General features: G+C 36.8%; 2 protein-coding genes across 5 annotated transcripts; both read right to left on the bottom strand.

The window, feature by feature from the left end:
* Nucleotides 1-393: 393 nt before the first annotated feature.
* On the bottom strand, nt 394-119243 carry LOC131427173 (TNF receptor-associated factor 4). Of its 4 annotated transcripts, none has more exons than XM_058590140.1 (4): nt 118866-119243; nt 112892-112955; nt 6343-6447; nt 394-2366 (listed from the first exon to the last, which is right to left on the bottom strand). In XM_058590140.1, the coding sequence occupies exons 1-4, from the start codon at nt 118931-118933 to the stop codon at nt 1275-1277; spliced, it is 1329 nt and encodes a 442-aa protein (XP_058446123.1). In that variant the 5' UTR covers nt 118934-119243; the 3' UTR covers nt 394-1274. The 4 variants fall into 4 exon arrangements, with proteins under 4 accessions (XP_058446123.1, XP_058446122.1, XP_058446124.1 ...); XM_058590139.1 differs by having other exon boundaries at nt 112892-112958; XM_058590141.1 differs by lacking the exons at nt 112892-112955; nt 118866-119243 and adding an exon at nt 24891-25068.
* Nucleotides 119244-132464: 13221 nt separating this feature from the next.
* On the bottom strand, nt 132465-133480 carry LOC131432774 (cytochrome b5 domain-containing protein 1). The gene is made up of 3 exons (XM_058599278.1): nt 133328-133480; nt 132896-133240; nt 132465-132802 (listed from the first exon to the last, which is right to left on the bottom strand). Exons 1-3 carry the CDS (start codon nt 133472-133474, stop codon nt 132617-132619), a joined length of 678 nt encoding a protein of 225 aa, XP_058455261.1. The 5' UTR covers nt 133475-133480; the 3' UTR covers nt 132465-132616.
* Nucleotides 133481-144179: the final 10699 nt, after the last annotated feature.

Raw genomic sequence — 144179 nt, forward strand, 5'->3', positions numbered from 1 at the left:
AAAACGATAAAGCCATTTTCACTTAAAAATGTTTATTCATATTCGGTATTCCCGAAATATAAATAGAGGCCCTCGTACAGCGCTGATAGATAAACTCTTTGTTGCTGTGCAATTCTTTCTATAGTACGTTTTAAAATTTTCCTTTATGTTTCGTTTCCAACTCGTCAGACAATTTATGTTCAATTGTTATGCCCATTAAGAAGCATTGAATTAGGGAATAAATCTCTAGCGATTTTCAATTGATGGCTAAACCAGTAGATAAAAAAGCTTGAAACTGTGAAACAGTAAATAAAGACGTGGAAAACTTCTTCCTAGGCCCAATGCTATCGAAATCTTAACTAGTTGTCATCGCGAACGAGTCCAAATAAAACAATATTCAAATTTATCATTGTATTGATTTATATTTGTGCTGATCATTCGACATTATCAATATGTTATATGTACCATTGGTTAAATACACACTTAATATTATGTTTTGAAATAAATCCCTATTGTCTCCAGTGCAATTGCTCCTTACTCTTAGGGCACTGAGGACCCCTGAATTACCCTAATGACTCGAAACGTTCACTTATAACCTACAGTTCTTCCTCTGACCTATGTGTTAAATAGTTTAGAGTGAATAAGGGAAAACTAGAACAAATTTTTAATAGAACTAAAAATTTTGACAGCATAGTTTCCACTGATGAAAACTAACAGAAGAAATAACAAAGAGGGGTATCTTTTTTTGATTATGATGTGAGCTTTGCATGACTTATAGTGGTCTCTGTCCAAAAGGGTTGGCTTAGACTTAAGTCAGCTTTGCGCAAAGCCATCCAAACAAAACTTTGGCATAATTCCAGCGGTAGTTTCCGTGTTCGGTTTCGATCCTCGTTTTGTTCAAGGAGGTAAAGAAAACTACGAGAACAAATAATAATGTTGAGCATGTATACACAGACCTTAAAAACAAGAACGAAAAAATTAAATTGAGTTAACAAATGCGTAAATTAAAACTGAGATTTTCAAGCTGATTCGTATGATTTCGTGATCGAACTCTCGGATGTGTACAGATTTGGTACTAGCCGCTAAGTTTATGAGCGTCACGTGTCTCTGATTCTGTGGCTGGTATTTACAGGGTCTGTTCGCCTACGGTTAGGTTCGCTTGCTATATTTACATTTAGCGAAAAGTAAGGTAAATGCAGTTCCTTGTTCTCTCGTTATTGTTGTATTACGCTTACAAACTAGGAGTCTTTTTGATCGTTATTCGCAGTCGTTGAAGGCTAAATTTAAGTCTGCAATTACACGGCAACGATTTTGCTCGGGTCCACTTTGACACGCAGAAACACGGTGTCATCACGGACGAATGGCCTACGGTTGAGCAGTTCGTGGGACACAAACCGCGGAAAACCAAATCCTAAGGCATCGGGTTCAGTGGAAGGGCGCTGGAAATTTTCCCACGATGGATCCGGAACGAACGACTCGGCCACACCTCCTTGACCACCCATGGTTCCTTGTTCGAAGAGTGTGAATGTGACTGAATGGGAGAAAGGCCACTTGAGAAGAGCATCGTACTCTCCCGGCAAAACTTTGATGTATACCGATACGTGACTCCCTTCACCGGGTCCGTTGCCGTTGAGAAACATTGATGCTTGAAGTTTGTACCCATACTGGCTGGTGTAAAATGGCGGTGAGACTAGTTCCAGACCATCCTTGCTTTTGGCTTCAATCATTTTCGCCGACCAGTCTGTGATTTTCCAGAGAAGAGTGCCTGTGTAGTTGGTGCTCAATTTGGCCATAGCGTTTTTCAACATTGTGATCTGCTGACCCTGGCGACCAGATAGTGCTACCATCAATGATAGATGAGCCGAGGTGTTAGACTCTAGATGAGCCTCTAGCAGATGGCGTGCTCCTTTGAAACGGCAACCGGCTTCCTTGAAAGTACACGGCACCGACAATGCTTTGCATTCGTCACGTAGATGGGAATCCAGATCGGCTCTTGCGAATGGACCCGCTTCGCAACGTTGCGGGCATGGCACAGGACTACGTGGACACGTTGCACCATGAGCGGATAAAGTATCAGCACTAAACTCTCTGGTACAGTGAGGACAACGCCGCAGCCGCTTGCCACAATCCTTGGCACGATGAATAGTCATGCGACCTCGAACGACCCGGGCACCGCATTTCGACTCGCAGTAAATCGGTTCCGAACTACACGTGCCAGCGTGCTCCTCCAGTCCGATACCGGTGAACTCAACGTTGCAAAACTCGCAGATGGCACGACGCAAAATGCAGGTGAAGGCCAGATGATCGGTCATCATGACCCGCGGGATTTGTGAACCGCACTTGTTGGGACATGGAATCGCATCATGCTTGCAGGTGTTTAAGTGAGCCTGGTGGAACAGAGAAAAGGAGAAAAAAAAATTATTAGCGGTTTGCGTATTTATGGGTTCGAAATGGCAACTGCTCCCAATGAAAGGGTGGAAAAGAAAGCAGTGGTAACGCATAAAAAAAAAACTGCGGACTAACTGTGCTACCTCTCGCTGGTTGGTTGTACAAGAGTCATAACGGTTCGCCTGTTTTGTTTCAATGCATTAGTCGGAAAGATTTATGATTCCGAATTAGGCTTGAGGCTCACTCAATGGTTAAATTCTGATTAAATAGAATTAACGCGATAGTGTTACGGCTCAAGAAGTTCTAGTTGAATCGAGAATAATTATTTCAAAGCATGCAAAAAAAACATAATTTGGCAACATTCGTTTGAAATCTGGTACAGGTTGTGTAGGCTCTCTATCCCCAACGGGCAATGTGCGGGTAAATCTGCTGTTGGCCATTTATTGAAACAGAATGGAAAACAGGCCAGGAATCTTAGAAGAAAAGTTAGTTCGTAAATATCGATTTTTAGTTTGAATTCTTAAAATATTCTTAGTTCTCATTTCCGGAATAAATTTTAACTAACCCTAAAGTTCAAAGGTTTACGTACGTAAAAGTATCAACAAAACCTGATCATCAGAAGATGAAAATAGTTAATACTTGTTACCAATTGCACTATGGCTTCATGATGAAGTTTGTTTTACCCTAAGACCGGACTAGACAACTTTGTATCCGCATTTAGAGCCAGTTTTGATTCAGAGCCAGCTCGTGATTGGTTGAAATTGGCATAAACAAACATTGTCGCAAAACTGAAATGTAGAGGCGCTGCTTGTTTAGAGATGATACTTTCAGCAAGAGCTGTCAAATCGGTAGGAAGATTTTTAATTACTCCACCTTTTCAACGATTTCTTCTAAAAACGGGTAAATTCATTTGAAAAATTATAGTAACATAGAAGTTGAAGAAAAAGTTTTTACTCTAAAGTGGTAATGTTCATAATCATAGTTCATTGTGCGAAATCTACCGTTTATTCAGAATGGAGCATTAAATTTGGTTTGATACCATATTCCAAATGCCTGGAAATAACAAAAAAAAAGTATCCAAAATAAATAGTACTCGATCGCTATACGTTCTAGTACTCGAGAAATCAACATTACACTGGTTTCTGTTCAAAAAACTGTTGATCCGAAAAAACCTAACCTTACCTAATTTCACACATTTCTGAAGATTTTCCACGTTTAATCGTAGTTTACACTGAAAAAAGTAGTAGTTATCGCTTTGAAACCGATTTTCTTCTACTCCCAGTGTACTTTTATTGCTGATATCTATTTGTACTAATGAATAAACGATAAAATTGTTGCAAATCACTACTGCCGATATAAAAATTTTCGAAAGAATCCTCCTTTTCTTGGTTCTATTTTTCATTGGCAGATGTCGCTACCAGTAATTCAGCTTTGCGACAATGTGCCAATCGACTTTGAATTAATAACACTGCAAGGTGAAATAGAAGTGTTGTTAGGATCACCGGTATTGGATAATTTAATTTTCAATTTGAGGAAGGAATTTTCAATGTGGAGAAGCTGAGGGTATTTAGTTGAGCCATTGGCACGAAGACCGTTTCAGAGACGGTAAGGAGAGTCAAAATGACATTTCGTATTCGCCTATGGTTTAGTTAGTCGCGCGATTCCACTAAGAATCTTCGATGAACTCACCATGCAATTTGTTAGAAATAAAACAGTTATCATGAAATACTCATGTTAAAACATTTGGCAACCGGCAATTATTTAATTGAAAATAAATTCTAAATTCACACACAACCGTATCTTAAAATTGAAATTGATTGGAAAATCATTCACCTTTTTTTCAATTCTCGGTTGATTTTTCAAAAAGCCGTACGAGCAGAGCGAGCTGACAGTTTCTCTTTGTTCGCTTTCTCTTCTATTAATTACCAAGCGGTTGACACGTTCATCACTTAACTTTCTGCGTAGAATGATGCCCGAAACTTTCGACTTTCAAACAGAACTGTGAAATCCAAGAAAATCTTTTTAATCACATCACAATAACCGAAAGAGAGAGTGAACAAAGAGAAACTGTCATTTGCTCTTACGGCCTTCTGAAAAATGAACCGAGAATTGAAAAAAAGGTGAATTATTTTCCAATCAATTTGAGTTTTAAGATACGGTTGTGATCACTTTTGCTGCCAGCAGTATTGCAGTCGGCTGTCAGCCATGTCATACTCAGAACCGCTCCGAAATCGAAAGACGAAATCCTGGTGGATATGGTTAACTAATTTGAAGTGCAGAATTTGGTTTACAATAAAGCTCGTTCAAAAATTTGTCCTTCAAACTAATTCGCTATTGAAATCTAATTTGTGGAATTAAAAAATCGTATTCAGAGATATTATTTAGAACATATGATAAAACTGATGAATAATCGTCCAATTTGACTACTTATTTTTTATTGCATCCTGCTAATCGACGTTTCGAAAGTTTACTCCGTCATTTTGAGGACAACTATAAATTTAAATGGATTGGACATAACTTGTAGAATTTAGTTGAATTTTTGGTCAAAGTCCATAGGTAAATTTTTGTTATCTTTCGTTCGAACTTTGCCTGTTATAAAAATGTGCAGTCTGCGATTTTGTTGCTGTTCTAGTTAAATACCAAGGCGTTTCGATTTAAGTTGATGATTAGGTGCTAATTAGTAGAGCTAATAAAAGTCATTTGCATTGACTCAAAACAGACGAAAATGACTTTTGCCTGTTGGTGCTCGAATTAGTAGTAGTTTTGGTTTCCAAAGAGGTTCTGGGATGTAATTACTTCGATTTGTCATATTTTACTCCCTTTTTATAGCCAAGCGTCACAGATTTTCAATACATCGATGAAAGAATTGAGAATTGAAATTCTGCTAATGCTCCCTGCAGATGTTAGTTTGGTTTCGTCTTTTCATAGAGGAAAGAGTGACGTTGGCAATTACACTCTCTCATTTTTTCGATGAGAAACGAAAATGCTTCGTCTCTCTCCGTTTGTTCTGGTGTCGATCATTTACAAATGAGACAGTTAAGTACTGAAAATGAGGCTGTTGGAATGTTTTTTTTTTCAATGAGAATGCGTGACAATTTTGAGCTCTGCTTATTAGTAAGCCTACTAACCGAGTATCATGGGTAAGACGATTGTCAATATTTCGGTGTTGAGCATTACGGTGTAAAAGTATTCCTTCCAACATCATAACAACCTCAAAGGAATTGTTAGATTGATATTTAATGAGACGGTAGAATGCAGTAGTAAATGGCAACATGATGGAAATCGAAATCTGCATTTTACTACATTGCCTTTAAAAGGAGACGGCAGAAATGGTAAAGAACAGAATCAACCCAATTAGACAAAACAATGCGGATCTCCAGCGCATCGTTGACATTTCGGTAATTAGATACCACACTGCCAATTAAGAGCGGATAATATGGTATAATCAATATTCAAGTACGTCTCCAGTTACAGGTATTCCATCACACGTATTGTATTTAATAGTTCGTAAGGTTATAAAAGCAAATGTCCCAAGGGGCAACTTACAATCTATATAAAAATAGTCATTGTTGCAATACACAAAATGAAGCTTCCTCCGCTATATTTGAGCACAAATTTTAAAAAAAGAAATATCAACTCATTTAGCTCATTTGGATAAATGGACCGATTTTTTTACGAAGAACATGTTCGAACTTGCCTTGTCAACACTTATACCGGTTTTCTCAATTCAACTAGAGATTGGGAAAAATATTCTTTGCAATATACAACCGTAACTTTTGACGTAATTTTAACAAATAATCAATGCACTGACCATTTTGTATTTTGTATTTAAACCCAGGAACACTCAACAACCCACCACTATTAAGGAAATGAACAACAGTCGCAGGCAAGAAAAAAACAGCATAAGAAAATGTAGCGTGACTCTCCAAGAAATGTTAGCTCAATAATAGATCTGTTGGATGAAAGAGTAATCACCTTCAGTTTGCGCAGCTCGTCTGACCATTTGCAGCCTTGCTTGTGATGAATACAGAACACCAGCGATCCCATGATGGCCTTCTCCGATTCCGGGTCCGGATAAATCTGTAACAAAAAAGAGACACGACGTTAGCGATTGGCGAGTATTTTCCGTGTAGCTATCAATGAAAAAAAAAAACAAATCAATCCGCATCATCCTCGAGTTCGTTGGATTGATTTACATTCTTAGTTGAATGATCCTTTCTCAACCACGGGAAATGATTTCAAGATCAATTTGTGCCGTACACCTCCTCACCTTTCTTCGGGACACAAAAGTTTCGGGATGATTATGAAAAAAAAACGGAAATCAAAACAGAATATTGAACAACCGATAGAGTAGTCATGTAAACACCGGACGCTCCGTTTTATCCCTCACATGTTCGGGTGCGGTGAAGAAGTGCTTTTATCGTTAAATGTTTGATCAAGGAGAAAGAAATCAATTCGTTTCAGCCAGATACGCAACTAGTATGATGTTTACTCGAACCATCGGGTCCAATAAAACTTTAGTTTTTTTCCACGTGTGTACCTTCCTACGCGCGAAGGTGGTTCAAACAGCCTATTCATGACATCAATCACCGTCAGGGCCTACATAACTATCTACAGCCTGCAGTACGCTTCGCATTGAATGAATAATGTGTGGGAAAACGGCCAGTTAAGTGGCTCGTCAATCTCAACCGCTTGGACAAGTTGACCTTGTTACACTTAGGAGACCACGCGAGCAGTAGAAATTGTGTTTGTACTTTTTTTTCCAATTCGGCTCTTATCGCCTCGTAAACACAGTTGTAGTTCAACGATCCATTAGCGTTCACTGAATCAAAGACGCGCCAATCAGTGCGATTAAAATGCAGCATAATCAGTATTTCATTCCTTCCGCTTGGCCCCAACTGAACCACGGGCCACTTTGAGGAGCCACGCGTAATCGTAGAAAGCAACGCAACCCCACATACTTCATCCCGCCGAAGACTGCTGCACGAAAGGGTCACCGGAAATGGAGCCCGGCCCAAGAAGACGAAGTAGAAGAAACTTGTTTTTTTATTTTCCTTTTGGTCTGGGGTTTGAAATTCTACTCTGTTTGGTCCGAACCTCAGCATGATTGAAGTTTCTCTCTGATCGATCTACCATTAGTGCCGAAGTCGCCTGTCGAGCTTAATCGGCAATTAATTGTACGCCTTCTGCGATCCGCTTGACATCCCAAGAACAAATTCGAATCGGTGATCAGAGGTGTCATTGACAGTTTGGTAGAAGCCCGGGTTCTAATTTAGACCAAGCTTCACGACTTCTTCGGTAGTTTGAGCAGAGAAGGCAGCATTGCTCTTTCCGGAATGGTAAACCATATAAAACGAAAACAAAAAGAACAACAATGAAGGGATGAGAAAATCAACAAGAAGCATAGCAATTTATTGAAAACGGATGCATTCATAAAAATTTATACTTTTCGAGTGTTTTCCTATTCTATGTTTCTTTTCATGTAATCATAATATTTACATAAGCAGAACACATTCTCATCCCTACCAGTTATTATGTTTGCTCTTCGCGAGATTGCTTTCCCGCACTTATCACGTTGTTAGCTATGAAGAAATCTTCCTTAAGAAAGGTTATTGTGAACCGTAGGAAGCTAATAAATCAATAACTTTTACAACGTAGCCTATCGGTTGTAGTTTGTCAGTCCCATCGGATGTCTTTTCAACCGCGGTGTCAAGTTATTTACAGCCCAGAATTCCTGGTGTTTTCTCAGAATAAAGCAATCGTTTGTCCTCTTTTTTCTGAACCCTCGATTTTTTTAAACTGATAAAGTTAGTCTGATTTTCGCAAAGAGTAAGATAAGCACTAGGTTATGTTTGCACTCTGATATTGTTTATTTGCAGGGAATCTTTTGCGTAGCTTGATTTTGGATATTTACAGAGTAGCATTGGTAGCCTAGACCCGTTGAAATAGGTAGTATGTATAGTTATAAATATGTGCTCACTTATCTGCGACTGAGACAGCTGCCTTCTGAATGGTAAACATAAACCTTACCATTTAGTTAAGAAATGTTGAAAGCCGAATGGGTAAACATTTTTCAGTCGGGATTCCATAAGGAATTCTGTATGAATACCGAATCAATGCAAGCTCAAGAAGAGATTGGGTTGAAACTCACTGAGAACGAGCGGACTGAATAACGTAAAAATTCCATAAGGCCATATAAGCAAATAAGAGTCTAACTCATCAGTTTTCTCATTTGCAACTGCCTCCCGTATTAGCAGCTAAACGAGAGTTCACGAGAAAGGGGACGAGAATTAAATACCTGTTGCAAGTAGGTTTTTTAGCGTGACGTCAGAAATGAACAAGCGTTTGTTCTTGACAGTTCAGCAATACGGCCTCCGTGGATTTTGCCATATCTCGGTTAATTTTTCAAAAGGGCGTATAAGCAAGTGACAGTTTCTCTTTGTTTACTTTCTCTTCTATTAATTACCAAGCGGTTTCCACGTTTATCACTCAACTCTTTGCATGAAATGATACCCGAAACTTTCGACTTTCAAACAGAATAGTGATATCAAAGAAAATCTTTTTAATCACATCACAATAATCGAAAGAGAGAGTGAAGAGAAACTGTAACTTGCTTATACGCCCTTTTGAAAAATAACCCAGATATGAAGACGAACACGAGAAAAGGTCCTAAGTGCAAATGAGAGTTCCTCTTTGTTTACTTTCTCTTTCGATTATTACGGTCCGATGGGCCATCCCTCTCTCTAACTCTCAATATAGAATAACGACTGAACTCATCGACTTTCGATCTGTAGTTAAAAAATGTTAGATAAAACAGGAATATGTCTTAATAATTAAAAGAGTAAGTAAACAAAAAGAAACTGTTACTGGCCCTTTAGTCGTGGGACGGTCGAATTATCAGTAGTGTGCAGGGATGTCAGTTTTCACAGCTTCTGAAATTGATCACAGATTTTATACAGATTTTTGAAATCGATCGAAGTACATAGCGATTGGAAATAACAAGACCTGTTTTTTTGCTCACCAAAACGATCACGATCAGCTATTATGGTACGGGAAACGTGGACAGATTTTGCACAGACAGGTTTTTGACTGGATCACAGATTTTTGAAAAAATGACCTTGTAGTGTGGGGTAGCAGAAACAAGCCCCACGATGACTATCCGGCGAGACAGAATAATCTAGCAAGCTAGCAAGGAATACGAATCGGACGACATTAGCCATTTTGCAAACAAAAGGCGCCTGACTTATACATTAAAACATGCATAATTAGAGCGAAAATTCAATGACACCTGAAACGTCAATATCAATCGGGTTGACGGAACACTAAAAAAACAAATAGCTGAGTAAAAATACATTATTCAGTTCGCTTAGGAGACAACAAGGGTGCCTACCCTGCCGTATTCTGTGTGCCTTCAACTCCACCGATCAATTTTCACGATCAACTACTCAGTCAATACACATAGAATATTATGTACTCCACAAACTATTTATTTCTATATCCAACTTTTAAATAGAACGGAGTGAAGAGCTAAAAACTATCAATTTTCATATTTTGAATGCCGAGATTAGAAAATTATTTGATATTCAGAAGTAATAATAGAAACATGTAATCCAAATTCGTATCAAATCGTTGGTTAACAGATTCAAAATTCAACCGATCGTAGTACGATGATACTGTATTGATATTGGTATTGTTCAATCCACACGTGAATGTGATGGTGTTGCTATTCTCAGTGGTTAATGCTAGTGTGAGTATGTCGCCAATACACACTGAATTTTGTCGAGCAGCAACGTGCCAATGCCAAGAGAACAGCTGAGAGAATCATAAAACTATTTATGAAAATCTATTACACTTAATGGGACTGATTTTCACTCAGTTTATAAGTTTATAGTTTGCGAAACTCTAAGAGCTTTTTCCGCAGTGTATGATTATGGAATTCTTGTTTTTTCCTCGGTGTAAGATCCGTACACACTGCAACGATGTGTGTAACAAAACCATCAAATTTTTCAATTGAATGATCACAGAACATTGAGTTATAACCTATTGAATTAGTAACACACCTCGGTTAAAAACCTAACGGTTAAAACCTAGTATAAATCTATATTCATCTTCCATTAGTAGGTTTGCAGAACCAGAAGTAAAACAATAAATGATATTGACAAGAGTTGAATAAAGAATGAGAGCAATAGGACTCTCTTTTATAGCTGGAGTGGATCAACCGTGAGCGGAAATGAAAATCCAATAGAATTCCATTTGCGGATAATTTCATGATTTGATCTATTGTGTTTGAACTATCGAATCCTTTTATCAACAGTGAAATCAATAACCTTTAGTCGACATTAACCTACATATATGAGTAAAAAAATGTTCTGTCATTAATTTCACAACTGATTAAGTTAAAATCGAATAGTTCATTAATGTATAAAATATCCTAGCAGGACATAAGAAAATACTACATGCTCTTACATTTATCATGTGCAATTTTATGTGCCTCTATCAAGACGGAAACTTACATAATTTTTTCGTACTTCGTAGAAACTAAACTCGACTAAATTTGTATAGACCGGTATTGACTCGAACCGTTATATGAATGCAAAGGATAACCATTATTTCTCAATTATATTTCTTTGTGTTAGTTCCTGCCATTAGCGCCACTTACACTTGGACCATATTTTTATACACATTTTTAGGAATAATATTACAACCAAGAAAGCAGTATTGTTACATTTCATTTCAGTACCTCGCACCAAAAGGCACTTTGCAGTGTTAATTGCTTTCCTCTGACTGACACAGTCGGAAAAATTTAGCTCATAACAATAGTGCGGAACCGGCGAGGAAACCGGTTTTCGGTGCACATGACTACCGCCGCTCGCGGGACACCTAAGACCCGGCCTACTATGACTGCTTTGGGTACTATATGATCCGTAGGAGACACATGAATCATTCACGGGTGACTTACCGTGTATAATTTTTATTTTTTTCGTTTTGCTGGTGTTCACCAAGTAAAACCCCAAGAAGGCACAACCGGAGAAAACACAGAAGGTAATTAAAAATGTAAACTTTTACGGTTAAAGCAAAAAAGAATCATTCGACGATGACTTCCAAAATCACATCGCAGAAATATCATGGCCGTAGTTTTCTCTTGCGAGAAACCTTGAAAACAAAATCGTTATAACCATTCGCAATCAGAAAAAGGTGTTCATTCACTTCACGAGCTACCGAGAAGGTTTCGATGAATCTAATATTCCACTATTCATCATGATCAAGAAATAACAACGAACTGGTCTAGTGGTAAATTGGACCAATCGAAGTCGAGGTGTGAAAATTTACTCCGAGGCAAACAAATTTTACTGCATCCAACGCCTACTCTGCAAAAATGTAACCACAAGCCAGTGGATGACGCTCCGTTCTTTGTTACCAACCGAACTGCAGATGGTCGTTACCATCTGTTCTACCACCATGACCGCTACCTTATTGCTGAAATATGCAAAATGGTATGAACGACTGAAACTGCTGAAGTTTCTCTTCCATGGTCGGTGTTCAAACAACTTGTTCGAAAACAACAAAAAAAAAACAAAATATGTCACCGAAACGAGAAGTGCAGGTAGAATTTGCGACAGGTGGAAAGCTGTGTTCAGCAGATTCTACTGCTCATTGAAATTAACACTCTTGGTAAGCTAGAAAAAAAAGTGTAATAAAATACAAACAAAGCAGAGCGTTGGCCAATTCGTGAACTCCGACGATTCGTCTACAGGCAAGTTCTGGAAATACTTTTTATTGAATAACACCTTGGAATGTTTATGTGAAACTTTATGTGGATACCCGTCACCAGGAAGTTGTCCATCAGACTCCTACAGACGACACGGGAATTCGCAGTATGATGGATGCCTCATGATGAAGAAACCACAACTTCAAATAGGTATGCAGTCTGTGGGAAAGTCAAAACATATTTACATTCTTGCCACTGCCTTCTGCTGAGCAGCCTTGGGACACGTCTTGGGTTGTCAAGGAGCTTCCAATGTTTTTACTTGTTCGGTCGGTGGTTATTATATTTTTATTTTTTTAATAGATAGCATGTTCAAAAAAACTTCCTAAAACAGGTAAATATTTTTGTGTCTTAAAATTAAGCCATAAATCAACGCCATTAAAAATGACCATCCCCATGCACTCGTGACCGGCGTTGGCGGTCATCGTCCGAGCCTTCAGCATACACTCGAAACCAAAAAGGAAGACTGGATCGGATAGACAACAGTCCAGTGCGGTTTGGAGACTTCATTAGAACAAATGTGAATGGAATTTAAAATTATTGTGCATACCTTTCCCGGCTCGCCACAGATCATCGGACGTACGTAGTATTCGCTGTGTGCTGGATGAGGTACAGCGTATGGTTATTAGATACCAGCAGGCCAAGCAATTCGCAAATGGACTCGATCGATCCGCTTGTCACTGATCGAGTTGGAGCGACCGATCGATGATGCAAGAGAAGCGAAAAAAGGGAAATAATGATGAAATATTTATTACTGACTCCGAGACCAGGCTAATATGAAACGGAAATTGAATCGTGGACTGCAAAAACTGCTTCGTCAGCTCCAAGTCTCAATCGGAAATGACGTTTGAAAGTATCAAGTTTTTGTCCGACTTTGTTTTAAACGGAGATTTTTAATATATACTAGGTCCAATTATTGTATATGCACGGCTCATTTCCGTTAGTTTGTTATATATGCTATTATTCCGCGATGACAAACAACAGTCACCCTAAATTTCTTTCTCGTGAGTTGTTAAAACTTTACGGACCGTTTCCCATGGATCCAATAAAATGAAGATCGCGATCTGCCACGGCTCCGTCCGAAGTAATAAGCGCTGCTTAGTACGCATCGGGGGGAAATATCGCTGTGAACATGACTGTCGAGAAGGTAACTGGAATAGTGGCAACGTTTTCTACTTTTTCGAACGTGTCTCAACAGGTCCCCAGCATGTTTGCTCAAGTCTGTATACGTGTGCCCGTTTTACGTTCTCTCTGAGTAACGAGACGGGCTTCATAGAAACTTCTTTTCCATTGTGGTTTACCGGAGTTCCGTTTTCCATTGCAGCATCGAATTGCGCAAATCTGTTCAATCAATGTCAAAATACAAAATTGACCTAATTTGACATTACGAACGTATTTATTTACTTTCCCGAATCTGAGATGCGTTGCGTTGCTGCGCGCACAATTGCTTTGTCGAATTGGAATCCCATTAGCCCGAAGGTTTCTGGTTACGGTGTGGCCGACTATTACGAGCGGGATTAAAACACAACCGACCGGAACGATCAAATTTAAGAGGTACCCATCAATGAATCTTGACTTCATTCCCAGCGGAGGCCTTATCGAGTGCCCGAGAAGATGGAATCACTAAAAATAAAACATCTCATTTCTATCCATCACGCTTTGCCTTGCGTTGATCGTTTCCTCTTTAGGTTTTATTATTATTTTCACAACATTCTCAGCCATAACCGCATTGTCTTGAACTGGCCGCCACTGCCGGTTCAGCGATGGAATGGGATGAGGAAACCAAGAAACGGTACTACAGAAAAGCAGATCCGAGCCCGAACACTCCCGGAATCGTCGGACTGAAGTGCTCTCCGTCTCCCCATGGCTGTTGCCGGGCCATGCAAAGCGTAAGGAAAGTCGAGAAATTACTCCAGGAATGTGGAAAATAAACAACAGCCCCACACTGTAGGGGGAAAACGTATATAAAAATCAATAAATATAGAACTCAGTAAACATTTACGCTTAGCTCAAATGAAAATCTCGCCAGTGGTGATCCCCAACCAAGATGCAGATGCTGAGGTAAAAGCCGCCCGTTACCTCAGCATCTACATCCCCTTTGCTGGTTCGGTTCCTATCAATGACCGATCGTGAGAAAGCCCCCAAGGAATGTGAACCAAAAAACGTTTGATAATTGATTATCAACTTTGCTTCATTTTACGATAACATTGGGACTTCTGATCATGAGAAATTGCAATATTGTTTATATTTGTTCACAAACAAACAATTTCATTACAACAGATTTCATGCGTGGTTTATTTGTTTTAGGGGAGCCAGTTCCTTATTCGTTTGGCCACGATTGTGGCAATTCGAAATTAGAACAGACTTCCGACTGTCGATACGGTTTCAATGTTGGTTTAAAAGAGACATGTCATTAGATGTCACTTGATAATTTCGCATCACAAATTTTTCCAAGGAAAAGGACGATAGTAAAAAAGACGGGGAGGAATCAATGATCTACTCGATAAGTGAAACAAAAACTAATTCATTACTCTCCGTATTTACTTATTGAACCATGATTGTTTCCAAGTAGAAGCGTGGAGGACAATGTGACAGCGTCAAGTAGTTTTTTTTCTGATCTTCACGGAAAAATGTTCATCCTTGCATTCGTGCTCACTTTTTCATACAATACCAAAACAAACTCCTCTTATTGATCAATTACTGATGACTCAGAAATACATGTTTCATAGTTGCCTTCGCAGAGCAAACAGTAAAAGTTTAACTGGCAATCTCGACAATAGTTAACTTTTGTCGAATTTGTGATTTTGCCGAACCGTTATAAATTTCGGCATTTTTTTCTTTCCCTATGCTATGCACCATTACAATTTATTGGATGTAGATGGCTTACAAGAAGTATCCAAAAAAATCAGTTTTCCTCAGAATCAGAAGAAGCAAAAACAGTTACAATGACAAATTTGTTCTCCTAAACTCAATTAAATTTATATCCCAGAGAATTAACGACCGAACGCATCAAAAACCAACTCATCTGCGTAAATGTTAGTTCATTAGTTTAGTTTCTTTGAAGCACAGCTGGAGCGCATTGACTGCTGAAAGGAAGCTCAATTTGTGGTATCGAAATTCCACCGCTCGTTATCGGCTCTACCGAACCATTCAAGCTTCCAGGTAAATCAACAACAGCATTGTTTTGACGGAAATTGGAAATCCCCAAGTTGATAACGATTTACGCACATTTCAGCATTTGACACAGTGGGATTTGGTCAATGTGAAACCTTGCACCTAATTTTCACAAGTTAATTTCTAATTTTAGATCCTACCAAATAACTTACAATTTGACTGATTTCCGTTATCGGAACATTCGGCGGTGGTGAAGGCGACGAGATGGTAGATGAAGACGAAGAAGTTGTCGAAGTGGTCGCCGATTTGTTCCGTGGAGGTGCCGGAGGCGGTGTTATTGGCAACACGTTAACGTTGCACTCCTTCGAGTTCCGGTTTGGCGATATGCGTGCTGGGAAGCTGAGGGTCTTGGTCCACTGCGATAAACTGCGTACCATGATGACGATCGATGAAAATTTTCGCTTTACTTTCCAACAAAAAAAATCTACACACTCGCTAACATCAGTTCTGTTTGTTCTGGTTAACACTGGGCACTTCCTTTCGCTACAAGATCTTCACCGGAAGTGTATCTTACTTCTCTCAACAGAAAAAAATGCACACTCTTAGGTATGAATACCACAAAAACTGATATAGTGCTTCTTCTTCAGCTCATTAAATCGTAAATACTCGACATTTGATATCCGTTTTCCGACCGTCACGAAAACTGATCTCCTAAATCTTCCGAGATCACACAAGATGCCACAAAACAAATAGAACTCGCAACGATCACATTACACAATATGCTTCGCTTTCATAAGAAGAACACTTGATGAATTTTGAAACTCTTAACTCTTAAAGTTTCACCCAAATCTGTTTTTCAAATTTTCCTTAAATTCAACAAACGTCCGTACAGACAAACGAGTTGAGAACAACTGATCCGTTTTGCGGATCGCATGGAAGTGACAAGGTGGACCAGCTAGCATAAAGCTGCACCCCATTAAAAGGGGCTGTACAAACACAACCATAGACTGCGAAGTTGAAAGCCCCGAATAGCGTGCTCTCTCGCTTGCGCCAATGGTATCAGGATATGAATGTTTACGCTCGCTCTCTGTTCCGTCGTCTCTTCGTGGTCCGTTCGGCTACCAAACCGGCACTCGGGAAATGAATCAAACGATAAATGCCGACTTCAACCAACATATGGTTCCATCAGAATGAATACGGTAGCATAAAAGTGTTGTGGCCCGAGTGGAGTAGTGTACTATAATATGTAACAGTTGTACCTTCATTATTCCACACTTTAACTATTTACTATTAAATGAACAACAAATATGTACATAAAAATAATTGTTTGGGATTTAAATCGTTGGAGTGTAATTATATTGTTTGTCCTAGATCTACTTCAACTGTTAGATATTTTCCAAACTTCTCTTGAAGGGAATTACAATTAATTTTCTTAATGCGTTTACCGCAAATAGGAATGAAAAACTAGCTTAGTTTACAATCAACTAAGTGCCCTGTGAAATGTAAATTTGTTTGGTAGGCTGATTCGAAATATTATGTATTTCAAAATGGTGAGTTTCATTGAGGTAATTTATGTTGGCACTTTACTTTTGATAAATATATTTGATTTAACACATGGATCAATAAGTCCCGAGACTAACAATGGAAACAACATTTTTTTTGCAAATTTTTTTTTTTATTCATCAACATAATCACCTTTTAGGGTGATACAATGGTTCCAACGTTTTTCCAATTTTTCAATACCATGCTTATAAAGAAATTTATCTTTCGCTTCAAAATAAGCTTCAGTTTCAGCGATGACCTCCTCATTTGAGCCAAATCTTTTTCCCTGGATCATTTTTTTAAGATCAGCAAAGAGCCAGTAGTCACTGGGGGCTAAATCTGGCGAGTATAGGGGGTGGGGAAGCAGATCAAAGCCCAATTCGTTCAATTTAAACTGCTTTCTGTATCATCGACTCGTTGCTGTTTTTGTTCCATCGAAAGCAATCGCGGCACCCACTTGTAAAAAACCTTTTCCATGCTCAATTTTTCATGAAGGATAGTAAATACACTTCCATATGATATCTGTGTCATCTCAGCAATCTCACGGAGCTTCACTTTACGATCTTTCATTATAATTTTTGTCACTTCACTCACATTTTCCGGTGTAACGGCTTCCACAGGTCTATCCGAGCGTTCCGCGTCATTTGTGTTGGTGCGACCACGTTCAAACTCGGCGAACCACCGACAAATCGTTGCTTTTGATGGACAAGAGTCCGGATAACATTTTTCAATCCATTGTTTCGCTTGCACGGTGTTTTTACCCATTGAAAAACAATGTTTTATCAAAACACGAAACTCGGTTTTTTCCATTTTTTAAACAAACTAAAAAACGACTTTACTCCAACCTCGATAACTCAGTTGTTTCTGGTCGGATCGGCTTAAAATTTTGACCCGTTTCAAGCAAAGGTGAGTACTCTAGAAAGACGTGGTTACTGGTTTACTATGAGCGCCATCTCTGCTTTAGTCTCGGGACTTATTGATCCATGTGTTAAATAATAATAAATTTTACATTATAAAAATTTAAGTTGGGTTTTCAGTCAGAAATGTAAACTTCAGTCCTTAACATGATCTAGTTATTACCATAAAGGTATCATTTGCTTCCACAATTTGTGATTTTTGCTGTGAAGAAAATTGTAAACTCACATATCATGTCGAATATATAGGAAAAACGTTTAAAATAGTTTGCTAACTAATACAAACAGCGCTTTGGTTCAAATGATGATCGCATTTTTTGTTCCATATAATGACACTAATTTGATTGAATATTATTTAACCGTAGAACACTCTCGTGACTTTTTTGTACGTAACGTAACTCTTTAATTAAGTACTTTTGTATCCTATAATTGGGATCTCTATGAAATTACTAAATTTCAATGAATTTATAAATAAACTGTACAGTTTCATTCCAAAACCTTTTGCAAAAAAAAAAGCTAAGATAATATATGAGATTGGTTAAAACAAGAATTACGTCGAAATTCCCTTTACCTTCATTTTGCCGGAGTACAAATGTACCCCGAAAATCATTTTGCCGGAGTACAAATAACCCCGGTTCATTTGATCCATAATCTTATGTGTGTAATGATACAACTAAGTTTGTTGTTTGAATGAACTGTATCTGTGGATAATCAAAAAAGTTTGCACGTGATTTGAAATGAAAATTTATGTGTTTGTTTCGTTTCTTTTGAGCTTTTCAACAATTCAAGTGTGTGCATGGATAATTCAAATTATTACTGAACCAGTATAACATTACATAACACGTTTTTGCCATTCTCATATAGAAAGGTTATGCAATTACTGTGAAAACCGACTTTTGAACCGAGGTCGACTGTCAAATACCATTCGATTCAGTTCGTCGAGTACGCAAAATGTCTGTATGTGTGTATGTGTGTGTATGTATGTATGTAACATGTTTACACACTCACTTTTCTCGGAGATGTTTGAACAGATTTTTATGAACTTGAAATCAAATGAAAGATCTTGTAACCAAACACAAAGTTCCTAAATTTTATTCGAATCGGACTACCGGTTCCCGAATTACAGGTTGATATGTGAATAAAATGAAAATAAGAGCACTTACTTTTCTCAGAGACATCTGAACCGATTTTAACCAACTTAGATTCAAATGAAAGGTAAAATTATCCTATACAAAGTCCCTGAATTTTATTTTGATCCGACTTCCGGTTCCGAAGTTACAGTGTGATTAGTGAAAAAATTCTAATTTCACGTTACTTTCTCACTTTTCTCAGAGATGACGTGACCGATTTCAACAAACTTAGATTCAAATGAAAGGTCTCATGGTCTCATACAAAACTTTCGAATTTCATTCGGATCCGACTTCCGGTTCCGGAAATATAGGGTAAAGTGTGTTAATTTTTATTTATTTATTTATAATTATGGAATTCATCTGACAATAAAATGGTCTTAATGAATATGTATCAGTCAAGTCATAAAATTGTAGAACGTAGTATTTTCTGCGAAAATTTGTGAGTTGGTTCACCAAAATCGAAAAGATGTTCAACAGTGCCAAACGTCCTCAAACAAGATGTTATCGGTTCGTAATACCCGAACGTCGTTCGATGAGATCTCGGCTGCAGTAAACTGGTTAAGCGCAGCGATCGTTGTGAAGCACGGAAATCAAGTAGAGACAGAATATTCGAAGAGTCGATATCACCGTTAATCAGTTTTGCCACGAAAACAGCTTGCTGAATTTTTCTGCGTTTTTCTAATGAGTCGAGTCCGATCAGTCGACAGTGATCGGGATACGGTGGGAGCCCAAGCGGATTTCTCCAAGGAGGGTTTCTTAGAGCAAGACGAACAAATCTTTTCTGTACGCGTTCAATCCGTAAGTTCCAAACCAGCTGATACGGATTCCATATTAGGCTAGCATTTTCCAGTATAGGACGAACCAAGGAGCAATATAACGCTTTCAAGCAATGCGGATCTTTGAAGTCCCGCCCGATCTTCGCAATGAAACCTAATTGCCGTGTTGCCTTTGAAATTATAGATGAACGATGTAGATTGAAGGTAAGCTTAGCATCTAACAAAACGCCAAGATCATAGGTGATACTATGACGGGCGATCGATATAGAATTGATGCGTATGAGTTGTGCATTACGAGAAAAACGGCCTCTTGCATGACAACGCTCAGCCTCATGTCGCAAAAATCTTTAAAAAAATTTTTGGAAATGCTTAAGTGGGACATTTTGCCGCACCCGCCGTATTATCCTGACATTGTTCCTTTTGATTACTGGTTGTTCCGACGGATGCAGCACGGCTTGGCAGATTAACGGTTTACTTCTTTCGCAGAAATCGAAAATTGGCTTCAAACTTGGATCACCTCAAAAGACGATACATTTTTCTGAGATGGAATTCGAAAATTTCCTGCACGGAACCACCCGCGATCCCATTTCAACCAAAATATTAGTTGATTTTCTGAATTCGATTGGTTAAAATTTGGTACAACTAATCGATTGTTGCTTTAACTAAACTGTCATTTTTGTTTTTCGATTGGCAGAAACGAGGGTTGAAAAAAAAAATGCTGTCAATTAGTGAGGACACATACCTTTCAATTTCAACAAATATTTTAGTTGAAATAACTGGTGTTGTTATTTAAACAAAATTGTGTTAGTTGAAAAATAAATCGGTTTTATTTGTTTTAGACATTGCGAATAGTTGAATCAACCCTAACAATGTTATTGATTTGCGAAAATAATCAAAATATACTTACTGATACACGTTATTTTCTATTTGAAATAAATTCGGAATGTTGAGATTCATGAAATAAATATCGTTGTTAAAATATAAACAGTATTTTATATTGACATGTAATTTCATTAGGGATGGTAGAACCACCGATCACTGCTGATTTCAAGTGATCTTAACCAAGGAATAAATTATCATTACGAAATCAGAACTGATCTGATCTCTAAGTCATTTTGTTTTTTGTATGATCATGATCATGTCAAGTCGAGATCAGTAAAGATCTAAATTCTAAAAATATACTTCTGATTCGATCGGAAATGATTGATGTAGCAAAACGTTTTTAATCAGCAAAAGTGCCCGGAGGGGCGAGTAAATTAGCGAAATTATTAAATTTACCTAAAATGAGTATTGAAAGATGATGCCTTCAAACGGTTGAACTAAAGTTATGCACTGATAATTTTAGTCAATTTATATGAACTTGGGTGCATCAACTGCTGGGAATCGGAACTTTGCGACGGCAATTCAAACGCGCCATTCAATCGCAGCGCGTTCTGTGTGTTTGAAACCCTTCGCTCCTGTTACTTTTATAAATTAAATTCATGTCAAAAAGCGTTTTATTGCTAATGCATGAACATCATCATCGGTATCAAATAGCTGGAAGTAAAACAGCCTGCTGGAAATAAATCAATGATCGAATTTGAAGCATAAAATTTTTGCGCATACCTGAAAGATTACGAGATGATCATTCATTAACATTTTCTAATTTGTCACCAAATCTTTTTCATCTTAAACAAGGTTAACTTTATCACAACACCGCTGTTAGATAAACACTTGTTATCATAAATTTCTCAAATTAAATGAACACAATTTCACCAAACGCTTTAACCATCGATGTTGTTTTCATTGACATTTTGAAGCGACGCGAAAAAATTTCAACTAAAAAAGTTGTTGATTTTGCATTGCGATTATTGTTTTGCTTTCAACTGTCTCCGGCATTTGACAGCATTCAAAACAACATATTTTTCAACTACTTGAATATATGCAAATCAAAAACCATATTGGTTGAATCAAAAAGAAATTAGTTAAATCAACTATCGCAAAAATCAAAAACTGCGATATCGCAATTTTATGATCGAAGGGTTCTCCGTGTGAGAGGAAGAAAAAAGTAGTAACTAGCGATGGACGATACTTTGATTAAATTTCAACTTTTTTTATTTTGAAATAAATGCATTTTTGATCCCATAAAAACGGAACGAAATAAATGTATACTCCCAACAGTTTACTACTAACTGTAATTTTTAAATTTGCGTGAAATTTTAAGTAATATAATCAGAGTCTCAAATATTAACTCAGTCACTTATTGTCTAAAATAGATGTATTTTTATAAATTGAACGCTTTGAACTCAATCAACTCGAAATTAAAGGCACAAATCTAGGGGACCGTTCCACATGAACCAATTAACTCTGATTCCTGAATTCGAAATTATTCGTTTCCAGTACTGAACACGAATTCTTGTTCCGTAGTATTGCAATATCATTCGAATAGAAAAATAAGTTTGTGATTACTTGAACACTGCGCAAAAGCATGATAATTTAACAATCGTGGTTTAAGTGGATGATAAAAAGTTGATTAAAAAATTTATGCACTGGAGAGTATTCATTTGTATTCAAACAAATTTTTGGATTTCTTATCACAATCATTGATTCCTCAAGAACACATCAATTCAAATACTACTTTCGTTGCAATGCGATCATACAGGGTCCGGCACTCGAAGTGTAACCAATTAAAAAGGCCATAAATTCAGTTTGGAAAATTACTTTTACTTAATTCAAAGTACAAAATGTGTAAAAATAATACAAAATTCAGAATCAATTCACTTTTGCTCGATATGACCACCTTTTGCCTTGACTTGATGACTTGAGAGAGCGAAGGAGTTGCTTCGTTTGGCCGAATGAGACTTGCAGGTATTTTGGCCCACTCGCGGACAATAACTTTTTTCAGCGCCTCGAGACTGGTGTATCTTTTAGTTCGGACTTTGCTCTCCAAAATGGCCCAAAGAGAATAATCCATTGGATTCGCATCTGGTGAATTCGAGAGCCATTGTGTGGACGTGATGAAGTTCGGAACGTTGTTTTTCAGCCATTCTTGGTTCACTCGAGCTTTGTGAGACGGTGCCGAGTCCTGCTGAAACGTCCATGGTCTGCCACCGAAATGTTTGTCTGCCCATGGCTTCAAAGCAACCTCCAGAATACTTTCCCGATAATATGTCGCATTTACCTTGACGTCAGGCTCGAGGAAAACGATTGGAGAGCGCCCATCTGCGGTTACAGCGGCCCAAACCATTATCTGTTGCGGGTGCTGCCTCCTGGTGGCCAATCGATGACTCAAATTCTCGTATGAACGGTCGGTCAAGTAAACCCTATCGTTTTGAGAGTTTACGAATTGCTCAATTGGAAAAATTTTCTCGTCAGAAAATACAATGTTCGGAAATTGACCGCTTTCGGCAAAATGAAGCAACTCCTTCGCTCTCTCAAGTCATCAAGTCAAGGCAAAAGGTGGTCATATCGAGCAAAAGTGAATTGATTCTGAATCTTGTATTATTTTTACACATTTTGTACTTTGAATTAAGTAAAAGTAATTTTCCAAACTGAATTTATGGCCTTTTTAATTGGTTACACTTCGAGTGCCGGACCCTGTACACAATTGAAACCTTTTTTGGAGTATCGTCACGATCGGGTTATCCACACAAAGCTGTGGGAGCAGACAGCTGTTTTTCTGTCGCTGGAGTTCGACGGAGTGAAGTTACAAGTCCATTCACATTGTCGGTTCTCCGTTTTGTATGTAGATGTGTGTTTGACTTACTTTCAAAAGAACCGGACAACCTTCACGAAGGCAGACAAGGCAACATTCACATACGGATAGCATAAGGTGTTTGGTACCATTATTGGTAACAGCGAAAGAGGTTCAGAAAGCAGAGTAGGAAATATGTCGATCTTCGACACTAAACGGCAATGGTTCAGCTACAACTGTAGTTGATCCTAAATACATCTTTACTTCCCTCCTAGGGTCGATCATGTTCTTGCCTGTTATGTTTTGTTCGATTCCGCCGTTGAACTGTTTTCTTCTGAACGCTGCCTCATGCTGCTGTATGACCTCATGTCTGGTCCTGTATCGCTATATGCATTTCGATATGTTCCTTTTTTGTAAGGAAAGAATGATTGTTTGTGTTATCATATCACTTCTTTTCTTTTACTTACGAATAACACCACGGGGCTTTTATGCTGGTGCCAAAGAACGCACTGTCGAAATCGTCAATAGCGTTGATGCGTGCGTTCTGACACCATCACAAATTAGATGCTCATTTCCGTTGGAGCTGATACTGCAGAAAAGCTTACGCAATGGACATCAAGAGAAAAGAAGAAAATAAATATATTCAAGAGAATTTCTTCTTTTATTACGCAACATTATACTGATCTAGCATTAAACACACTGAGTAGTCATGATGGTGTAATTACACGGAAACCATGAGTAATAACTCCTCTCCCATGAAAATTATTCATGATTACAGAATCTGCGGTTATCCATAATATATGTGAATATGGCACCACCGCGCACAATCAGCTTATGTACATGATTTAGAAGATAAATATTCTTCTAACTGCAATGCGTAGCCATTTGGTGTTTGATGATTTCGATTAAGAAATAGATTTTGATGTAGTTTGGCGTGCATCAAACTAAACAATCTTTCCTTCCTAAGTACAACTGTATTCGGACGTGGCCGACGACGGTATCGATTAGCATGTAGGAATCAAAGCAGTTTGCACAATGTGAAAAAAACGTATCTTTACTAAACATGTTTGAAATATGTTTTGCAACTTCAATTGGGGCTGATCAATAACCAACCAAGCAACCAAATGATGGTCTCTAATGTTAATACTAATGTTAATTTTGAAAATGATAATATAATGGATTATCGTTTACGATTCAGTTTTTCTCATGCAAATTATACTATTGAAAAATGAGACTAAGGAAGAAAAATACTATAGTTTCAAAACCTAAAAATGAAGAAAGATGTGAATGAATTCTCTCGAATACCTACTTAATCTTTATGAAATACGGCAATATGTAAAACTTTGAAATAATAAAAAGATATATTTTCATTGTCATCTCGTACAAGATAACAAAAACTACTGTGTCATCACTTTGCAGATCCATTGGATGAATAATTATAAAAAGACCAACCTAATTAATAATAATAGGATATTACTTATATTTTGTATTCCGGACATCACTTCAAAAATTCAACCATATTATTTCACCAGCACAACTCTCTGCATCTATTTGTGAACTACTATATAAAGTTTAATTAGGTTACCCTTTTTAGTGAACGCCTATTACCGGACTATAATTTGCGAATTTCATCACCTAGCTATCACTTTTATTAATCAACATTTCCATTCACATCACGTGCCACAGTGGCGAGGTTGAACCAGTCTGGATCATTCGGACCCCGAAAAAAGCCATCCCAATGCTTTGCTTTGCATATATATAGCACCATCTCAAACCACTAACGATGAGTCAATATTTGCCTGTTGCTGGTATCTTATGATTAGTGCTTATGTCATCGACGCCATCCTCGATGCTGCACTGATGCCGGCACAAACACAAAGACTGGCTTATTTTAAATGACATTCGCAGTGAGAGAAATAAGTACTGTTAGATAGCTCACACACAGAGACTTTTAATTAGCGTTCCGGTAAATATTTTGGCTCTTTCATGCGCATGGCGTTAACACTAATGTTTTCAAACAATTTAAGTTGAAACCACTTTTGACAGCATGGGGATGTCAGTCAGAGTTATGAACTACTCCGTTTAAATGACCATTATAAAGTTGCAGTTATAATTTTTCAATTGATAAGATTGAACTACCAGCTTCGTGTTTTTGTTTGTCTGTTTTATTAGCGACTTTAACCACGACATGTAAATCTAAATCACTATGAAATAGACATCAGCAAAATCGAAAATTGTGTTGAAAACCATCATCGATGTGAAACTCATTTGGAATGCATTGATTGAACAATGAATAAGACATTAAATATATTTCATTTAAATTAACACCTAGATTTGTTTCCAAAGTATTTAAAAAATAAAGATCTGGGAAGTAATTCAACGTTATGCTACAAATGTGATCATGAAATTTAATAAATATATTTATAAGTGAATACTAATATTTTTCGATATTAATGGGTTTTTACTAACGAGACAACAACGCTGCTCTGATGATAGTTGATCGATTGCTCGGCCATCCATGGAAGTTGCCCATCAATGTCCCTTTCTGAGCAGCCTAGATAGCCGTGTAGTGTCGGTAGCGGTTTCCTAACTGGCTAAGAATAATGCTACGGTCCACCTGTACCGGTGGTATAAGTCCATCAAACAGGTAAGCCGTGTGGCATCCGGCGGAATTTTTTTCTACCAAGAATTGATCCACTGGTTTCCTGTTCCATGTCGTAAAAGGCCACAAAAATAGGAACTCCTAAGTCAAGGCGTATTTCCGTACCGAGGACTGAATGGCTGCAGAAGGTTAAACAATGCAGTCGTGAACGGAATATCTTGGGTTTTTCCCTTACTGGATACACGCAATGCTTAGCAATCGACTTCTTTGTTCATCGCTTCGGCAAGCAGAGATTACAAAGCTAAGTGTCTGTGGGTGTCCTCAAGGTGGTGTACTATCCCCACTTTCATGGAACCTAGTCGCTGATGGTTTGTTAAGGAAACTTAATAACCTTAGATTTCCGACTTATGGTTTTGCCGACGATTATCATATATTGATGACCGGTATAAGTATTACCACTCTCTTTGATTTAATGCAGCAAGCCCTGCGATCTGTTCAACAATGGTGCTGTCAGGTTGGATTATCAGTAAATCCGGGAAAAACATCAATGGTGCTTTTCACTCATCGTAGGATAATCACAGGAGCTCGTCCGTTACAGTTCTTCGGTTCAGAGGTCACTGTGGTCGATCAAGTTAAATACGTCGGGGTTATTCTTGACTCAAAATTGAATTGGTCTCCTCACATCGACTTCAGGATTAAAAGAGCTTGCATGGCTTTCGGCCAATGCAGACGAGCTTTTGGAAAATCATGGTGACTAAAACCCAGATACATTCATTGGATCTACACAACTATTGTTAGACCAATTTTAGCATATGGATGTCTTGTATGATGGCAGAAAGGAGAAGTCGCGACAGTTCAGTCAATGCTAAATCATCTCCAAAGGACGGTCCTAATGGTGATGACAGGAGCATTCACGACAACTTCTACTGCTGCTCTAGAGGCGCTACTACTTTGGAACAGTAACCCTTTATACCGTTTTCGTTTTAGAACCTACTCGCAGGCGACTCTGACTCCGAGTAGAACGAACACGTGGTACGCGCCCTAAACAACAACGCATATGAGAAAGAAAAAATAAACAAACTCGCATGGATGCGTGATGCGACCCGAGAAAATTTTCAGAGCTAAACTACGCGATTTGAGTCCGATCTAGAGCGACCTCAAGTTGCTAAAACAAACTCATCGAAAGTTGTTTTGGTGACTCTGGGTCAGCTCTCGGGCTGCTCTGATCAATAAACGAAAACGGTATTAGATTATGCTACTAGCCGCACTCGCTTGTGGTCTCAAATGGTTACCTGGGATGAGTATTTACTCGCTCCTAGTGACCTAACTCTCACATGCAGTTTTCCTTTCAAAACATTCAATGTGAGCTATCCTCTTCGTGAGGAATGGTTCACTGGTTATTTTGAACGACAACTTGATGAACACATAATTTGTTATACGGACGGTTCTCTGTTGAATGGTCGTGCTGGTACTGGTGTCTACTGTCGTGAAATGAGGCTAGAGCAGTCTCATTCACTTGGTAAATACTGTACTGTATTCGAAGCAGAAATCTACGCGATTCTGTGTGGAATACAATCGGCGTGATAAACAAATTTATTTTTGTTCTGACAGTCAGGCAGCTTTAAATGCACTCAGTTCAAATGATTCACGGTCGAATCTAGTGATCGCAAGTAGAACTCAAATTGAAGACCTCAGCATTTCAAATGCTGTTTACTTCTTATGGGTACCCGGCCATTCTGGTATTACTGGAAATAAATGGGCTGATGAGTTTCTGTATCCTGTGGGCTGTATCCAAACATTCCAGCAAAAGGATATTCTCTCGTTTCTCACTCAATGTGATAAGGAGCTATAGTCAGAAGGGTTCATCGTTCTTCCTGGAGTGAATGAATCCTTTTTGTATTCACCTTAAATAGGGTTTGGCAGATTGTTTGACATCTTTTATGGTGTAACGAATTTACTTCTGCTCGTACATACTGCGAATCGTTCTGCATTCTTCCGGGAGTGCAGAATGGTGTCGCTTTTGTAAAATCTCTAAATCCTCTCGGAATTTGGAGGTTTTATAAACTGTGCATCGTTCATCAGAAAGAACGCACACAGTAACAAACCTAAATAGGTTTTACAGCAGACTGTTCGGGACCTCGTAGAGGTTCAGAATTTACTTCTGCTTCCACTTAATGTGAACCCCAACAGATTGTTCAGCATTCCTTTAGGGGGGCAGAATTTACTTCTGCTTTTTTGTGTTTTTGTGTCGTCAATTTTCCCCATCCTCATAGTCCAAACCTTACCATTTCCCTTCAATCCTTCCCTCTTATATAATAAAAACAGCTAAAAACAAATTGTTGGCAAGGCACAAATCTCCAAATATCAAGGGGAACGTGTCATTTGAGCCAATTTATTTTGATTCCTTATTCCTGCAGTGAATACTAATATTTTTCGTTATTAATGGATTTTCACTAGTGCGACACTACGGTGCTCTGATGATAGTTCATGAAAGTAACGTCTATTAAACTGTACGGCAAAACTAACTAACCATACGATATTTTTGTTAAACCAGTTTGAATTCTTTTTTATACTATAGACGAAATATAGTATAATTAGGTGAACAAAATTAGTGAGCCTGACATGACAAATTTTTTTCGGCACTGCATAAAAATAACCATGTGACTTTATGGATTCATATACCGGACATCGTTTTATTTAAAACAAGTACATCTTGAATTATATAACGAAATTGACCATTACAATTGGGAACAGAATCATCCCTATCATACAATAAACTAGTAACGTAACGATTATTTTCATTTTCAAAGTTGCAGCTTTCAACGGAGAAGGTAGATTTAATTCAAAGAGGAGTACATTCAAGACATGGTACTGATTTCCGATACAGCAGCCTCCATGAAGCACTCAATAATCCTCATCTAACGAAAATCATCTTGTGTCCGCCTGGACTTTGGCAATCAATTTTTGAAAGGCAAGAAGGAAGCAAAATAGGAAAGACCTCAACACCCTTGAAAACGAAAAAGGCATTTTAGTTAAATAAAAGTAACACTACAACGAACAGAAAATGTGATTGGATGCCTTTCGTTTGCCCATCGTACGTATGTTAGCAGATCAAATCGAACGGCTTTGTCAGTTAGATGATACGCAAAAGGTGGTGCGGTTGAGGTTGCCCATGGATTTCGTTTTTTTTGTGTGCATTTAAACTATAAAATCTACACGAGATGATTGGCGCACTATTGAAAGCGGAACGATTTGGAAATAGATTTTTTCGACAGATTGGTTTCGTGAATGCAGATGCGGAAAGCATTGTTTGTTCGTCTGTTCAGATGCTTGGATGTCTAAATATTCAGGTGTGGCTTATTTCCAAATGTTGTGAAAACCAAGAACATTCATCGTTTTAGATTCAACAACAACGTACTGAAACTGTCTTAATCCAATTATCGAAGTAATGAAACTTTTCTCATACATTCGCATAATTTGTGCATTTTTCGAAGAAACTATATTTTAATTGTCAATCAAACCAACAACAATTGAATAAATTTAAAAAATAATAACACTCTTGATAAACATATTTTAAAAATGTGCATTCAAATCTCAATAACTTTTGAAACCAACACAATTTGTTTGCATATTAAATAATTTTAGAATTTATAGCGTGAATAGAAAATTAAGCCTTGCGCAATAGAATAGATGACGCGAAATGCAGTTCAAACCAAATCCGGATTCAAACAAAACCTGAAATTAAAGGCTGATTTAAACTGAATTAGTACGCATTTAAAGATCTGTAATTCGTGAATTAATGTCAATTCAATTCACTTCGTCGCTGGTTTGAAATTCTCAGTATTTTTCGATTGGTCGAAATTCCGGGTAATTCAAAGAATTCATTACCTTAGGGAAAAAATCGATCTTGTTAGCAGCACACCACTCCAGAACCTCCTTGGAGTAGTGGAAGCTGTTCAAACTGGATCAACAGGTGACACGTTTGAAGAAGATTGATGCATGCTTTTTGGCCATGAAACTCAGGCCAACGCTACTATTCAAACACTTTTATCAACTCTCTTTGTTGTTCATTGTTGATTTTGAAGACCTTCCCTGTTTTCTGGAACTTGCAATTCACAAACTCTCGAGTTTTGCTATTGGACAAAGTTCTGAAGAATTTACCAGCGTTGGAACACAAACAACGTTCCACATTCAAAATCGTTTGGATTACGCGATCCACCTGTGAGGCTGGCCTGGATTTATCACGACCGCGGTCATAATTTTGTGTCCAACCCTGCATGCTTAGAAATCACATCGATAATTACTTAACAGATTATGACGAAATGTTTAGCATATGTACTCTCAAACTAGTTTTACATTTGATTAATTCTTACCCATGCAATGAAAAGTTATGTACAGAATACCGTTACATTTTTTTCGAGTACAGTCTTTATATAAAAATACAACCAAATTTTATTGTTCTGCATGAATTGCAAAGAATCTCAAAACGCATAAATATCCGAAAAACTTTGCAGAATCTTTATGAAAACTGCCCATCTTTTAGGTAAATTATAATTGGTGATGAAAAATGGAATTCAAACAATAAGGAGAATTGAAAACGAGAGTCTGGAATTTTGTTCTTGTTAAGCTACTGAAGACTGTACTCGGAAAAAAATACTTTTGGGTATAACTTTTTATTGGGTGGGAAAAAATTGATTACATTTTTGAAAAACTTATTTAGAGTGTACTGTTTACATGTGTTAACACATTTACAATGGAGGCTAGTCACACTAGTGTTCTGTATTGTGAATTCTTTCAAGGGACCCAGACGACCCCGCGATAAGATGGCATCCGAACAACAGCGAAGAAATACAACCCTGTGAAGAAAAGGAAACCGGAGGATTACTTCAAGCACAATCCGAGCCTTTTGATTCAGGATGAGACCGTAAAGGTCAATACACTCCTCTGTTTCATCTAAAAGGAAAAGTTTCGGAAGAAGAAAGTCGAATAATTTGCCAAGAAAAAGTCGGTGTGGCAGGCGATCTGTGCGTACAGTAAACTCAGCAAGTCGTACATAACGGCCGATACTATAACCGGCCGAATATCATAAGAAGAATGCCTTCAGAGGCACCTGTTGTCCTGTTCTTTGGTTTCACGAAAGCGATACTCTATTTTGCTCAAATCTGACATCGTGCCGTTACGTGAAACAGGTGATGCGGTGACACGAAGCCAACGTTGTTGTTTTTGTACAGAAACAAGCAAATCCTCCAAACTCATTAGAACTTCGAAAAATTCTGCAAAGGAAAATAACAGGATAGTTATAAAAAACAAAAGGATACTAGAAAAAGACAAGTATTTGAAACAAGTATGAAAGTGTTTAAGAAAGATGACGAATTCGATGCATAGTGTTAGGTCCTAGGACAGGGTTCGGGGACCACCCGCTTTTTGAATGTAAGGCAACAGCAAGTGAAAGCTCTATATGTAATTTTCTTCAATTTTTTTATATTTAAGTAAAAGGTTATGGCATTTTATTTTGTAAAATGCACTTTTTTTGTTTTTCTTAAAGAGGTTCCCGACCCCTAAACCCTAAAAGAAGAGTATAAATGAACCCACTTTGCAAAACCATAACAAATAAGTGTTTATATATTCCCTGAGAGTTCCAGAAATAATCCATTACAAACTAAAAATAAATTTTTGGTTATCATTTTTGTCTGTTGCATTTTATCAAGTAGAGTCTTTATCACGAAATCTAACCATCAACCTGGAAGTGTATTGTTATCAGCTGAGTTGATTTGAGAAAGCTATGCCACATTCACCATATAGCTCGACCTTCACCATTCGATTATCATTTACTTCGGTTACTTCTAAACTCCTAAAAAAAACAAATTGTTTAAGTGTCTTTCCAACAATGACCACACTGAGAGTGAAATTCGGCAGCAACCCCGAAAAATGGGTAAAGCTTAACTAACGAAATATGTCAATGATGAATTTTTATTTGATATGTTAATATATAACTCTCAAATTTGATGACAAAATCCGACATGACCTTTTTACCATCCCAATAGTTAGTAAGATCAATTTTATGTTTTATTTCTATTCCGGATCATATAAAACACTTCCAATCTGCACATTGCATATTCTAATATACCATTCTCAAGCACAGATAGACAAATATCGTAAACAGAAAAAAATAATTATTATACCATCAGTTGGCTCCAGCTCCACAGTAAACCATCCAAAGGGTTGAAGAACCGTCTGTAGTGGGATTGAAGTAATGGAAAGGAACAACGTCTCGAAATAATACAGTAAGCTCTACCGAACCCAACTGTGATGCTGCACAAGGCTTTCCATTTTGAGTTGATTGTTTTGTTTTGGCGAATTTTGTGTAAATACGGCGTATAGATACACAAAAACAAGAGACCCCATCAAAACGCACTCTAGGCTCGTTCAAATTGGTTTCCACTTTTTCTTAATTGTTTGCTTACGTAAGTGAAGCTTTTGATTTGCGAACATGGATGCGCAGCAAATGGGTATTAACTAATAACGTTCATGATAGTTTTTGGCCGGAGAAGGTTTCACTTTTAAGCAACCGAGTAAAAAATATTGAACACAAGTAAGAAAGGTAAAGTCGTTGCACCTTCAATACCAATCTCTTAATAAATCTTTTTTCCAAGTTATTTACAGAAATTGGAAATAATAATTGTTAATAAGGGTAATATAATAGTACCTGAAAAGAGCTAGATTCTGATAACCACTGTTGTACAACATCTTTCAGTAAAACGAAATCAATTGGACCAACGATCATTTGATGTTCAATGCATGCTGCGCTGGTCTTACAAGCCAGTTGTCGTATGCTCGAGTCCCGACCTGGAAGGATTCTTAAAGTCTATTCTCCCTATTCCAGGACGGGACGAACCGAGACGTTTTTTTCCTCATCGGCGATGACTGAGCTGCTGTCGTGTACATGTATTGGAATACCAAATCTGGCATAAAATCCGTTTGGTTGCCACCGATATTTCTCTCCGAGTTTTTGGCACCATCGGCACCGGGAAAACTTGGCGAGGAATATCGGTGGCAATCAAATGGAATTTATGCCGGATCCGGCATTCCAATGCATGCACACACCGGTAGCTCAGTCATCGCCGATGAGGAAAAAAACGTCCCGGAATAGTGCGAATAGACTTTTAGCATAAATCAAATAAACATAGATTTCCGACTGTACGGTGACACTAACAGCACCTCTAGTGATAAACGGGTGTACTTTTTTCCATTAGCTACTGTGGTTTTGTTAAATGCGCAGGCAACTTTATGCATGCATTTTAGGAGCATTTACGCACCCATTCTCCACCAGACGGTGCTTTTGCTGTCACGGGTGGCTCAACTACATTAGTATTGCACTGGGAAATCTATGTTTATTTGATTTATGCTTTTAGTGTAAGTAGGATCGTAGCCATTCAATGATTCTGTACGCTAAGAATCGGCAGCGAAGTCTGTTGTAACAGAAAGGCCAAATTCGATAAATTGGCCACTGACTGTAATGCCATGACATTGACTTTGCTAGAGTTTTGACGAATGTTTTAGAAACTCCTCTGTGAGTGGATATCAATCACAGATAAACAGACCTGACACTATGAGTAAATTATTCTAAATTCTAAAAATAAATTTTTGTAGGGCACTAGTTCCACCTATATGGAATCGTGCGAACTATTTACTATCGGTACATCCCTTGTATTATGTAAACGTTTTTTTACTAGTTGATTCCCACTGCCTCCCCGAAGAAGTATTTTTTACTAAAGATCTAGAATTGTTTTGCAAGTTTTTTTCAATGTCAGATAATAACTATCGAATTGCCAAAAATAACCATGCTCTCGAACTAAGTTATTTTTGATAACGACAAACTAGACTAGTAGTACACTTGACAGCTGGCAAGTTTCTTGGGATAAAGATGATCTGGGTCGATGGATGCACTCAATTATTTCTCAAATATCGACAAAGGCATAGTTCAGGGGGCTGGATACTATGATTAAAAAATTATCTATACCACTTTTCAAGTATTTCTAGTAACACTAAGGCGATTGACAATATCTCAATTTATATTAAATTTTAGTTAAAATATAAAATAAAGACTACTAGACTGTCAAATATTTACTAAAATTTAAAATAAATTGAGAGATTGTCAACCGCCTTAGTGTTACTAGAAATACTTAAAAAGTGGTATAGATAATTTTTTAATCATAGTATTCAGCCCCCTGAACCATGCCTTTGTCGATATTTGAGAAATAATTGAGTGCATCCATCGACCCAGATCATCTTTATCCCAAGAAACTTGCCATCTGTCAAGTGTGCTTTGGTGAGACGCGCTATAATATTCGTTGAAATCAATCGGTCGTTCATAAATATCTCCCTCAAGAGCACCACGTTTGGCTAAATTGTCGGCTCTTTCATTGCCTGGAATGAAGCAATGACCTTAGTAATTGGATAATTATTACTGAATACGTTGTTTAGGTACTATCTTATTTTACCCAAGAAAAACGGGTTCTTACCAGCCTTGTTTGAACGAATGGCTTCAATTGCACTCAGACTTTCTGTAAAGAGGAAATAACGATTTGGAGATAATGTGACGATTACACTCAAGCTATAATGAACTGCTGCTAACTCTGCTATATAAACGGATGCAGGATCTTGAATTCGTGAGCCCTCCGTGTAAAATATTTTCTCGTGGTCAATATGCTTGAACTTATCTAAAAATATTTTTGAGATTTCTATCGAGCGTAGGTGATCCGGGATTCCACGTACTTTGCGCTGCATGGATGTGTCGAAAAGTAAAGTTGAGCCCGGGACATTCAGAATACTGTCACGAACAGGAATATATCTTGAACGTTGGATATATGGTTAAAATATACTGTCATAAATCTTGTTTGAGTTTGAAGCTCGACTAGTCTTTCGAAGTTATTAATAACCAGGAGATTCAGTGCCTTATATCTTATCAGCCGTCGTGATAAAAGCTTCAAAAAGCGATCTTTCAATGGAAAAACTCCCGCCAGAACTTCAAGCTTCCTTGTAGGTATGTGTCGAATGCAGCCATGCATTGCAGCCTTCGGCAGTACGTAAGCAACGACACTGAATTCGCTCTAATTTAATAATATGAGAGTTGGTCGCGGAACGAAGGCAAATGCATCCATATTCCATCACTGAAAGTATCGTTGTCTGATACAATTTTATTATATCATCCGGAGGAGCACCTCACTAAGATCCTGTTATTGTTCGAAGAAAATTTACTCTTGTTTGGCATTTTTTATCAGATATCTACAGGGTCCGGCACTCGAAGTGTAACCAACTTCAGACCTTCGAGCCTGGCGTCAATGTAAATGCGACATATTATCGGGAAAGTATTCTGGAGGTTGCTTTGAAGCCGTGGGCAGATAAACATTTCGGTGGCAGACCATGGACGTTTCAGCAGGACTCGGCACCGTCTCACAAAGCTCGAGTGAACCAAGAATGGCTGAAAAACAACGTTCCGAACTTCATCACGTCCACACAATGGCTCTCGAATTCACCAGATGCGAATCCAATGGATTATTCTCTTTGGGCCATTTTGGAGAGCAAAGTCCGAACTAAAAGATACACCAGTCTCGAGGCGCTGAAAAAAGTTATTGTCCGTGAGTGGGCCAAAATACACCTGCAAGTCACATTCGGGCAGCTTGCGATTCGTTTTTTGACCGTCTCAAGGCCATAGTCAAGGCAAAAGGTGGTCATATCGAGCAAAAGTGAATTGATTCTGAATTTTGTATTATTTTTACACATTTTGTACTTTGAAATAAGTAAAAGTAATTTTCCAAACTGAATTTATGGCCTTTTTAATAGGTTACACTTCGAGTGCCGGACCCTGTAATGTGGTCTCCCCACGTGCATTTGGAATCAAATAACACCCCGAGGTATTTGGAAGGCAAAACCTGCGCGATCATTCTTTCCATCATATGGAGCTGAAGCTGCGCAAGATCATGCTTTCTTGAAAAGACGACCAGCTCAGTTTTCTCCGCAGATAACTTGGTACCCAGAAAAAAACCAAGAGTTGCCGGCCCATAATTCCGGCCTCTTTTACAAATAGCTTCCCGAAAATGACGCATAACACTCAAATAGTATTCCTTGTTGACAATTTGGCCGGTCGGAAGGAAATCGGAGTGCACCACACCACGGATTTTATTAACATGTTCCTCATCAGTTGACGTTGATGGCCGTTCGTCGTCAACGCGTTCTCAACCCTCTTTGAACAGCTTGTACCAATAAAAACAACACTTGCTCGTGACATGCCATTATCATCGAAGGCCTTTTGAAACATTTTTTTTTAATGTTTCGGCACCAGAAACCTGATTCCGCACACCAAATTTAATGGAACCTCTTTGTTGAATAATTTCACCCATTGTAAACATCGCCGATTGCACTTTTAATACTTCAGAAAAACAAACGTATACTAATCACTAATGAATAATGTGACACTTGGCACAGATGTCACTGGCTGTCATACAAACCTAGAAAAAAAGGTTTCCGCGCGAAATATAATTAAAAAATCTTACTACTTTTTGCTCACATTAGTATACATAGCTATAATATTTATTCTTTCTAGTTTGTTTTCAAAAGTACACCAATTCGCACGGAATGTTTACAAAGTGCTTTATCGGGCACGAAGTAAAATGAACTTGTAGTCATCTAAGCTATTTTTGATTGTGTTGGTAATTTTCACACGAAATAAAGTATGACGGCAGGCCAGAAGCAAGTAAATATCATAACAAAACGTGGGAGGATGACACATGATCTACGGAGAAGTAGGCACAATTCTATGTTTATTTATGGTAATATGAATCTGTATCATGAATGAAATCCGCATGAACAAATCAGTACATTGCAGATAATTCTAGATGACAGGGTGGATATTTTTGATAGGGTAACGTGGCGCCATCATGACACATACGAGTACTGTCCCAGATAAAAAAATGTTCGAAATGACCGTTAAAGCGATTGAAGAATCCAATTTGAGTTTCCGATCAATTTGTCTGTGTGTCAAGTTCTTTATGCTACGATCGTATTAATGCTTGAAGTATGTTTGGCAAGCAGTAGCATAACTGAACTTTTTATTACTTATCCCACTCAGTGATTAATATACGCAAATTTTATGTTCTTGATATTCAAAGATTAACAGCACACAGAAATGGCGCTAGTGCCGCATTTTCTTAGTATAAAATTTAACTAAGGCATTCGTTTATACTATGCATTAGGAAAACAATACTTAGACAAAAATTTCAACGAATTTCATACTTATTCTTTGTTATATTAATATCTACTTGTGAACGGTGACGATTCACGGAAAATAGGAAAGAGAGACGAACCAACCGGACAGAGGTAACAAAAGGAAATACCGTTCCTGGGCGCATGTGTTGATCTCTACCAACAGGACCCTACCCGATTCGGGACAGAGGGTGTACAGTATGGAATTCGGTTTCAAGTTCTCCCAATCTCTTCACTTCGATCATCTGCCGCATTTTCGAACACACATCCTTTTGGGTGTCGTTCAAAACGTTGCAGTTTTGGAACCAGCCGTGCTCTGGTTTATTGTTTACCACTAGGTACATATTGTTGACTGCACTTTCGAAAAAAAAGCTTTATTATTATAACAGCTATGGTGAACCAGACGAGACTGTGCACACATGTCCTGCTTTTGTTGCTGTTAGTTCCTTTCCGGTGTAGGGTGCGTAATTGAAAAAACACGATGGGATGGTGCTTCCTGCGTACGGATTTTTCTGTCGATTTCGCTCGTGACGCTAATTATAGACATTCAATTCCCGTTGCGGTAATTGCTGTTGCCAGGAAAGGATGATCCTCTTAGCAGCTGAGCCAGACACAAGGCGTGAATGATTACGAGGGGGCTTAGCGTTTGTTCGAGGAAATTGGTCATAGTTTAGATTTCAATTGGAGCATATTTGAATCGTGTATACCAGGGAATCGAAAGCGGAAAGACAATGAAATGAAGAAAGTTGTTGAAGCCTCGTTCATTGTAGAATTTTTGGTATGGAACATTCCTTTTACGTCTTGTAAGGAGCTCGATATACACAGACGAAGCACTTTAAATTGCATTCAAAGGGAATCGACTAAATTTAATAGTGAGGACTTCTGTATAATTGGGTAAGTTTTAAACATTTTAGTGATATTAATGTTGATACTTGAATACCAAGTTCATAATTTGGAAAAGCTCTTACTCATTTTATAATAATCCAATAACCATTCTCAAGAAACTAGTAAAAATACATTGTTTCAAAGCTAAACTTTCCGCAGCAACGTGTCCCGCTTAATTTATTAGCATTTCGCTACTAAGTTACTTATGTAGAGCAAACGGAATGATTCGGCACAAAAAAAATCTCACGCAACTTCTTCCGCTCTTCATTTTATAAAAGTCGGACCTGTTTCTGCCAACCTCTTCTGGCCTCAACAGTTACGCTATAGTTTAAGCCCGTTGAATTCTCGCATTTTCTTTTGAAAGCTAATTTTCTTTCCATTTCTCACAGCACAAATATTCACCATCTTGACACTATGTTTCTGCGTTCACTTCGTTTCCCGCCTTACTTTGCACGGGCAAAGAAGTTAAAACGAAACATCGCAATGAGGAGATCCCGCACGGCCTTCTGTGACCTTGCCATAAAACGGCCGTACCCTTCTCCATCATGGAAAAACTTGATTCAACATACGATCGAAGAAGACCGGGTTACTTCGCTCCATACAGGCGTTGTAGCGTTATTTGGACCCCATCAAGCCGCAGAAGAAACCCTCTTCTGGAGCACCATCGCAGCAGACTTCATCAACAAGCCTCGCGATACCTTTCACAGTACACTGCAGCAGTTGGCACAAACAACGAGCCACGCGGGCATGCAGAAACATGTTCAACCAGGAATGGAACAAGCCTGGTTCCAAGTTGGAACAGGTATTGCGCCAACGGAGAATGCCACCTCTATTCCAAACTATAAATCGTTGATCGTCACCATCTCACGATCGCCGCCAACCAAGCCTCGATTATGGCAAAGAACTGAAAACCGTTGGATGCAAGCGCGTCGTAAGGAATTTAACATTTAGAGATGCAAATATGAACGGCTATTGAAAGTGGTAGTGTGCGAATTTCGAAATAAGACGTATAGAGATATGAATTGCAACATAGTTTTGTTGACAATCCGCTTGTTTGTTCTCGATGAGAAAGATTCACTCATCAACCAACTTTTCAAACCATTACCGTCTACTAGTGTGAGTTTTATTATAGCACATCGGTAGACATTCAGTTGTACATAAGTTAATCGTAATCATTTTTTGAAAACTACAGATGTATTGAGTTGTGGAATTTCTATCCAATGTATTAATTCAAAGGATATATAGAACTATACTACACAACATACGTTCGTTACTTTTACTTCCAAAAACCTTGAACTATTATTATTAAGTATTATTATTGTTGACGTAGGACTATGTCTTTGTTTTTTTTTTAAGAAGAAGGATATTCAAATAATAGCACTAACGTTCCAACGACGTAAGTCGATATTCCAATCATCATTCTGAATATCCAGTTAGTAAATTGAACTGCAACCAAGGGACATAAATGCACATGCAACTTGAAATAAATCGCCTGAGTTTGATATTTTTTACACCTACTTGTATGGTGAGTTTCCAGGTGAACTCGACTTAAAGTGTCACTATTGCAAAAGTATATGTCACTTATAAGTTGATCGTAAATTCTGAGAGCTGAATATCATGATAATATGACTTTGCATTTTGGAAATAACACAGAGAAAAACTGGGTTTAATCCACGTAGTGGTGTAATGATGCCTTTCTCATATATCTCATGTTGTCATAAATACTACTGAGGGATTCTTAAAAACACTTGTCTTGTCGTAAACTAACATAACCTTTACAATTTAAAATCAGCTTCGAGTTTCGGCTTATGGGAATACTTCGTTTTTTTCGCTCCAAATGACGGTTCTAAATTAAACACACTTCACCTTGTTGTTACGAAACCAGAAGTCGGATCCTAACAAAAGTCAGTATATGAAACCTTAACACCTTTTATTAAAGCCTAAGTTTTTGAAAATCTACTAAGCCGTCTCAGAGAAAATGAAGAAAGTCCTGATTTGATATGTTGACCACTATTTCCGGAACCGAGAACCGGTACAGGTGAAATCGGTTCATTTGAGCACTATAGAAAGGCTATGCAATCACTGTGAAAACCGACTTTTGAACGGAGGCCCGGAGGACCGAGTGTCATATACCATTTGACTCAGATCGTCGAGATCACAAAAATTCTGTTTGCATGTATGGCTGTGTGTATGTGGCAAATAATGTCAATCAATTTTCTCAGAGAAGGCTGACCCGATTTTCACAATCTTAGATTCAAATGAAAGGTCTTATGGTCCCATAGCTTGCTATTGAATTTCATCTTTATCCGACTCTCGCTTCCGGAATTACAAGGTATTATGTGCAAATCTATGAGAAAAATCTATCTATCTCTATTTTCTCGGAAATTTCTTTACCGATTTTTACAAAATAAGATACGAATAAGAGGTCTTAAATTTTTTTAAAAAGTCTCCGAAAATTTGATCCAGATCTGACTTTCGGTTCTGGTATTACAGTGCGATAAGTGAATTTTTTTTTAAATTTCATGAGCTTTTTTGCAGTGATGGCGGAACGAGGTACAAATTTAGATAAAACTTATTGATAAATTCGTGTAGTAGGAAAATCTTGTTAGTCAGTGGATATATAAATCTACTTTGCGGTTTCCGCTTCCGAACGCACCGGTAATATTGAGGAAATGCTCCAAAAACGAAACTTACTTCGATTTCTCCGCAACGGTTAAACCGATTTCCACAAATCATAATTCAAATTGAAGCTCTCATTGTCTTAAAAGATACTGTTCAATTTCATCCAGATCGGACTTCCGGTTCCGAAATAATGGGGGATGAGTGTCAAAACTTTCAAACTGTCATGGAATCGCATCGGAACGTGCTGGTATGGAAGAAGAAAACACCACCGTCTAGCACACAGCGTGCTTTGTTCAATTTTGTATGGCGTGCAGGGTTACCACATTTAAATCTATATTAACTATAACTATTTACAAATTGAAAAGGATATGATAGTTTATACCCAAAGAAAGTTATTGATTTTCAGCATACCAAAAATCAATGTAATTGGTCATCAACTAATCACACCTGTCCAATTGCAGAATTATACAGGTGTGTAAATATTTCGGTTATTTTATAACACTAGGAGCGTTTTGATTTTTTCTTAACTTCTACGATTATTTGAAGCCTGTTCGCACTATACCGGAACGGGACCATCCGGGACTATTCGGGAAATCCGGGCGATGACTGAACTGCCGGAGTGTGTGTATGTATTGGAATCCCAGATCCGGAATAAAATCCATTTGGTTGCCACCGATATTCCTCGCCGAGTTTTTTCCAGCGCCGACCCATGATTTTTTACGCTTGGGATTCGCAAAATAAACTCATTTCTCATGTTTTGTCGCTAACTGGAGCAGGAAACCCTTTGGTTCATACCAAGAAAGCAAATTTTCAAGTTTTTTTTCATTGTCTATCCTTCAGTACACGAAGAACCCATTTTCCTACCTGTTGAATCTTTCCCATGCCGAATAGACGATCGGATTAAGGTTGACAACTGATGTTTGATATTTCCGCCATTTTTTTACATTGCGTATTGTCTTCGTTTAGCAATCTTTTCTATTCGGCATTTTCAGTTTGTTGAGTTGACTTGTGCTTTCTTTTTACCTTTCTCATATAGGAAGGCTATACAATAACTGTTTAAACAGACTTTTTGAACCGAGGCCCAGAGTGCCGAATGTCATATACCATTCGACTCAGCTCGACGAACTGAGCAATTGTATGTGTGTGTGTGTGTGTGTGTGTGTGAAAAATATAGTCAGTTCTTTAGTTTTCTCGAAGATGTCTGAGCCGATTTCACAAATTTAGATTTCAATGAAAGGTCTACTGATCTTATACAAAGTTCCTGAATATCATTCGGATTCGACTTTCGGTTTTGGGATTACAGAGTGATATGTATAAAAAATGTGGAATTAATGTCACTCACTTTTCCCGGAGATGGACCGTTTTTCACCTTCTTAGATTCCACTGAAAGGTCCTAAGATGCCATAAGAATATAAAATTTTTCCTCGGATCAAACCCCTGGTTACGGAGATAGAGTGCATAGTGTAAAAATGTTAATTTCAAGAGTATTTTTTCATAAGTTACCTTTTTATCTTGGCTATTGATTTTCTCTAGTTTGCAGATCATTAGAGTTTGGGACTAAACAAAACATTGATACTGCAATAAATGATTTGCTAAATTTGATCTAAGCCCGACTACCGGTACATTTTTCATTCAAATCGTCATAAAGAGTCGTAAAAAAAAATCGTAGGTCATATTAGTTTTTGGTTGAATGAGCCGAATGTCACTATGCCAACATCCAGCTTTCGGTTCCGGAAGTACCGACAATAGGAATCAAATGCGATAAAATGGAGCTCACCTCACTTCCTCAAATATGATTGAATAGATTTTCACTAACTTAAATTCAAATGTAGTAGTATTATGCAATAGAAATCTTCCAAATAATGTTCTAAACTTTTTCAAATTGTAGTATTTCAGGGAATTTCTGCTATAATATATAGGAGAAAATGAATAATATGAGAAAGGCAGCATTACACCAAACAGGGTTTTATTCTTCAGTATAATCTCTATCTAGAGCGATACACTTGACCCATGGGTCCTCAAACATTTTGATGCCCTTTAAAAAAAGATTTGTCAAGGCCCTCGAAATAGTCTTCCGTTTCTGCAATGACCTCAGCATTCGACGAAAAATTCTTCCCTGGAGAAACCTTTTCAGGTTTAAAAATAGATAATAGTCGCTGGGAGCCAGGTCTAGATAATAAGGAGGATGGTGAACAAATCCGTACCGCAAATCATTCGATTCCACCATTTCTTTTATGCATGAATGCGCTGATGCGCCTTTTTCCATAGCTTGCTGAAAGCTATATAGCTTGTCTGACTCGATCAGTTGTTATTCAAACACCAGTGGATAGATTATAATGAAATTTAGTATTGGGCCATCTTGAGCTTGAGCTTGAGCGGCCACCCCTGGTTGCTACTCCGTTTCTGATCGGGATCAGCTGATATTGTACAGAGAAATTCTGGAAGATCAGACCTGGGAATGGCAGATCAACCTTCAATGTGCAACTTCTGGTAACCCCGAAGTTTATTGATCAGCACCGGCGCCGGCCAGGTCCGGTTGTAGGTCCGCTTAGGGATAGGAAGGTATGTTAGTCCAACACATGTTGTTACTAGAGGCCGTATATACTACTGCACACTTCACAAGTGTCACGGGAGAAGGATATTTGTTGGTAAAAATTTCAGTAATTGTAGTATTCGCGCGCGACTCAGTATATTCCGGTTTCAAGATGCTCGGGTGCACCACTAAACTCACTGACTTCCCAAGTCAACGTTTCAACAATATCCGATACTGAAATCCCGGAAAGTCTTGATTCCTTGTTCTTTTTCGTGAAATCTGAAAGAAAATTTGAAATATTATCGCTTAACGAATAGAAACTTCCTTATTTTTTCTAAATGGAATGACCCACCACAAAATAAACGAGTGAATAGGATCCAGACAAAATAGTCGATTCACTGTAGTGATATATTCTAAAAATTATAACAAATCATTTTAAATCACCAAACAAAGGGCTACAGATTTCACGCACGTCTTGATTGTTTTTAATTATTTATTAAATTTAATAATAGGTTGGGCAACCGGCTACCGAGAAAAAAAATTAATTTATCGAACAAACAAGAATTTTTTTTTACTTATTCAATATACCGATGTATGTTATCTCTGTTACTAACCTTGCAATATTAAAGGATTTGCGCTTTAGGTGACTTTTATCATTAAATAAAAAAAAGAAAAAAAACTCCTGCAATTGTCGCCTTTTACGACATGGAAGCAGGAACCCAGTGTATCTATTCTTGGCTTATTTTTTTCCGCCGGATTCCACACGGCATCTAGGCTGGTTCTGTCCGGAGAAAGCTAATAGGTACTATCCATCTCCTAGTGGACCCCAGCCCCTATAATTGTATTTAGTATTGGGCCATCTAGAGGTAAAAAGTTCCGGTATTACATTTTAATGTGTAACTTGAACTTCTGTTTCGACAGACTTCAAAGCTGATTCTTCATGTCAATGTATATTACACGACCACGATTCAACTGAATCAAAAAATCCATATCTGAGTTGAGTTGAGGTCAGTGCATTAATATCTAATTAATCAACCAAGACTAAATTACAACATTTTTGGAAACGATAAATCCATTGTTTAATATAATGTAATGTTTAAATAAATATAATTTTAATCTGTTTGACAGCCTAGTAACTTCATCGTGTATGGAGCAACCTTAGGATATTAAGACAAGAAATTTTCAGAATTCTGAACCCTCGACACAGAATTTGGAACTCATACCAGTGCAGAATGCGTGAAAATGGTTAATCTCATCCATTACGTTATATTACAAGGTTTTGGCAATAGTCATTTTCAATGTTTAAAAGAAAATTAAAAACTAAGTTTAAGTGTTAAACAAAGATTGTTTTTTACACAAATCCTAACGCATTTTTCTCAACAGGCAACACACATAATAATCAATTTGTAGTCATCCGTGTATCAGAAAAGCTACCACTCGAAAGGTTAGCTGATCTGTAATTTTTAAGTATCTACGATGCCCACACGTTCAGTAACTTGATGCTTGGTGCCACGATACATTATTGCTACACCTCTATTGAAGTAGATACACTTAGTTATAGCAGACATTCGAAAAAAATAAGGGTCTGGCCGCTGCTACGACTTGGTGGATGCCCATGGCGCCATCATCTGTTCCCAGCAATCATCATCGCAAACGCGTCAAATGTAAAAAAAAGTCGTTGGGCCTATTTCAGTGGCCAAGCTCTTATTGTTTGACCGTTTCTGGTGCCATCCCCAAACCTGTTCACCAGCTGAGTGCAAGTCGGAATGATAATCCGAAAGCGGCTCCAGCGAGAGGAGAACTTGCTCAATTTCACATCATCGCGAAAACAGTCACGCGCAGCAAAGGCCGGTGTTATTGTCGGGCTTCGTCGAAACTGGTTTTCAAGCTGTCAATTTTCCTACATTATTAGTAGCCGCTTACATCGGAGGTAAAGGTGTTTTTGAAAGGCTCAACGCGTATGAATTATTAAGATCTCCGAACATACCTTGACTACATTCTAGTCAATAAATACGTTTCTAAAAATGAATTAAGTCCTCGCATGTGTTGGTATAAAATATTACGATGCATAAAGCGAAGTCAAACTTTACTTGCTTGATCTCGCCAACTGAAACTAATTTATAAAGCCATACAAATCTGCTATCAAGCAACTGTTTGTTTATACGAACTTTGAAAGATTGAATATTTCGTACAGTTACTACTATTCTAGTGACAACCACGGAAACGTGACCCGGAAAGGAGTCGGGAATAATTATTTGCGTAACCACAACGCTCCAAGCGGAAGTGACCAACCACAAAAAGGACAGGTGCAACAGCAAACAAACTATCCTGCCGTGGGAATGGTCAACATCGACGTTGTCCCCGAAACGACTCAATCCTTTGCCGTTTCCAAACGAGGAATGCTTATGAATATTTTATGAAACAAATGCACCCCCACTCATAAACACAGGTAAGTCGGGACCTACAGGAGAAGGGGACAGAAAATGAAACTATTATGGAACAACACCCTTCACGCTTAATGCACTCGAAACAACCTTTTTGACTCCTAATCCTTTCTTATCATCTACAATTACTCAGACCGAGTATAGGAAAATAAAACACCACAAACAACGAACCCGGCGACGCTGCCCGAACGGAAACAAGAAGCCTATTCATGCCCTTACTGATTGGAAGCATATTACTAAATTGTTGAGCGGCGTGCATCAGTAAGAAACCACAGGAGGTTGCTTATCTGGCTTAGGTAAAATAAATTGAGTTCTGTGTTTTCAGCAGACTTCTTTTCCAGTGGTGCCAGTTCTCTGGGTAATGTTATTGGGAGGAGTATTCAGTGAAACGAAAAAAGTTTGTACAAGTTTTCTCGATCATTTTAAATTATTAGATGTATTCACAAGTTGATGCAATGTTAACAGTATGGTGCTGAATGCCTCAAAATGATCCATCATCTCTCGCAAACGCGCTAAAATAGTCACGCTCATTATTTCGCAAGTGTTTTATGTGGGACTTTTAGGTAGCATAACAGTTCAACATAAACTGTTATGTACCGACGATTCGAAGACGAAACGTAAAGAAAATTGAAAATGGTAGTATGCCCTAAGCACAGAATTAGGCTAGCTCATAAATAATCAAATATAAAATATATCGCGCCCTGCATAACAGTCCGGCTGAAAAGTTCGTATCGTTTCTATGAGAGGGCGCCACTAGAATAAAATCCATACCATTTTCAGTTAGTACCAACCTTCAAAAGATACGTGTATAAATTTGACAGCTGTCTGATTATTAGTTTGTGAGATATTGCATTTTGAGTGTAGCTACTTTTGTTATTGTGAAAAAAATAAAAAAAAAAGGAATTTCGTGTGTGAAGTGGGAATTTCGGAGTGAAATGATGGAGCCATGTTTCGTCCATTGTTATATATCGACGAAAAAAATCGGTTTTATTTCGATATAACAGCTCCAAACACTGCTCAGAATCATCAATTCGTTGTTGTTTTTGATCGATTGTGAGCTCACGCGGCACCCATTTTGCACAAAGCTTTCTCATATCCAAATATTCGTGAATAATATGTCCAACACGCTCCTTTGGTATCTTTAGGGTGTGAGCTATCTCGATCAACTTCACTTTACGGTCATTGAAAATCATTTTGTGGATTTTTTTCACGTTTTCATCGGTAACATCTTCTTTTGGACGTCCACTGCGTTCATCGTCTTCGGTGCTCATATGACCAGTACGAAATTTTGCAAACCACTTACGAATTGTTCCTACGCCCGGTTCAGAGTCTGGATAACACTCATCAAGCCATTTTTTGGTATCGGCGGCACTTTTTTTCATCAAAAAGTAGTGTTTCATCAACACACGAAATTTCTTTTTTTCCATTTTTTTTCACAATAACAAAAGTAGCTTCACTCAAAATGCAATATCTCACAAACTAATAATCAGACAGCTGTCAAATTTATACACGTATCTTTTGAAGGTTGGTACTAACTGAAAATGGTATGGATTTAATTCTAGTGGCGCCTTCTCATAGAAACGATACGAACTTTTCAGCCGACCTGTTAATTCGCACCTTGAGCCTTGTTAAATATGAAACTAAATTGAGAATCCAACACGGTTGATGACTATCAACGGTCCAACGTCCAAGAATATTTCCAAAACTTAGTATTGATCACCGCAAACCTCGTCAAAATTGTTGACACGCATCTAAAAAACTCCATTGGAGCCATTTTGCTGCCATCACTGTCAGAACAGGATCCGAAGGCGATAAGACCTGTCGGCACAGGATCGGAAAAAATGCCACCTATAGGTAGTACTATTCCTCGAAGGCTACATTCAAGTCTTTGTATGTTGCCTCAGCAGAGGCCTTTATACGTAAATTATGGATCTATTATCTTGCCCAAACAACGCACACTCCGTCGGTTGTGTCTGGTGGTGTCCATGCTGCAGCAGCCGGCATTCCAACGACTGGCCTTTTATGAGGATGATATATCTATTCCTGTTTCAATGCTAACCGTTTCCTTGAGTCATCGGTTCGGTCTGAGGTGTATTTTTGGAATTGATTCATGAGCACACCGTAAAAGATGTAACGACCACCTCTTGCGTTGCGGTGCAAATTTTCGGTTTGTCTAATCAGTGTGACCGAAAGGTGAAGGCAAAAGTATTTTGCCATCTAAACAAAACAAAATAGCCGAACATGGAAACAACAAGATGAGGAATTTGTGCTGCTCCATTACGCTGAAAATTTTACAACTGATTGTCATTAGGTTTAGTACTCCCTGCTAGAGTTAAATGGAGACACCAAAGCAGGTAGAAGCTACAAGTGCACTACATCTCTCAACCAGGTTGGACTGAAAATTCCAGTGTAAATTAGGGGCTCTTTTTTAATTCGGTACTTAAACATGATACTGCGATTCTCACGGCACATTTTTGAACAAACTGTGCAGACAGTTATGCCGTTGAGAGGTTGATGAATGTGTCGGATGTTTTATAAATAAATTTGTTTTAATATCATATTATATATATATCAAGTTGTTAATGGTAATTTTCTCTTAAGTAAGAATTGAAAAAATGTTCGTGGATATTTGATACAATCCAATGCATATAGTTAGTGCTAAATATTTTTCACTCCCATCGAGTTCAGCTGCTTATCCAGTGAGCATATAAATGATAGATTTCCACGTGGACGCAAACCCATAACCTGCGGTATCGTTAGATGATAGCGTCCCAGTTTCCTGCAATTCAACCATTTTTTTCATGATCTCTGTAACAAAAAAGAGATTATCCAAAACTATATGTTGAGCAGTGCTCTTCGTCCATGCTCCAGCAAGTAATAAACATAATTTAGTTGGTTAGTTGATCGTATGAAACGCTTTTGGTGAATAGTCTTGATGATGATATATCTCCGTTTCAACACTTTATTGCATATAAGACTATTCAATGAAATAGCAAGTGTGAACTTCATTCAACGTGTAAATTGAAGAAAGCAGTATACTCTAGCTAAGTACATAACTGTTCTGAGTCAAAAAGCTATACCTCATCTGATGACCGTCGATGTAGAGTTTCCGAGGGCCGGGGTACGATGAAATCAGTATTGTAAGTGGTATGTGAAATAATTCAGACACTGACGAAGATATCTGTCCATAATACGAAGTACAAATAATAGTATAAGGCTATAATCGGGAAACCCCTAAATACGTATACCTCTAGAAATCTGAAACTCGGGTTCACAAGTTGTATCGCGAATATTCGACGGAGTTTCCCTCCGTGATAATGGGCGATGAAACTACTGAAAGAAGGCGTGTATACAAGGAGGTGTTTTAGGGGTTCAAACCCCTCCCGAAACTAAAAATATGATAGAATAAAAATTTTTTACACCATTCTATAGGTATATCGCGTCACTATACACATTCAGTAAGTAAAAAAAATTAGAAACCTGATACACTGATGATGAATACAAGTAGTAATCGAAATACGATTCTGTGATGTGAAGTCTATTATACATGATTTAAAAGTGTTGTGAGATACATACTGAATGTGTATAGTGACGTTATTCTATCATGAATATTCTACTAAACACTCGTACTCGTACAAATGCTGGCAGCTTTCTCTCTGATTTGAATGAAACTTTCTGAACATGTAGACTTTGTGTCAAAAAGTCACTTTGCATACTTTGTCTTTTAAAAAGGACTAAACATTTTTAATCATTTTTTTTCCAAAAATTATTTTTTAAGCGGCCAGTGAAATGATAAAAAAATGTTTTCATTTAATTATACTATATTTAAAAATCTACTATTTCGCCACTACGTTGCGAGATTTTTTTAAAGAGCTATTGTCGAAAATGATTAATCCTACAAAAAAATTTAAAATAGTGATGTTCACAAAATCATTCAAATTTATCAATAAAATACTGAAAAAAAATTTATCGAGTCTGATACACTGAAAAAATTGATTTTAAAAATATAAAACAATATCGATTTTGATAAAGTTTTGTGATTTTTATAAAGTTTTGTGTTTAGGTGATTAAGTTCCCTACCAACCGATCATACATTGCAAGATGGGAAGGAAAGGGAAAAAACCAAGCAAAAACTATTTCTTGTCCAAACTGAATTTTTCATCCAGTGTCTTTTTATTGAAAACTGATTATCCAAGATTCCAATGAGTCTCAATTTTGAGAAAATTTTACCGAGTACCCTGTTGCTAGTTGCCCGATATTTTCAGAGAGTATCAGAAGTACAATAAATGGAAGCTTGGTAGGGAACATAATTATCTATGTTGAGACAAAATTTCATTCAAGTAAAGAAAGTTTTTTTGTAATTTGACTTCAAATTTTTAAGATCGTTTTTTTCGATGTATAATTCGGTTAATATTTTTTCAGTGTTTTCATTCGAAAATTAGATTTATTTGGAAAACATCAACAGCACAATACCTTTTTGTAGGATTTGTCATTTTTCTACTCTAATTAATTGCAAAAAATGGTAAAAATGTCTAAAGAAAGTCTAACTTATCTTAAAAAAAATGAGCAAAGAGTTCAAATGATGAATGAAACTTTGTCCCAAGGTAAGTTATTATGTTCCCTTCCAACCGTCCATGTATTGTAAGGCGAGAAGTTTCAGAAAAAAAAGTGTTTTTAACTTAAACTTTTTCTTGCCCATTACTGATACTTTTTACAAATATCGGGCACCTAGTGTTCTGTGAAATCTCTTCTCAAATCGAGATTCATTAAATTCTTGGATGATAATGACTTTCAGTTTAGTTTAGTTTTCGATAAAAAGACACTGTTAATTTTTTTGTAAATTGACTTTAAATTTTTAAGGTCAATTAGTTTTAGTGTAGGATTCGATATGAAAGTTTTTCATTATATTTAGTCCTTTTTAAAAGACAGTCTAGATCTATTTTTAAAAAACAAAGAATGTAATGTGGCATTTTAAAACCAAGTCTACGTGTCCAGCAAGGTTCATTCAAATCTGAGAACAACTTTCCAACTACAAATATGATTTTGCGATAGTGGTCGACATGTCGGGCAGTATAAAACAGCCGTTCTTATATAATAGACCGCTAGAGCCGAATTCGTAATTATTGCTAATTATCTGAACGGTCGATTCATCATATTACAAAAAACTATTGTTAGCATTCCTACGCAGCCTTGATACTCCCGCGCTATTCTGTCTTGTTTTGGCATCTTGTCACTACACCAAAGATGTTTTGGAATTCGCTTTATAATGAAGTTCATGTTGTATCGAAAAAAACAAGTCCACCACCTAATTTTCGAAATATTTCGAAAATCAGTTTCAGAGAAATCAGCACAGACCCTAATGGCTGGAATAGACTCAAAAAATCGTCTCCATGCAGCCTAATTAAGTAACTGCAATTAGTTTTAAGATGACTAAAAAGAATAACGAAGTGTTTTAAAAGTAGCTTTGAAGTTCGTTGCATCGCGTAAACTTTCAAGTGTGAACAGTTACTTAAAAACGGGCTGCTATCCTTGAACTTCGTGAGCTGCTTAAGCCAAATCAGTCCCTTTCATCCTAACTTTTGGTTTGTTGGGACACTTCCAGTCCCAGGAAAAATTGTAGAAATCACGTGATCGAAAAACCACACTTTATTATATCCGCTAAATGTGCAGATGTGTGCAAAGTTTCATTCTAAACGGAGCAAGTTGATCCAGGTTTTGCATTCTTTTTTACTATTAAGTTCGGGAATTGTTCATATATCACTATGAACAATTCCCGAACTTAATAGCAGGAAAGAATGCAAAATCTGGATCAACTTGCTCCGTGTGGAATGAAACTTCGCACACATCTGCAGCATGGCGCACCGAAATTTTGAACGTAATGAAAGACCGCTTCGACTCAGGACTTATTTTGAAAAAGAACGAAAGTATTTTTTGAATACACTTTGTTTAAGTCGTGGTATAAACCGGAAACTGTTTCTTGAACGAAATCGTGTTAAAGAAGATGTTTTAGGAATACAAAAAGGCACTCCAAAAAATATATGCCGAGAAAAAATAAAATTTTTTTTCACGACTTAAATGAAATTAAAAAGAACGCTTCTCTAATTTATTCTTGCATTTTTTGCCTTTTTCATATAGAAAGGTTATGCAATCACTGTGAAAACCGACTGTCATATACCATTCGACTCAGTTCGTCGAGTACGCAAAATTTCTGTGTGTGTATGTGTGTGTATGTGTGTGTATTTTCTCGGAGATGGCTGAACCGATTTTCACAAACTTAGATTCAAATGAAAGATCTTGTGGTCCCATAAAAAATTTCTGAATATTATTTGAATCCGACTTCCGGTTCCAGAATTATGGGGTAAAATGTGCAAAAATATGTGAAAATAAGTGCACTAACTTTTCTCAGAGATGGCTGAACCGATTTCCACAAAGTTGGGTTCAAATGAAAGGTCTTGTAGTCCCATATAAAATTCCTGAATATTGTTTAGATCCGACTTCCGATTCCGGAGTTATGGGGTAAAATGTGAAAAAAATGAAAATATGTTTTCTAGCTTTTCTCATTCCTGAATTTCATCTGGATTCGACTTCCGGATCCGGAAATATAAGGTAAAGTGTGTTAAAAATTGTATATCATCACTGAAAAGGGCGAAAAACCGTAAAAAGTTTTCTAAATCGACCTCAAATCTTCTCCAATTAATAGTTTTTATCAGTAGACGATCAAACAAACCGATTTCGGTTATTGTTTTTAGGAATCCAAAAAAATTATTTTGAAGAATACCACTGTATTATATATGATGGTATGATTGATATGAGAAAGGCATCATTACACCACTAGGTGGATTAAAACAGGTTTTTTGTTGTAAATTTGTTATTGAAATCAACATTTGACGTTAATTTGATTAGTGAAGAAGTAGAGATATACACGGGATGGAATTCATATAAACAATCCATTCTGAAACTGAGGAGCATGATAAAAAGCTCTATAACTTCTTTGATTATCATTAAATTCTTCTATTTGTTGTTTCACTATTACGTCACTGCACTTTTATATTTAGTATAGTTATAGTACACTGATACTGGTATTTCGATAAAAAAACACAACAAATCTGAGAAAATTGATTAAATCTTTATTGAAATTGATAGAACGATCAATATAATGTATGTTTGAAGATGATTTCATGTAAATGTTGGCCACGGCTACGCTTTAGATGACCCAAGCGCAAGATTCAATTTTGGCACACTCTCTCCAACATATCGGCCGGTATTTCACCAATAATGCCACCGACCTATAATCCACACCAAACAGTGACTTTTTGGGATGATATGGTAGCTCTACCGACGCTTCTGGCTGGTCTTCACTCCAGATGCGGCAATTTTGCTTGTTGACGTATCATTTCAACCAGAAATGAGCTTCGTCGCTGAGCGCAATTTCACGATGAAAAAGTTGATCTTACACGGAACGACCGAAATCAGCATTTTCGCGAAAAATTTAGTTGATTTGCTGATTTTAGTTAGTTATTTTTTGAGACAACTAAAAAAATCTTACTTTTGCTGATTTAGATTTTTTATTCTCATTCCCTTAATAATAATAAAATATTTGTTAAAATGACTATTTTTTTTAGTTGAATTCACAAATTAAACGTACTGTCATTTCTTAGCTAAGGCACACTTCATATCCAGTCAACTAATTTTTTAGTTGAATTAAAGAAATATAATGTTGTTTTCAACCAATATGAATGGTTGAATTGGCTTCTGCAATCTGCAGCTATATGGCGCCCTGTCACCGAAACGGTAACACCTTAATGACTACTAGCCACTAGATGGCACACTACTGCCGAAAAAAATTCAGACGCGGTTGTCTTTTCTATATTGGCAGGTATAAATACGATGTTGTGTTGGAGAAAAAGACATAAACGAAACGTAAACATCTTTTTGAATTTTTTTTCTTCTAAATCACTGTTTTCTTCATTCTCACTGAAAACTTTGAGCACTCGGAAAACAAAAACCGAATACAAATAGTACACCGGACGGCGCAGCTCGGAAGGTTTGAAGATACAAAAAAACTTCATCACAATTAGAGTGAAACATTCGAAATTCACTTCACTGTTCCGCGTAAAAACATTATTACGCACAATCGCTTCAAGTGCGCACAAATTCTGAATAAATACGATTTCCACTAACAGTTTACGACATTTTTACATATCGGTTTAAAATTTAAATAAAGATATATCGAACACATGCGAAAAACATCAAAACAATGTTAAAGCAGTTTCAATAAGACTGTCCTTTTTAGCTTTTTAATGGATTGTTTTGCTTTGACACTTCTCATGAGTTTTTGGCTAATAAACTTGTTAATAATACCCATTTCAGTTTTGGTTTTTTTGTGCTGTCCTTCAGTAATGATGGTGATAGATAAATAGAAACAAATTTTCTGATTTTAATAACAAAATTAGTTGTCAATGAGAATTTCGTGTTGGATTGAAATATTGCTGGTTTGAGTCCAGGATATTCACCAACTAAACACATTCTCTAAAAATAAGAGTTTTTTCAGCAAAGTAAATTCTCAATTTTAACTAATTTTATAGTTATTTTGGAAATTTTGTTGTTAAAATCAACTAATTCAAAAACAGTAATACGAATTAGGCGCAGAGCTAATTTCGGTCGTTCCGTGTACTCCAACTTTGCCAGCGCCTATTCATGATTAAATTATAGACCAAACGACAATCCATGCTTAAATAATAGACCAAATTGAACAAGTTTGATGATACAAGACACGATTTACGCGTGATCTGTCAAAAACAGTGTTGTCAAAATATACCAACAAAAAAAATCACCCTTTAGCATGGAAAACGGGAAAAATCGAACGTTGTTCGTTATTAGTTATTAGTTTCGACTCACAATTATTCAAAATATACAGTCATCTATGTACGCGAATCGACGCTCAAAAATATTTCCAAGTAATATGTGTAATGATATCGGAAATCTTTTTAAAATTGGTTGCGCTGTAGATGTGCAAAACCTGACTACTGTTTATACGATTTTATTTTCATTTTTCATTTTTATTAGCATAGAGCATAGAGCATAGTATCATAGCATCATAGGCATACGCAGTTCAATTGGATTACCGATCTCAGCTACCCAAATCTCAGCAAGTGATTTTTTCAGTAAACATACCGTTTCGGTAGAATGAAAACGATGAATAGTTCGGCTGTCGTCAAAAAATTCATCAAAAGTAATAAAAATTACGGGACGAAATTTAGTGCGTACTTTTTTACTATATAAAGATACGTACATAATGAATCGACATAGGTGCAACAAATAAACCCTATTCCAATACAACTCTTCTTTTGAAATTCTTAATTTTCCCCTCATGTTCTAAGGAGACTCAAAAATATCACGCAAATCCAAATCCATTTAGTTATGCATATTTTATTTGTAAAGGTGTTTGCATGCTGCACTAGGGTTAGTCTACGGTCAGCACCTTTTTGTTTTTCTAACATCGACCCATTCGATAAAGATACGAAATGGGGAAAATTAGAAACTAGTTGTGAGAACATACGTGAACCGTGTCATGAGAGACAGTGCAATTCGTTCCATGATACGGTTTGACTGTTTCCAGGAGGTAATGAATTCAACACTGTATTTTAAATAATGAATTTGGGTCTTTGGTGAACGCACTAATATTTGTTTCGTGTTGGTATCAAAGGCACAAGGAAAAGACACTATATCGAACTCGTATAACGACCTATTCTAATAGAGTTAGAGATACACAGAAAGTAATCTATTGGCAGACACGGAGTAGCCGCTTAGGGGAACCAACATTCAAATGTGAATTGGTGAAATGTCTTTAGTAGCTTTATAATCGGTATATCAACAATCATTCACGGGAACATGTTGAATTTGGTGCATACTAAATTTGTTACGCAAAAATGGTCTTAGATTCCATGAAACTATATCATGAAATATTCATGAAAAAATGTGAAATACTTATACAGGGTGATTTTTTAAGAGCTTGAGAACTTTTTTAAACAATAAAACGCATAAAATTTGCAAAATCTCATCCGTTCTTTATTTTAAACGTTAGATTGGTACATGACATTTACTTTTTGAAGATAATTTCATTTAAATGTTGACCGCGGCTGCGTCTTAGGTGGTCCATTCGGAAAGTCCAATTTTGGGCAACTTTTTCGAGCATTTCGGCCGGAATAGCCCGAATTTCTTCGGAAATGTTGTCTTCCAAAGCTGGAATAGTTACTGGCTTATTTCTGTAGACTTTAGACTTGACGTAGCCCCACAAAAATAGTCTAAAGGCGTCAAATCGCATGATCTTGGTGGCCAACTTACCGGTCCATTTCTTGAGATGAATTGTTCTCCGAAGTTTTCCCTCAAAATGGCCATAGAATCGCGAGCTGTGTGGCATGTAGCGCCATCTTGTTGAAACCACATGTCAACCAAGTTCAGTTCTTCCATTTTTGGCAACAAAAAGTTTGTTAGCATCGAACGATAGCGATCGCCATTCACTGTAACGTTGCGTCCAACAGCATCTTTGAAAAAATACGGTCCAATGATTCCACCAGCGTACAAACCACACCAAACAGTGCATTTTTCGGGATGCATGGGCAGTTCTTGAACGGCTTCTGGTTGCTCTTCACTCCAAATGCGGCAATTTTGCTTATTTACGTAGCCATTCAACCAGAAATGAGCCTCATCGCTGAACAAAATTTGTCGATAAAAAAGCGGATTTTCCGAATGGACCACCTAAGACGCAGCCGCGGTCAACATTTAAATGAAATTATCTTCAAAAAGTAAATGTCATGTACCAATTTAACGTTTAAAATAAAGAACCGATGAGATTTTGCAAATTTTATGCGTTTTATTGTTTAAAAAAGTTCTCAAGCTCTTAAAAAATCACCCTGTATTAAGCAAAAATTTGAAACAGGTCTACTGATTTTAATATAAAAAATGGGATGAATGAAAAAAGCTGATAGTTGCACTTTACAAATGTGATGTGATGTGATGTGATGTGAAGTGAAGCCACCATCAGTTCAAGGACTTGCCAGTGGATGCGGGTAGACTTACAGTAGCCCCGATATGACTCATCCATTCACCTTCTTACTATAGCTGTTACCGAAAAGCGAACAAAAAGGGTTGGGCGGATATGTAAGTAGAGTTACTTACTCGTATTCCGCGGGAATAAAAGATGCTCTTCCAACCATAATATCCAGTGCATGGATGAAGCATATCGCTATACTTGCTTGAACCCGCCTGATGGTTTGTTTGAGAAGGGCGCGTCAGACTCATGTCAAACCTTCAGAAGGAAACAAGTTTCCTTCAAGTGACTTGGGCTGGCTATCCACAATCCCTCGTCCAGTCATCAATTCGTCCGATGCCCTGATGCTCCCTACCCTTTACGACCCCGTGCAAAATGTTTTATATTGAAAAATACAATGAAACATAGTGTAATGAAATTAATATAACATGAAAAGATATAATAGATTACAAAATTATACAATATAACATAATATAATATAATATATTTTAATTTAATATAATATAATACAATGTCATAAAATATAATATAATATATCATAAAACAATATATAAAATAACATTTAGTGTAGAGTGTCAGTTATGCTCTTCTATCTTCGCAATACTGCAGGAAGTAGAATGTTTCTCTTCTAATAACAATAATAATATTCACATCTATAAAAATAATATATGTTATTATTATTGATGACAAATTAATAATAATAACAATAAATATAATAATGAAAATAATAATAAAAAACAAAAAAAAAACAAATCTAATATATTACAATGCAATATATAATAAATAATATAATGAATAAAATGATATGTTGCGATATGCTATGATATTATATTACTTGAATCTATATGTCATTTCTCACCCTTTCATTCTACCATCAACGCATTCCCTCGACCAATTGTCACCACAGACACACATGTAGGCATGAAACAGGAACCAGTGAGGACCAAGCTCAGCTTGTGACGACCTTGATAGTTAGTTAAAAGATTACTTAAAAAATGATAACTTATAAGGAAAACAAATTTATATTTTGCGCAGAGGTACGTAGTACTACTCATAATATTCTAAACCCTATAATATAATATAATATAATATAATATAATATAATATAATATAATATAAAATAATATAATATAATATAATATAATATAATATAATATAATATAATATAATATAATATAATATAATATAATATAATATAATGCAATATAATATGCTATAATGCAATGCAGTATAATACCATACTAACATAAAATAGTGTAAGACGATAATATATGAAACAATATGCTATGATATAATATAACAGTTAATATCGCAGTGTAAGTTGCGCTCTTCTAATAATAAAAATAATACTAATAATACATGATGTAACAAACGACAGAACTATATGTTATAACATACTATGATGAACATTGCACTTTAGGATGGGCTTCAACCTACAAGCCATTTCGCACCCTCTCATTCTGCTACTAACGCAGAAGGCGATAGCACCCAGTCGACGCCGTTCTATTGACCAAATGTCATCATAGACGCTCGGGGAGGCAAGAGATAGGGACTTGTGAGGACTTAGTTATCTCACCATTTGACGACCTGATAGTTGCACTTTACAAATATGTCAATATTAACAGGTATTATATAGTAGTTTTTCTACGCCGTTTGATTTATGTTACATAAGAAAAATAATTAAATTTGAATAATATTAATTCATAATAGTCACAAAAACTTGGCATTTTGTATGTAGTATACATTTCATCTATTTGTCCTTGAATGACATTTTGTTTCTGATTTTTCGCTTTTCCTGGTGTCTATCATTCAACTCATGAGAAACCAATTTCCCAGCCTCTGAGAATCTTTTCCGTGACGATTAGACGATTAAAAATGGTTTAGTGACTAACGCTGAACCTCTCCGCCATTTGTTTTTGAGTTCGGATATTGTTTTCGTTTAACCATCACACTGAAATCTTACATCGTTAATACCATCGTCCACAAGTCACGACCGCTAGAGAATGTTCTCAGTGAGCTTCAATAAGAAATCGGTGAAATTTAGTTTCACTTTTTCTTTCAAAGCAAAGTAATAGATCAAAACTTCCCTCAATTGCTCTTTACTTGACAAAAGTTTTGACATGTTCACTTTACTAACTGTATATGAAACTTGCTTGCAATTGACAAAACAGCAAATACTTTTTTGGAACGTGAGCTTATTCATTATTAGCTATCACACCAGGTCATTTGACATTTTATTGTATGCATTCACAAGTGAAGTTCCTTCCATAAGTCAGTATGGACATTGCACTTCAGTGCAAATCGCAGAGACTTTACATTTACTTAGTGGTTTCAGGTGGGTCTACAAAGTGGCATAACAGTTCTACATAAAATGTAATGCACTGACGAATGGAAGACGAAACGTGTAGAAAATTGAATGTTCTATGTGCATGTTTAACTTTATAGCGTAATATTATAATTCCAGTTTATTCGCAAACCAATATAAGGATGTAAATCGAGCAATAATGAAATTGTGTTATAGTTTGTGAAAAATAGCATAAAAAAACAAACAAACAAAACATCATTAGCGAACCTATTTGTACATGCATATTGAAAATTTATCTATGATCTGTTCAACTGCTAATTGATGATTGAAAGTCGCAAAATTTGAAAAAAAAACTTGAATTAATCATGCGTTTCTTTTTCATCGATAAAGTCTCATTAAAATATTTTTTGCATTTTTATTGAGATAATTTCTGACACTAATTTGATCTTATTTTTAACAACAATTTATTCTGAGTGATTCGGGTAGTTCAGAAAAGCATGCTACAACACATACTCTGAATCATTTTGCAGATCAGGTGTATCAGCAATAATTCTTTTTCTCTTTTTTAAAGACTAAGTATAAAAGTCAATATTTCTTTTTTTTTCTTTATGCCTTCTACCAGAGGAGTTGGGATTAGGTATCTGATCAATGCGAATCACCAGAGTCTCTGGTATGTCGGAAAGTAGTGACAAAAGTCTTTTATAATTTGCTATCCAAACCGGCAAGAGAATAAGATGCCTAAGCCCGACTCCATTGGTAGAAGGTAAAAAGTGAGGTTATTAGAAGATTTCTGCTTACTTAAATGACCCTCTGTCACGTCTCGCTTTTCCGTTCTATATAAATTCACATTCTTGCTCTCCCTTGAGTTCTATCATGCCATAATTTTCATTTCCTGTTTCTACCAAATGGTCTCTGGTTAGCTGAATGTCGAAAAAAAAAAGATTAATACATTTGAACGTGACCATAGGTCACTATCTGAAATAATTATACAAGTAGAAAAAAAATGTTTTGTCGATTACTTCACCTTAACGATTATATCTTAGAAACATGAAATATAAGCCATATGATCTTCGATATCGATCCAAAGCCCAATTTTAGTTACGAGCAAGCCCAAAATCATTGATATAAGTTAATCTATATACAAAAAAAACCTTTTTTTAATGCACCTAGTGATGCCTTTCTCATATTACTTATATTTTCAAAAACATCACTAGAAGATTCCATTAAGATTTTTTTCAAAATCGAATTAAATAAAAAACTTTCATTAGATATAAACTACCATAACCTTTTCAATTTGTGAACAGTAATTTGTAAACGGTGGTGTTTTCTTCTTCCGTACCAGCACGTACCGATGCGTACCGGGTTTGCATCGAATTGAATGACAGTTTGACAGTTTTCACACTCATCGCTCTTTAATTTCGGAATCGGAATTCGGATCTGGATGAAATTGCACAGTTTCTTTTAAGGCACTGAGAGCTTAAATTTGAATCAGGATTTGTGAAAATCGGTTTAACCGTTGCTGAGAAATCGAAGTGAGTTTCGTTTTTGTTGCTTTTCTTCACTATTACCAGAGCGCTCGATAACGAAAACCGGAGACTAGTAGTCCCAAGTAGATTTATATATTCACTAACGAACGATGTCTGCGAACTAGATAAATTTACCAGTAAAATTTATAAAAAATTGAACCTCGTTTCGCCATCACTTTTGAAAAAATACTAATGAAACTGAAAATTTTTTACTCATAGGATCTTTTTCGGGGACATTTTAAAGATTTTCAAGACCTTTTGTTTGCATCTAAATTTGTAAAAATCGGTAAAGAAATTCCCTAACAATTTGAGCACATATTGCCTTGTTATCCTGGAACCGGAAGTCGGATCAGGATAAAACTCAATAGCGATCTATGGGACCATAAGACCTTTCATTTGAATCTGAGTTTGTGAAAATTGGTTCAGAAAAAAAGGTAACTTAATTTGTTACATACACACATACATACACAAAAACACACACAGACATTTCGTGATCTCAATGAACTGAGTCGAATATTATATCATACTCGGCCCTCCGGGGCTTCGTTCAAAAGTCGGTTTTCACAATGATTGCATAGCCTTTCTATATGAGAAAGGCTGAAAATGAGAGCCATTAGAACTTTAAATTTGTTTCATGAACCAATAATAGTTTCCAAATGTGCCTAAGTTTGTTGAAATCGGCTCCGCCATCACACAAGGAGAAAGAAAACGCGTTTAGTTGGTTACGTCACTTATGCCATTATATCTCCGGAATCAGAAATCACAGCCATTTCATCTGCGAACTTAATCAATGATCCAATAGTAGCTTTCAAACTAATGTCACTTGTACTAAAATACTTCTGGCCCAATAGCAGCTTGAAACGAGCCTAAGATTGTTGAAATCGGCTCAGCCATCTTCGAGAAAATTGAGCGAGAAGAAAACAACGCGTTTTGTCGGTTACGTCGCTTATACTTTTATACTTCCGGAACCAGCTTCATCTTCGCACTTGATGAATCGCTCAAAACTAACTTTCAAACGAGCCTAAGGTTTTATAAATCGGTTGAGCCATCTCCGAGAAAATTGAGCGCGAATAAAAATCATTCATAGGAGTACACACATACATACACAGATATTTTACGATCTCGTCGAGTTGAGTCGAATGATACAAATCGGTATGGGTTTCTGAGGTTCCGTTCGAAAGTCAGTTTTTTCAGCAATTCTATTACCTTTCTATAGGGAAAGACAAAAAGTTTGTTCATGTATATTGTTGTTAGCATTCATCAGATAATCATCGTTCTAAAATTACATCCAAATCATCAGTACTTCATTGTCTGAAATGGTAAATCAAATGAAATGAATTTCAATGAGAAAGTACCGTCTTATGTGACTACTAGAATTCAGTGAAACCTTACTTCGTGTGAACAACTGCTTAGTTCTTTGACAAATTCCTTTCAGATTATACACCTTCATGTTAATTGGAAGCAAAATAGAATAGTCCAGCATGTTTCACACTCGGGTCGGGACAGTGAGGCCATAAAAAAGCAGAAGCACTCCGATGTAATCGTGCGACAAGAAAACATTCGATGGTTCGTAATAATTAACGATTTTTCGGAAACGTTCAAAGTTGGAGTACCCGCAATCAAAGAATTTTATTGTTGTTTTTTTCTGTCTCTAGACGCGGCGTGCAATGAAACTCTATCGCAAAAGACCGATCGACCTACTGCTCATGACGGTTCAATGAAATCCGTGCGATACGTTCAAACCACGCGATCAGGTCCGGTTTTAGAACCCACTGCTGAACGAGGCGTGGTACAATAAATACCTATTGATCGTAGTTTGTTTAGTCAGTTCATTATGCACGTTTCTATCCGCTTCATGGAGATCCTGATCGAGCGATTAACAGGACGCTTTTATTGCTAAACAAGTGCGAAACGGATGTAACTTAAATAGTTGTGCAGGTTCGCTTCGGGGTATAAATTTGATTGATTTGAGTTTTTTGCTTCATTGAGCCTCTGTTGCGAAGTAATCACCAACCAACCAGCTGTCATTCGAATTCTTTCCTCATGTGCTGACGCTGGCCTATTGTAATTCAATAACCCTACAGACAGGGAGGTTCTCATGTTTTGCTATGAAGCGGCCCTATTTCAGGAAAAAAAATACGAACATAATTGCCATAATCACAGGAAATTAATGTATCGTTCATGTCTTCCAGTCGCACAAGCTTCCAACAAAAAATAACGCCTCTGCCGGCTGAAAATGCTGCCTAAGGCCTCTGCCGGTGACCATTGCTGGAAAGGCCGAAGCAAAAATGCAAATCTTGCGGCTTTATTGCCGAAATTCTTATTCAGCTCATTTCCTTTCTCAACCGGGGTTATAACCGCAAAAGAAGCGGTGAATGATGTAACGAAACAATGTAGAAGAAAATCCGATCGATGGCTTCTTGTCAAAATGAGACAGCCGGAATGACAGTTGCGAATCGATACGTCCAGAAATACGAGCAGGATGTTTGATGCACTATTCGAAACTGAAACTACTGAAATCCTGGCTCATTATAAAATTCCTTTGCTTTCCACACGAAATTAATGGCGTAATTATTTACCATCTACTTTCCGAAAAATTTTGCATCGATCAGCGTGAACCAATTAACCTTCAAAGGTCGTCCGATTTCCTGTAATGATCTATAGCAAAACACGAATACGGTATAAAATAAGACGAAGTTTCCTGTATAAGCATTGCTGAATGAAAAGATAGAATTTTTTTCAGGGTGAGGTCGAATTTTGTTTTGGACTTCTTCTCTGATAATCGTTCTACAGTAACCATCAAGTGCGCGATTCGTAAATTCCTTTCGCATCGTTATATCGCTCAGGTATGCCAATCAGTAATGTACGATTTCCTTTACAAAATGAAGTGAAGATATTCGATGAGAAGTCGGTATTCAGTTGCATGAGATCAAACTTGAACAAATGTTTTCGCACTGTTACGTTGGAGTCGTTTGGCAGTAGAACAAATGACGAACATGTATTTTATATACTCTAAGTACGAACCAAGGTGGATTCATTTTCTACAGTTGCATACTTCCCTCGATATGGCATCTGCACAGATATTGAAAACATACCTTCATAATCGTTTGATAGATTTTGCTTCATTACAGTGTTTGCCATCATTTTCCGTTTATATCTATTCCTACGGCTTCGAACAGCAATTTCGATCACCTTCACACCTTTTTAAGCTTACCCAGCGAGTCGATTTTCAAGCATTGAATCGTTAACTTGACACTACACCCGAACAGCTAACAGGAAATAAAGTCCATTCCACGGCAACCTGACCTGACCATATCCCATTCGAGGAATTGCATCATGTGAATGTACTTACTGATGGCAATAGTAGTGCATGGTAGTATAGAGGATTGTATTTTTTTTTTCATTCAACAGAGTAAGTGCGACATTTCTTAAGCAGTTGATGTTTCAAAACACAGAACGACGAATTTGCAAATCATGGTTGGTTTGTACAGACCCTAGAAGCCTGTATCGAATGAACAATTGACAAGTTGACATGACATGATTAAGACATTATATTGAAGCACCCGGATGAGCACACCGCAGACGAAATCGTATTTCACCATTAAACTTGCTATCCCACCAAATATAACTGCCATCATCAGTCACTAGGTTAGATACTACGTAAATTTTTGAGAAGGAAGTAATTAAACGTTGGAACGCACCTATTAGGCTTGGAAGATCTGATTCCCACCGGTGGCTGGTTAAGTGGGCTGATTTTCCGTCATTTAACTCTTCGGAGATATAAGTCGGCGTGGATGTGTTCGGTAACGTAGGATAGATACATTCACTTGCCTATGGTTAAAGAAGTGCGAAGCAAATAATTACGCAATGAAGCAGCTTTATCTTCAATGGGTGGAGAATTAGCACATGTGTGCAGTCGAAGCTCGTTGTAGGATCTTCAACAGGTGGGTATCGTAGAGCTGGTCCTCAGATTATTCCCGCTGGCTCTTCAGAACCGTTTGAAGGTGGTACTGAATGTCAGTTTTTTCTCAGACGGAGCTTTAATTAGTTCAAGGAACATACATATTTCCTTGAGGAAAACAAGTCTTCACTAATTAAATTTTATGAATCTGGTCTATTACTATTTCTTTATCGATGCACATTACCGACATTTCAATATAGCCGCTTGTATTCTTGCACGTTGTTCATGTAATGACAAGGTTGTATCACCAGTAAAAACTAAACGGACTAGAATAAATTCCACACAAAAACTACAAGCCTACAGCCTATTAGGTTGTATGAACTGTTGACTTAGGACTACATTACTATTGATATAATAAGTGTTCTTAAAAGATTTGTTTTTTGCCTTTCTCATATAGAAAGGTTATGCAATCACTGTGAAAACCGACTTTTGAACAGAGGCCCGGAGGGCCGAGTGTCATATACCATTCGACTCAGTTCGTCGAGTACGCAAAATGTCTGTGTGTGTGTATGTGTATGTGCGTATGTGTGTATGTAACGTTTTTTTGCACTAACTTTTCTCGGAGATGGCTGATCCAATTTTCACAAACTTAGATTCAAATGAAAGGTCTTGTGGTCTCATACAAAATTCCTGAATATCATTTGGATCCGACTTCCGGTTCGGGAGTTATGGGGTAAAATGTGCAAAAAATTGTGAAAATAAGTGCACTAACTTTTCCTAGAGATGGCTGAACCGATTTTCACAAACTTATATTCAAATGAAAGGTCCTGAGGTCCCATATAAAATTCCTGAATATTATTTGGATCCGACTTCCGGTTCGGGAGTTATGGGGTAAAATGTGCAAAAAAAAAATATATATGTTCTAACTTTTCTCATAGATGGCGCGACCGATTTTCACAAACTTAGGTTCAAATGAAAAGGTCCTGTGATCCCATACGTAATTCCTGAATTTCATGCGAATCCGACCTCCGGATCCGGAAATATAGGGTAAAGTGTGTTAAAAATTGTGTACCATCACTGAAAATGGGGAAAAACCTTAAATTTTTTTCTAAATCAACCTGAAATGTTTTCCAATTGATAGTTTTTATCAGTAGACGGTCAAACAAACCGATTTCGGTTATTCTTTTAAGAATCGAAGATTATTTTGAAGAATGCCACAGTATTATATATGATAGGATTAATGATATGAGAAAGGCATCATTACACCACTAGGTGGATTAAAACAGGTTTTTTTTTATTTAAAAGATATTTTTAATTTAGGCCTATTTGCGTACAAGCTTTACGTGGCCGATTGAGCCGATTTTTAAAATTTTTTTTTTTTTGAGTTCTATCTCGTTGTCACCTTTTTCCCTCCTGGGAGGATTGAGGGGCACTTCGTTCGTGGTTCGTCTCGTCATCCATTGCCGCATCGATGGAATTGTTGTCGATTTCCGTCTTCTTTTCGTTGCTAGTTGCTGTAGATGCACCTTGTTGTACATTGATTGCAATTGCTGGTTGGTTGGAGGGTAGGTTTTTAACTGTAGCTGGTGTACTTTGTTCTATAGGGGATGATGATGGATTCGTTGAAGGGTTGGTGGCTTCATTGTTGTTGGTGGCTGTCACAGGTGTACTGGGGTATCTTGGGGTTGGTGTGAATAAAGCACCGTTGTCCTTTGGTGTAGTTGTCTCCTTGTCCAGTTTATCACATGGCTTACCGTAGTGGACAGCTTTTTGGCAATATTGACATGTGGCCATCTGATTGTCAAAGGTAACCATTTATTTGCACGGAATTCTTGTTTCCTGACCGAAAGTCACATAAGAAGGTATACGCCTCCTCAAGCGCATGCGTACGCCATTTAGAACACCGGGGAAAATTCTATAGCACTATCTTCCATATATACTGGAATGTTGTACTTAATGTTCTCGTGTTCCACATAGTGCACATTGTTATTGTCTTTTGCGAATTGAATTGCATCCAACTCTTTATAAAACTGGATGTAAACAACATTATGTGTTTTATTGCATTGAAGTAAATGCACACGTTTAATGTCAAGATGCATTTGCTCCTTAAGTAAACCTTCAAGTTCTCGTATCGAAGGTCGAATTGTGCACTGCCTGAAGGCAACAACAATTGTATTCTTTCGTGTCGGTGGTAGCTTTTGTTCGTTTGGTTCACTCATTTCGAGGTCGTTCTATTGTTCACTACACAATACTGTACTTGGTGTCTTCTGGCCCGAACGTAAGCGGTTTTGTTTTATCGACTGACTTTGATGAGAGGTGAAAGCGAACTGAAGATTTGTTTTTCGTGGCCCGAAATGTTCGAGGTTCAAATCAGTTTTTCGAGAACACAAAATGTCTGTTTGAGTATGTATGTGATATTTTGTGTGTTTTTTAGTTTATAGACTAAAAGTGCTTAAATTTTCAAACGACGAGTTTAGAGCGACGAAGCAAAAAAACTCTAAAAATCTTCTAAATTCAACAGACCGTGTCGTGTAAATCGTTTAAAATTACGTCTCCTGAGACCAACAAAAATGACTCATTTTCTCCGGATTCCCGTCCGAAATTAGCCAAAATAGTAGGATTCACTTCTTTTTACCTTTCTCATATAGAAAGGTTATGCAGTCATTGTGAGAACCGATTTTTGAACCGAAGCCCGGAGGGCCGAGTGTCGTATACTACTCGACCCAGTACGTAAAATGTCTATGTGTGTATGCGCGTATCTGTGTATGTAACGTTTTTTTTGCACAAACTTTTATCGGAGATGGATGGACCGATTTTCACAATCTTAAATTCAAATGAATAGTCCTGTGGTCCTATAAAAATTCCTGAATACTGTTTGGATCCGACTTCCGGTTCCGGAATTTGGGGTAAAATGTGCAAACACATATGAAAATAACTTTTCTCTAACATGGCTGAATAGATTTTCACAAACTTAGATTCATTATGGCCCCATAAAAAATTTCCGGATTTTTTTGGATCCTACTTCCGGTTTCTTAGTTATGGGGTAAAATGTGCAAAAAAATAAAAATATGTGTAATATTTTTTCTTAAAAATGGGAGAACCGATTTTTACAAACATAGGTTCAAATGAATGGTCTTATAGTCCCATACAAAACATAAAAATTTCATTCGGATCCGAATTCCGGTTCCGGAATCAGGGTGTGTTAAAAATTTTATACCATCGCTTAAAGAGGGAAAAACATAAAAAATACTCCATTCAAGATATTATTAGTAGACAAAACGATATGTTCCCAAATGAATCACTCAATTAGGTTCCAATGAATTGATATGAAATTGATAAAATTGATACACATTTGTTATCATTCAAGAGTCAAAATGAAATATTTTGAAGAATACAGTATTATAGAATATGATTGATATGAAAAAGGCATCATGAGAAAAAAAATTAAAAGAGGGTTACCGTAAATCGATTGTGTTTGTAGGCCAAAGTGCAATATTCATAGACACACACACACACACAGAAGAGAGAGAGAGAGAGAGATGTCCTGTCTCGCTGGAGGGCCATCGTGTCAGAGTCCCACGCTGACACACTGTGATCAGCGCTCCTAACATAGAGAACATATGCTGATTCGAGCCTCCCCTAACATGGGAAACAGACGTTCGGATAGGCTCGCTCTCTGTAAAGACCTACCTTTCCCTGTCAGCATACGACCAAGGTCCCACCGGGGTTGGTTACCCGATCTTTCCTATGGTTACTCGCAGGCCCGTACCCAGGATTTCATTTCGGGAGGGGCCCATTACTGAAGATTGCTTATGTATCTAATTCTCGGTGTGCCTTTTACGGCTGTTTTTAACATACATTTTTAATTTTTCCACTGGAACTGATATTGTATTACATTTCATTACGTTTACTGTCTTGTTATTTATGTAACACATGTCTGAGACATTCTAAATAATTATATTTTTTTGATTTCGGGAGGGGCCAGGGCCCCTCGGGCCCCCCCTCTGAGTACGTGACTGGTTACTCGTACCCCAGTCGGCATCGCGGGGAGGTACCTTGGCCTGAATTACGCATTATCCAATCGTTTACCAACAATCCTTTGCCGTCGTCTATCACCAACAGCTAAGGAATTCGTTATTTATTGAAGTCCGCGCCACTACGGATATTCGCGATAAGACAAGTACTCCATAAGTGTCGTGAATACAACGTACCCACTCATCACCTATTCATTGACTTCAAAGCGGTATACACCACAATCGATCGAGAACAGACTGACGCGATTGAATAGAGTGGCGCAACGATGAATAGAGTGATGTGCTACGTCCGAGCATCTGGGGCTCCTCGAGTCTCTTCGAATCTCGTAGAGGGCTAGCCAAGGTGATGGACTCACTTGTATCTCGTTCAGTATTGCTTTGGAAGGTGTGATTCGAAAAGCGAGGATCGCTACGAGTGGCACGATCTTCCGAAAACCCATACAGTTTTTTGGCTTCGCTGACGATATTGATATTGTGACACGTAACCTTGAGAAGATGATGGAAACATACATCGAACTGAAAGCTGAAGCTAGGCGTATCGGACTGGCCATAAATGTGTCAAAAACAAAATGCATGAGAGGAAGAGACTCTAGAAAAGTAACACTACGCCTCCCACCACGAATATTGGTAGACGGTGACGATATCGAGGTGGTTGACGGGTTCGTGTGTTTGACTATTTTGGACTCAGAAAAACTTTTCGATCGAGTAAAGTACTGTTACCTTCTTGGGACGAGGCTGCTCTAGCCCCCGAGGATGAAGCTAATCTGTTCTGGAGGAGAACGGGTTCTAAGCTCCAATGTCTGGTATACACGTTCCGGGGTGGGCACACAATGCCTCTTTTCGGTCCTCGAGTCCCAGGGTCGTATTTGAGTTGATTGAGGGAGCTTTCGGATCTGAGTTTAGGCAAAGATGATATAGTGAAGTTAACAATGATATAATTACCCACGTGATTTGCCTAACTCTAGACTGCTCCTATCGTCTGGTAAAACGGTGAGGTTAGGGCGGTACCGGTAGCGATATTCCTTGCGCACATGGAACGTGATGGCTCGATAGATGATCGACGAATTCTGATGGCGCCGGGCGATGACGAAACGTTGTGGCTTGATAGTCCTCTGCCCCGCATACGGGCAGATGCCGGTTTCAAACGGGATTAGCGGGTGAAGTGAAGTTTGCTGCTTGACAGACGGACCCGCGACGACGGCCTGCAAGACTCTTTTACGGTTAGCCGTGCTGGAGAAAACCAGACAGGGCGAGAACAGGCGCTTTGCCGATCCTTAACAGTTAACTGGTGTCGGATAGTGACCCAGTGACCGGGGCGTTCCCAGCCGGTTCGATCGTCCGAAATCACACACTTTACTCGAGAACTTTATATGCTACTACGGAACTGTACTCGTAGCCACCTTGTCACATCCACGGTCAGAACCCAAGAGAGTAGTCATCCGCGACTCCTACCAATCAGAAGAACTGTCCCAACAGGGTTGTATTTGTATAGACATGTTTTTTTTTTATCGCAATTTTTTTACTTCTATCCACTATCGTTATCTATCATTATTTTACCAAAACCAGATATTTTGCAATTTTAATGGTAACAACGGTTACAGACGGTTAGGCCGGTTGTTCTCTATGTGCTGAGGAACATTTATGGCGGAGTGCAGATGGAAGACTGAACGTGGAGACGGCGTATGAATCACGAATTGCAACAGCCGCTAGGAGAACCATCGTACGGACAGTTAAAATCAGACGTCTACGATGGACTGGACATGTCATAAGGATGTCGGACGAAAGTGAAAATGATTCTTGAATCTAATCGAACAGGGACAAGAAGAAGAGGAGCACTGTGAGCAAGGTGGATCTATAAAGTGGAGGACGATCTACGAAGCAACCGTGCCTTGAGCGGCAGGCGACCGAGTTATGCTTGATACAGCAAAGAACATCCCAGGAGACGTATGCTTGATACAGCAAAGAACATCCCAGGACTATAGCTGTTAGGTAAGTAAGTTAATTTCAAGTAGAATTATTGTACTAATAGTCATCTCCTTAGTAGAGTCACGCGCGTCTATCGAACAGAGACAGCAGATTTCACTATAACTAATGGTTTTTGTATATGAGATGACTACTGGAGTCGTTAACTGAAGTGAGTTTATTTGGTCACTTGCTAATAAGATCTATAAACTAGTTAACTTTATGAATAATTTTCCACGAACATACACACATCGAAATTTTGCGGCCTAACATACTTGGCATATGACACTCGACCCTCCTGGCCTCGGTTCAAAGGCCAATTTTTACAGTAATTTCATAATAACCTTTCAATACGAGAAAGGCTAAATCCACCAATTTTAATCCACCTAGTTGTGTAATGACACTTTTCTCATATTACTTCACATTCACATACGAAAGGCTGAAAGCAAAAATTGGATTAGTGCAACTTAGTTTGAAAAATCCGTTTAATGCAAAAATCGGATAAAAACAATTAGAGTAAAAACCGGGTATAGATTTTGCAATGCAAGAATCGCTTAAAAACATCTTTTTTGCATGAACCGGATGGAAAGACCTTGAATTCAAAAACCGGATAAATATATTTGTTTTGAAAGAAATTATTGTCCGGTTTTTGCATTCCGGCTAAATTATTGTCCGGTTTTTGCATTCAAAGATTTTCTGTCAAGTTCTTGAAAACATATGTTTTTAAACGATTGTATTGCAAAATCCATGACCGGTTTTTGTTCTCAATGTTTTTGTCTGGTTTTTGCATTCAAAACTACATAAACAGGTTTTCTTAACTAAGTTGTATATCCGACTTTTGCATTCAGTCGTTCATATAAAACACTGTAGTATTCTTCAAAATACTTGACTCTTGTCTGTGACACATAAATAAAATTGAAAAAGTTTTTTTGGAAATACTCTAGCAGCCATCTCATGAAAATCAAAAATTTGGCCTCTTTTCACGTGGTTTTTTATGCGGTTTCTTTTTACGCGGATATCCGATGTTACGCGGTTTTTTTTTTACGCGGTACGTATCCCCCGCGTAAAAAGAGACCTCAGAGCTGCAATTAGGGAACTAAGTTTGTTTCACGCGCTCAAACCATCTCAGAGAAAATTGAGAGCATATATTTGTTACACACTCATACACTTTGCGATCTCAATGAACAGGTTCGAATGGTATATGACACTCGACCCTTCGGGTCTCGATAAAAAATTAGGTTTTGCAGTTGTTTCATGTTTTTTCTTTATGAGGAAGGCAAAACATGCATAAGAGAACAGCAATGCAGTAAAGTATTTTAATATTGCAAGAAGCGCCGAGAGAAAGAGAGACTCTCTGCTCTTCCTGCAATATTAAAATACTCTACTGTTAGTGGTTGTTAAATGCTAATCATATGACAGTACGCAGTCGTTTCAAGAGCTGTGACAAATAACAAAATTATGTTTTAATTTTTGTATTTAGGTTCCGTTTTGGAAAAAATATCTTTAACCTCTAGAGTATAATTACCAACAGTCCATTCAGTACCCGTAAAAAAACTCAATCTTACCAGTTAGACAATAATGTCTTGAGAACCTAGAATAATGAAAGCGGCACAAGACTGTTACAGAACTGATAAGAAATTAAGTACACGTTGACGTATAGTAAATTGATTCATTTCTAAAATAATGGTGCTTGAAGACACATCGCAGCAACATCACATATTCAGTGATTGAAAATATACAACATGAATTTGACGGTGGCAGCGATTTTGGCATTCATTTTCCTGTATCAATGCATTAAGATAGACACCGTGAGCGATGGTTACGTGATTCCCGTTCGTGATCGACAATACGAGCAAATAAGTTCGAGGCTTGCTGAGAAGAAGATGTATAAATAATTTCGCCAAATACAAACTAAATAATGCAAGTGAAAGTTCGGAGGGCAATAATAAAGGTACTGATACTTTACGAAGATAGCAGCAAATTTAGTAATCAAATATAATTTCAGAAATCGGCATAAATATTTCACGATTTGCCATAGACAAAATATTTTCTTCGGATGGTAAAAGTTTGAATATTATCAATGCCTTATACGATATAGTTTTTCGATGAAACGTCTTACAATAAAACCATTATTTATGAACTTAATGAATACCAATAGCAAACTGTGAAGCATGAATCCGCAAATTATGCTGAATCCTATTTGAATCCAGTTGTTTCCCACTAGCTTCAAGTACTTATCTGAGGCATAATCATCAATTTACAAACTGTTGCAAAAGTTGCTACCTCACGATCCATCCCATACCAGGACTGATTATTTGTTTACAAGCTGCCGCAGGCTCTGGTTCTCATGCAGTTCCGAAAAAAAATTAACAAAATTAAAGCTAAATTGGATTCTATGCCTTCCTTTTCAACGTTCAAAACTCCCGATGGGAAAACGATGAGTATCGTAAACCGAGATCACCGCTTGTGTGGAGCAGGCAATTATGTTCAGTTTAGTTTACTATAGCTGCCCATCATCATCATCAATATAACCACGAACTCTCAATTCATCCTAGAGTCGAGTCCGGTCATGACTTTGAAAAAAACAGTGCTGGATCTAGTTTGCGAAGTGGAACTGAAATGGTTGCAATATTTCAGCTACGACTAAGATTGTTCGCAATATATTTCGCATATTGTTTGATCAAAATTTGTAATAAAATAGTAAGTTTTTCCGATTTTTTGTCATCCTGTCATCGGCATATTGGTTGCATTGTTATTAAAAGATAGTTATTGTATCATAATCTATTACGAATTATGTTATTTAAACTACTCTTCTATAAAATACCGCACTCGCAATTGATTGAAGAAAAAACTACTCGTTACCATCTTGAAATATACCTATCATATGAATTTTGTATGGTCTCGATCATAACTGCTGATCGTCAAATGTTTTCAGAGGACTAATGGAAAATCTATCATTTCTAGAAGCCGTCTGTAATCAGTCCTTAATAAAATGTCGTAAATGGCCACAATTGCAGAAGTTTCTCTTTGCTTATTTTCAGTTACCAAAACTGGTTTTGCCTTTCTCTATTGAAAATTTTTTTGATAGAATTCCTGAAAAACGGCTTCGATTCAACACGACGAAATCGGAAATATCGTGTGTATGTATGTGTGTGCGTATGTGTGTGTACTTTTCAAATATTTTTTAACGCTCAGTTTCCTCAGAGATGGTTGAACCGATTTCAACATGCTTATTCTCGTTTGAAAGCTATCATTGAACCATTCATCAAGTTTGAAGAATAAATGGTTGTCATTTCTGATTCCGGATATATATTGGTATAAGTTGCATAACCGACAAAACGCGTTAGTTTTTTACCGCTCATTGTCTTAGAGATGGCTGAGTCGATTTTAACCCGCTTAGGCTCATTTGAGATCTACTAATAAACTATTGATCAAGCTCGAAGACCAAATGTCTGTCACTTCTGGTTACGGAGATATGTAATATTATGAGTGACGTAAGCGTAACGTAAAAGGGAATAATTTGAATTAGACAGCACTTTTTGGTATTTTTTATGGAGAAACAACTTAAGCAATTTTTTTAAAATTATTTTTACATTATGAAGCATCATTGCGATAACAGAGCAAAGCCTTGGTATTACATCCCTGTCGTGAAATTTGACCTTCTGTTTCAACAGATTTCGCAGCCTATTCAGAGTGTACTGAACCATTGCGTGGCTGCTGCTACGATCCTACTGACACTATGAATTCTTCCAAGTCGGGGCTCAAACATACGACAACTGGTTTGTTAGACCAGTGCCCTATGTATTGAACCGCCAACCCTCACACCAAAAAAAAATGAATAATACAGGTGACCTAATCCCTCATACGATGTAATTCATAAAGACCTAATTTGTCAAATGACGGAAAAATTCATTTGTAATGACTTGATGTTAGATTAGCTTGAATTTTACTGCTTTTGACTGTAACTTGCATTCTGCTAGCAGGTGCGACTGTATGAATTTAAATGCACCTTCTACCAACCGAGCAGATGTGTGCTTCTGTGGCTCAGTCGAGTAACAGACGTACTTACGATCCAATGATTCTCGGTTCAAGTCGCGGCAGTTGCTATCCAGTATTCTTTTTTTACTTTAATGAATTTCATGTCCTGGATTTTTAGACACAATATTAAATGTTCTTGCACGTGAATTTGAGTGAACTGCGACGCTCCATTTATGTGCATCTAATAAGATGTAAAATCACAGGGATTTTTTTAAGTGTGCGGGCGGTAACAGAGCATTCCCCAAAATCTCCTTTCAGAATCACGTTTCGCGGTGAACGCGATAACTCGGCGTAGAGTTATCTGAAATCAAAAATGTTCTTAAATTAACTTAAAGTTCGAGTTATTTCTCCCCCTTCGTCGTTCTCAAGTTATTATTTCGATTTTTGAACAGTTCGTGGCATATTTAAGCAAAAAACGGGATCTTACGCTAATTTTTCCTCCAATTTTGAGGCACACACAAAACCATCATATACCCAACCCGGCCCGATGCGAGCCCATGTCAGAGTCCATGTTAAACTACAAGAAAATGTAAAAAAACATTTTCCGAAACTGTTTATCCCTTACCTCCTTAAATATTAAGAGAAAGGCATTATCACACCACTAGGTAGATTAATAAGGGTTTTGCTAAACTATCACTGCTTTCAGCAAAGTGTTTTCAATTATTCTATATTTTTCAAAAGAATTGATTCTTATCAAGGAATAAATAAAAACAGTTTCCCAAAACTTAAAATAAATTATAAATTTAGTTTTCTAATGCATATTCTAAGTTTTCTGGATGGTGATGAGCCCGATTTGTCCGTGTTCCTTGTCTCTACTTCGTATATGGCGATTCGTTTGCAATAAAATCGTTTCTCTAGAATAATGTGCTACTAAATAAGCTGTTTTAATGCTTTGCCACTAAATAAACTGTGTTAATGCTTTGTTTAGTGTTTGTATGACCAACTAGCAATCAAAAAAGCAATCAAGAAATACGATTTGTTAAGTATGAGTAGGTCTCGGATCCTTTGAAAGGCCAAATCTGAATTCTGTTTTGGTTCGGACGTCTTGGTTGTCTTAGATATTTTCAGTTGCATTAGTTGAAGTGTGGATGTTTACTGTGACAGCCAAGTATGACGTATGACATCGGAACATAACAAGCTAGAGATTTGTCTTAGAACTGCTAGGAACTCTACATAAAGTTTTACTGTGAAACAAACCGAGGATCACTTAACTAGAGCGACAGTTGTTCGTAAGAATCGGTTCGTTCGAAAATTAATTCAATGATCAAATATAAATTCAAATAAGCTTACTATCGTCTTCTTTTGTCATTATCATAGCTAATGAAATCATTCAATATTGCTCTCTCAGTAAGCGGCTGCCTAGAAATTGAGGAAAAAACCATAAACTTGAAAACTAACATTTCGTTAGAAATACCGTTCCGAAAACCCGAGCTTCAACTTCAAATGGAAATATTACGTCATAGAGATATCGCGGAGTTTTAAGGTCTGTTAAATATAAGAATTCCGCTGACGAACATTGCGTGTGGTTTTCAAATAATTAGATCATCTTACCTATGAAGATAAATCCACACCCACTAACACCACTTGTTTCCTGTGAAACTTGTGGTGATGCAGAGAGTTCCTCGGTCGCTAGTAGCAACAAGAGTTGAAAAAACTTTCCTTCCCTTTCTACAGTGATCTATGTGGGTGTGGCCATATACGTTATTGATCGTTTCGTGTTCTTAGTTAGTTCATGTTGCACGTTAGGCATGATCTACTACTCCCAAGGACCATGCATAAAGTTCAATGTGCCAATTCAACTGGTTTTGGATCAACCACGAGAACCTCACGGTCTATTAACTAACCTAAGCTATGAAAGATTGCACAAATTACTGACCCAAGCAACTAACAAGCACTAATAATGGCTGTAAAATAGCCTTTTATGAGCACCAAAAATTCTTATAGCTCTATATCTGCAATGTGAAACCTAATCTGTTGTTAATCAATCAGAATTCAGCTGTCAAAATGCATACCTGTCATAAATAAGCAATATCTATGAATGGCCCTAAGTCAGCCTCAAGAGCAAATTTCCGGAAAAAGTCCGGTCGCACTTAATTTTTGTACACAACAAAGTTTGCATTTCAAATTATTCAAAATTTTACAATTCCAGTGAATTCTAATTAAAACTGAACGGGATATACAGTATTGTGATAATGTTCGCTAGTTTTGAAGCATCCAACCAGTAAATAATAAAAAATCGTATTTAGTTCATTCGAATCAATGCTTTGCAATATTTCAAGTGGTCAAGAACAAAATTAATTTTTAAAAATCGGCTGACCTATAAGTATTTAAAGTATCATATACTACCTTAGAAAAAGAACCATTTTTGAATAACATATTCCAGATATTGGATCCCACTTAAAATTGACTTTTTTGGTCTATTTTGCTTAAATGTGTTGTGAACCTAATCATTTGGAACATTAAGTTTTCAAATTCTGTCATTTCAAAATCGCAGATACAGAATCCACTCTGACTAAATAATACGTATTTCTTCTCCTACACAGTAAGCCTTTAGTTAGTCAAATATGCACTAAATAATAATTTTAGAATATAGTTTTAATTATTTAACTTCTATCGAATCGCTACGTGCAAAAATATGACAGTATATGTTTGAACGTTCCCTGTATAAATGTATAGCCATAATTATAAATTGATTATTCCATTTTTGGTTATATTTGATGGAAATTAGAATCCAGAATTGTAATCAACATTTGTTTTCTATACACTTTTTATAAATCCGTCTGATCAAATCTGGAAAGGTCTCCTGTTCATCATAATTGCTCTCGCAGTCGAAATGAAATTATAAAATAAAAAAAACTTTTTCATTTTTTAATAGCTTTTTAAACTGGGTTGTCTCAACCGATCAAAGAATGGGGTTGCAATAACAGACCAACTCATTCCCACTAACCGACCGTGAGAAAATTAAACCGAAAATTATATGCAAAAGAAGCATTGCGAATGAAAATTCAAATAACAAATAAAACTCCTGCTTCCAAAGCGCATAAGTAGAGTAGACATAAGTATACTTAAACTAATTGTGAAAAATTTAGCTTGTACAGGACCGGCAGCTCTGTCGATTCAAGTTAATTCACTTATTTAGATAACAGTACGATCGTAAACCCAACGTCTACCACCCGCATAAGTCATAGTAGCACCAGGGGAGCGAACCCACCGATTTCGCAAATAAAATAAGACCGCTGGGTTTGGAATAGCTCATTCAATTAACTTGCGACAAACTTTGTTCGCTGAAAAAAAAAAACTGTCCATCTCAATTTAGCGCTAGCCGAGAGTGCATTTTCAAACAGGGCACCGCGCGACCAAACTACAATGTGGTGCTAATACCACGTTTTAGCAAAGCTCAGCGTCGGTACGACGCCATTTGATTAGCCGTTGCAGGAAAACTGGCTTGCAAACCACTTCCAATTACGTAAAAGAAAGTTCATCAGCCGAACCCGGTTGCAATGTGGGATAATAAAAAGTAACCCGATCTGGAGAAAACCGGACTGGTCACCGTGCATATTAAGGAAAGGTGCATCGATGCACGTAGTAATTATGACAATTTAAAAGTCTACGCAGTCCCAAGTCCGTTAGATTCTAATTTTGTTCTTATACACATGGTAGTTGCGCAGCAATAGCAAGAATTAAGAACGCAAAAGTGAATGGATAAATTTTCCTTAACATTCCTAAATTACCTGTAACTTACACAGATCAAATTTTCAAAATTAGTTGTTAAATTTATAAAGAAGTTTCAAATAAATATCTTACAGATCGAAAAGTATTCAGTCAGTAATATTTTCTTGAAAACTACCATAAAATTAGCATTCTAAAACCATAGTACTAGTAATGTTAATTAATCAGTAAACAACACCAAATCAAACGTTTTAAAAGTTTATGGATGCATTCCGATGAACCTATACATACTTACAATCGCCCGTTCAAATATCACATGTTACAGACAACATTGAAACAAATTCGCAGGCATATTTCTTATTCCCCCAAACACCGAGCACATAAATCAAACTTCGCCCGACTCATTCATCGTCTATCGTTTTCAAACATGGAATACTTGCTCAAACCAAATTAATACAAAAGCGTCCCATGCAAAAAGATGGCCTTACTCTTTATAGCAAGATGTGGCTGGAAGAAAAAGCCAGCGAAACTTGTTCAACGGAAACCAGAGATCCACCGGTCACTGCTCCAGTCGCCACATATCATCGCGGCCGTTTTTTTTTTTTGTAGTCGCATTCCAGCTTTTTCCGTTGCAAACATATCAAAACGACCTTGCCAATGCCGACCGGTTCCAAAAGTAGCAGAAAAAGCTGTGCAAACTATTCATACCATGGAAATTTATTTATTTTAGAATTGCGTCTCGGTAAGCAAATAGGATTGGCATAAGCAATTTACGTTTCATTTCAAATATGATCGGAGTTTATCGAAAGGTTGTGTAATATGCAACGGTTTTGAAGGTACAGTAGTTATAGCGTTTCGACACCCATATTTGGAAAGTATCATATAATAATAAAGTAGCACTTCACAAACTGAAAACGTTTAAAAATGACAACTCTTAAATGGCATATATGTTCACACATGGGAATTTGCAATTTTGATGAACTCATACATACAATATACAACGTCATAATTAAATCAGGTGTTCCTCAAGGAAGCAACCTCGGACCGTTACTGTTTTCATTAGTTTTTTAATGACAGTTCATATATAATTCCATCAGAATGCAGGCTTATATATGCGGATGACTTGAAACAATTTTATTTGTGCGGTCGACGATCGAGTTCTTTTTTTTAAATAACTATTTATTGGAATATGAGTTAAAATTGAATTATTAAGATTTAAATTGGGTGTTCAGCCACAAGTGGTGACTTTTCAGCCCTATTATATATATGATTTGGTTATTACAACGAGGACATCATTTGCTTCCGCAATTCTGAGATTTTTGTGTAGGGAAAACTCTAAACCTACTTGTATTGTGTAAAGTGGAAAAGGAACTTATATACTAACTTACTAACTAATACAGAGAGCGAATCGATTCAATTGAAGATTGCATCGATTTTTGTCGGAATTTACTTATAATATTATGTGACATTACATCTAATGGTTCTATATTTGTGAGTCTGTGTAACTCATTTGTACTAAACCAGGGAGGACGCTTCAAAATCATTTTCAGAATATTATTCTGAATCCTTTGAAGCGTTTTTTTTCCTGGTGGAACAACAACTTGACCAAATTGGTACTGCATAAAGCATGGCTGGTCTGAAAATTGGTTAAAAAATAACAATTTGTTTTTTAGGCAGAGCTTAGAATTTCTGTTTATAAGAGGATATAAACATTTGATATATTTATTACACTTTGCCAGGATTCCATCAATGTGATCCTTGGAAGTGAGTTTTTTGTCATACGTTAAACCTAAGTATTTAGCTTGATCAGACCATGTCAATTCCAAGCCATTCAATTTGAGAATGTGATTATTGTTTGGTTTAAGAAAAGAAGCTCTTGGCTTATGAGGAAAGATAATTAATTGCGTCTTTGCTGCATTTGGTTTAATTTTCCATTTTGGCAGATAATAACTGAAAATATTTAAACTTCTTTGTAGGCGACTGCAGATCACTCTTAGATTTCTACCTGTGGCTAACAGACTTGTGTCGTCACATAATAGCGATTTCTGACAAGCGATTTCTGGAAGATCAGAAGTGAAAATATTATACAAGATTGGAGCTACGCTCGAACCCTGCAGAACACCGGCTCGTACGGGTAGCAATTCAGATTTACAATTCTGATAGCTAACCTGAAGAGTACGATCAATTAAATAATTTTGAATCATTTTGATCAAATAAATAGGAAACTAGAAATCAGACATTTTTGCCAAACACTGTCGATTCCTTTTTTATGTCTAGAAGAGCAACTCCAGTAGATAACCCAGAAGATTTATTTGCTTTTATCATGTTCGTTACTCTGACAAGTTGATGAGTAGTTGAATGTTCATGACGAAACCCAAACTGCTCTGGTAGAAAAATTGAATTCTCATTTATATGAGACATCATTCTCAACAAGATAATTTTTTCAAAAAGTTTACTGATAGAAGAAAGTAAGCTAATTGGTCGATAACTTGATGTTTCAGCTGGGTTTTTATCAGGTTTCAGGATAGAAACTACTTTAGCGTTTTTCCATCTTTTTGGGAAGTAAGCTAATGAAAAACACTTGTTGAAAATTTTAACCAGGAGTCTCAAGGCAACATCGGGAAGATTTTTAATAAGAATATTAAAAATTCCATCATTACCAGGGGCCTCCATGTTTTTAAATTTCCTAATAATTGACTTAACTTCATCAAAATTCGTCTCAATAATGTCATCTTGTGATAACACTTGAGTTGAAATATGATCATATTTCAGTGAGACTTCATTCTCAATAGGACTCACAACGTTCAAATTAAAATTGTGAACACTTTCGAACTCCTGAGCAAGTTTTTGAGCTTTTTCGCCATTTGTTAAAAGTATTTCATTTCCTTCCTTGAGAGCAGGAATTGGTTTCTGAGGTTTCTTAAGAACCTTAGAAAGTTTCCAGAAAGGTTCAGAATATGGTTTAATTTATTCAACTTCTTTAGCGAAAATTCATTTCGCAAAAGAGTAAATCTATGTTTAATTTCTTTCTGTAAATCTTTAACTATGTTTTTCATAGCAGGATCACGAAAACGTTGATATTGTCGTTGACGAACATTCTTCAACCGCTCATTCGGTTGAAGTTTGTCATCGATGATAGGAGAATTTAATTTAGTTTGAGCTTTGGGAACAGAAAGATTTCTAGCTTCGATAATGTAATGATTCAAATTATCAATTGCTGTGTCGATGTCCGCAGAATTTTCTAAAATAGTTTCATGATCCACATGATTTTCAATGTGAGATCTGTAATCCAACCAATTAGCTCTATGATAGTTGAATATAGAACTAATTGGATTAATTATAGCATCGTTGGAAAGTCTGAATGTTACAGGAAGATGATCTGAGTCAAAGTCAGCATGTGTAATCGGATCACTACAAATGTGACATTGATCCGTTAGAACCAGATCAATTGTAGACGGGTTTTTCACGGAAGAGAAACAAGTCGGATTACTGGGATTAAGAACCAACTGAGAGTTGATTATGAAGTATTTTACCATTACTGTTATTTTACCTACAATTCCACTGAACTTGCTTAGCATTTAAGTCCCGTATTACGAAAACATTCGGTCGATATCTTGGGAGTTTTTGCAAATCGCCTTTAAAGAAATTTAATTGTTCGCCGGTGCATTGGAATGGCAAATATGCTCCAGCGATGAAATAAATTCCATGAATGGGTTCAACTTCGATTCCCAAGCTTTCAATAACTTTAGTATTGAAAGAAGGTAAAATTCGATGATTAATTTGCCGTTGGACAAAAATGGCAACTCCACCACCCATTCCAGTAATCCTGTCAAATGAACCACATAATGAAGTTTACTTTTCAATTTGACATTTGGTTTAAGAAAAGTTTATGTCACAATGGCAATATGAATTTTGTTAACTTTGAGAAAATTATAAAATCCATCTTCACTCCATTTTAAATATCGAGCATTCCAATTTAAAATATTCAAATAATTATTTAACATCACTGTTAAATTTTAAATTCATTATAATATTATTTGCAAATTGCCATCCGATTGGCAATGCTTCAAAAAGTGATGAAGTCGAATTCATTGGGATGATCATTTGAAAAAGTTGATCTTGTAGGTAGATAATTTTATTTTCAGTTATATCGCCTAAATCGACTTCGTTTAAAGAAGCGAATGGCATTGAAGGAATATTGGTAGGTAGACTGCCATTAGAAGAAGATGATTTGGCCGATCTACCTATTAATAAATTGTTTTCGTTAGAAGATGAACTGCAAGGCGTTCCTGTGTTTTGATTATTCACATTAGAAGAATTAAGTGGTAGATTTCTACCTGTTACACTAGCGTAACTGACATTAAATGAAGACGATGACAAGGTCGATCTACCTGGCAATAAATTTTTTTCATTAGAAGACGAATTGGAAGGCGTACCTGTTTTTTGTTCTAAACTCGAAGAAATAAGTGCCTTAGAAGAATGAGGCGTGCATTTGTAACGGTTTTTTGATTTTCAGGTATGTTCTGTAAATTTAAGGTCGTTGATTTGACTTGTTGTCTAAGCGAACGAGCGTTTAAAATTTTTTCCCTGACAGGACATTTCGAATAATGGGATTTATGATTTGCATTGCAATTTGAACATGAAAATTTATCAGTGGTTTCATTCATTGGACAAGCGTCTTTCGAATGCGATTTACCACAATTCAAACACCGTATATCCATATGACAATTTTTGGTTCCATGGCCGAAACCTTGGCAACGACGACATTGCGTTAAGTTTGCAATACGATTATGCCGTTTATAATGTTTCCAATGAATTTTAATGTGGGAAATGAAACGTACTTTTTCTAAAGTTTTCAAATTGTTTGCGTCACTTCGATTGAAGTGTATTAGGTAAAGGATCGAGTTCTTGATTCTCAACTCTCCTTTAGACATCATTAGCCCCTTATAATAGTGAATTGAAAACCCTGGTTACTGCTTTAGAGCATTATATTATTTGTTAGTTTCCTATAATAACGTCTGGATCAATGAAATTGAAGCAGAGCAAGCACGGTTTCTTCGATTTACTAATACATCTCTGCCATGGCGTAAGCCATCAGAACTTCCATCATACACTAAGCGCTGTAGTTTGGTCCTTGCCCCTCCCGAAATCAAAGACAAAAACCAAAAAAATATTTGCTAAATATTATGGAGCTGTTGATAAATAGTATGGGGCTGTTGATCCGCTAGTTCTGGAACCTGAAACAGAAACCGTATATTTGTATGGCCATCAACTAATATGACCTACAGTTGTCGTATGTTCGAGTCTCGACCTGTAAGGATTCTTAGGGTCAGGGTCATGCAATGATTCTGTACTATGTACTTTTATATCCTTTCTCTAGAAAAATTAAAAACGACGGAATAAGGTAGCTAAACTTAAAAAAAAATCAAAACAGACATTACCCGTTCGGGCCACAATCTTCAATCTTTGTCTACAGTATTTATCCTTACTACTCATTTAATCCTTAAGGCTGAACAGCACCGGTTTAGTTCTATAGATAAATGAAGTCCCTACCAGCTTTTACGTATTAATGGGCGCAGGGGCAAGAAGGGGGGGGGGGGTTCGATGTCCTGGGAAATTAGTGTTCTTTTGTCAGATTTCTCGCATAGTTTTTCAAATTGGGTAGCTTTTTGACAGCATCAGCACCTTGCCCGTTTATTCTCGTGTCTGATTATTGATTTGAATTGGATTTTTACGTCTCCGAAAATTTCCCTCTTGATGGTAATAACGTCTCCGTACTGCTACATGTGTTTTCGAAAGAAGCAATCTCTAACGCTCGAGGAAACGTTATGCACATGCATATCATTGGCATTGTCCTCCACATACACGAATATTTTATATTTGACTATATTATGCTAGACGCGTGCCTTAAAATTACATTACATTATTGAATACTAAAAATTATGCCAGACGCAGCGAATTTAGTTACATCGATTCGTTCTTGGTAAGGAAAATTATGCATATTGCGTTATCAGATTTATTCAACTGCAGCTCTTGTACCTTGTTTATGTCGGAGAGCATTTAACGAGGTTTCAATTTCGCTACTGCTTTTTTGAAGGCAATAACAAAAGGACCTTGTTCGTGTAACCAGTATAGCGTTCTGCATCTATTTCCATAACCAAATGAGAAATTTTCTTGTTCCGTCTACTACTACGAATTTTATGTTTTCGTCATCAATACGAACCATATCAGAATAACGGTAATTAATGAAAGAAGTGATGAATTTTTGATGAAAACAATGAGATTTTAAGAATGGCTTCAGGAAAGTAAATTATTCTGTCCCCTTCATTAATGATAAGTTTCAATTAACCTTCCGAATAATGTTAACTAGCAACATAATCAACACGACCGAGAAGAATTAAAAGCGAAACGAATTGGTCGAAAAAGAGTAATTTAAAAAACTCGTGGAAGATGACTAGAATCAACTGCCGTTTGAGCAGTGTCCCTTGTTTGAAGAAGTAATTCAATAATAAGAAAAAAATCAATAACATTCCTTTCTGATATTAATAGAGAACCATTAAAAAAAAGATGATCTTAAATCTATTAAAATTTTAAATATTAACAATCGAATAATGTCCGTAGTATCACATTGAACTTTAATAATCCTTATTCTTGTATCAGTTTTAAACGTCACAAAAAAGTATTCATTGGCCTAATACAAACTAATATTTTGTGTTGTACTTGTAAAATGAGAATGAAAAACATTTAAAACGGTTATCTTCATCTTTGTTTTGCGCTCATAAAGCACTATAAATATCACTTCTCAATGCATAAGACTTGCATCAATAACGTATAATGAATCATCACCAACGGTTCTATCTTGTATCGCAAGGAAGATCACAGAAAAAGCGATCGTTAAACGTGACTCATTCGGTACGGTTTGGTTCGGTGGGTGTGAAAGCATCTCCGGTCGTGGTACTTCGTGAGCATTGACCTCAAAGCAGCCTGCCAGGCGGCTCAGATCGTTATCCGTTGGGCAAACAAAGTTCAACATCTTCGTTTCAAGTTGTAAGCCCCCAAAAAGATAGAGCCATATGATAAAATGCTTCACGCTTGAATAAGTTGAATTGAAAAGCGTTTACATTAATCCCATAAACGAATTCATAGCGATCCTTCAATACAGAGAGTATTTTTACTTTCACGTGACCGATTATCATACATTAGGGAGTAATTGATGAACCCATTTCTAACGGTGACAGGAATAGCTGTGATCACCCTTTAAATTATGGGTGGTTTTAAAATATACTTCTTTTCCCAGGATGTCGTTGACCCGATCATCCGATTTGTAGGAGAAGAAAGAATAAAACTGAATAAAAAAAAACTAAATGAAAATTCAAATTTTTTAATGTTTGGTATTTCCAACGCGGTCGATGACATCAATCGTTTGTTGAGTTGTTCGGAAACTGATTTGTTATTGAAAATAACGATATAAATCAAATCGGAATTTTACGATAGATAACTAGGTTTTCTTAAAGCATTCATGTATGGCTAGAACTTAAGATTGGATCAGTGCTATTCGAGAAAAATCACGATGCAGTTGTTTTAAAATAAAGAATAATAAATCAAGGATAATCGAAATTGGTCTACAAACAATCCTTTGAATATTTTATTCCTTGTTGTCACACTTTTTCCTTACATTTACTGTTTTCCTGATACTCAATTTTTAATTGCAAAACTTTCAATATTAAATAGGATTAATGGGAGCCTGTTCCTCAGTACTGTTTTTGACGTTCATGAAAGAATAACACATTTACCATATTTCTACCCGAATAAACGGTACTAATCCTTAAAACCAATTGAACGCGTTACTTCGCTCTGTGATTCTGTTCTTAACGCAAATAACAATTCCCACAAGCTTGAATTGTTATTTGTTGATGAACTCCTCGGTCCAAAATGTTTAGCTACAATTCCAGTTAAAAACCTATCAAAATGCAAATAAAGGTATCCTTAATCCGGTTCCACACAAATGTAGCTCATTGTTGGTAATCTTCTTCAAACTGCTTTCGCTGGTCTTCTCTTGGAATGGTTTCTTTTGTTCGGCAGTGATGTGTTATTTCATACCAATGGAATGTGCGTTTGTTTCTCTCTTGTCGCATATTTGCCCTTCTATAGCTCGAGGATCACCCGAAGGGACGCCGAAATATGCCGCCAGGGCAGAGTGAGATGCATTAGAACCACCATGGCCACAGGAAGAACTGCTCACAGATGCATGTGCGGGTAGGATACGGTCCCTAGAAGGCAAACAAAGGAACCAGAAGTGAAGAAAGGAATTTATTCTGCTTTCCTCGTGTAAGAAAAAAGTTCCATAACGGCTCGATCGTTGAACTATCGATTGGTGCCGACGGGTGTCAGACATGATAGAAACTAAATTAATGAAATTGGAGATGGGTGTCCTTACGGGAGCGAAAAAGAAAAACGATCTTTGGGCTCTGATAGTTACACGAGCTCCGACTTCCTGTTGAACCTTTTCAATTTAACAGAATGAAAAAAAAATCTCACCTGGCGGCCGACAATTTAGTTATATCTAAAATATGTTGGCCTAAGATAGCACGACGGAATTATAAATTTCTCATTTCTTCTAAGCAATACTTCATAGAGTTTGCGATAGGCGTTTTAAATATCAGTATGCAATGTTTTTTATATTACCTTTTTTCAGGAATGACTGGAATATGTGCAATATATGTAAAAATGCAGAAATGTAAAATTTATTTTTTCAATATAAAAAAAATCAAAATGCGTTAATATTCCATTAGGCTTTCTGCCCAGACCTGTTCGCAGGGGGATTAAGTGTTGGGCGGTTTGGTGGTTTCAACCAAACCAGAATTTTCAACATTAAGTTCCAGTAACTATTGCGGTGTCAATATTGTGGATGAAGCACTTTTCTTTGTAATACTTCCGCCTTCCGTTCTTTCTACCAAATGATTCTAAAAATGCAGCCTTTGATGATATGCATTTGTACAGAGCGCCTTCCGAAGTACCGACAACCGCCGCTCTCAATACCGCGCGTCTTTTCACTAGAGTAAAGCCCAACCCTCACACGGACGGAACGTTTTTTTCTTCTTAGGCTTCGACGGAGCAGTTGGCGTACATATGTGTTGTATGTATGTGTTTATCAACTTATAAACTGACATAATTTATAGAAGTTTGAACTCCCTCTTGAATGACTCCTGCGCACGGGCCTGTTTCTGCCAGCTCAAATGCTAAGTCGCCATTTTGAAATGTATTTGTTTTCATCGTAAAACATCTACCATCAAACAGTTCTAAGTACGATTCAAACGGTCAGTCAACTTCTGTCATCGTTAACGGGACTTCGCCGGTAGTCCTCGTAAACTTGATCTAGATCCGACTTTTAGTTCCGGTATTACAGCGCGATAAGTGAAAAATTTTCAATTTCATGAAGATTTTTTCGTAACTAATGGTGGAACAAGGTGCAATTTTTTAGAAAATTTACTGATAAATTAATCTAGTTGGCAGACCTTGTTAGTTAATGGATATATAAATCTACTTTTGGACCACTAGTCCCCGGTTTCTGCTTCCGAACGCACCAAAAACTGAACTCACTTAAATTTCTTAGCACGGGTTAAACCGGTTTTCACAAATCATGATTCAAATTAAAGCTCACTTCCGGTTCCGAAATTATAGGGTGATGAGTGTCAAAACTTTCAAACTGTCATACAAAATGAAAACCCGGTACGCATCGGTACGTGCTGGTACGAAAGAAGAAAACAATAACGCCTAGCACACAGCGTGCTTTGTTCAATTTTATATAGCGTGCAGGGTTGCCACATTTAAATCTATATCAACTTGACATAACTGTTTACAAATTGAATAGATGATGGTAGTTTATACCAAAGAAAATTTTTGATTTTATTTAAGTTTGAAAAAAAAAGTTTTTGACCAAATCTTTTAGTGATGTATTTGAAAACATGAGTAATATGAGGAAGGCACAAGGGGAGAGTCGCTCAACACAAACAATGTTGTGCCTCTAAAAAATACGTGTTATACTGTGAGCCTAAGTGTGCCACTCTGTGCCCCTATTAAAAACGAAAAAATTGGAAACACTGTTTTGACACAGCTAGTTTATGTCAAGATATTGAAACAGGAGTTTGATTACAATAATTGGAATATCATAAGATGCTGCCTCTCGTTCTTGGCTCAAACCATGAATGCGTTCTTGAGAAACTTGATATGATTTTTCTCAGCTCCGGGTTATCATGCACGGAACGACCGAAATCAGCATTTTCGCGAAAAATTTAGTTGATTTGCTGATTTTAGTTAGTTATTTTTTGAGACAACTAAAAAAATCTTACTTTTGCTGATTTAGATTTTTTATTCTCATTCCCTTAATAATAATAAAATATTTGTTGAAATGACTATTTTTTTTAGTTGAATTCACAAATTAAACGTGCTGTCATTTCTTAGCTAAGGCACATTTCATTTCCATTCAACTAATTTTTTAGTTGAATTAAAGAATATAATGTTGTTTTCAACCAATATGAATGGTTGAATTGGCTTCTGCAATCTGCAGCTATATGGCGCCCTGTCACCGAAACGGTAACACCGTAATGACTACTAGCCACTAGATGGCACACTACTGCCGAAAAAATTTCAGACGCGGTTGTCTTTTCTATATTGGCAGGTATAAATACGATGTTGTATTGGAGAAAAAGACATAAACGAAACGTAAACATCGTTTTGAATTTTTTTCTTCTTAATCACTGTTTTCTTCATTCTCACTGAAAACTTTGAGCACTCGGAAAACAAAAACCGAATACAAATAGTACACCGGACGGCGCAGCTCGGAAGGTTTGAAGATACAAAAAAACTTCATCACAATTAGAGTGAAACATTCGAAATTCACTTCACTGTTCCGCGTAAAAACATTATTACGCACAATCGCTTCAAGTGCGCACAAATTCTGAATAAATACGATTTCCACTAACAGTTTACGACATTTTTACATATCGGCTTAGAAATTTATATATGGATATATCGTAACACATGCGAAAAACATCTAAACAATTTGCAAGCAGTTTCAACAAGACTGTCCCTTTTAGCTTTTTAATGGATTGTTTTGCTTTGACACTTCTCATGAGTTTTTAGCTATTAAACTTGTTAATAAAACCAATTTCATTTTTGTTTTCTTTGTCCTGTCCTTCAGTAATGATGGTGATAGATAAATAGAAACAAATTTTCTGATTTTAATAACAAAATTTGTTGTCAATGAGAATTTCGTACTGGATTGAAATATTGCTGGTTTGTGTCCAGAATATTCGCCAACTAAAATCATTCTCTAAAAATAAGAGTTTTTTCAGCAAAGTAAATTCTCAAATTTAACTAATTTTATAGTTATTTTGGAAATTTTGTTGTTAAAATCAACTAATTCAAAAACAGTAATACGAATTAGGCGCAGAGCTAATTTCGGTCGTTCCGTGTGTAGATTACAAGACTGATATAAACTGAATTCCGATTTCAATGAACCTGGCTTAAAATCGTTTCGGATTCAGCATGCATCTTTCAAAATCACCATCGGGCAAGTAAAGCACCTGCGGAAGCCCGCCGCCGTCGATCGATTCAGTTAGTCTGGATCACAGTGATTCAACATACCTGTGTCAAACTGACACAATAAAAAAACGCCGCCACTTTAAACTTCCTCGCGTAAACTAGCGGCCATGGTTTGCATGTCCATTTCTATTTCACTACTTCGCAGTTTAATTTGGCAAGGGACCGGCTACAGAGACTATTTTTCTTGAGAATATTCCGAATATGTATGTTAATTGGTCCATGTTCAGATTCCAACTGACTCCAAAAATAGGCCTGTAATGAAATCAAAAATGTGATATACGGACTATTTTTTTGATAAAATTTACCTCATCCATTGCAAATTCAACAGCAAGAAGAGAAAAAATGTCAATTCAATTATGTTTATTTTACCGTTGGCATAACAATGATAAGCAGTACAGGTAATGCGATGGAAACAGCTACTTGTCAAAAGTGAGCTGTGTTTGCCGCAACTTGTGCAACTGAATAAAAACGAATGTGCCCATATTGAGAAATGCACTAATGCATTGTGTTAATGTGTGATTGGCACACTGTTCCAAGCGACCCACCCATTGGGAAGGCATCATTACACCACTAGGTGAATTAAAAAAGGTTTTATAATTATTCAGACTTTTTAATGAATGACTTAAATATGTATCAAAAATACCAAGCTTTCCACGTAGAAATGTAAAATTACAATTTTCAACATATGAAAATAAATCAAAATGCGTCAATATCTTAATAAATCAATTGCGAATAAGTGTAATTTTTACTGCTCAAATATGTCGATCTCAGAAGACACAAATATGCATGATTTTTTGCGAGTATGTAAATTTTTCGATATGATTCATTATTCGCACTCCTACTTCACGTTTAAAAACTCATTTAAAGAATGCTGGTAAGCATTGAAACGTTGTGTTATACTCAAGTCTAATCACATTCCAAAAAATATGATACCATATAAGAATCCAGAAAAGCATTAAATTATACACTACTTTTAACACGTTTAAAAATCTGCTCGCAACTTATTTTTGAGTTTTTCAGAGAGTTTTAGGTACAGCTCACCAAGCGAAAATTAAGCAAACCACTCTCTTAAAGTTTAGGTTTCTAGAGTACTAACCTTTGCTTGAAACGGGTCAAAATTTTAAGTCGATCCGACCAGAAACAGTTGAGTTATCGAGGTTGGAGTAAAGTCGTTTTGTAGTTTGTTTAAAAAATGGAAAAAACTGAGTTTCGTGTTCTGATAAAACATTGTTTTTCAATAGGTAAAAACACCGTGCAAGCGAAACAATGGATTGAAAAATGTTATCCGGACTCTTGTCCATTAAAAGCAACGGTTTGTCGGTGGTTCGCCGAGTTTAAACGTGATCGTACCGACACAAATGACGCGGAACGCTCGGGTAGACCTGTAGAAGCCGTTACACCGGAAAATGTGAGTGAAGTGACAAAAATTATAATGAAAGATCGTAAAGTGAAGCTCCGTGAGATTGCTGAGATGACACAGATATCATATGGAAGTGTATTTACAATCCTTCATGAAAAATTGAGCATGAAAAAGGTTTGTTCCAAGTGGGTGTCGCGATTGCTTTCGATGGAACAAAAACAGCATCGACTCGAAGATTCAGAAAGCAGTTTATCGCTATTTACTCGCAACAAAAAAGATTTCTTGCGTCGTTACGTGACCATGGACGAAACATGGATACATCACTACACTCCAGAGTCGAAGCGGCAGTCATCTGAGTGGCGCACAGCTGGCGAAAGCCGCCGAAGCGTCCAAAAACGCAGCAGTTAGCTGGCAAAGTCATGGCGTCAGTTTTTTGGGATACGCATGGCGTGATTTTCATTGACTACCTCGAAAAAGGTAAATCGATCAACAGTGATTATTATATTGACTTATTGGTGCGTTTGAAGAAGGAAATCGCAAAAAATGACCGCACATGCAGAGAAAAAAAATCCTTTTCCATCAAGACAATGCACCCTGCCACAAGTCGATGAAAACAATGGCGAAATTGAACGAATTGGGCTTTGATCTGCTTCCCCACACCCCATACTCGCCAGATTTGGCCCCCAGTGACTACTGGCTCTTTGCTGATCTTAAAAAAAATGCTCCAGGGAAAAAGATTTGGCTCAAATGAGGAGGTCATCGCTGAAACTGAAGCTTTTTTTGAAGCGAAACATAAATTTTTTTATAAACATGGTATTGAAAAATTGGAAAAACGTTGGAACCATTGTATCACCCTAAAAGGTGATTATGTTGATGAATAAAAAAAAAATTTGCAAAAACAAATGTTGTTTTCATTGTTAGTCTCGGGACTTATAGATCCATGTATTATTGTCAATACATAACGTTATCGGCCTAATAAAACTAAAATTACGGGTATAGCGTGATGGGATAGTCAATGCCTATCACGCAGCCCACCTGGGTTCGATTCCCAAACCGCACATAAGTTCAGAAAGATTTTCTGGTCCGAAGAGGCGAATGACCTTAAGGTGTTAAAACAAAACCTCTATAATTGAAACAAAAAAAATAATTAAGCCAATAATTCCAATCAACAATAAAATTGTATTGGTAAGCAGCGCTTACTATACTTACTATACCGTTTGGTGTGCATGAGAAGCTAGCATACTATCAAAGTAATAAGTACAGATTTATAGCAAGTACTTTTTCGGATGACCTTATTATCATTACTTCAATTATTTTTCATCATTCGGAATACTCAGACGAAGGTTATAAACTCAATTGACTATCGACCACATCTCCATTGTTTATTTTTAGGTTGCTTGATTGGAGCCGCTTCAATTATAACAACCTCGAAGAAAGTAATAAATGCTCTCAATTCCAAAGATTCACACACATTCACACGAGGATCACCATCTTTCCTATGCATAACAGCAGGAGAATGTCGTTAACTGGAATCCCGAAACAATTTTATGGTCAACCGAATACATCTAACCGTAAAACGGACAATAAAACGACTCGTAAAAGTAATTTCAACCTATTATATTTAAGCGCCAGCTTTCTAGGAAAGAAAATCAAATAATTAACAAACCTTCAAAGCGCCCGGAAGTATATTGTTTAGCTTAAGATCTTTCCACAAACTGTATTAATATTCAAGAACTTGGATTTGAATTTAGGGTCCTACCACTTCTTAAGATAATTAGTCGAAGATCCCATCGTGTATTTATCAGTCAATTTGTTGACGTTGGGTAAAATTCCCTCAATGCCTCGAGTGGTTCCATAAAATTCAAATTGATCATGGCTTTGTCTCTTTTCAGAGAACGAAAAAATGTATTTGCAATTCATCGTAAGTCAACGGAAGACCAAGTCGATGTACCGAAAGCGTCAAACTGCATTAATTATCCCTTTCCGTTTCTCGCCTTCCAGTTTTCATGAGGCTGTCACTGGATTTTCGGGCTGTACCCATATGGCTTGCATTTGGCCCGGTCGATAGAGGGTGAAGTGTGGAGTAGAGCACAACAGTAAAAGATGCCGCGAGCCGAAGGCTATTGAAAAACGCACGAACAAATGAGCGTTGAAAATTACGCTCTTCATTCTCTGGAAGTTCGACGGATCGGGGTTTGGCCGCCGAGCAGCTGTTTTTCATCGTGAATAGTTTTGTTTAATTCAATGCCAAACTTTTGTTTCAAATCAGTTAGCTCTCAGATCTTTTTCTTATATGGAAAATTATTGAATCAATATTGAGGTCAAAGGATAATGTCATACAATATCAAACGAAAGTATTATATTCTCACTTTAGACGAACCACCAAAGACCACGGAAAAATAGTGTGAATATATCTAAATTGAATGATATTCGTCTATAAAAGGTGATTTTTTTGAGGTTAGGATTTTCATGCATTAGTATTTGCTCAGATTTTTTGAGGTTATGATTTTCATGCATTATTATTTGCTCAGTATGCTCTGACATTTCATCATGAATAGACTTACTAACGAGCAACGCTTGCAAATCAGTGAATGGGCCCTAGAAAAGTTGGCAGAAAATCCGCTTTTTTATCGACAAATTTTGTTCAGCGAAGAGCAACCAGAAGCCGTTCAAGAACTGCCCATGCATCCCGAAAAATGCACTGTTTGGTGTGGTTTGTACGCTGGTGGAATCATTGGACCGTATTTTTTCAAAGATGCTGTTGGACGCAACGTTACAGTGAATGGCGATCGCTATTGTTCGATGCTAACAAACTTTTTGTTGCCAAAAATGGAAGAACTGAACTTGGTTGACATGTGGTTTCAACAAGATGGCGCTACATGCCACACAGCTCGCGATTCTATGGCCATTTTGAGGGAAAACTTCGGAGAACAATTCATCTCAAGAAATGGACCGGTAAGTTGGCCACCAAGATCATGCGATTTGACGCCTTTAGACTATTTTTTGTGGGGCTACGTCAAGTCTAAAGTCTACAGAAATAAGCCAGTAACTATTCCAGCTTTGGAAGACAACATTTCCGAAGAAATTCGGGCTATTCCGGCCGAAATGCTCGAAAAAGTTGCCCAAAATTGGACTTTCCGAATGGACCACCTAAGACGCAGCCGCGGTCAACATTTAAATGAAATTATCTTCAAAAAGTAAATGTCATGTACCAATCTAACGTTTAAAATAAAGAACCGATGAGATTTTGCAAATTTTATGCGTTTTATTGTTTAAAAAAGTTCTCAAGCTCTTAAAAAATCACCCTGTATAATTGAGCTTATAAAGAGATTCTTCATGGGAATAGAAATTACAAACGAATTAAATTAAAATCATAAGTTGAACATAAAATAATTGACGAAAACAGTTCCCCATCTTACAACTAAAGACATAAAACGTCATTAAAATTTGTTATGTAGGAATTTCCAAATACATATTTACTGCAGGCACGCGGACAGACCATATGCATGTCGACATCCAAAGCTGTCGAGTGCAATTCATTCTTTATGCCCCCTGCACATGTTCTCATCTGTGTGTGGAGAAAAAAAATGTTAAGTCATTGGAAAACATAGGGGTGATTTCGGATATCGCACACACCCGCCAACCAGCAACTGTTGAACCGGGAAGTTTCTGCTTCAAACATAGACATAAAAAGGGGTTGCACTGTAATGGATGCAAATTAAGGAGTGACTATTTCCTGTCTAAATTCAAAGGTCCTCGTGCCTAACTGTTGATTCTGCGGCTTTGTTCCATCGAGTACACTCCCGTACCCGAACTTATTTAGGGACGCTTAATTTGATTCCGTACCACGACAGCTGACTGTCGCAGACAACTGGCTACCGACGTACCGTCAATTAGAAATCCTAATAAAATACGGGACATTCTAATATTGTCATAAATTTCTAAATAAAAATTCTTCACTCGACAGCAGAGGCGTTGCCAAACGATAAACTGGCGAGATTACCAATCTTAACTGTAGAAAGCTGCGCACTCGTCTTTGTCAAAATGAGCCACTCTATAACGTGCCCAACTACTTGATTGTTCTGAAAACCATTTGAAAACTTGGTTTTTGGTATCTGCTTTCTGACTCCTCTTCGATAGGCACACACGTTGCACATTTTCCTTTGTGTCACCATCAAATCACCACTTGTGTGCACTGCGCCGATGCCAAGCTGTGGCAAATTGTCAAGGGACGAAAAATTTATCTAGCTATTTGGTGTTAATGTGCAGTGCACATTGCGCAGCGTAAATAAATATGTTTTTGTACCGAAATAAGGCAAGCTGAGAAATGGTATCCTTGCTGTGACAAATTTATGGCATGACCCTTGATTCTGTATTTCGATAGATTTCGGCTTTTGGCAGTCGAATAGAAATTTTTGAAAAAAAACCATTAGCTAATGCAGCTGCCGAATATAGGTCCATTCTTGTCATATTTAACAAACTCTATCTACCTATTGTGTCATTAACTCATAGAAAACCATAATCAAATCTAGGCTGCAGATTTGAATAGTTAGCATAAAAATAGTTCGAGATTAGATCCACAAGTTCTTGGATCCTAGTTAAGCTGATTTTTTACATTAACAAAATTGCAGAATAGATATCTTCTGACCTCAGTTGTGAAATTGATTTGCTCATGATAAAGCAACGAAGAAAATCTCTCTTCTATCAGTGCACAGTGCTCCGGATCCATAATTTGGGGGGACAAAAACATTTGTGGCTTAGTCTTATACTTTAGAGCTATGATGTCTTCAGAACAAATAATCAGTGACAGATAAGCCATATTTTGATGCATATAGTATTAGGATGGGTCTTATTATTAGGGTGATTCAAAAATTATTTTCCGTATGTGTTGAGATATAGGACTGCAACCTTCGGCAAAGTTGTAGGAAAACTTATATCAAGCAACTTTACCTAAAACACTATTGTAGCCCGAACACGAGTTCGACAGTAGAATAGAGAGTTTCACACACAAACCACCAATGATGAAAACTGATGGACGACGACACGTATGTATATATGGACTTTGAGTAACTTTATGTTTTATGTTGCTACGACTTCAGGAGTTATCTTCAAAAGATAATAAATTGGTCAGAGCCGTAGTGAAAATTTCTGGCGCCCGAGGTGAACTCAAAAATAATCGCCCCCTCCATTTTTATAACAAATACCATAAAGACGAACACACATTATTAAATTTTCCTGTAAGGTTATCTCAAGTAACATTTTCAATTTTAGTAAATACTGGAATTCTGGAAATGAATTATGAACTCTCGACTTACTCCTGCATTTTGGACTTCGATTCTGGACCTGAATTTTAGATTCTGGAGAATTCTAGAATTTGATTCTATATCTGAATTATATATTTGAATGCTGGAGCTGTATTCTGGTTCTGGGAATAAATTCTGGACCTTAGATCTGAGCTTTTAATCAGGACCTGGATTCTGCATCCGATTTCTGGACTTCAATTATGGACCAGTTCTCTATTCCGGAGTAGGATCCTGTAAATGAATTCTGGATCAGGAACTGAATTTCAGACCTGGCTTCTGGTGCTAGCGTCTGGGAATGAATTCTGAACCTGGGTTCAGAGCTTTAATTCAGGACCTGGTTTCTGCATCTGATTTCTGGACCTGTAATTGAAACCTGAGTTCTGGAAAGGTATTAATGAACTGGATTCTGGAAATGAAGAAGCTGAATTTTGGACACAAGTCTTAGATTCTACACCAATACTTGGATTCTGGAAATGTATTTGAACATGAATTCTGGAACTGGATTTCGGACATGAATTAAGAAATTGGACTCTACACTTGAATTTTGGAAATGAATTGTGGATCTCAATTCTGAACATTAACTCTGGATCTGAATTTTGGGTCTGAATTCTACACGTACACTTTGGACCTGCGTTCTGGGCCTATATTCTGAACTAAACTTTGGAGTAGAACTCTAATCTTAATCTAGTTTAAATAGTTTTTCCGAAAAAAAAACTCATGAAATTATTTTTTCATAAAATAATTGTACGTTTTTTTTCGTAATTCCAGCATGTTTTACGAATCCTTCCAGGTCGGGGCTCGAAAATACGACAACTGGTTTGTAAGACCAGTGCCCTACGCATTGAACCTTAGATTATGGAAGATTCGCAGATGGCTCTAATGTTCATACAGGAAACTGAATATAAAAAATGTTTTCAGCATTGGATCATATATGTCACTCTTGAAGTCAATCTATCGAACACAGACAACAGATCTCACTCTAATGGTTTTCGTATATAGCGGCCCTTACACGAGACAAAATTATTGTCAATACAAGGAGTATTGACAATACTTTTGATCGTGTAATGGAAACTTCATTGGATTGACGAAAATATTGTCAAAAAATCAAAACTGCTCATCAATTCGACAATACTTTCTCTCCAGAGAGAAACTGTTACATATATGCAATGACCTCTTCTCTCAATATTTTAATATTCATTTGCAAAATTTAAAGTGCCAAACGCTTGAATTTTTCGAAAAACTCGGACTCAAGTTATCAAGCCAATTGGATACTTTGGATTGACAATAGTATTGTCCCGTGTAAGGGCCGCTTAACACATGGATCAATAATTCCCGAGACTAAAGCAGAGATGGCGCTCGTAGTAAACCAGTAACCACGTCGTTCTAGAGTACTAACCTTTGCTTGAAACGGGTCAACATTTTAAGTCGATCCGACCAGAAACAGCTGAGTTATCGAGGTTGGAGTAAAGTCGTTTTGTAGTTTGTTTAAAAAATGGAAAAAACCGAGTTTCGTGTTTTGATAAAACATTGTTTTTTAATGGGTAAAAACACCGTGCAAGCGAAACAATGGATTGAAAAATGTTATCCGGACTCTTGTTCATCAAAAGCAATGATTTGTCGGTGGTTCGCCGAGTTTAAACGTGGTCGTACCGACACAAATGACGCGGAACGCTCGGGTAGACCTGTGGAAGCCGTTACACAGGAAAATGTGAGTGAAGTGACAAAAATTATAATGATAGATCGTAAAGTGAAGCTCCGTGAGATTGCTGAGATGACACGGATATCATATGGAAGTGTATTTACTATCCTTGATGAAAAATTGAGCATTGAAAAGGTTTTTTCCAAGTGGGTGCCGCGATTGCTTTCGATGGAACAAAATGCACCCTGCCACAAGTCGATGAAAACAATGGCGAAATTGAACGAATTGGGCTTTGATCTGCTTCCCCACCCCCCATACTCGCCAGATTTAGCCCCCAGTGACTACTGGCTCTTTGCTGATCCTAAAAAAATGCTCCAGGGAAAAAGATTTGGCTCAAATGAGGAGGTCATCGCTAAAACTGAAGCTTATTTTGAAGCGAAACATAAATTTTTTTATAAACATGGTATTGAAAAATTGGAAAGACGTTGGAAGCATTGTATCACCCTAAAAGGTGATTATGTAGATGAATAAAAAAAATTTTTGCAAAAAAAAATGTTGTTTCCATTGTTAGTCTCGGAACTTATTGATCCATGTGTTATGGGATGACTAAGGAAGGTGAGATAAAACGAGTGCTGTTACCCTACTTTCATCTCTATTATTGGTCGATCGTTTGTCCTGAGTTGAAACGGTGGCGTTCATTACCGTTCTTGCATGCACTTCCTCTTACGCTTCACTCACAGATCAGCTCACCTATCAGGTCCCACACGAAAACGACTCAACCTTATAAAATAAACTGGATGAACATCGTTTGGCAGCTATCAGTGGTTTGCTCATTTGTTCAGTTCTTATTATTTTTTTCTATTCCACGGTAATCCATGGTACACAAACCACCAATAAACATCAAATATGAACTTGATTGACCGTTCATTTGTTGTCATCGTGTAGAACCCAATTGGGATGCATTCACTTCACGTGATTTCTACTTCATTCTGGTAATAAGGGCCGGTAGTATGCAAATGAAACAATAACACATATTTATATTAAATTGTAATTGACTGTATCTGATAATGATTGCAATACCGTCAAGCTCACCAACCATGGGAAAGTAAAATTAAGGTCATTTATTGCACTTTAAAGGTAAAAAACAACAATAAAAATTTCGATGTGATTCAAGGAGGGCATTCTATGAAACGGTAGATGTTTGTTTGAGGATGAGAAAAATAATTTTATAAATTGAAAATATTTAACACTGATTGTTCAGCATTTTACAAATTAAAAACAGATTCTTGTCAATTGATGCAGTATTTCCTTTTTATCGTGTGAACAGGCGGTACACATAAAACGCGCTACAAAGTTTTGGTGCTTAAAAGGAATGGCACACGGAGAACCCTTCGATCATAAAATTGCGATATCGCAGTTTCTTGATTTTTGCGATAGTTGATTTAACTAATTTCTTTTTGATTCAACCAATTTGGTTTTTGATTTGCATATATTCAAGTAGCTGAAAAATATGTTGTTCTGAATGCTGTCAAATGCCGGAGACAGTTGAAAGCAAAACAATAATCGCAATGCAAAATCAACAACTTTTTTAGTTGAAATCTGTTCGCGTCGCTTCAAAATGTCAATGAAAACAACATCCGTGGTTAAAGCGTTTGGTGAAATTGTGTTCATTCGATTTGAGAAATTTATGATTCCATAACAAGTGTTTATCTTACAGCGGTGTTGTGATAAAGTTAACCTTGTTTAAGATGAAAAAGATTTGTTGACAATTAGAAAATGTTAGTGAATGATCATCTCGTAATCTTTCAGGTATGCTCAAAAATTACCGACGATGATGTTCATGCATTAGCAATAAAACGCTTTTTGACATGAATTTAATTTATAAAAGTAACAGGAGCAAATTGGTTTCAAACACACAGAACGCGCTGCGATTGAATGGTGCGTTTGAATTGCCGTCGCAGAATTCCAATTCCCAGCGGTTGATGCATCCAAGCTCATATAAATTGACTAAAATTATCAGTGCATAACTTTACTTCAACCGTTTGAAGACATCATCTTTCAATACTCATTTTAGGTAAATTTAATAATTTCGCTAATTTACTCGCCCCTCCGTGCACTTTTGTTGATTAAAAACGTTTTTCTACATCAATCATTTCCGATCGAATCAGAAGTATTTTTTTTAGAATTTAGATCTTTACTGATCTCTACTTGACATGATCATGATCATACAATAATCAAAATCACTTAGAGATCAGATCAGTTCTGATTTCGTAATGATAATTTATTCCTTGGTTAGATCACTTGAAATCAGCAGTGATCGGTGGTTTTCCCAGCCCTAATGATATTACATGTCAATATAAAATACTGTTTGTATTTTCACAACGATATTTATTTCATGAATCTCAACATACCGAACTTATTTCAAATTGATCATGACGTGTATCAGTAAATATATTTTGATTATTTCCGCAAATCAATAACATTGTTCGAGTTGATTCTACTATTTGCAATGTCTAAAACAAATAAAACCGATTTATTTTTCAACTAACAGAATTTTGTTTCATTAATAACACCAGTTATTTCAACTAAAATATTTGTTGAAATTGAAAGGTATGTGTCCTCACTAATTGACAGCATTTTGTTTCAAACAGTTAAATTAGTTGTTTCAACCATCGTTTCTGCTAATCGAAAAACAAAAATGACAGTTTAGTTAAAACAACAATCGATTAGTTGTACCAAATTTTAACCAATCGAATTCAGAAAATCAACTAATATTCTGGTTGAAATGGGATCGCGGGTGGTTCCGTGTGGAGTTGGATTGATTAGGTAGAAAAGAATTGATGTCTTTTTCGATTGAATCCACTCCGTTGCCTCGATATAACTGTTGCACTTTTTCGCTACACACAACTAGTGAAGTTTTCCAAGTCAAGTATTAACACACGGTAGTATAATTTCAGGTACTCCTGGTTATTTTGTCAGTAGCTGCAAATATCTTGTCAGATCACATGTTTTCTCACGAATTAAACGGTGAGCTTTATTTTGTGCTTATTAGGGTAATCACCTCGACCAATGACTTTATAGAACTTTTATCCGGGAAGCTGCTCATACACCGTCTTCACGTACGTTTCGTCTACCATGAGTATACATCCTTCATATATCGTAACAATCTCATCGTAGAGGGTGATTTTTCAAAAAGTAGTATTTGATTTTCAAAATGAACACAACAAATCTGAGAAAATTGATGAAATCTTTATTGGAATCAATAGAACTATCAATATAATTTAATGTTTGAAGATTATTTCACGCCAATCCGGCTCCGCTTTAGATGAACCATGTGCAAGGTCCGAGTTTTGCACATTATGTCCAACATATCGGCCGATATTTCACGAATGAATGCTTTAATATTGGCTTACAATGCGTCAATCGTTTCTTCTTTATTCTTAAAGCAAAGCCTTGGCACTTCATTCCTGTAGTGGAATTTGACCTTCTGTTTCAACAGACTTCGCAGCCGATTCAGTGTGTACAGAACCATTGCATGGCTGGTGCTACGATTCTACTGACACTACGAATCCTTCCAGGTCGGGGCTCGAACATACGACAACTGATTTGTAAGACCAGTGCCCTAAGCATTGAACCGCCAACCCGGGACAATTCTTGCGGCTCTCAATTTGGTAATTGTTTCGCGTGTCGTGTGAGATGTGGCAGCGACTTATTGAAACCACATGTCAGGCATATCCAATTCTTCCATTTTGGGTAAAATCACACGGTAGCGCTCGCCATTAACAGTAACGTTCGGCCCATCGTCGCCCCATCGTCGCCCTTGAAAAAGTGCGGTCCGATGATGTCACCGGCCCATAATCCACACCAAACAGTGTCTTTTTTGGAATGCATTGGTAGCTCTTGCAATTCTTCTGGCTGGTCTTAACTGTAGATGCAGCACTTGCGCTTGTTGGCGTATCCATCCAAACAGAAATGAACTTCGTGGCTGAACACAATTTTTCGAAGAAAATGTGGATCTTTTAATCTTTTAACCGAGCTTGAGTTTTAATAGTAAAATTCAATAATTTGCAAGTGTTGTTCGTTCGTAAGTCTATTCATGATTAAATTATAGACTAACTGAACAAGTTTGACAATAACACAAGACACGATTCCCGCGTGATCTCTCAAAAACAGTATTGCCAAAAAACAAAAAAATCATCCTTTACAAATTTCGGCTCGACTTTTAATCTCAAAATTCTGTTTCAGTGTCCTGTTTGGTTTCTTACTGCTCCGATTATAGAAAAAACCTTCTCGCAGACGAATCCTTGTAACGGTGCTTTGGTTTTCATTGAGTTTTCTTGACGGTAATATGATCCGACGCCATGGGTTTACCCTGATCGTTCTCAACACCTTCAAATGCAGCTTTGAATTCGTAGGTTCTACTCCGATCGGTAGCAGTGATCCTCCCGATCGATAGTATGTTGCTCACGGGAAGATTTGAGAACGCTACACATGGTCAATGTATCCAATTCAACGACACTCGGGTTTTCGAAGAGGGTATCCAACATTTATTTTCGATTCGCGGCTTCCATCAAGTACAACTTCTTTAAAACCAAATCAGTCGTTATGAAATTTCCACCACTGAAAGAGGAAACATTTCAAACAAACTTCTGCCGAAACATTCTAGATCCGGCAACTAGGAGCGTATATTAAACAACGTGTTCAGATATTAAACGACGCAAGCTTTACAAGCCTTACCTTTCTGATTTGCTTAGTAACCGTATTCTATGAAACGCTAATTAGACTCTTTTTTCATGGAGTATGCTTGAAGAACCACCTTTCATAGGAACAGTATAAGTTGTGCGTCCTACTAAACGTAAACAAGTTGTACCTTCTTTTAAAATGTATGTTCCAAATCAATCTATGTCACTTCAGGTGTTCACCAGGGCTCACTTTCTAACACTCGTTGAACGCCGCAAAGTTGCAATTTAAAAACGACATTATTTCTCGAACGAACACAATATAAGTCATTACTATCACAACTAAAAGTTTATGCTCCTAGTCGCCTTTTCAAAAACAGTCAATTATTCTTGGAAAAAACAATAAGACAAATTAAGCTGAAAAATAAAATAATTAAATCATGCTCTAGTAAAATGCAAACTACAAGTGATCGACTTCACTATGTCCAGATAAATAAAAGAAAAACGAAACTTAATAGTAGAAATAATGAATAGTATAATAGTGAATATTCTGAATTTATTGTATGTAATCTACTTTTGTTTAACGAAACAATCAATTATCAAATATATCAATACGTCACTTCTCTGTGTTTTGAAAAATTTCATGCAGGTTGTGTAATATAAACAGCATTTGACGTATTGAGTTGTAATAATTGTTTCATATGTCGAAATAAAATTCCATGCACATTTTGCCGGAAAAAAAAACAACAATTTGACAATGTGTTATCTCGTGACAATATTAGATTAGAGTTTAGCTCAGCTGTATGTTCCGGGGTATCAAGTTTCCATATTTTATAATTCTCTCAACATAATTATTGATTTCCATTCAGTTCTATCCACGTGTCATGCCAACACTAATCCAAACCTTACTACTAGCAGCCAAACAACCGACCACGGCGCGGCAGCAGGAATGATTGAATGTTATATGAATAAAATTATTTTCATTCGCCATTCGCGAGTCAGCCAACCTGAACCTGAAGGTTCAAATCGACTTCCAGAGTTTATTACAATACCGCCGAGTGTATGGGGTAGGCATGTTATGTTCCAGCTGGCCGAATCTTAGCGCACATAAACATATTCCTCATTATACGTATGCGTAAGAAAGCAGGGGGAAGTACGAGTTATTAAACCGTTTGAGTTGTTTATGGTATATGCGGTAGCACTTCTTTTGAATGCACCCGAAGAATTGTTTCCCAGAAATAAATTCGTATAACATGCATCATTCAAGACTAATGCGCTGCTACTCTGCGTGGGTTGACATCAAACAGCAATTGGCTTTCAAAGAAAAGCCTATTTTTGTGTTGGTTGAATGTTTCTCTCAGTGCTACTTGAACAAAAACAACGTCGGAGCCGCTTGTTCCACAAGACGATCATGTTCCATAACGCACGCATTTTCGCTTCGCTTGGTTCTTCTGGATTAGTCAGGTGCTAGGTTGCAAAAAAATGTTCTTTTGTTTGCTGATGGATAAGGTACTTCGTTTCCGACTTCAACGTAAGTGTACAGTAAGTCCATTGCAGTGCATTCTTACCGCTACACGGTCTGCTACTCCCGGAAAATTACCATTACTATCGACCGGATCTCCCCTCGTTACGATTCCACCTCTTATGAAACTTGATTTGCCTAACGTAAAGTGATAAATTAAACATAAGTTCCAAGCCAACCCCGACGGTATCATGCTTTATGATTCAATAGTCACCAAAATTCTCCCTTCGTCACCTTTTCGAACAGCGGATGCTGCAAGGGTTGAAATCTATCCCCCTACTTCACTGCTGCACTATCGAAGTCGATTTATTGCAAACCAAAGTGATGAGGGTCGAACAGATGGTTATTTTGCGGTCCGAATGAACACGTGCACAATTTATTCATGCTGGGATGAAGTTAAGTTGAGACTCACATTGGCAAATTGTCGCATGAAATTCGGGAATGTCATATATTTCGTATTTTCTTCTATTCCAAACTATAGACTCTTCCTAAATTTTGAAAATGGCCCGCACACATTTCGGTGGTGTTCAAAAATTGTAATCTAATATATATAACTTAGAATTTTAAAAACTTTGCATTGTTATTTTAATAACTAAACTGCTCTTGACGAATGTTGAATCCAGCAGAAACTTTTGAGTATCGCGCCCTCTCTGATTATTTTATATTTGACTTTGGCGGTATTTTTTCCTAGGGATTGAAAAGCATTAAATCCCAAACAAAACTCTTTCCGCACGTGTCTAAACACTTTTATTTATACGATGACAGAACACCCGTGCACCTTTACTGTATTTTTGTTGGTAAACAGTCCGGTATAGCAAGCTGCCCGCACCGCTATCATTTTTCTAAAATTAAAACTAATAATCCTAATGCAACTGCCACCGCCGTCACTTGGATCAAATTTCATCCGAATCTGTTTGCACGGTAATGCCACCTTCGGACACGTATTACTTCGTACGTTCAATCTCCGTACGAACGAAAAAGATAAACATGCAGGGGACATCGGCAGATCTATTTGAAACCGTTGTCATCCACGAGGATGATTTATATTTCGTAACAAATCCGACAACACGCCCCTCGGTCAGACTTACGAGAAAATGAATATCTAGGTATCGTCCTAGAAGGAAAAATCAGTTACCAAAAATAAACAGAACGATCCTATTTCCAAACGTTGCTTCAAACAAACCAAAATGTGTAACACCGGGCCTTTCGTTTTATTTTCGGCAGTCGCTTTGAGCACTTAAGGAATAGAAAGCATAACCCAAAAACCGAAAAGGAAGTCGTCATCAATTATAACATTATCTAGCTGCTCAACGCACTGGCGGGCTCGAAATAGTTGCTCGGTAATTTGAAAGAAACAAATCAGCAGAAGCATCGGTGTCTCAAGTGCAATGTAAGAAAGCGTCATGACCGTGTGGCAGTGTTCCAAGATGACCGTTATTTTTTTTTGTTATTCCGTTAAGTGAGAAATCATTCATATATTCAAACACGAAATTCTAGATTTTCAACTATGAGCGATAACTTATTAGTCATTAGTTTGAACAGAAAAGATCTTACCCATTTTTTTAAAACTTTGAAAAATTTACACTCAGGCAAAATATAAGTAAATTTTTGATAATAATTTAGTCACAAGAATGTCGTGAACCATAAGGTTGTGTTATGGAATTTTAAATATAAAAATTTCCTAAAACAGCTTTAAGAACCCCCAAGAGGTACCAAAAACCCCTTAATGACTACAACCTGTTGGCGGTCAGAATTTGTTTCGTACTTTCGGACGTCAGGAAGGTAAGGTAAGCAAGTGACTTGTACGTAGCAAGTACTTTACGTCTGCTTAGCGGATTATTTTGATCCGTGACGTGGCATCAGCAGATCAACATAATCTGCTAATGCACTGATGAGCTGAATGCGAAACGTAACAATGAATAGCTTTAAGAATTTTTTACGAAATTAATATGAAATATGTTTTAATCCACCCAGTGGTGTAATGACGTTTTTTTGTGTCGATTATAGAAGTTTTAAAATTAAGGTCATTCGCTTCTCGTCTAGAAATCGTACCATGTGTGGGGTTGGGAATCGAGCCCCGAAGGACTGCGTGCAAGGCATCGATTTACCCATCGCGCTATATCCGTCCCCTGGTAATGCCTTTCTCAAAATCGTTAATATGACAAATTGATATAAATTCTGTTCTAAAAATTTGACCGCTACTTCCGGTATTTCTATACGAAACTCTCTGCGATAAACAAGTGATTTTTGAGATTCCAAAAGTGTTTGTTTTATGTTTTAAAAACTACATTGGTTCTCTAACACATTTGCGTAAAATCAAAAGGCTAAATATTTTCAATATCATTGTATGTAAAAGTGAACTATTGTAAATATTAAAAATGTTTTCACTACATCATTTTGTAAAACATAGCTTGTGGATAATATCAAACCACTACGTATTTTGATGCTTTCAAATGATTTTGCATGCGAAATAACAATAAATTATCGACAAAAAATAGTTAGATGATTAGTTTCAAGCTTTTTGCCTTTCTCTATAGAAAGGTATTAGAATTGCTGGAAAAACCGACTATCGAACGGAGCCTCGGAGACCCACAGTATTATATACCAATCGACACAGCTCGACAAGATCGGAAAATGTCTGTGTGTGCACTTTTAAACGCAAAATTATCTCAGAGATGGCTCAACCGATTTCAACAAACTTAAGTTTGTTTGGGTCATTGATCAACTTCGAAGATTAATTGACTGCGACTTCTGGTTCCGAATATATGATGGTATAAGTGACGTAACAGACAAAACGCGTTGTTTTTTACCACGCGAGTTTCTCAAAGAGGGATGAACCGAATTTAACAAGCTTAGGCTCGTTGGGCTATTGATCAAGTTCGAAGATCAAATGACTGCGTATTCGGGTTCCGGAGATATGATGGTATAAGTTACGTAATCGACAAAACGCGTTTTTTACCGCTCTTAGATAAGGGTGCCAATATTTTGGGTTAATCTCTAATTCCGTTAGCACCTCGAAAAACGTCCCCATGCAAAATTTGAGCTAAATCGGATAAGGGTAAGGAGTGATACCCGGCGGTTAAGGTTTGAAAATTTCTTGAAAATTCACCATAGGGGAAATCGAAAAAATTTTGTTGATGCCAAAAATAGAATAATTTCATGAACTTCGAGATTTAGTGTCATCTCAAAAATTTTTTTCGAGATGACACTAAATCTTGAACTACTCGAATCAGTCTGAATTAATTGGTATCAAAAATGAGCCCAAATCAGCGTCTTATTTAATAAAAATATTGAAAATATTTTCATGAGACTGTTTTGAAAAAAGAGAAAGGCATTATCACACTACAAGGTGGATTAAGAAGGGTTTTTGTAAATATTTTGTTTTTCAATTTATCACCAATATGTAACATTACGCTGCAGATCATGGTCAATCTAAACTGCGGCTCCGAAAAATCAACATCGATTTTGTATCTATATTTTTCATTACAAACGAAGTGGTTCGAAATTTCATATCGACAAAATTAAATATATGTTTGTAATCCTTATAACTTTTAAATTTTTAAATTCAGTAATCCCTAAATCGTAGCATTTTGCTTCTAGTTTGATCTTTATTTCTCTAATTTTGGAAAATTCTGTATATCTAGTAAGCAGGGCTTGTATTGTGAATCCTCAAACGAACGAAGCCACAAAAAAACACCCGCTGTGAACACTTTGCTTGACATAACTAAATGAGAGGCCTTTATTAGAGAGAAATTGGATGCGTGAGAGTATATGCTACTGAGCAGAAAAGTTCCCTTGCTTGGTAGATTGCCTGTGATTTCAGTCTTAGTAAACACATGACAATGCAATGAAATGAAGGGTTCATTCTCGTTAGTACTGTAAGAGAATTAAGAACGTTGCTTTACCGTGTGCTACAAGATGCAAAGCAAGGTCACACAGGCAATTTTTACGGTGTTTTTTCAGTGTAGGTTTACAGAAATCATTTTTGAACATAACATTTGTACTCCAAGACCAAATTGGATTACATTTCAAAAATATTTCAAACATTGTATATTTGTATAAATTTTGCATTCGAGTCCGTTTTCAAAACGATCAATTTTTTTCTTGGGAGTTTACACTACGTATATATCCTAGAAACACAAAAATCAATGCTGTTTCAATTAATATTCATCGAAACTAAAAGTTGTGAATCTAGTTTTCTTTCTCATAGGCATCTTCAATATGAGAACCATTCATCATATGCTAACTTCATGAAGCATACTCATCAGCTGGCGCACATCTTCATGAACTAATGAACGAACGAGGCAGCTCTCCTTGCTTGGGTTGCGCTGTGAATTTAACCTAACATACTAATGTGTGTGAATAGTACAGAAGGTGAAACTCTTTTGTTAATATTTGTTGCTTCAATTTGCAAGCCCTGCTGGTGAGGTAAAATCAAAGTTTGGTTTGAAATTCCCCATCTTCCTCTATCCCTATACCATACATCAACTAATCAAACCTATATATAACAGTTTAAACGAATTTTCGTTTCTTCCATCGTTAATTACAATTACATTTTACAAAAATTACGAGATTTTATTGAATTGCGCCGTATAAACAAGTTTTACGTGATTATACACATACAAGTTATTTGTGATTATACACATACAATAAATTAAATATAGTATTGTTAAGAAATATCTTTTTGATAAAATGACTTCGATTGAAAAAAGTGCAGAGTCTAGTCATTATTGCCTTCCAAATGAAAATTGATCTACATCGTTACATATTCCAAAGAGAACGATAAAAACAAAATTAAGTAGGGATTTCATTCGTGTGATGTCCAGACTCATGTCCAATCACTACACGTTAGATGCACACCTCCTTCGCATTGGACTCTCCGAGACTGATCATTGTACTTGTGGCGAAGATAATCGCGATATTGATTTTGTCGGTTGGACATGCGTGAAGTATCGTGATGTCAGATCTCAACTAATAAATTCTTTGCGTACCCAAAGTAGACTATCCAATGTCCCAGTTCGCGACATTCTTGCTTGTCGTGACTTTCCCTACATGAAACTTCTTTATCAATTCATTAAAACCATTGGAGTTTCAATTTATTATATCACCCTTTTAAGACTTAGTTCTGACTTCAACTGCGTTTATTAGTTAAACCAATAGCTAAACTTGAATAGAAAAGATGTACTGATACAAACAAACTCGAAATAGTTTATGAAATTATCAAAAAAACGTATAAAAATAACGGCTTATTTTATAATTTCAATAATATTCTTAAGTAGATTTAATAATAAATAACGAAATACCTAACATGGTATTTAAAATATAAGAGGAATATGTTTTATTAAATTCAAGTCGTTGTGATTATATTATAATTATAATAGGATAAGAGTTCTATTTCAAAGTTCTGCGGCGCAGAAAAACTTATGTAAACGGCTTTAAGAAATAAACGTAACACATGGATCAATAAGTCCCGAGACTAAAGCAGAGATGGCGCTCGTAGTAAACCAGTAACCACGTCTTTCTAGAGTACTAACTTTTGCTTGAAACGGGTCAAAATTTTTAGTCGATCCGACCAGAAACAGCTGAGTTATCGAGGTTGGAGTAAAGTCGTTTTGTAGTTTGTTTAAAAAATGGAAAAAACCGAGTTTCGTGTTTTGATAAAACAATGTTTTTAATGGGTAAAAACACCGTGCAAGCGAAACAATGGATTGAAAAATGTTATCCGAACTCTTGTCCATCAAAAGCAACGATTTGTCGGTGGTTCGCCGAGTTTAAACGTGGTCGTACCGACACAAATGACGCGCAACGCTCGGGTAGACCTGTGGAAGCCGTTACACCGGAAAATGTGAGTGAAGTGACAAAAATTATAATGAAAGATCGTAAAGTGAAGCTCCGTGAGATTGCTGAGATGACACAGATATCATATGGAAGTGTATTTACTATCCTTCATGAAAAATTGAGCATGAAAAAGGTTTTTTCCAAGTGGGTGCCGCGATTGCTGCAATGCACCCTGCCACAAGTCGATGAAAACAATGGCGAAATTGAACGAATTGGGCTTTGATCTGCTTCGCCACCCCCCCTACTCGCCAGATTTAGCCCCCAGTGACTACTGGCTCTTTGCTGATCTTAAAAAAATGCTCCAGGGAAAAAGATTTGGCTCAAATGAGGAGGTCATCGCTGAAACTGAAGCTTATTTTGAAGCGAAAGATAAATTTTTTTATAAACATGGTATTGAAAAATTGGAAAAAAACGTTGGAACCATTGTATCACCCTAAAAGGTGATTATGTTGATGAATAAAAAAAAAATTGCAAAAAAAATGTTTTTTCCATTGTTAGTTCGGGACTTATTGATCCATGTGTTATTTATGGGAAAAGAAGTGAACAATTAGTTTAAAACTTTAAACATCTGAGGCACTTTTACTTTCAATTCACGCAAACTTCAAAACTAATAACTAAGTTAGTTGTTACAACACAGATAACTGCTGAGAGTGTTCCTCATTTTTGATGTGTATGTTATTGCTAAGCTGCTATCATGACGAATCGGAAATGACGGTTTACAAAAAACAACAATCAATTAGCGGCACGAAAATTTTACCAATTAAATTCAGCAACATAACTAGAGGAGACTTTGATTCTGAACAATAACTAACCCGATAACTAGTATTTTTTTATTTAAAGAAAAGGAGCTAGAAGCAGAATGCTGTTCTGTCATTCTGTTAGTTCGTGGGGTATTTCGAACAACTTTGGAAAGTTGAGACAATGTTAACAAATATTGATGTGAAACGTCATAACAAAACGTTTGAAATCAATGTTCGTTCGAATTGTGTCATCTTCCGAAGTGCGCATTTTTGTCTGACCCTATGTGCGGTGCAGGGAATCTAAACCAGGTGAGTTAACCCTTCACGCTATACCCGTCCCCATTTGAAATAGTTTAGAAAAATCATACCCGACATACTCCACCGGCAATATTCTACAAAACAGCCGCCCATGAGTAAGAGAACTAAATGTCAAGAATTTTTGATTAAAAAAAAAATATTCACACTCAATGATCTCAAAGATATTAAAATGCTTGATTTTACACGAAACTTTTTGAAAATCAATATAGTTTTTTAAACACAAAAACCTCTTTCGAAATTTCACATATTAATTGATTATCACAAAATACGTTAATTATTAACAGAAGAGAAGGTAAACTAAGAGTAACTGCCATTAATTTTTGCGACTTTTCAAATGTTTAGGTGTTGTCAAATTGGGGATTATTTCTGGCAACAGTGTAAACTTGACATTGATGTTACTAAAAACGGTTTCTCGGCATCGTCACATGCTTACACTTGCAGTGAGCATTTAAAAATATCGTTAGCTTCAATCCCAAGCCTCATCTGTACAAGATGGAAAGAAGTCATTAAACCTAATCTGTATTTTCAAGTAATTACAATCGTTTGGCTGTTGGTGCCATACACATCTAGCCACTCAGCATTTCCTGTTTCCACAGATGTACCAATTACTCAGTTCGTTCTTTCGGAGGGTTGAACGGGTCGGTTAGTGCTAACGATCATTCTATGCCGGTTGTGCACGCGTCGATTACAGGGGTCTCTGGTGCACAAAAATTCATTATGTTATTCTTGATGTGCATGTCCATAATTAAACTATTTATTTATCCTAAAGCATCTGGTTTAAGTTTACAAAACTTTGTATTATCATCAATGTCCTACTGTAACCGGAAGAATTCCATCCGATGTTTGATGGAAGCAGGATTGTCGTAGCCCTTCCTGTTTGTTGCATTTTTTTTGAAAAATATAAAAAATAGAGATGAAACCCCAAAAACAAATTCCGGTCATGAGATACAGCATATCCTTTCTGGGTAAAACAGAGATGACCAAACTTCACCCCACGTGAAGCGCCAACCACAAGATCACCTCAACATTCCGAAAGTTCTGTTCAGCCCACAACAACAAATTTCGTCAGGACGTAGAGCCAGGCTTGAGACATGTGAAACGTAAAGACTTTATTAATGCACATTAAAATATTCCTCCAGAATTAAACAAAGCCCCCAGCACGTTGCTGCTAAAGAAATAACAAAAGGAGACCACAAAGTCGCTCGCTTTGCGACTTCTTGGGTTAATATCTTTTTTTTGCCTTTGTTTTTCGCTGTTTTTTATTTGTTACTGTAGCGTATTCCACTTGTGGACAATAGAAATTCCTCTCTAATTATTTCCCACGACGTTTGGGTCCGGTTTTGCGTAGGATTTACTTTGTAGCTGAATCTGCCCGACCAAACCAGACCAGCAAGCAGCTGTCTGCCGCCGCACCGTCGTGGTTTGTTTTCATTATTTTCGCTTAATTTAAATGATCATTTCGAAATGTGACTGCGGGCGCCTACCTACACACATTCCATTCAAAAGTTGTTAGGGGGAGTAAAAACGGACTGATTCCTGCTTCCGCAGAAGTTAAATTAACTAGTCGGGAGTATTGGTTCTGAGTCAAACAATAAATATAAAAAATCTAAATCCATTGTTTGACGATTTTTTTTTGCCGTTGGGTATCTCATCAGAAATTATGCTCAATATAATTATTATAACAAATTGTTCTGAATTACAATTATAATACTTTGCAAAATAATTGCTTTTACAACAGTGCCTTTCGTACTAATATTTAATTCCAGAACTCACCTTCGCGTAATCTTTTTTAGAGGTTACCAAATTTGGCACCGGTTGACTGATGATCGCGCTGTTTCTGCTAATCGCTCGCGCCATCCGGTGAAACATCGGTCGTAATGTCGTCCCACGTATAACAAAACGCCGCCGTGCCATGCAAAGCAGCCATCATTGATCCATCCCCGAGCAACATGTGTTCCCATCAGGTTCATGGTCAGTTCCAAAAGTTTCCGCATGCCGGTCAACGATGAGATTGGTGAAGGCGTTGTGCGACGAGCAGAACGGATTCCGAGAAATAAAATAACGAAAACAGAGAAAATGAAAATGTACTCTAGAGCCACCGGTAGCAATTAAAGGAAACTCAGTGTTGATATTTTAGTTTGACTAAACACCATACGGCATACAGCTGCTGTGATGGACGTAACATGTCTTATGTATTCGTATTTATTTTAAAATGTACTCTATTTGTTGAATACTCTTGGTCAGAAGCACCACGATAAACCGTCCGAAAATTAACCTGGGTAAAAATATTGAAGCAATTACGTAACCACATCATGTTACCTTAAAAAGATGATTTCTGTTGCAGTTCTGGACTTTCAAATTATTCAAAAAACTTCACTAACATGGATATTTAATAGCGATCAACCAAAGAAACCATCTCGGGTCGTTCATTCACGGTGTAAGGCACTCTGATTCGACTTATGCGAATGCTCGATTATAGGAGTAACTATAAGTTGTACAGGTTAGGGGATTGGTCATTTGGGTTAGTAGCAGAATGAGAAGGTGCGTGTTGATTTGAATGCTATAGCCCATATGAAGTTTGGAAATTCACGATAAGTCTTTCAAGTAGGTCATGTAGTTCGAATCAGTCCGTGATCGCCCTGCCATTCATTAAACATCAACTACCAATTGTAAATATTGTAAATAAACAAGATAAACAATTAACCAACTGGTTCAATGCATCGAGTAGCATTAAGAAAACGAAAAAACAACACAACATCACTTCCGAGAAGACAAAAAAACAACAATAATAACAGTAACGACGAAAAAATGTACGAAGGTGCGATTCGTGACCCAACTCATTGTTGGATGCAAATAAGAACGCTTCTTCATTAAGAAAAAAATTATTTGATTGAACTGCAAAATTCCAAAGTCATTAAATACTTTCCTTTCCTAGCTGGATATCGGCATAGAGCCATTCGATTCATCCAATTATGCACTAATAAGACCTACAAATTTTATTAAGATTCTCTATTGCGATTTGAATTTTGGAAAAAAAATGTACCGGTAATTGGACTTTGATAAAATTCACCTAATCATCTATGGGACTATCAATAGTTTATTTGTTTACAAACTACAGAAATTCATTAGTCAATATAAAGAAGTAGCTTATGAACAACATATTCTTGAAATTGACATTTTTACACTAAACACCCTACCACCGGAACCAGGGGTTTGATCCGAATGAAAATTGGGATATTCTTATGGCATCTCAAGACCTTTCAGTTGAATCTAAGATGGTTAAAATCGGTTCAGCCATCTTCGAAAAAGTCAGTGTCACTATTTATCACACACACATTCACATACAGACATTTGCTCAGTTCGTCGAGCTGGGTCGAATGGTATATGACACTCGAACCTTCGGGCCTCGGTTCAAAAGTTGGTTTTCACTGTGACTGTATACCAATGTTCTTCCTATATATCTATATGCATGTTTATAAGTAGATAAATGCTGAACATTTAAATAGAATCTAATTATTATGCACTTGAGACAAGTCTCCTGTTCAATTTGATTTATTATTTGAATGATACGTAAATTTGGATGATAGTTCAACTTTGGACGATATCATGTGAACGAGAAGTCTACTTTTTATCCTTTTCAGTTCGTCGAATACGCAAAATGTCTGTGTGAGATATGCACTACTTTTACCAATTTTTACAAACTTAGACTAAAATGAGAGGTATTATTGCCCCATAGAATTATTTAAATTTACTATGGATCTGACTTCCGGTTCCAGAATTAAAAACAAAAATGTGCTAAAAATTGCACAAAATATTTCTCCGAAGTGGTTGAACCGATTTAAACTAACTTAGGCTCAAATGGAAGACACTATTGGCCCATAGATTTTTTTTGCATTTCATATGGATCTGATTTCCGGTTTCGGAATTAAAGGGTGATAATTGAAGAAACTGCAAATTTAAGTTTTCCTTCATGGAAAAAGATGTAAAGATGATCTAATGTTTCAAAAAATAGTACATTAATTCCTCTAGTTTATAAGTTAAAGACCACACAAACTCACATCGGATATACTGGTTTCTAGAATCCGGTTCCGAAAGTACCGGAAATAGTGGTCAAAAACTTCAAAATGTAACTAACTAACTAAGCTTCGCGACGACTCAATCAATTTTCTCAAGCTGAAAGGGCTTACGGTCCTTCATAAATCTCCTGACTTTGATCTGGATCTGACTTCCGGTTCCGGAGCTACAGGGTAATGAGTGTTTGAAATTCCATGATGTCGTGTAGTGCGACGATGTAAACAAAAGAAAAAAAAAGTTTAAGTTATTGACCATATGAATCGATGTCGGCTATTCCTGTACTGGAATTAATGGGCATACGGTGTGTCGATGCATAAAAGGAAACATACTTCTAACTTTTAAAAATATATATTATACAATTGAAAAAAAAAATACTTCTAACTTTGGCTCAAAACATCCAATTTGTAGGTCATATTAGTTGCTGACCATACGAACCGACTTCGAATATACCGGTCCCTGGTCGCTGGAAATTGCAGCCTAAAACTCCAAAACACAACACACTCACTTTTTTCCGCGACGACACAATCGATTTTCACAAAATTAAAGGTAATCCGAAATTATAGGAAGAAGTGTGTTTAAAATTTCAAACCGTCATTTAGACCGATGCTGCAAAAAACTGGAAAAAATCGAAAATATTTCGTCTTTCCTAGTTTATGCCCGAGCAAACTTTCCTATTTCTATTCAATGACCAGTTTTTTCAAGAGTACCACAGTAATATTACTGAGAATTCAAGTCACACGAGAAAGGCATTATCACACCACTAGGTGAATTAGAACAGGGTTTTAAAATTAGTTTCGGTAGATGTCCGCCATTTTGAATATTTTTTTAATTGTAAAAAATGTTTTTGTTATCCTCCAATGTACATCTAAACAGGCTCCAAAAGAAATGTTCTGTAAAACATAGATGATGAAGCATTTTTCCTACCATTTCAAAGAGGGCCCCCTATAAGTGTATTTAATACCGTCTCAATGTTGGTCTAATTCACAAATTTCTATTTAATTGATACAATGTTTAGCAGATAAATGATCAATTTGTTGATTTGTTTTTATAAGAACTGTTTATAACGTTATTTGTATTATTCATAGATGGTGAGAGTGAGTTACAAAAAATATATCTCACCCTTATAGAAATCAAATTATGAATATACTACAAAATTGTTCTAAATCTGTTTGGGTGTAAATATAAAATAGTAGCCAATGTTTAATGCCAATACCTAGATATCAGATTGTTGTAGCTGACCTCTATCAAATTTCAGAACAGGTGTTTTATACCGGAATAGATAAATTCAAAGTCGAATTCGCATAAAATTTCTTCATTTGGCAGGTTATCTGTACATGTGGACAGCGATGTCAATTTTTTGTCATACTAGAAACCATCAATGGTGAAATCTAGAAACTGAATAACTCTGTAAATCATATTTACCGTTTTGAGAACAACACAATGCAAAACCATTTCTTCGACCTCAAAACAATCCGACGTTTATTTCAGAAGTTATTTGTCTAGCACTACTGCTTCTAGAGTTTGTAATATGCGCATTATTATCGTCTCCACACAGAGAAAAATTATGAATTTTACAGGTGACATAGTTCTACAAACGATAAAATTCAGAACTACTTAACTTTACCAATGACGCAATATTCCATTCGTACAGAATTTTACGGGCTCCAAATATAATTTGCACTTGGCTAGCAAGTACGACTGAATGAATTTATATGCACCTTTTACCAGCCTAGCAGATATGTGCTTCTATGGTTCAGTCGATTAAACGCCATGCTTTATGATCTAATGTTTCTCGGTTCAAGTCATGCAGTTGCTATAGATCTGTTGTTTTTTATTTCATTCAATTTCAAGTCATGTATTTTTCAAGTCACACAATTTTATATATTCTTGAATTTTGCGTGAAATACGACGTTTCATTTGTGTGCATCTTATAAGATGTAAAATCACAAGAATTTTTCGAACTGTGCTCGTCCAAGGTCAGTCTATATGGACTTGAAAAGCTATAAATGTCATTTGGCAAGTGAAATTGAAGCCTTGGGGATTGTAAATAATGAACGTAGAATCAAGCGTAAACAAGGTACTAGAGCTGCAACTGAACAAAACTTACAATGAAGAGATGAGTTATTGCTCATGATATGAATCATTTTACTCATAGACTCATCAGATTTTTCAAAAAAATTCTTTGAAACTTAAATAAAAACTAGAAAGTTTACAGTTATAAGTACAATTTAGAAGAATTCTTCTGTTTTTGGCATCATCGTTCTAAGTGACAGTTTGCAATTTTTAATACCCCTGTAGTTCGGAGCCGAATTAAATTCAATCGGTTTTATCTTTTTTTGAGAAATCAATTTAATTACGTTTTGGAATTTTGGACCACCATTTCCAAAAGCGGAACCAGAAATACGGGTTAGCGAAGTCAGTTCGTGAGCGCAGTAACTAGTATAACCTACAAATTGAAACAGTTTTGAGCATAAATTGAAAGAATTTTTTCCTGTTTGGCATCGTCTATCTGAATAACGGTTTGCAATATTAAACACGCTTCATTCTATAACTCCGGAACCGGAAGTCGGTAGTCCGAATACAGTTCAATAGTAACCTATGGGACCACATAACTTTTCATTTGAGTCTACCATCTCAGAGAAAATCAAGTGAGAAAATCAAGTTTTCCGTTCTTCCGGAACCGGAATAGTCGAACTCGGTTTGTGTGGCCTGTAACTAACATAACATACAAATTGAAACAGTGTTGAGCCGAATTTGGAAGATTTTTTCCGTTTTTTGCATCGTTGCTCTAAATGACTGTTTGCATTTTTGAACACACATCACTCTGTAACTCAGGAACCGGACGTCGGATCTGAATGAAATTCAATAAAAGTAAAAGTCGGTGCGGCCATCTCTGAGAAAAATCAGTGATATTATTTGACACACACGCTTAGATATTGTCAATTTTCACTAGTCGAGAGTGATTGCATTACTTTTCGACATTAGGAAGGCAAAAATAATATCGATGTTTCCAACAACAACAAAAGTAACATCAACGTGAATCCAGTGAATGATGACGCGATTAGTGAACAAATAACCCACAATTCTTGTTGAATGCTAATGAATATAAAAGAGTCAATGAGATCAAGTAACAAAGGAAAATATCAGTGTTTATTTTTACATGAAATTTTGCATGAATTCAACCATAAGGATTCTGAGCCCTTTTGGATTAAATAAGTGCAAAAATAAAATATGTCTGTTGAATGGAATACAAAAAGCTAGCCGAAGTAAAGAAATTTTTTTTCTATGCAATCTCAACCCGCCATGGTATTTATAGTATACCCTGAAATCCAGTTTTGATCCTTTGCTTTTCACATTATTTCACAAATTTCTAATACCCGAACTGCATCCGAAAATATCAGTCCTATCAATCGAACAGCAAAAACACTGAAAGTAGCAATACAACCATTAGTGATGATAAAATTAGAGGAAGATTTCTAAATCTAAGATTATCAAGCGATAATTCACTCAAATTTCAAATACAAAGTGATCTTTGAGCACTATTCTAAATCGAAGTATCAATCCTATTTTTATTCTTTTGTGTGGATGTTAAGCTGACCAAAACCGATAAGTCAACTGTGATCATTAACAAGCAAGAAAACGACTTCATCACAAGGCCTACTATAATACTCACCCGATTGTGTAGGTCGAAAAGCCATTTGAAACTCCCTCGCCGCTACCAGCATCATTAAATTCCATCATTATGATATCAAATACACCGATTAGTAAAAGATCGTTTGCTATCGTTTTGTTGTCATGTAGTTACATAAATATAGATTCTTCTCGTCACTCTTGGAAATGTAAAACTAACGTTATTGACACTGGCAACACACAAATCAATCACGAGAAAAGCCCTTTTCACAGTTAAATAACTCAAATAACGTCAGTCTGCAGCCGATCACTGTAGTATAAACATTAAACAACACAAAACAACAATGTCGCCCACATTCAGAATCGAGCTCGGAGAGGTTGCCACATCAATCCGGTGAGAAGTGCTAATAAAAACTGCTGCGGTTGCATAAACTCCCGGAGGTTGATACTCATTCTCGGACCGACCAAACAACCGACCGACCGACACACTCCGCCTATGGTAGAGAGTTCAATGGTTCATATCTCATTCAAGAAACTGTTTATTATTATGGTACCGGTGCAGTGCAACATAGGAATGGTTTTAAAACACCATCAACATCACCACCACACGACAGACCATCAGGTTGCGTGTTCATCATCTGAGGAGAGACCATGTCATCTGGCACCAGGCACCACAACTCACCACACCGTGCAATGCAATGCAGATGCATTCAATTCAAACCGAGGCTCTGAGACACGACGCATCAAGAAACTGTCCTCTGTGTATGTCTTGGTTGGTTGGTTGGTTGGTTGGTTGGCTGGCTGGCTGGTTGTTGATTGTCGCAGGTTCCCAAGCCTAACTGCATACACTGTAAACGGGATGAAAGTAACGCAATCATAATGACAGCCGGTATGACAGGCCTCATTCTGATGGATACCTGTACTTTTTGCTACTAATTGTGGTTCAGAAACCGGTGATAAAACAGGGGCAACATAATCGTTCGAACTACGAATATACTTGAAGATATCGATAAACAGCATCTGTACATTGCAGATTCCATGAAAAGTTAAACTAGAAATGGCAGTACAACGTATGGTTGATTCTTTCTGTGTTTCAAATTGAGTACAAACAAATAGTGCTAAATCTAACAACAGTTAGTATATAGTTTCAAATAATACTGTCATCCTCAAAAATCAGGTCAATAGTAAAACAACTATATACTCACACTCTAAGCTTTACTGAGTGTAACTAGTGCAGTATGTATTATTTGCAATAAGCAGTATGTAATTTATCCATTTCTGGTCAATTTGCATATTCTAATTTAAAAAAAGCTTCTTACAACATAAGTACGTGTTGCATACTATACTATAGTAATTTTATACGAAAACGAAGAAAATTTAGAAATTGAAAATAAACATTTGCAAATGAAAACCAGACAACGCATTTATATACTTTTTATTGGATTAACAATTAATATGTTGTATAAGCACTCTAGGCAACAATAACAGCAATAATTTGTTATTTTATTATTTCTTTCTTTGTTTGTCATCATAACGTTAAAATTGTCAGTCAAACAATTATCAAGGTACATCTACCATTCATACATTTACAAAACAAATTGATATTTTGTTCCTGGGCATTAGCACAACATTGAGGGAGATTAAATAACACTATCACTTTCCATGGCATGTATGTATCCATACTCCATGGAGAAATGCGGATTTTATTCCTGACACTGAAAATGAATTCGTCTTACTTCCAGTCGTAGGAGAAAACGAAACATTGCATTACTTCTTCGACAAACTTTCTAACTATGGCCTGCTTCAGGTAAACTCTATAAAAAAATCAACAAAACGCATATTTAGACCTTCTTTTCACAAATTGCATAGAAGACTTTTGTGTGAATGCATCAAATATACCTTTATGGATAAATGAAGCATTTCACACTGCAATTGAATATTCATTATTTTCACACAATGCATCACTTTCACTCTGAATGCCATGAATGCTGGCAACCACGTAGAAACTCTATACACCGACTTTAGCAAAGCTTTCGACCGTATCGACATACCATTACTATTATAAAGGGTGATTTTTTAAGAGCTTGAGAACTTTTTTAAACAATAAAACGCATAAAATTTGCAAAATCTCATCGGTTCTTTATTTTAAACGTTAGATTGGTACATGACATTTACTTTTTGAAGATAATTTCATTTAAATGTTGACCGCGGCTGCGTCTTAGGTGGTCCATTCGGAAAATCCGCTTTTTTATCGACAAATTTTGTTCAGCGATGAGGCTCATTTCTGGTTGAATGGCTACGTAAATAAGCAAAATTGCCGCATTTGGAGTGAAGAGCAACCAGAAGCCGTTCAAGAACTGCCCATGCATCCCGAAAAATGCACTGTTTGGTGTGGTTTGTACGCTGGTGGAATCATTGGACCGTATTTTTTCAAAGATGCTGTTGGACGCAACGTTACAGTGAATGGCGATCGCTATCGTTCGATGCTAACAAACTTTTTGTTGCCAAAAATGGAAGAACTGAACTTGGTTGACATGTGGTTTCAACAAGATGGCGCTACATGCCACACAGCTCGCGATTCTATGGCCATTTTGAGGGAAAACTTCGGAGAACAATTCATCTCAAGAAATGGACCGGTAAGTTGGCCACCAAGATCATGCGATTTGACGCCTTTAGACTATTTTTTGTGGGGCTACGTCAAGTCTAAAGTCTACAGAAATAAGCCAGTAACTATTCCAGCTTTGGAAGACAACATTTCCGAAGAAATTCGGGCTATTCCGGCCGAAATGCTCGAAAAAGTTGCCCTAAATTGGACTTTCCGAATGGACCACCTAAGACGCAGCCGCGGTCAACATTTAAATGAAATTATCTTCAAAAAGTAAATGTCATGTACCAATCTAACGTTTAAAATAAAGAACCGATGAGATTTTGCAAATTTTATGCGTTTTATTGTTTAAAAAAGTTCTCAAGCTCTTAAAAAATCACCCTTTATAAACACTTAAAGAACGTTGTAATCTTTCAATGCTTTATTTTATTAATGAAGTTATTTCTCAACGCGTACAATCATCTTCACTACTTTTGCAATTGAATTTTTATGTACCTGGACGTCAACTACGAACCAGAAATTCATTTTTAAAAAATCACAATAGAACAAATTATGCAAAAAATAGTCCAGTCAATCGAATAATGCGTCCCAATAATCAATTTTGTAATCATCTTGACCTGACTATGTCAAAAAATCAAATCAAAACCCAACTTCATCGTAGAAATAATGCGTAGAGTATACATTGTAAATTTTTATATGTAGTCTACCTTTGCTTGACGAAATAAATAAACAAGAATAAATCAGAAGGATGCCCACTATGATGGGACAAGGTTGTATGAGAAAAAAAATGATAAGGTTTATTTGCTCATCACATCAAACTTTTAGCTTGAACTCTTTGAAACCATACTTTTGCGCACGAGGTTTGAAGTGTGTATGAGATTTAGTATTAGAAAACTAACCTTTTACAAAAAAAGCCGTCTGAGGGTCATGAATTTTTTTCGTAGAAAAAGTTATAAAAAGGAAATCCGATACAAGGTCCGAACAATGGCTCATTCCTTAATATATCTTGCACCACTGCTGCTATTGGTTGTAATATTGTTTGATTTTCTTTTATTGTGCTATAGCGGTTGATCAGAGTTGTATGATGTCACGATAGTTACCCTGCATAATATGATGACTCTTTTTAATTGACAAACTATGTTCCGAAACTGACTGTTAAGACACAAAAAAGTCACTTAAATTGTTTTTTTTTGTTTGCATGGAATGGGATCGTCCAAATCTTCTAATCTATATGATATAGAGAGTTTAGATTCGACAACGTTAATGGACTTGAATTTAACTAAAGCATTTTTGGAGACACCAAAAACTTAAAAAGTTACGCAGAAGTGACCAATTCAAAATCCAATATTTCTGGAACCGCGAGGCTAAACCGGACTTGTTATGGGGCAAAACAAGATTATAAAGCTTCACACAAAAATTAAGAACGAATGCAATAGGGTGTAAAATCTCCGGATACCTTAATTTCAACCTTTCGTAAGATTGGCATCTCAACCTCCAGCTAACTGACGTCTTATGTCACAAGAAAGCTCGTTTTGAGCCATTCGGGTACGGGTAAAAGTTTTTCATTCTCGATCGGGTACGGTTCGGGTCGGGTTGATTTTCACAGTGATGGCAAATCTTTGCTTATCCTGAATAATGGCGAATTGATTGTTCGGTCGAATGTGATAACGATCGAATCCAAGCGCCTTTTGCTTTTACTAGCGTCATAGCGAACTCAAATGAAATTGGATCGATAAATAGAGGAAGTGTCGGTAAGCCCGCCACCCCAAATGCTTCACTAAATAACCTTTTTCCAATTAAATTAACAACACAGAATCCTATATTTTGGATTTGGCACACTTCGAAATATATTGGACTCACTGTAAGCTTCCAAATGTCAAGAACAATCAGAAATTACAAAACAAGCATTGCCACGGAAGAACGAATGTAATTTTTCTGGGAAAAAGTTTAAGCTCGTGGCACAAAAGTAATAATCGAATCTCATTTCAAACCATACCTACCTAACCTGTTTCCCGATCATAGCATTTACAAAAAGATGAGTTTGAATACAAACGTGTTAATAATAGAGTGCTTATTAATACACTGGAACCTCAATTTAAACGCACAAAGTCGGGGGTGCGTAAATAAAATTTTGCGTAAATTAAATAAAACACCACGTTTTTTTTAATATTTCGCGTGAAAAAGGTTTTACCTTTCTCATATAGAAAGATTATGCAATCACTGTGAAAACCGACTCTTAAACCGAGGCCCGGAGGTCCGAGTGTCATATACCATTCGACTCAGTTCGTCGAGTACGCGAAATATCTGTATGTGTGTGTATGTATGTATGTATGTAACATTTTTTTCACTCACTTTTCGCGGAGATGGCTTAACCGATTTTCATGAACTTAGATTCAAATGAAAAGTATTGTTACCCCACACAAAGCTCCTGAGTTTATTCGAATCCGACTTCCGGTTCTGGAATGACAGGATGATTTGTGCAAAAAAATCAAAATAAGTTCACTAACTTTTCTCAGAGACGGCTGACCAATTCAAAAGATAGGTAAAATTGTCCCATACAAAGTTCCTGATTTTTATTTTGATCCGACTTCCAGTTCTGGAATTACAGAGTGATCAGCAAAAAAAAATCTTATGTTAAATTACTTCCTCACTTTTCTCAGAGATGGCGTGCTTGATATCAATATACTTAGATTCAAATGAATGACCTCGTGGTCCCATACAAAACTATCATCTTAGAGAGATATGAGAAAGGCATCATTACACCACTAGGTGGATAGAAACAGGTTTTTTTTTAATTTCATTCAACTTTAGTATAAATAACATAAAAAATCTAGCTACGTCCATACACAAAAGCACCTAGGACCATCTCAGTATATTCTGCGACTATAAAAATCCGTAAGAGATCTTGGAATATCTCTTATGGATTTCCATAGTCACAGAATATACTTAGAACTACTTGGAACATTGTCCTTAGAGACTACACTGTACCACAGCAAGAGCTACAACGGCTAATGTCTATTTTTTGGTTGCTGTTCATATTCTTAGAGCTACACATTGCTAATTTATCTATTTATAGCTGTTTCAAGTATGCTCTCAATCATCCAAGAATTTACGTGAAAACAGGTGTTAAGATCTATACGAGCAATCAGCAGCTGAATGAATAAATTTTCAATGCTGTTCATAGTCTCGGAGGTACATACTACCTATTTTTCTATTTTGATCTGTTTCAGGAATGTTTTCAGTCATCCAAAGATTTCTCTGAATCACGAGTATGGAATGTGAAGACTGAGTTCGTTAGTGTATTTTGTTATCCTGGTAGATCTTAAGGTCTGGACTTCGGATAGTTTTTGGATGGCGTAGATCATTCACAATAAGCTTATTAATTGCATGTGGTATCACAATGACAATAAATTCGTTAATACACTTTGTTATGCTAGTCGATCTTAAGGTCTGAACTCCAGGTAGTTTTAAGATGAACAAGTACTTCTTCATAATTCATCACAATGAATTAATTGAATATAATACCACGAGTGTGAACCACAAAAAATGAAACTCACTATTGTCATCGGTTACGTTGGTAAACCTTAAGGCATATATTCCAAGGAGGTTTTGGTTGGACAAGAACTTCCACAGACATTATCACAGTATGTCATTTTGCTGAATATAGTTCTACGAGCAAATACCGTAATAAAAGATCATACAAAAGTCACCAGTCACAGGTTAATCAACTAAATTCTTTTTTCCAAAGAATTCATAAATAAAAAAATCGCCACGAAACTACAAAAGAAAAACTAAATGTGCAAGTTGTAACCAACAACAGTTAAGAAAAGTGTTTTCAAGACGTATAAAGGTCTTATTTTTAATTAAGAGCTAAAAACACTCGAAATGTACTAGTCTCAGGAAACAGAAATGAATAAAATCATAAACTTAGCCTTGAATTTGAATGCTACAGAAACTCTGATGTTGTTTGGGTTGAATGTCGGTCTAACTTCGAGGAATGACGATTTTACCCCCTGTGGGTGCAGGTTTTACCCGCACTGGTTGAAGCATCTCAATTTTGAACAAGTTTTTTTGAGGCACGTTGGTTGATAAAATAACGAATTATTTTCAAAAACAAAATCTTATAAATTTACGTCTTCTGAGACCGACATATATGAGCGTCAAAAATGACTCATTTTACAGTAATTCTAACTTATATTTAATGCATTCTGAAATATTTTTCCTTGCTAAAACATGTAAATTTACAAGGGTTATGTTTAACGTATATTTTTATCCCCCCGGTGAATGAGCGATAGGTTAAAACCGGGCTAAAATAAACAACTAACTAACTAACTATATTTTTATCATTCTTCTAAAATTGAGTCGTTTCACGGATTACGTTCGTATGAATTGTGTCATATGAGGATTTGCGTCACCTGTAAATTTCATAATTTTTTTATGTGTGCCCTTCACATATGTTGTTGAAATATAACTGTATTAAAGAAATGGCATTGATGGAATAGTAATTTCAGATCTCTGATTGAAATAAACCTAAATGCTTAGGGTGGCGGGCTGGCGGTTCAATGCATAGGTCGCTGTACTTACAAACCAGTTGTCGTATGTTCCAGTCCCGACCTGGAAGGATTCTTAGTGTCAGTAAGATCGTAACACTACCCATGCAATGATTCTGTACGCTATGAATCGGCTGCGAAGTCTGTTGAAACAGAAAGGCCAAATTCCACAAAAGGAATGTTATGCCAAGACTTTGGAGGGCTTAGCTCTGCTTCACCTACGCGGTTATTCAGAATAAAGCCTTATATGAGAAAGGCAAAGCATATTCTCATCATCAATTCCTACATTTAGCATCAAGTTCAGACAAAACCAGATATTTTGTTTTTACGACATAAATTTTTAGTTGACTGTATATTAATCAACGAACTATGGAATACAAATCTTCGTTCGAATGAGTAACAGCTTCATTCAAATCCCTAGTCGAGAAAGAACTGCCTTACTGAATATATTATTAAATAAAAAAATATCCTTAGCTGTAATGTGAAAACCCATATTGGTACAAAAACAGAAACTCACAAGTTATTAATATACATGATTAATAAAAGTGGGCCTGAGGCCTTTACTGCTCATTCATGACTATAAATCACATTGGTTTTAAAAAACAATAGAAATGTCGCGAATTTTTTTATGTAGTTTTCTATTTCGTTTCACAAAACCGGTGATTATTTATTTAACATTTAACCATTCTTGTTGTTTTCTATCATGAAAAAGGAATAATACTATTTTCTAGACAAAATAATTGAATCAAAGAGATACTGGAACTATATTAGTTTTACTTATATGAATATTTCCAAAATAACGTGAAAACTTCATTCATTCCGGGTGTTAATGCGCCCCTAGAACAAAATCATTTTCCATAATTGAGCAGCACACTTCTGTTTCCAGACACCGTTTCTGAATATGATAATAACATTTTTATTCTCGACAGGTTCTTTACACCGCTGTTCCCACGTTTCCGTAAAAGGAGGAAGTTAATTAAACAGAAATTTGATTGTATTGTAGGCCAACAATAGGCCGTCGATGGACCGCTCGACTCGCCACTTTATTCATTCGAACGTGCTCACGGCTGGCGTTCACAAAGCCACACCGCGTGATCACCTAAACGAAGTTTAGAATATATAATATCGAGCGAACGGATCTCGCAATCGCTTCCCAAAAGGAAAAAGGCACGTGACCAACATGTCGAATGTTTTTTCGTAGGTGTCCGGTGGTTTCGACATAGGATCTAAACTTTCCCATGGGTCAACCCTCAACACATTTACCAAGTGTAGTTGGAACTTTACGCCTATGAACAACATTGTAACAGTAACTAGCAAAAGAAACAGGGGGAACTGCAGAATTTTAATTGTTTTGATTGTTTTCTTATTAGTATCTGCCACGGGAATCAGCAAATCAAGTGTTTGTTTTGCTTGCCAAAGCAGGTTTCAACGTTCAACTGATGAGCGGAAAAGGAAATGTGGCATTCTTTATTGCTTGACGTTTATTATTTTGCAGCAATAAATATCCTCAAATAAGGTGCGATGGGATTTAGAACAATCTTCCATCGGTAAAACGTTTGCATTGTTGTTGCTCAGGAATGCCGAATAGCGGGAAAATTGAAAATGATATGCGATTCTCCGTTTTCTAGAAAACCAAATTTGATGTTTCCAACAGTGGGTTGTAAGGAACAGAGAAACACTCTATCAATGATCTAGAACAGTGATTCCCAAAGTGGTCCCTTTAGTGAGTTTAGTTTTTAGTGAGTAGCAAACTCAAAAATAACAGTTGTAAGAATGATGTGATTAGTAAATTATTGAATTCTTGAGAGGTTTGTAAGAAAATGAAAGAAAATGAAAGGATCTCTGTTGAATTTTCAGAATTCGAGTCAAAAATCTTGTTCAAATCCACAATTATAAGGTCCAGAATCCTGCTTCCCGGGTCAGAACTTAGGTTCAGATCTAAAATTTCTTCAAGAATTCAGATCCAGAATCTAGGTCTGGGATATAAATTCATGTCCAAAACTGGAGTCCAGGTTCATGTTCAGAATTCAGGTCAAGGAAATCAGTACTCAAGTGTTGAAGCCAGGTCAAAAATTCAGGCTCAGAATTCGGAACCCGATTTCTGCTAAGGAATCCAGGTCCATATTCTGACACTAGGTGCAGAATTCAGGTGAAGAGTCAAGGTTCAGGATCTAATTTCAGCTTCCAAAACTTTGTCAAGAGTTCCGGTCCTGAATTCAAATCCGGGATCAAGATGCTGGCTCAGAACCAAAGATCTAGTCCAGGTTTACCCTTAATTGCAATGAGTCCCAAATATAGGACACACATTTCAAAAAAATCTACAAAGCGTTGTAATGTATATTTTTCACCGATTGCATGATGTTTCATATTTGGGGCTAATTCTCAACTCACAAAAAACATTTCATAGAATTCCCTTCATATCGAGAGAAGTTAGCGGCATCTACCTGACACAAAACGAGAATTTCGTACACAGCTGATTTCTGCTAATCAGAAGCGCTATATACATACGCTATATATATATAAATTATTTTGGTTGTTTTGTAACTTACCATACTAAAAATTAAAAAAAAAATAACTTTCGTGATTTTCAGATAATTTAATGCACAATGTCCCGTATAAAAGACAGACTGTTTTTTCACCTCTGAAGGGGTAGTTTTGCCGGGAGATTTTTTTCGTATTTTTTCCGTGTTCTGGACCACTTAAACTATTGAAAACAATTTTCCAGCTGTTTTTGAAAAATCATGCAATTAAGGGTTAAGAATTATTTTCCAGAATCCAGGTTCAGGTAAAAACTCTATCAAGAATTTTGGTCCAGAATCTGGGTCCAAGTTCAGAATTCATATCCATAAGTCAAGAGTTGAGGTCCAGCATCTAGTTCCAGAATCCAGGTCCAGACTAAGAATTCCGGTCCAGAATCGAAGTCCCGAATTTAGGTTCAGAATTAAAAATTCTGCACTCAGATCTCAAATTCATATTCAGGTGTTAGGTCAAGTTATTCCAGTCAGGGCCAGGTTCTGAATCCAAGCAGAGAATACTAGTTCAGGGCCAGAATACCGGTCCAAGGTCAGAATCTTTATCCAGAATACAGGTACAGAACTCAGTTCCAGAATCAAAGTCCTTAATCATGCTACAAAATTCGGACCTATAATCCAAGCCTAGAGTTATGTTCCTGAATTCAAGTCTAGGTTCAGAATCCAAATTCAGGATCAAGTTCCAGGTTCACGATTCCGGTGCATGTCCCGGATCTCTGTCAGATTATCAGAGTAAAAAATTTTGTTTAGAATCCTGAATCCCGGACCAGAACCCTGCTCCAGATGTAGACTCAAAATCGACGTCAGTATGTTAGTTCAAGTCAAGAAACTAGGTTTAGGACTAGAATCCATGTTCATAATCCAAGTGCAGATTTCTGCTTCATGTTCAGTATTTTTCTGTCAGAATTCTGGTTTAATATCCATGTCCAGATTAAGGGCTGAGGCCAGTAGGTCTCGTAAAACCACGTGGCTCGCTGTGCGTATTACATTTCTCTCCATGCTCTCTCGCAAATGTGCAAAATGACTCTCGATGTGGCCGGGAAAGTTTTGATTTTTTTAGTTTGACTACATCACATAAAATCCAAGAAAGCTGCCGCTTGTTTGGCAGCCTTTTTGAGCCGATTTTATTTCTCTCTCATGTTTCGTTACGTTACCAGGGAACTAAATTGGCGCCGACATAGAAATCGACTTACCTCCACAAAAATAACTTTCACTTAATTTTCATCACGACAACATATATGTTTTTATGCACTAATCGCATCTAAATTAAATAATCTAGACATTGTCAGGATAGATTTTTGATCCATGCTTTTGAAGGCGAGATATTCAATGAACAAGTTGAAAGATTGCGTTTTCAGCTATGCAATTCTTCCTTCAGAAAAAAGACTTTCCCGACCGCTAAAGTCAAACAATCATTCTGAAATTTGCACAGAATAATCTAAACTAATTTTCTAAGAGATTGTCAGTTGGGTTTTTTGATATTCGTCACCGTTTCTGAGAAAATCAGATTTGAAGCGTGAAAATAGCTCTTTCAAACGCCCTAAAACACACTGACCTCAGCCCTTAAGTATTAAGATCCAGAAAACCCGTCGGGCCCTGGGGTTCAGGATCCTGTTCTATGTTTAGAATCTCTGTCAATAAGTCAGGTTCATGTTTAGAATTAAGTTCTCGGTCCAGGTCTATAATCCAGATCCATGTTCCGAATCCAAGTACTGAATTCTGCTTCAAGTTCATCCATATCCGGATGAAGAATCTCAGTCCAGAATCCAGGTTCAGATTCAGTTTTCTGATCCAGAAACCTTGTTCGATAACCAGAACCAGTGTTCAGGACCAGAATACAGATCTAGATATACGCCCTTATTCTGAATAACGTCGTATCGATTATACGATAGTATTTCATTTGTATTCCTAATAACGCTAACTAAATCAAAGGTAGCTAGGATTCGATCGAACCACATTCGATCGAAAAATCAATACGTCGTTATTCAGAATAAGGGTGATAGCTTAATTATTAGTTGTGTGAGAGGACATGCAAGTTTTCCTAACAATCATAGAGCCAAATATTAACAAAAGTAATTCACATTTTGTCTTTATTTTCTCCGTGGATCCTTGTAGGTGGCAAATAAACTGTTTGATTGCAAATGTTTTTGTTTTTGTCTCTATTGCAAGTAAAACCAAAACCATAAATGACTCAAAAAATTACTTTTGAGCGAGCACCTGAAAAAAAAATCACAGTGTTGTCATACATACGCCAGAAGAAAAGAACACCTAAGGCAGAACTATTCTCTTTCACCCAAGGAAAAGACAGACTGAAATTATGACTGATGAAATAAAAAAATAAACGAAAACGATATCCAAAAACTGACGTCGTTCTGGGAAATCGTTCTGCCAACTGAACTATTGTGGATGTGATGATACAGAAGACTTCCCGGTAGAAAAGAACTTGGTATTTGATCTGCCTGTTCACCGGTGGTGTGGTTCACTTTTTTGTCGATCCCCTGTGGTATATTTTCGCACACAAGTACTTGGGGAAATATCAGGCGATCTCTCTTCAATTCGCCGGTTGAACAATTGTGTGTTAGATTTCATTGTGTCTCTATTCACTTCTATTTTGCTTACCCAATGTTCAGTCGATAGGATCTTGAATTAACAATTATTTTCCACCGCGTTGGGATTGGGAAGAAAATAATTTTCTGTACCATTTCTATCTATTTCATATTTTAATCTTGAGTTAACTGTAAAATGATGATTCGATTGCCGGACAATTTGAATAATTGTTTTCTACTTGCTGGGCAGTAGAACGAATATTATATTCAAAATAGGCATTCAACCAGAAAAGTTTGGGAACAACTGATCTAGAATTATTAATTGCAACCAGTGAGCTAAGCTTAAAAAAACTAAAATCACATCGGAACTACGATGACAACGTCAAACTTAAATATCTAACGATTTGATCAGTGCACAACAATTCTAGATAGAAGATTAGAAAGGGTTATATTTTCTACGCGTTCGAGTGACAGCGAAATGATCGATTTCCATCAGAAAAGATAATAACACTACCGTTGAGCATAATAAAACTATGTACTTCAGTTCGATGAATACGTAATCTAGCGTTCGCCCTCATGTGGGTAGTCAATTATCAATTATTACTACCTAAGCAAGGGAAGATGGAAGGGAAAATTGTATTGTATCGGCACGCGTCCATAGTGGCCCATTCTGTCGCTGTTTCCGGCACGTGTTCCCATTGAATTGTCACCTTTCTTATCGTTGTGCGGTCTGTATTCTTCTGTCTTTCTGATAGATATTGCCTCCTTTGCGCAGTTCTGAAATTTAATCAGCCACTTCAAGCTTTTCATTTTATATTCCTATACTATACATGCACTTATGGTTAGTGACGATGAGGGTATTGAGCTCCAGTAAGTGAAAAACACATCCGGCCAACTTCAGTCATATAACTTCCGGACACTTCTTATTTGTTTTTATTTGGATTGGATAAGATCTAATGGGGTATTTTCTGTTTAGACTGTTTACTGTTTCATTAACCATTTTTAAATAAATTGTCTTAGCTAAATAAGTCTTTTGTACGTATCTATAGCATAATGATATTTTTTTATTAAATTAATCAAACCTGCTTCGTAAATACGATTATTGGAATCCATATTAAAAAAGATTTTCACCTAACCGAGCAATGAAAGCATTGCCAGCAATTAATTCGCAATAAATTCATCCGCAGTCTACAAAAACATCACATCGGGAGCTACCGTGAAATAACCTAAATACGGATACATAAGAGCGTGCTAATGGCGTGAGAACGAATCTCACTCGCACCTTAGTGGCGCAAATAAGGTGACCCAAAACCTACCAACGGTCTGGCGTACTGAAGCCAAAGGCGAGGTCGTCGGAAAAATTTCAGGAATGTCTATTATATTTTAATTTTAAACTCGTTTCTCTGCTCTTCTTCACAACCATACTTTCCCAACCATTCGTAATGTAATTGCTTAGTGGTCTTTTTGTCTTTTTACTCAACTGAGCCACCCTGATTCGCCAGAGATAGTGAAATTGTAACGTTTACTACACAGCGGCTCAACTTCCGGCACAGCGCATTTCTTCAATTTGCCACTTGAACTGATGGTTGACTATTGTTGGGAGCTGCTGACGGTGCAGTTTCTGTTGCGTCGCTTCCCTCCGGAATCTGATAAAATAACCAAATAAGGGGCGCCGGTGGGTAGCGATCGTAAATAATTCCATTCTCTGTCAACGTCCTATCAAGTTGTAAATCAGCCGCTGCGTCAGTCTGGAATGTGGGTATGAAATTACTGTTGCTGCTCGCATTTTATCTTTAGAGACCAGTTCGTCGTCGAACCGGAAAATTTTAAAACACTTTTACCAGATCGATGCTCGAGCGCCAGGTGTAATTCATTGCATTGTCATTGAAACGAAGAAACTTTTGTCTAATAACGGCGATGGTATCCTCTTCGCACACCATCAAGTCGAACTGTTTGAATGTTACGTTGTTCAGAATGCGAATTTTTCTTTCTTGAGCTGTAATCTTCCCAATCAACAAACTCCGATCGTTCCACCAATATTCACCGGTAGCATTGTTCCGAATCTTTACTGGGGGGAAAACGGGTACTCTAGCACCATCTTTACTGATTCGATATATCGGTCTCCTTTGTGCATCGAAGTAAGCGCTCAAATCTTTACCTGCCAGCGCGAGAAGCAATTGGTAAACCTAGAAATGCAAAAAAAAACAACAACATTAACTAAATCGAATGGCAAATCCCACAGCTCATTCATCATACTTAATCACGTCGCTTACCTTTTTGGGAGAGCTCGAGATTGCGTCGAACAGACTGGTAATATCAAAGACATTCCCATGGATTATAACCCACGCACTGCCGATTTGATTGCGCACCACGACTTCATCGCGAAGGAAGAATTTTTCTTCACCACGATCGCGAGACATTCTACCGGTTCGTGTGAAGTGTATTTGAGTATTCTCTAAATCATGGCATTCTAATTTAAATATGATGTAAACTGAGATACTTCTTTGCTTTACTAGTAATGTATAATACTACAAATACAAATAAGCTACTAATTATTTGTATTTGGTAAAAAGCTTGAGCCATATCTCGGAACCACGTAAATTAAATATCGTTGTTGAGTACTCTAAATGGAGGTCGTTTATCGCAGTTTAAAAAAAATTATTTCGATTTGGTTTTGATGAAATGTCGAACTTTTCTAAGAATGCAGCTTATCCTATATTGAATACTCTGTCGATCAACCCGAGCAATCATTTTATACCAACATCTTTTCCGCTCTATCGTATCCACACTTTTCACTTTTCTTCTAGCTCCGTTTGACTATTGCTCAATACTTTTCAATTTGACGGAATTAGGTACAGTGCAGGTGGTCCTTTCCAAATAAATTCACCTCGTTGTCTCGATACCACTGTATTTAGCACTTCTCTACTGTAACGGCAGCTTACCAAATCAAACCCATACATTTTGATCTTTAATGTAAGGAAGAATACGCTTTTTCTGGCACTGCTGCTTGTACATTTGTGAATCCATAGTCCTGTTTGTAACGAAAATCTGATTATTTTGTCCGCAGCTGCAAATTCCATACCAGATCGAATTACGTTTACTAATTTATTAGCAAAAACGAATTTAAACTTTTCAGGGACATACCATCGACCATTAGGGATGGTACTCGGAAAGCAAAGTATCGATACCTAGGGTATCGGGATACCGAAATTTTGGGTATCGATACAAGGTATCAAAAGGCAATAAAGTATCGATACCTGTAAGCATCAATTGATACTTGGGCAGCAATTATTTCGAAATAAAATAAAATTGTCGACTGTGGCGTTATTTTATGATGCACAGAAAGGTTTTTACATAAATTTGTTGTGTCACCAGTATACGTATATTTCTTGTCACATAGATTGCACTTCGCCTTTCACGACTTTTGGTCCACGTCAAAGAATTTCCGCAAGCCACTTTGTGTTGGAGCCATGATGATTTCCCATTTCACTTATTTTCTCAAAAAATTCTGTAGCTTTATGTCGATACACGGATACTACACTAAAAGCCTATTCCTATTGAATATTTAGGGATTTTGTTGGTTTGTGCAAAATATATGCTAAGCTAGCGGTTTGAATTGAACTACTAGACGCGATATGGCAGTTCAATTTAAACTGCTTTAAGCACTGATAAGTCGTAGGCGAAACGCAAAGAAATAGAAACTTACCGGCTTACCGTAGTGAACAGCTTTTTGGCAATATTGACATGTGACCATCTGATTGTCATAGGTAACAAGTGATTTGCACGGAATTCTTGTATCCTGACCGAAAGCCATATAAGAATGTATAGGCCTCTTCAAGCGCATGCGTAACAAACGTACGCCATTTAGAATACCGGGGAGTTCTTCCACTTTTCTTTTTCGATAGAGAGAATCTCTCCGTATTGGGACATAGTTTTTCAGATATAAGAATCGGTGACGCTTGAGGGAAAAGCATGCACACGCACTATCTTCCATATATACTGGAATGTTGTACTTAGTGTTCTCGTGCTTCAAATAGTGCACACTGTTATTTTGCGAATTGAATTGCATCCAACTCTTTATAAAACTGGATGTAAACAACATTATTCGTCTTATTGCATTGAAGTAAATGCACACGTTTAATGTCAAGATGCATTTGCTCCTTAAGCAAACCTTCAAGTTCTCGTATCGAAGGTCGAATTTTGCACTGCCTGGAGTCAACAACAATTGTATTCTTTCGTGTCGGCGGTAGCTGTTCGTTTGGTTCACTCATTTCGAGGTCGTTCTTGGTTTCTTCCGTCCCGAACGTAAGCGGTTTTGTTAAATCGACTGACTTGGATGAGATGTGAAAGCGAACTGATTATAGCCCTTATGTGCGTGGTTTGCTCTCATTGAACTCTCTTTCAGCTTTTTGTGGAAAAAAAAGTATAGTAACCTGCATAACTTCGAAAATCTCCAAAAAAATCTCCATTGTATACGAGGCTTGTTCAAAAAGTATTGCGAATTTTGAGTTTTTACGGGCTACGTATATTTGATTTTTCATTTTTTGATGGCGTTATGTTGGTACTAATGACTCTCACTTATATTGACAACTCCGGCCATTTTGAATGTCCAGTCAGTTTTTGACAGATATTCAAACAATTTGTATTAAATTTTGCATGAAGAATAGCCTAAAGTGCGCGGGATATTTAGTATGTAGACTGTCGCATGCGGCAAATCTACTTTGGATAAAAGCAACGTTTATCGGTGGCACAAAATGTTCTCAAAGGGCCGAGAAGATGTGAGCGATGAGGAGCGTTCCGGACACCCGAGCACGTCAACAACAGATTAAAACATTGGTGAAGTAAAGAAACTAGCATTGGTCGATCGTTGAATCACCGCCAGGGAAGTGTTTGTGGACCTAAATATATCGATTGGCTCATGCCATTCGATTATTGCCCATAATTTAGACATGAAACGGGTCACCGTGAAATTCGTACCAAAATGGCTCAATTTGGACCAAAAACAGCATCGCATTAACATTTCTCAGGAGCTGTTGGTTTCTGTCTGTGACGACCCAAAATTAAATATGATCTGTATCTAACGGGGAAAACTAACTGGGAAAGTGACATGCGAATGCAATTATGTAATGAAAATCGCGAAAATGTAACCGCAGAGACGGAACTCGAACCCGTAGCATAGAGTATATGTAAATACAAAGTTCGCGATATTTTTTGAACAAGTTTCGTATCAACATTTTTGGATCCAACCAATACTAATGGTAGAATCAGGAAGTGTAATAAACGGTTGTTATGAAATTAACAAATTATATCCACCTAGCAGTGAGATGATACGTTTTTTATCATCACGCATTTGAATATTGAATGTTCAAATGAGTCGATTGATTTTTTAAGAATTTTATATTAATTTAACTATTTCAACAAAGTTTCAATTTCAAAGTGGTCATTGAAGTAAAACCGAGCGAATTCTAAATAATAAAGAAAGAACATGTAATCACTGAGAAAACGGTCTTTTGAACCGATTGTCATATAGCATTTGACTCAGTTCGTCGTAAACATCGGATAAATTTCACAAATCGGTTCTTTTTAGAGTCATTTAACTATTCCCAATAACTATGCGATGTTTCCTTTTCCTGACTATGTTAATCAACAAAAAAAAACAACTATAACCGCGTAAATAATCCCTGCAACTTTGCAGACACCAACAAGGAAAAGTTAAAAAAGGCCAATAAATGAAGGTATGAAATCGCCGTTTTGGACCACTGTGCAATGGCGTGAGAATGGCTTTCAATCGAATCTAAGGATGCCGATACCAGTTAAGTCATCTCCGAGAAAAATAAGCGGTTTGTCGGTAACTGATGTCTCCAGAACCCGAAATGTTAATCATTTGATCTTGATCAACGACCTAATATTAAGTTTCAAACCATCTTGTTGAAATCGGCTGAGTCACCTCAGAGAAAATTTGAGTGGTTTGTTAAAGTGCGAATTATCGGTTAGGTCACTTATACCATTATATATTCGTAACTGGAAGAGTCCTTCTTTTGATTTCCAAAATTGAATGACTTTCATTTATTTCATTTATTAAAGACTGTTCCAGAAAGTATGGACGCACTTTGATTTCGCTGTAAATAATTCACAAGTGTTAGATATTCAAATTTTATTCGATATACTGATAATATTAGACTACAACAACAAAATATTATTCTCAACATTTGCTACTTAGCCATTGTAGACTAGCTGGCGCACCTTCTTGCGAACGTTCCTCGTTGAATTCCGTACAGACTTCTTGGCGACAAGTTTTGACACTTTTTCCAATCTTTTTCGAACTGTTGAATGGTTTCGGCTGCCGAGACATGTTTCCTAAGATGTGCCTTCGTTAATGCCCAAAATTCCTCAATTGGTCGAAGTTGTGGGCAATTTGGTGGATTCATGTCTTTTGGGACGAAAGTAACAGTTTTGGTAGTATACCATTCTACCGTTGATTTCGTGTAGTGGCAAGAGGCAAGATCTCGCCAGAAGACAACTGGATCCTTGTGGCTTCGAATCATGGGTAGAAGTCGTTTTTGTAAATATTCCTTGATGTATATTTCGCTGTTCATTGAAGCAGTGGTGATGAAGGGTTTCGAAATCTTACCGCAGCTACAAATTGCTTGCCAGACCATAGCTTTCTTACCAAATTTTTCGACTTCAATCGATGTCTCGGACTGATTTAACACTTGCCCTTCTCGCACCGCATAGAATTGTGGTCCCGGCAACGATTTGTAATCGAGTTTCACGTAGGTTTCGTCGTCCATGATTATGCAGTTCAAATTTCCAGCAAGAATCGTATTGTACAGCTTTCGAACACTCGGCCTGATCGATGCTTCTTGTTTCGGACTACGTTGTGGTTGTTTCTGCTTCTTATAGGTTCGAAGATTCAAACGTTCTTTAGCACGAAGAACATTTGACTTCGAAGTGCCACTTTTTTGGCCACATCCCGAACTGAAACCTCCTTCTTTTACTCGAACATCTTTCGGATACGTTTATCCAACTGAGGGTTAGCAAGACCTTTTTTTCGACCCGTTTTCGGTTTATCCTCAAAGGTGTTATCCTCACCGAACTTCCTGATTGCATTTCGCACGGCTTTTTCACTTACTCCTTTTATTTTTGCTATCTTTCTCAGTGACAGTCCGCACACAATTTTTCGACGTTGTTCTGCTGAAAGTCCACGCATTTCGAAACAAATTAATGAAAACGAATAAACAACTGCACAAGTGGTTAGAGAAGAGTGTAAACAACAGGACGCAGCCATAAAAATTGACAGATTCTAAACCATTGCGAAATGGAAGCGGTTTTTGGTTGCGTCCATGCTTTCTGCGACAGTCTTTAAATGACTCAAAAAATTTTAAAAAAATATAATGAAAATAAATAACGATTCGTAGGCTACGTAACTTATATCATTCTATCACATTATATAACCAGAACAAGACGAAACAGTCATTTGATTTTCATAACTAATCAATGTACCAATAGTAATAAATGACCTTCAAGATGGGAACTTCTGAGCACATGTTTTCTTCATTATTCATTTCTTAACCCCTTAATGCATACTGTTGCTTTTTGACAACATACCAGTTTTCGTGATATAAAATTTAAACAAATGAACTATATTAACAATTTTCTATTACCATTTCGGTCGATGTGTAGAGTATAAAAAATTCCGCAAGAACAGATTTTTTTAAACATTATCCAGACCAATTCTGACAATAAAAAGATATTATTCATCTGATAGAGCAATCCAATCACCGTAACTAAAGTTTAACGTCCCCACCGGACCATAAATCGAACCAAACATCTACACGTTGAGGATGAAGATAATTTTGCTTGTTGACGCAGCCACCGTGGTGGAAATTGACCTCATCAGTACATATGACTTTTCAATAAAACTTCGGATCATTTTCATGAAATCTATTTTTTTTAACATTTAAGATCCAAGCAAAGTCGGTATTCAAAGATTTGTGCTTGTTAAAACAGAAAACTTTGCATGACTCGATTGATAGATAAATATTATTCCTGGGTACTTTGCATTTTTCAAATTTATTACTCTAAATATCATATCAAAAATCGACGTAAAACTCTTGTCCGGTAATTTCGACTATTCAAGAAAATCATTATTTCATTATATACATTGAAATCGTACTTTTAGTGGTCACCAATACGAAACCATGTAGAAAAAAAACTTGTGTTATAAAACTTCAACCTTCTATCGATCAACACGAACAAGGTGCAAACTCTTCTTCGTACCACAAGAGCCCTCTATTAGTCAAATCTCATCATGAGAAATATGTCAGATGGGTAGCGATGAGACGCAATCAACACCTAATTATATCTATCGGATGTGATCTCTAATCAATTTTAATGAAGTTTCGGCCTGAGCACACGAGTAGATCCAGCAATATCTTTCCTTCATCATTCACACTATTCTGGCACGAGTTTAACTCGTGGAAAACGTAACATATGGTTCGGCTTCAGCTATTGTGTGATGCTGAAAATTAATGTCTATTGAATGTTTCAGATCTTCATCAGTATTGAACCATATGCTTTATTATTGGAAGAGGCTGTTTCTTTTCATTTTTTGATTATAGTTTTGTTGATAATGAAAAGTTATCCTAAGCGTCATCAGCCGAAGATAAAATCCCGCAAAACGTGCTGATCTTCTTTCAACCCATATTACCGAGCAAAAACCAAATGTTTTGAAAGGATTAACTTACACATTTCTATGAGTTTTAGTTTTCGATCAGAACGAATCGATTTTGATTATTTTCGAACTCAATACTCTGTATTTGTACACACCAACATCGTCGCGTTGATGGAATCGATCACCTTCAAATAAGAGGCAGGTGGTAGACGTATACGTTACAATTTGCACCGGATCTGCCATTCACCTTCGTTGTATACGCAAAGAGGCACATGTTTTCTCTCCGTTTTATGTGGTCCTTCCTCCACTATCCTGTATCTACATTTCATTGCCCCAACAAAGCAAACTATACTGAAATGAAGCGCCTGCTGGTCATCAGGATGATTCGAATACCAGCAACGGCAGTCGAAACCAGCATAGAGTCATAAAATTTAAAAAATAAACCAGCATCAGTCAAAAAAAATCTTTCATCCCTTTTACTTCTTTTGAGGAAAACTCGTGGTTCTCTGCATGCATCTGCTTCCTAGCACCCAAACTAGAGTTTTGTTGAAACTTCAAGCGTCAATCGATTTCACCCCACAAAATAACTGCTATACACGCGGAGTCATCGTTAGCCTATATCCTCAAGTTTAATCTTCTATCCGTTATTGGTAGATATGTTAAAGTTTGGACTCGTTGCGTACCACCTCATTATCTTGGTCATGGCGGTGATGAACGGAATGATCCTCTCTCAGCTATAGGCGCATAATGATTGATGCTACCAGATCACAAATGGACCTAAAGTGAACAGAAGAAGAAACTGAAGAACCATTTAAAATGAAAAGGTACCATGGAAGGCACGCGACAGCTGCATTTTTTTTGTGTATCGAGATTTTGGCTCCGCGGGAGTCATTTACTGTCAAGTATCGAACATCTGCTCATTCGTATTGCTGACTATTCGCTTTCGTTTGATGAAGAAATAACATATACTGAAATCAATAGTGTGAAACGATTGAACTTTCACTGTTCATCGAATACTTTGGCGCTTTTTGCTTTTTGCTTTTTGCTTTTTGCTTTTTGCTTTTTGCTTTTTGCTTTTTGCTTTTTGCTTTTTGCTTTTTGCTTTTTGCTTTTTGCTTTTTGCTTTTTGCTTTTTGCTTTTTGCTTTTTGCTTTTTGCTTTTTGCTTTTTGCTTTTTGCTTTTTGCTTTTTGCTTTTTGCTTTTTGCTTTTTGCTTTTTGCTTTTTGCTTTTTGCTTTTTGCTTTTTGCTTTTTGCTTTTTGCTTTTTGCTTTTTGCTTTTTGCTTTTTGCTTTTTGCTTTTTGCTTTTTGCTTTTTGCTTTTTGCTTTTTGCTTTTTGCTTTTTGCTTTTTGCTTTTTGCTTTTTGCTTTTTGCTTTTTGCTTTTTGCTTTTTGCTTTTTGCTTTTTGCTTTTTGCTTTTTGCTTTTTGCTTTTTGCTTTTTGCTTTTTGCTTTTTGCTTTTTGCTTTTTGCTTTTTGCTTTTTGCTTTTTGCTTTTTGCTTTTTGCTTTTTGCTTTTTGCTTTTTGCTTTTTGCTTTTTGCTTTTTGCTTTTTGCTTTTTGCTTTTTGCTTTTTGCTTTTTGCTTTTTGCTTTTTGCTTTTTTGCTTTTTCGCTTCGAAATTGATTCCGAAAATTGGAGCTTGTTAAAATTCATACCATTTTCAATGGAACCTTTTATTAAAATTAAAAAAAATATTTTCAGCATTGACTGCTTAGCCTCTTAGTACAAGTATGGTAAAACCGCCTCTTCAAAACCTAAGTCCTGGCATTACATTTCTTAATGAAATTTGGCCTTTTTGTATCAACAGACTTTGCAGCCTTCTGTTTCAACAGACTTTTTTTACTGAGAATAAGAATCTTTCCAGGTCAGGACTCGACTTTTTCCGGTACGCTACTGGTACCGGAAAAATTTGGCGTCCGGAGAAAAATACGACTTGCCGCCCCCATTGTTGGTTTAGTGAGCAAAAAAAAGCTGAACTCAACCTCCGGAGAGATCACTTGGACGAGCAAAAAAAGTCAATAAGGATTGGATTGCCGATTGATTGAAATTGTGACATTGTTCGGTGTGAATAAACAGCGTGTTTAAAAAAAAATCAATGCTTCGTGAACACTAACCTGTGCAAACATAAATTCGTTCACGTATGAAAGTTAAATGATGTTAAATAAAATTATAAGTGTATTCTACTAGTAAATAGTCTAGAAATGGATTTTTCAAAAATGACATGTATTTGCTACACGTTAATACAAATTTTGATAGCTATTTTCAAATTACATGAATCACCGTTGCCATAAAATGATTGTTCTAAATCGCCTTCAGTTATGCATTCTGCTAAGCACATGGGGTAAGCTTACCTTGCTCGAACATTTGATTGCCTTTAATCATGTTTAGATCTGTTTTTGTTCAGACAACCTCCATCCGACCGAAACAATTGTTAACAAAAATGCATTACCACGTTTAGTACCTATTTAGTAAAATTTTTGAGCTAAATGTTTTTAAAGAGTAAAAAACATTCAAAAGTTTTAAGCATTGTAGCATGTACATTGTACATTGTTGATACATTGACCCGATCGACCAGCAGCACGAGCAAATTCCGCTTGGTACAACACAACCAACCTTTCGCCTCTTATGCTCTCCTAGTAGAATGACTACGTTGCATAGATGTTTTCGTAGTTCTGTCGAAAATGTATTTTAAAAGAAGCAACACATTTTGGTAGACGAATTCGAAAATTCTCCAATAAATGCGTCATGTACAGTGATCCCCATTGAAACTTCCATGCATAGCGGAATACAAGCCCATTCGCGACGTTGCATATGCCGAACTAACGCGAGAGTGAGTAGAAGCTAGCAGGGTGGTTTGGTAGCGCAGCCATTATAAAAATCGAAGATGGCGGCATCAACCCAAATGGTTTGCGCGCGTAAAGTACTAAAACAGCATAATTTTCATCTGCAATCTAGGTGCAGCTGCAGTAGAGAAATTTGCTTTTTTCTTCTAGTTTGGCGGTATCTAACAGTATGAGTTTTCCTAGATCTATGTGTATTATGTACATATATATCTATGAAGGCAACACGTAGAGGTGAAAACAAATCCCACACCCCAGAGTTTAAGATTTTGTATAAAGAATATTACCACTGCATTGATAGAAATGGTACGAGTCCTAGACCGTAACTATGATTGTTTATCATCTTGCTCTAGGTCATATATCCCTCTCTAGAAAATGTGATAGCCATTGATTTACCAAATCAGTCAACCGAGTTCCTATTCCGTTGCTCTGATCAGCTCTCTCGAATGTCTGAAACCCTGTTACTTTTTCTAGTTTTGCAATCATCATCGACGTAAAAGTGCGATAATTTCTTTCACTCTCGCCAATGGCGTCCTTATCGGTAGCGAGAACGACGACAGTTTCTCTGCGCCAACTATACAAACGCGTGGTCACAGTCGATGCCGAGAGAAATGAGACAAACACACTAGGTATTCCGTGGTAAACCGTGTACTCACAGCTTATTCAAACGGCCGTTTCACATCACACACCCCGTCGTCTCTGTTACACAAACAGTCAAAGTATCGTCTGTGGCAATAATTAGGGGAGGCGAATGAGAGCGGCTAGCAGGCATTTTTATCCGGCATGGTCTTTGGACGAAACTTGACTTGAAATGACGCTGACTACAGCTTTACGGTTAGAATAGTAGCATAAAACAAATAAACATGGAGATCCGAGTGTAATAGTAATATAATAGAGCTAGTGACACCTAAAGCGCCGCCTGGTGAGAAAAAAAGTGTGGAAATGCTACTAAGTTGTATGTGCATCTCACACAACAACAGTATGTATTAGAAAAAGTGGGATATCTACGTTTACTTGATTTATGATAGTTTTCAGTTTCTATTATCCGTGATCTAATGTTGTGTTCATTTATAAATCAATTGCGCTATCATTTCTTGAAAAAAAAAAACGTTATTTTTCGTGTTAAAAAAACATTTTCTTCAAGACAAAATTCTATTTGCACATTTTTCAGTTTCGGTTTTGATATGAACGAATATGTATTGTTGATGATAGACAAATGGATTCATTAGTAGCTTTCATCGTCCAATTCTGTATAAAATGTTCATTACGACCTAAGTAACAAAAGTAAACAAACCGAAATTTTTATTGCATTTGGTTAGGAATGTCCCAATACACGCACTACCAGAACACCGTTTCTCGATTCACTATAGATTCACTAAAAAATCTGTCAACACATTTGACGTATGTCGAAATCACTGATTGAAACTGAAATGTTTTGACCAATGTACCAAAGCATAAACAAAAGGGTATGCGCGGACTTACGACAAAATAGTTTTCCACGAAGCAGCAGATCTAGTGTGGTATTATGAAAGTGAGACTTGCTGTAGAGTTGGAAATATTTAATCGAATAGAGTTGCTATTAAGCTTGTTGAAAAATACGCTGATTAC

The sequence above is a fragment of the Malaya genurostris genome, chromosome 2 (assembly GCF_030247185.1).
Source record: "Malaya genurostris strain Urasoe2022 chromosome 2, Malgen_1.1, whole genome shotgun sequence".
Taxonomy (NCBI): domain Eukaryota; kingdom Metazoa; phylum Arthropoda; class Insecta; order Diptera; family Culicidae; genus Malaya; species Malaya genurostris.

Bases quoted from the DNA above. Each gene is read 5' to 3' on its own strand.
- LOC131427173 (XM_058590138.1), bottom strand. From the start codon at position 15,684: ATGGTACGCAGTTTATCGCAGTGGACCAAGACCCTCAGCTTCCCAGCA. The intron at 6,448-15,459 runs GTAAGTTATTTG...TTTTTGTTACAG, and splicing joins TAACGGAAATCAGTCAAATT to ATTTATCCGGACCCGGAATC. The intron at 2,367-6,342 runs GTGATTACTCTT...CTGTTCCACCAG, and splicing joins ACGAGCTGCGCAAACTGAAG to GCTCACTTAAACACCTGCAA.
- LOC131432774 (XM_058599278.1), bottom strand. From the start codon at position 133,474: ATGTCTCGCGATCGTGGTGAAGAAAAATTCTTCCTTCGCGATGAAGTC. The intron at 133,241-133,327 runs GTAAGCGACGTG...TTGCATTTCTAG, and splicing joins TCTCGAGCTCTCCCAAAAAG to GTTTACCAATTGCTTCTCGC. The intron at 132,803-132,895 runs GTAAAAGTGTTT...CCCACATTCCAG, and splicing joins GGCGCTCGAGCATCGATCTG to ACTGACGCAGCGGCTGATTT.